General features: G+C 41.9%; 1 protein-coding gene across 1 annotated transcript; it reads right to left on the reverse strand.

The window, feature by feature from the left end:
* Positions 1-11,076: 11,076 nt before the first annotated feature.
* On the reverse strand, positions 11,077-99,202 carry MYL10 (myosin light chain 10). The gene is made up of 7 exons (XM_077480524.1): positions 99,148-99,202; positions 65,692-65,778; positions 60,115-60,190; positions 53,139-53,243; positions 14,413-14,491; positions 12,921-12,969; positions 11,077-11,312 (listed from the first exon to the last, which is right to left on the reverse strand). Exons 1-7 carry the CDS (start codon positions 99,148-99,150, stop codon positions 11,208-11,210), a joined length of 504 nt encoding a protein of 167 aa, XP_077336650.1. The 5' UTR covers positions 99,151-99,202; the 3' UTR covers positions 11,077-11,207.
* Positions 99,203-144,179: the final 44,977 nt, after the last annotated feature.

Here is a 144,179-nt window from a genome sequence, read left to right on the forward strand (position 1 = left end):
AACCTTTGCTGCTCTCTAGCCATGGCAAAAACATATTTTATAACTTCTCTGGTCAATTTCTGCTCAGATATGTTAACTCATATTATCTGAGGTGTGAGTTTGGGTAGGCACTAATGTTTTTTTCTGCCTGTATATCTAAAACCCCTAAATAAAATTACAATTGACTTTATTTTAAAAATAAATTAAATGCTCATTGTTAAACTATTGCACCATCACTATTGCAGAAAATACTGCATTCTTAAAACTACATGCTATAAATATATGTAATGCTAGTGCTAGGTATATCAATCCTCTTTTTATTTCAAGTGCCATATATATGTGGCTATATATATACAGTGGTGTGAAAAAGTGTTTGCCCCCTTCCTCATTTCCTGTTCCTTTGCATGTTTGTCACACTTAAGTGTTTCGGAACATCAAACCAATTTAAACAATAGTCAAGGACAACACAAGTAAACACAAAATGCAATTTGTAAATGAAGGTGTTTATTATTAAAGGTGAAAAAAAATCCAAACCATCATGGCCCTGTGTGAAAAAGTGATTGCCCCCTAAACCTAATAACTGGTTGGGCCACCCTTAGCAGCAACAACTGCAACCAAGCGTTTGCGATAACGTGCAATGAGGCTTTTACAGCGTCCTGGAGGAATTTTGGCCCACTCATCTTTGCAGAATTGTCCTAATTCAGTTACATTAGAGGGTTTTCGAGCATGAACGGCCTTTTTAAGGTCATACCACAACATCTCAATAGGATTCAGGTCAGGACTTTGGCTAGGCCACTCCAAAGTCTTCATTTTGTTTTTCTTCAGCCATTCGGTGGTGGACTTGCTGGTGTGTTTAGGATCATTGTCCTGCTGCAGAACCCAAGTTCGTTTCAGCTTGAGTACACGAACAGATGGTCGGACATTCTCTTTCAGGATCTCTTGGTAGACAGCAGAATTCATAGTTCCTTTTATCACGACAAGTCTTCCAGGTCCTGAAGCAGCAAAACAGCCCCAGACCATCACACTACCGCCACCATATTTTACTGTTGGTATAATGTTCTTTTTATGAAATGCAGTGTTCCTTCTACGCCAGATATACTTGGACACACACCTTCCAAAGAGTTCCACTTTTGTCTCATCGGTCCACAGAATGTTGTCCCAAAAGTCTTGGGGATCATCAAGATGTGTTGTGGAGAAATTGAGATGAGCTTTGATGTTCTTTTTGCTCAGCAGTGGTTTTCTCCTTGGAACTCTGCCATGCAGGCCATTTTTGCCCAGTCTTTTCCTGATGGTGGAGGCATGAACGCTGACCTTAACTGAGGCAAGTGAGGCCTGCAGTTCCTTGGACGTTGTTGTGGGGTCTTTTGTGACCTCTTGGATGAGTCGTCGCTGCGCTCTTGGGGTAATTTTGGGCGGCCGGCCACTCCTGGGAAGGTTCACCACTGTTCCATGTCTTCACCATTTGTGGATAATTGCTCTCACTGTGGTTTGCTGGATTCCCAAAGCTTTGGAAATGGCTTTATAACCCTTTCCAGACTGATAGATCTCAATTACTTTCTTTCTCAATTGTTCCTGAATTTCTTTGGGTCTCGGCATGATGTGTAGCTTTTAAGGATCTTCTGGTGGACCTTACTGTGTCAAGCAGCTCCTATTTAAGTGATGCCTTGATTGTGAACAGGTGTGGCAATAATCAGGCCTGAGTGTGGCTAGAGAAATTGAACTCAGGTGTGGACAACCACAGTTATAGTATGTTTTAACAAGGGGGGCAATCACTTTTTCACACAGGGCCATGATGGTTTGGATTTTTTTTCACCTTTAATAATAAACACCTTCATTTACAAATTGCATTTTGTGTTTACTTGTGTTGTCCTTGACTATTGTTTAAATTGGTTTGATGTTCCGAAACACTTAAGTGTGACAAACATGCAAAGGAACAGGAAATGAGGAAGGGGGCAAACACTTTTTCACACCACTGTGTATATATATATATATATATATATATATATATATATATATATATATATATATATATATATATATATATATATATATATATATATAGATATAGATAGATAGATAGATAGATATAGATATATATTTATATATATTGTATGCTTAGCACAGACATAAGCTTTCATTGCATTTGTTAAGCGCATACAGTTATGAAATTACAATATTTGTCACAATAGCACAAAACATAGTAACACAATCATATTTGACCAATCCAAATGTATCTTCTAATGGTATGACTTTAACAAAGTACATTGTGATTGGTTGCTGTTAATAGGAATAAACACTTTACAATTTGCCCTCTTAATAGATACAGTGATTTGAAAAAGAATTGATACCTCTTGACATTTTCAACATTTTATCATGTTACAACCAAAAACATAAATGTATTTTATTGAGATTTTATGTGATAGACCAACACATAATTGTGAAGTGAAAGGAAAATGATACATGGTTTTCAACATTTATTACAAATAAATATCTGGCGTGCATTTGTTTTCGGCCCCCTTTACTCTGATACCCCTAACTAGAATCTAGTGGAACCAGTTGCCTTCAGAAGTCACCAAATTAGTAAATAGAGTCTACCTGTGTGTAATTTAATCTCAGTATAAATACAGTTGTTCTGTGAAGCCCCCAGATGTTTGTTAGAGAACCTTAGTGAACAAACACTATCATGAAGGCCAAAGAACACACCAGAGAGGTCAGGGATAAAGTTATGGAGAAGTTTAAAGGAGTTTTAAGTTATAAAAAAAATATTATAAGCCTTGAAAATCTCAGGTCGCACTGTCCAATCCATCATCCAAAAATAGTGTATGGCACAATTGCAAACCTACCAAGACATGGCCGTCCACCTAAACTAACAGGCCGGGCAAGGAGAACATTAATCAGAGAAGCAACTAAGAGGCCCATGGTAACTCTGGAGGAGCTGCAGATATCCACAGCTCACATGGGAGAATCTGTCCACAGGACAACTATTAGTTGTGCACTCCCCAAATATGGCCTTTATGGAAAAGTGGAAAGAAGAAACCGTAGTTGAAAGAAAGCCATAAGAAGTCCTGCTTGCAGTTTTCAAGAAGCCATGTGGAGGACACATCAAACAAATCGAAGAAGGTGCTCTGGTCAGATGAGACCAAAATAGCAAAAACACTATGTGTGGCAGAAAACTAACACTGCACATCACCCTAAACACCCCAGGGACAGCGACAGGGATAGGGAAGCTGGTCAGAGTTGATGAGAAGATGGATGGAGCCAAATACAGGGCAATCTTAGAAGAAAACCTGTTGGGGTCTGCAAAAGACTTGAGACAGGGGTGAAAGTTCACTTTCCAGCAGGACTGCGACCCTAAACATACAGCCAGAGCTACAATGGAATGGTTTAAATCAAAGCATATTCATGTGTTAGAATGGCACAGCCAAAGTCCAGACCACAATCCAATTAAGACTTGAAGTCTTGAAGTTCACAGACGCTCTCCATCCAATCTGAAGGACCTTGAGCTCTTTTGCAAAGAAGAATAGGCAAAAATTTCACTCTCTAGATGTGCAAAGCTAGTAGAGACATACTCAAAAAGACTTGAGCTGTGAGTGCAGTGAAAGGTGGTTCTACAACGTATTGACTCAGAGGACTGAATACAAATGCATACCACAGTTTTCACCTATTTATTTGTAAAAAATGAAAACCATTTATCATTTTCCTTTCACTTCACAATTATATGCCACTTTGTGTTGGTCTAAAAAATAAAATCCAAATAAAATATATTTACGTTTTTGGTTGTAACATGACAAAATGTGGAAAATGTCAAGGGGTAGGAATACTTTTTCAGTGCACTGTATATACTATTGATGGCAAGTGATTGGATCTGCAACTACGACAGGACATTGATCTACCATGAGATTTAAAAATGAGCAGTTGTGGAAATAAGGGTTGTACGTATGCACATTGTACCAACATCTCTTGGTTAAGGAGTCAACCCCCCCACTATATTAATGAAATAAAGCGCAGAAGGCAGGAGGATTCGCTGCCTACGTACAGTATTAGTATGTTTTAGCCTGTGGTTCTTTGTCAGTTCATAAATTTACTTTTATTGAATCACATATTTTGTCATATTATTGTAGGCTTTAAATACTCTAGTTAAATATTCAAAATCAGCTTGCGTGACATACATTTTATGTCCAATGTACAGCTTTTATCTTTTCTTACATGAAGCACCCAGGGGTTTAGTCAGGGATGCTCCTCACAAATTTACTTGCCAGGAGTAGTTACTCTGGTCAATTGTTAGAGATCCATTGATTTTTTCCTAAGCTTGGCTTGGTTGTACTTTTCTCTTCTACCACTAGGTGGCCAGGCACTTGGTGGTATTAGATATGAGAAAGACAACTCAAGGTCAGGTTATGGGTATATGGGGTATCTCAGCCACTGGGCAGGAGTTTTCTTGAATTCCTTGGCCTGCTGGGAGAGACAATATATTCGGGTGGAATCAGGTGATCTATGTTCTGCGCCACCTTGACAGCTGTCTGGGTGGACATGTGCCGTGTGCCTCGGGCTGCTAGGCCAGAGATTGGGCCTATCCCAGGGGGCATCTGGCTGCTAGGCTGTGTGAGGGCCAATCCGGAAGTAAGAGAGCAGTGCAGCATTGGGATTGTGGCTTGCAGTCCAACCAGAAGTGCCAGTTCTGCCGGCCGGAGAACCCGTCAGTGGTCGGAGGTAGAAGGGAAGCTGTCGCCACAAAGGGACCAGCCACCTTATTACCAGTGACCACAGTGAGTAACTGAAAAAAATCCCGGAGCAGCATTCACACTGAATGGGCATGATGGAGAATCGGGAAACTTCAGGCGGTGATCAAGTCAGGGACCCAACCAGCGGAGATAACGCTTGCAGAGCAGCCTTGTGAGTCAAGCCAGGGGCCGAGCTGGTCAGCAGTAGTGAAGAGATACCACTGCAAAGGTTGGAGAAGCTCAAGGGATTCAGAGTCAGTGAATCAGAGGGTCTAGTGAGAGACTGGGAGCTCAGTGTTAAAGAACTACAAGAAGCCGTTGTAGTGAAGCTGAAGGAACTGTCATGTTTGAGTTAGGAACTGTTAAAGGCTGTTGTCATAATAGACAGCATTCCTGCATGTGCAGATGTGGCACCTTGCTGCGGCCTTTCCCTGCACGGCTGTCCTCCTATTGAAATCTTGGAGTCTGCTAATTTAATCTACAACTACTTAAAGATATCCTGGCCCTAACTCTCTTTCTCCCAAAAATACAAAAAGGACTGTTAAGAGAAATAAAACCTCTTTTACATCCAAGAAATGTCTGGTGCCCAATAACTTTGTCCACCTTGCACCCACTACGCCTCACAACCCACCACATACAGAAGGATGTCAGCTATCTTTGGCCTGGAAAGTTCTCATTAGACTGGACAAGGCCAGAGACCTTGCTACATTACACATTTTAGTTTCCTGTTGGAATAAACAATTATTCCATGCTAAAGGTGTCTTAACACATCTTAAAGCACACATTATGTCCATTGCAAACCTAATCACAAGTGTTTGCCTGTTCCTGTTCTGTGGACAACAATACATGCATTCTCATGACTTCATGATTCCTGAATAGTGAATGTAATAATCACCTGATCATTCCCAGTGTTGTAATAAGAAAAACAAAAATGCAGTGATAAGTCAGTCTTATGGACAGGATGGACTTCTTGGGAAGTTTTGCACATGTACAATGCACTGAGAATGCATGTACAATACAATGACCAGGTGTCATTGCTACAAACAAGACACATTTTAATTTGCAGTTCGTTTTGGAAAATCATAGTGCCAGCAAACTTAAATGGAAATTTAATTTTTAATAACATTAAATTACAAAATGAGTAAACACTATATGTTGATATAATGATTTCTTTTTTTTAACAAAAGCAGTTTTCCATTTAAAGAGGAATTCTAGGTATGGCACCTTTTACAAAATCACACTAGTCCAGCTTGGGCTAATGTAACTATGCATATACCATACCTGTGGGATCCCTCTAGAAGAGGAATATCACTGTAGCAGACACCACTACTCCAGCGGTTGCCCTGCTGCATTCTGATCATAGGAGGACAGCAAATCAGCAAGGGTGCCATAGGGAGAAAAATTTGCATTTCCTAAATTAATTCCAAGCATTTTCTGCTTGGATAAAGTGGAGAGCATAATGTCATTGCCCCCCCCCCCCCCCAACCTCATCCAATCAGGGAATGCTTTGCATTCATTGAGAAAATGCTAAATATTTTCTGAATGGAACCTGTGGCAAGCGATTGACTGCCTGTGATCAGAATGCAGCAGGACAGCCACTCGACACAGGACCTGGAAGCTAGTGGAGATCGCTATAGTGACAGTGGGGTTGATTTACTAAAACTAGAGAATGCAAATGCTGGTGCAGCTGTGCCAATCAGCTTCTAATTTCTGCTTGTTCAATTGAAGTGGTTGTAAACCCTCCCCCACAACTTTGTCCCATGTAAATCAGCATAAAAAACTCTAATGAACGCTGCTTGTAAATTTCTCCTTACTTGCTTAGTATTGTTGTAATCCTTGTTGTTCTGTAGAATGAAGTCACTGAGCATGCCCAGATCTCCCCTGATTTAAGGCACACTCTCTATGTCTTATCTATCTGTTATCAGGACTTCCTACAGCACACCACTGAACTCTGCTAATCACTCAGAGCTTCCTCCTACACACCATGTGACCATGTTACATCACATAAAGTCTAAACTTGGCCATTACTGCAATCTTATCAGCTGAAGCTGATAAGTCTGACAAAGGGAAACATTAGACATTGGCACAAGTAAATACTATGAAATAAACAAGTAAGCTATGAACAGGGAAGCGGGGTTGCCATAGAAATGTTGAATTAAGAAGGAGGCTTGGTTAACAGTACAGGAAGTGCTCAATGTAAGGGCGGAAATACACTCCACTGTGGACCTGGAAATAATTTTTTTTAGTTTCTTTAAACAGTAAGTAATATGCGATTTAGACTGGATTACAGTGGCTATAGTCTGATAATGACTTATTATAATGGACTAAATGAAAAGAAGCATCAGAGTGGGAGAGTTTACTTCCTCTTTAAGCTTTGACCAAAAAAAAAAAAAAAACAAAGCTGATTGGTTTCTATTCAGAGCTGCACGAAATTTTTCACTATCCAGTTTTAATAAATCAATCCAAGTGTCTACTACAATGATTTTCAGCATCTACAGGGATCTCACAGGTATGGCATATGCATAGTAAAAATTAGTTCAAGATGGACCAATGTAACCATGTAAAAAATGCTGTACTTAGATTTTTTCTTTAACCCCCCTAGCGGTAATCCCGAGTCTGGCTCGGGTTAGGAATTTACTGATAGGAGCGGTAACCCCGAGCCAGACTCGGGATCGCATCGCTGGATGCAGGGGAGGACACAGGGAGAGTTACTTACCTTGTCCCCTGGATCCAGCGATGTCCCCTGCGCTGTGTGATCGAGCTGTCCTCCGCTCGATCCACAGTGCCGAATGCCGCCGAGCTCCGTTCCCTGCGGCGTTACGGCGCACGGGAGCGGAGAATGGCGGCAAATTCAAAAAGTAAAAAGACACAAAACACACACAGCACTGTAATCTTACAGATTACCGTGCTGTATTAAAAATAACACACACCCTTTGTCCCTAGTGGTCTGTGCAGTGACCTGCATGCACTTTTATATTATAAATACTGTTTTTTCTGCCTGGAATTTGGAGATTGCCCATAGCAACCAAAACATGTCCCTTTTTCAGTGTTTTAGGATTTGATTACATTATTGAATAATTTTTATTATTCTTTATTATATTATAAACTTTATCATACCCGGGATGTCCGCTAGACTCTGGTTTGAAGAGATTTAACCACTTAACAACCGCCCATTGCCGATTAACGGCATCAGGGCGGTTGTTTAACTCTAAGAGGCCGTTAATTAACGGCCTCCTAGAATTCTGCTCTACGCGCGCCCCCTGGGGCGCGCACACGAGAGCATCCGTGACCGCTGGGTCCAGTGGACCCGGCGCATCACGAATCACGGTAAACGGCCGCTCATCGCGGCCGTTTACCACGTGATCGCTCCGTCAAATGACGGAGTGATCACTTGTAAACAAGCCGGCGTCAGGTTATGACGCCGGTTCCTCCCTCCCCCTCTCTGTACCGATCGGTACAGCGGAGGGGGAAGAGATCGGTGTCAGCAGCGATGTGGGCTGCATCTGCAGTGCCCACATCGCTGCTCACCGAAAATTAACCCCTCAAATCCCTGCAAATACTCTGCATTACTCTGCAATTCCCTGCAAATACTCTGCATTACTCTGCAATTCCCTGCAAATACTCTGCATTACTCTGCAATTCCCTGCAAATACTCTGCATTACTCTGCAATTCCCTGCAAATACTCTGCATTACTCTGCAATTCCCTGCAAATACTCTGCAATTCCCTGCAAATACTCTGCAATGCCCTGCAAATACTCTGCAATGCCCTGCAAATACTCTGCAATGCCCTGCAACACTCTGCAATGCCCTGCAACACTCTGCAATGCCCTGCAACACTCTGCAATGCCCTGCAACACTCTGCAATGCCCTGCAACACTCTGCAATGCCCTGCAACACTCTGCAATGCCCTGCAACACTCCGCAATGCCCTGCAACACTCCGCAATGCCCTGCAACACTCCGCAACGCTCTGCAATACCCTGCAACACTCTGCAACACCCGCCAATACCCTGCAACACTCTGCAATGCTCTGCAACCCCCGCCGATACCCTGCAACACTCTGCAATGCTCTGCAACCCCCGCCGATACCCTGCAACACTCTGCAATGCTCTGCAACCCCCGCCGATACCCTGCAACACTCTGCAATGCTCTGCAACCCCCGCCGATACCCTGCAACACTCTGCAATGCTCTGCAACCCCCGCCGATACCCTGCAACACTCTGCAATGCTCTGCAACACCCGCCAATACCCTGCAACACTCTGCAATGCTCTGCAACACCCGCCAATACCCTGCAATGCTCTGCAACGCAGTACTCTGCAACACCATGCTCTGAGATACCCAGCCATAGTCGGTGATACCCTGCAATACCCAGCCATAGACATCTCCCGCCGCCCTCCGCCCTCCGGTGCTTCTACCGAATCGCTAATACGATCAAAGCCAGAATCTTTTTTTTTTTCAGGCTTCCCAGCTTAGAGGTGAGATGTGGGTCTTATTGACCCCACATCTCACTGTAAAGAGGACCTGTCATGCCATATTCCTATTACAAGGGATGTTTACATTCCTTGTAATAGGAATAAAAGTGATCAAAAAAATTATTTTTGGGGAAAAAAATGTCAAACTAAAATAAATAAAGTAAAATGAACAATAAAAAAAAAATGTTTTTTTTAAAGCGCCCCTGTCCCCATGTGCTCGCATGCAGAAGCGAACGCATGCGTAAGTCCCGCCCACATATGAAAACGGTGTTCAAACCACACATGTGAGGTATCGCTGCGAACGTTAGAGCGAGAGAAATAATTCTAGCCCTAGACCTCCTCTGTAACTCAAAACATATAACCAGTAAAAAAAATGTAAATCGTCGCCTATGGGGATTTTTAAGTAGCGACGTTTGCCGCCATTCCACGAGCGTGTGCAATTTTGAAGAGTGACATATTAGGTATCTATTTACTCAGCGTAACTTCATCTTTCACATTATGCAAAAATTGGGCTAACTTTACTGTGTTTTTTTTTTTTTTAAGCACAAAACAGTTTTTTTTCCAAAAAAAAGCATTCGAAAAATTACTGCGCAAATACCGTGCGAGATAAAAAGTTGCAAAGACCACCATTGTATTCTCCAGGGTGTTTGCTAAAAAACATATATAATGTTTTGGAGTTCTATGTAATTTTCTAGCAAATAAATGATGATTTTTACATGTAGGAGAGAAATGTCAGAATTGTCCTGGGTGCTCCAGAACGCCTGATGGCGCTCCCTGCATGTTGGGCCTCTGTATGTGGCCACGCTGTGTAAAAGTCTCACACATGTGGTATCACCATACTCGGGAGTAATAGCAGAATGTGTTTTGGGGTGTAATTTGTGGTATGCATATGCTGTGTGTGAGAAATAACCTGATAATATGACAATTTTGTGAAAAAAAAAAAAAAAGTAAAAAGAATCTTGATTTTGCAAAGAATTGTGGGAAAAAATGACAACTTCAAAAAACTCATCATGCCTCTTACTAAATACCTTGGAATGTCTTCTTTCCAAAAAGGGGTCATTTGGGGGGTATTTGTACTTTTCTGGCATGTTAGGGTCTCAAGAATTGAAATAGGCCGTCAGTCCTTCAGGTGTGATCAATTTTCAGATATTGGCACCATAGCTTGTGGACTCTATAACTTTCACAAAGACCAAATAATATCCACCAATTTGTACTTATTTTTACCAAAGATATGTAGTAGTATAAATTTTGGCCAAAATTTATGAAGAAAAAATTTCTAATCTGCTAAATTTTCTAACAGAAACAAAGAAAAATTCGTTTTTTACAGAATTTTCGGTATTTTTTCTTTTATAGCACAAAAAAAAAAAAACCCAGCGGTGATTAAATACCACCAAAAGAAAGCTCTATTTGTGTGAAAAAAAGGACAAAAATTTCATATAGGTCCAGTGTTGCATGACTGAGTAATTGTCATTCAAAATGCGAGAGCACCGAAAGCTGAAAATTGGTCTGGTTATTAAGGGTGTTTAAGTGCCCAGTGGTCAAGTGGTTAAGAGAGTTATTCCTAAGAATTACAGGACTACAAAATAAAACGCCAAATTTCCATGCAAAATAATTGTACCGCTTTCAGCACCTAAAACCGGACTGAATCATACTGCCAGGGAGGTTAATTCCCTTTAATTTGGTATTTGTAACCCCTTAACATTGTAAAGTTATGAGCTGCAGATGACACTGCCCCTAAATCATTTTGTTTGAGTTTTGTCTATTTTATGCTCTAAAGGAGATGCCTCTAAATGTGTAAATTCTATTGGTATGATCAATTGTTGTACCTTAAACATATCAACTGCCGAATACATCAGTTAGAACATGTTAAACTCTGAACACACACGCAATGACAATTCAAACACTGGCAGTGAATACTTGTTTTTATTACGGAGACAGTTAAAAACAACTTAGGCACTTTGATCATCACAGTAAATTAGGCAACATGTTGAAATGTTGTTCCCGTTGTAGAAGCTCTGTCTTTAATTGTGTCATCTTACTCCTGGTCCTTCTCCTCACCATGGGTGATAACATAACATAGATTCTTGTAATCCAAGTTCCCAGCAACATCTGGGGGGAAGGCATGGAACATCTGGCTGATCTGTGACATGAACACAATATAAGGTTACATCAGATCTCAATAAAATCCCAGTAATATCTTTTTTTCATGAGTTCAGCATTTTCTCTTGTGCAACATGTGGCAATATGGTACACACATGTGACGTTGGCAAGAATTGTTTGTGTTGCTTTGTTCAAAGGGATATTTGTCTGGCACCAGCCTTAATAACCAAAAAATCTGATTTGACCATCTTGCTGAGAGAGCAAAAAAAAAGAAAAAATCCTCAGAATTATCATGATCATCAAACACTAGAACATCCAGGGAAATGTGATGCGAAAGCTAGTCTTGTTTTTAAAATTATTCTCTGGGCCTCTAAGGTGTTAAATCTGATATTTTTGGAGCAAATTACAGTCAGTAGACACTATGTAGTTGATTTAGTAAAGGCAAATAGACTGTTCACTTTGCAAGAAAATTTCCCTTAGTTTAGTAAATGTAGTGAAAATTTTGCTTTGTGAATGTGGTGAAAATATAAAAATGTATTTTTGCTTGCACATGTTTAGATGAGTCACAGTCAAGTGCTTTTTTTAAATTAATTAATTCAAATTTTGAAAAAATTTTATTAAATTAATTTGCCGAGTTGTAGCATTGGACTGGATCCACAGATGATGGCAATCACAAAAACTAAAGCTAGCGGTACTGGTGATGTCAATAATGGTGACAGGTGATTGTAATAGAGACACCATGAGCAGCTATTGTTGCAGGCATGGGATACTAGTTTTTGCTGAGAATAGACTCTGACCAGATGGCATTATGGCAATAACATGAGTATATGTGAAACACCTCAGACACTTTTCAAAGGTGCACTGAGACTTCTTTTCAAGAAGCTTTAAAGTTACCACTACCAGAAGAACAATATTTTGCTTCTGTATTTATGCAATGGGGTAGTAGCAAACATGGTTACTTAATTATATCAACATCATTGCTCAAATAATCATCTTTTTGAGGGTTCCTGATGTTCAACATTAGCCTAAGTTAAATAGATGAGTGGGTGGGCTAAAAGGAATATAGTGTGGTGTTGTTTAGATATATCATATATATCATATATAACCAGGCTGACTTTGTATTTTTTGAACTGTTACCTGATACCTGCACCCTAAAGAGCAGTGGACTTGGGGAAGACATTGTATGCGGGATTGATTGAAAAGATTTCCTTAATGTGGGAAAATTTCTTGCAAAAAATGTTCTTTTGTTTATAAGAGAGTACAATTGCAACAAACATGAACAGCAAAGAAAGTATAATTCAGAAGGGATTTTTCTGGTGGCGCCCAGCAGTGGGCAGTTCCTTCAGGGACCTACTCTATTATTTAACTGCATTTAATAGTGCAAAATCTGGCTTTTGGATGGGCAAATAAATAAAATCTATCCAAACTGTTCAAATCAGCTTTGTGTCCAAATACAACATTTTACCCATGACATTTCTCATGGATATTGTGAACAAACCTGGGCAACAGGAGTTCTTATTTGCTAATTAGACCTACCTAGACAAAAAGCAATGCAACTTATTTGTCCTGCACCATAAAATAAATAAGTCTATACTGGTTTAACCATGATTAACTTTTTGCAAATTACAAGATAAATAAGTATTCATACCTCTTCTTGGCTGAATCTGTCCGCTTGAGTTGTTAGCATTTCCCTAATGCTGTTACATAAATGAATCAAAAATTAGATCTGCTGTTATAGTACATATACATCAGATATATCAATCAATAATGCAATACTTATGACCCAAAGTTATAAAGATCACTGACTCATTTTTTTTAAGACTATTATATTTCAGTACTGAAAAGAAAATGTCTTTATTTTTTTTGTAGTTTGCATTCCAGAAAGTAGTTACACAATAATGGAGGTGCAAAGTAAAAAAAAAATAGGAAATAATATAATAATCCACTAACTGCATACATACAATTAAAAATGACAAACGCACCTAGACCTTTACATCATAATGCATACATGTTAACCTGGAGATGTGTTTTTTAGATAGTGAGGATGAAGTGTGACCTACAGTTTTGTATGTGTTAATAGTTTTACCTGGTGGATGGGACACTTGTGAAAGCATCGCACCCATGGAGAGGTTGCTGGCAGTCTTAGGAACCTTGATCCATGCCTTTTTACTGTGACTCACTCAGAGATATACCTGCACATCTAAATGCTCTTTGAAGATCAATCTTAGACTACTTAGATTAAAAAATAATAATTTGTTTCTTTTATCCATGGTATCTCAGCAGCTACTACTTTCTCTCATCCCCTGGCTTTTCCAATAGTAACATCTCACTATCTTTTGAAACCTCCTGTTGCATTCTCCATAATATGAAATGATTGAAACATTCCTCAGGTAGACCGAGAAACCTGCCATAATGGCCATAGAAGGTGTACGAATCCAGGAATCCAAGTGCAAATATCTCATCAATAGAATTCTCAAGAAATATAAGATATTGTTAATGGATCTACCAGAGCCTTAGTATTCAGTTTTGGGTAGCATAAGCCTTTGAAGAGACACTGCCACCTTTGCTAGGATGGGAAAAGTGACCATGTATACTGTGCTGGGTGGCTGCATGTTTATGTTTAAGTGGGTGGTCGGGGGGGGGGGGGGTAACTTGTTTGGAAAAATCATGGTTTGTACCCCACCCCCCATGTGTACAAGGCCTAAAGATATTAGCCTTTTAAAGAGACACTGCCCCTTTGCAAAGTAGAAGGTTAAACTGATTGCTAAATTAGAGTTATATATAGAAGGCTAAATTGGATTTATATTGTGTCGGGAGCTCCCCCACAGATGTGTTCTCTCTTCCCAGGGGAAAGCTAAAAACATCAAATGGGCAAAATTCACAAGGTGGATTGTGTTTTAAAGAGTTTCATGAGGTGGAATGAGTTTCTTCATTATAAATATATTTTTGTAAAAGAACATTCCCTTTTAAAATTTCCTAAATCATGAGATGAATACATAACTATACAACAGGCAATATTGATATGCTACCTTTAACCTAAAACTGTACATAAATGCACATTGAACATAACCCTTAATGCATAAAAATGGATTGGTTACTATTAATTTATTAAAATAATGTTATAAAAATGATATACTTACTAATCTGCTTTTATATGGCCTTTTCCATCAGGATCAAAAATCTTGAAAGCATTTAGAATAGTTTCTTCTGGGTCTGTGCCTAGAACAGACATAATTCATAAAACATCTGTCTTCATTCACATCATTTTTAATGTGAGGCAAGTCAGTTCCATATTTAACTATCTCCCTAGATGTCTTAATAAATGATGAGTTATCTTTAACATTCTACTCATTCCCTGCTATACTGAAGAGTCCACTACCAGAAACTCCTTTAGCACCTTGCAAAGTTTAAATTACTAAGAGAGTGACAGGGCCTGGGGGAGAGCTGTCAAGCTCTGCTGAGTGATAAGAGCCTATTAGACAGTGCCATCATTGATGTCTCACTCAATATTTGCAACAAAGTACATTACTGTTTGTTACCTGGAGGCTAATATCGTTATTACATTTTCTTTGCTGGACACAGATAAATGTACTGGAGGGGTCAAGGAGTCAAATGTTCTACTGAGATTCCTTTTCTTAGAAAACTAATAATGTACAAGAATGGCTATAATTTTTAGCTGGTCTCTGTGATATATCTATTATGTTACAATAGATAATAACAATGGGCAATCTTCCATTAAATTGAGGTTACCAGTTATATACCAATTGTTGTGATCAACAACGGTTAAGGTTTGTTTATTTTTCTTTAATAAAAAAAAAAGTAGTTCATTTAAAAGAGAACGTCAGCTGCAAGCTGATTTTGGAAGGAACTTTGAAAGTGGAACCTGGTGATTTAACTATTGATTGTGGCTTCTGAGCTCTAGTATTCAACACGCATCACAGTTTGGTCATATACCTCAGAGATCGGCAACCTTTTCCAGAAGTGTTAATTTACAAGCATTTGGCAATTGGCATGTCAGTGAAAAATATCATCAGCATCAAATCTTACACCCCCAGACCTCAGATCAGACGCAATACATGCACCCCAGACCGGACCCAATACATGCTCCTCCAGACCTCAGATCAGACGCAATACATGCACCCCAGACCTCAGAGCGGACCCAATACATGCTCCTCCAGACCCCAGATCAGATGCAATACATGCACCCCAGACCTCAGATTAGACCTAATATATGCTCCTCCAGACCTCAGATCAGACCCAATTCCTGCAATTTTAATCCCCCAGATCAGATCCAGTTCATGTACCTTCAGACCTATTATCAGATCCAATTCCTGTAGGTTAAGATTCAGATAATCCCCAATTCCTGTGCCTTCAGACCTCAGATTAAGTCCAATTCCTGCACCTTCTGAGTGTTGTTAACCACTTGGGTACCGCGCTATTGCCGAATGACGGCATTAGCGCGGACCTAGATTTCCAGGACTACGTCTATTGACGTCGTCCTGGTTACGAGCGGCCTGCGCGCCCCCTGAGGGGCGCGCGCGGCGCGCTCTGTGATCGGCGAGTCCGTGAGACTCGCCTGATCACCGATCCGTGTAAGGGGTCGATCCCGACCCCTTATCACGTGATCAGCTGTCAGCCAATGACAGCTGATCATGTGATAGAACGGAGCCGGTAATCGGCTATTATTCCTCCTCGCGCTGACAGCGCGAGGAGAAAAAAAAAAGCCGATCACCGGCGGCCGTGATCGGGACATCAGTCCCGATCACGGCCAGCAATGAAAGGCACCACATGCCACCTGCCAGTGCCCACCTGCCTCCCGCAGTGCCATCCTGAAAAATAACAAAGTAAAAGTAAGTGCCCCCCGTCTGTGCCCATAATGCCCACAGTGCCACCCCACAGTGCCACCCACAGTGCCACCCCACAGTGCCACCCCACAGTGCCACCCACAGTGCCACCCACAGTGCCACCCACAGTGCCACCCAATCTGCCTCAAAGGTGCTGCACCCCAGTGCCGCCCATCAGTGCCCAGCAGTGCCGCCCATCAGTGCCCAGCAGTGCCGCCCATCAGTGCCCAGCAGTGCCACCTATCAGAGCCACCTATCAGTGCCACCTATCAGTGCCCATCAGTCCCATCTATCTGTGGTACCTATCAGTGCCCATCCGTGCCACCCATCCGTGCCACTTATCCGTGCCACCCATCCGTGCCATCTTATCTGTGCCCATCTTTGCCCATCAGTGCCGCCTTATCTGTGCCCATCGGTGCCGCCTTATCTGTGCCTATTAGTGCCGCCTTAACTATGCCTATCAGTGCCCACAAGTGCAGCCTATCAGTGCCCACCAATGCAGCCTATCAGTGCCCACCAATGCAGCCCATCAGTGCCCACCAATGCAGCCTATCAGTGCCGCCTTATCAGCGCACTTCAATGAAGGAGAAAAATGACCCGTTTGCAAAATTTTATAACAAACTATTAAAACATGATTTTTTTTTTTTTTTTTTTGCATCTTTTTTTGTTTGTTTAGCAAAAAATAAAACTCCGAGCTGTAACTAAATACCACCAAAAGAAAGCTCTATTTGTGGGAAAAAAATGATCGAAATTTCATTTGGGTACAGTGTTGTATGCCCGCGCAATTGTCATTCAAAGTGCATCAGCGCTGAAAGCTGAAAATTGGTCTGGGACTGAGGGGGGTTTAAGTGCCCAGTAAGCAAGTGGTTAAAAAAATAATAGCACCTGCCTGCGCATGCATACTTCTAATAACCTGAATTCTTATCTACTAATGCTTCAGGTGTCAGAGCATTATTTAAATCTAACTTTACAATTTTGAAAAAAAATGTTTTTCTTAGTTTCTGTTAAAAAAATTTGATTTTTTTTTCAAAAGGCCTACATTTTTAGCCATGGTTTACTGCTTTACTCTCATTTCGTGAAGCTCTTAAATGCCAGCATATTACAAAAACTCTGGAAAGTAGACAGTCCACAGCATTTAATAAAATGAATTTTGAGTTTTTTTATTTTTTTTTAATTTTTTTGTAAATAGTTTTTATTGAAGAATTTTCACAATATAATCACAATATAATCCAAACATCTCCACATTGATTGTACCATACCGGAGATAAAAAGGAGAGAAAAGAAGAAAAAAAGTAACATGGACAACCTACACATATGGATAGGCTCATACATTGTACATGTCAAGGTCGTACGTTAGGATACACATCAATATGCAAGTAAGATAGCTATCACCATTAACCCCTATTGCCTCCCCCGCTACTCCAGAACCCTACCCAGCCCATCACGTTGAGGAGGATGTCGGCATGAACAGGGAGCAGGAGGCCGAGAGGGCCTCTCCCCTCGCTACTCGAGTACTCAAGGTGGAAGCATCAACGGGACAAGTAGCTGGGGGGAGGAACAAGTAAACATTTGGGAGATGCATAGAATACATAAATGTAGAACATATTCTGAACTAAATCATAACAAGTAACATATAACACTCAAAGACTGGTCTGTCTTGTGTCCAAAAAAAAAGAGATAAAAGAAATGGATATGAGTATGAAAACAAAAAAAAACAAAAAAACAAGAGAAGAATGGTGCGGTGTGATCCTAATGCTGCTTTCACACTGCAGCGGGAGCGGCGTCGGCGGTAAAGTGCCGCTATTTTTTGCGGCGCTTTACCGTCGTTTTAGCGGCGGTGTGCGGGCGCTAGCGGGGTGGTTTTAACCCCCGCTAGCGGCCGAAAAGGGGTTAAACCCGCCCGCAAAGCGCCGCTGCAGCGGCGCTTTGCCGGCGGTATTGCCGCGGTGTCCCATTGATTTCAATGGGTAGGAGCAGTTTAGGAGCGGTGAATACACCGCTCCTTCACCGCAGCAAAGATGCGGCTAGCAGGACTTTTTTCACCGTCCTGCCAGCGCATCGCTCCAGTGTGAAAGCCCTCTGGCTTTCACACTGGAGTTAAAGGGGCCGGTTTTTTTCAGGCGTTACACAGGCGCTATTTTTAGCGCTGTAACGCCTGAATACCGCCCCAGTGTGAAAGCAGCCTTACTCTCTCCACTAGAAGTACATAGGCTCAAAGTCTAGGGTTTACGTGACTAGAGTTCTTTTGTGCCATACTTCCCACACTTGCCAATTGTTATAATTTTTTTAAATTCTTAATTGACACCGGGAAAAAAAAAGGCAGACACCCAGTCTAACAAATCAAAATACAGCACAGCTAGGCAGTACATACAAATACAGTCCCAGCCCATCACGTTGAGGAGGATGTCGGCATGAACAGGGAGCAGGAGGCCGAGAGGGCCTCTCCCCTCGCTACTCGAGTACTCAAGGTGGAAGCATCAACGGGACAAGTAGCTGGGGGGAGGAACAAGTAAACATTTGGGAGATGCATAGAATACATAAATGTAGAACATATTCTGAACTAAATCATAACAAGTAACATATAACACTCAAAGACTGGTCTGTCTTGTGTCCAAAAAAAAAGAGATAAAAGAAATGGATATGAGTATGAAAACAAAAAAAAACAAAAAAACAAGAGAAGAATGGTGCGGTGTGATCCTAATGCTGCTTTCACACTGCAGCGGGAGCGGCGTCGGCGGTAAAGTGCCGCTATTTTTTGCGGCGCTTTACCGTCGTTTTAGCGGCGGTGTGCGGGCGCTAGCGGGGTGGTTTTAACCCCCGCTAGCGGCCGAAAAGGGGTTAAACCCGCCCGCAAAGCGCCGCTGCAGCGGCGCTTTGCCGGCGGTATTGCCGCGGTGTCCCATTGATTTCAATGGGTAGGAGCAGTTTAGGAGCGGTGAATACACCGCTCCTTCACCGCAGCAAAGATGCGGCTAGCAGGACTTTTTTCACCGTCCTGCCAGCGCATCGCTCCAGTGTGAAAGCCCTCTGGCTTTCACACTGGAGTTAAAGGGGCCGGTTTTTTTCAGGCGTTACACAGGCGCTATTTTTAGCGCTGTAACGCCTGAATACCGCCCCAGTGTGAAAGCAGCCTTACTCTCTCCACTAGAAGTACATAGGCTCAAAGTCTAGGGTTTACGTGACTAGAGTTCTTTTGTGCCATACTTCCCACACTTGCCAATTGTTATAATTTTTTTAAATTCTTAATTGACACCGGGAAAAAAAAAAGGCAGACACCCAGTCTAACAAATCAAAATACAGCACAGCTAGGCAGTACATACAAATACAGTCCACGTTTAAAACCGGTTTATAATATTCTTACAAAATTGGTATATTTGCTAAGTAGTGCAAACAGAAAAATAAAAAATAAAAATTGACTGATGTCTCCCTTGACACAGTCTGATTGAGAGCTTTAGAAAGTGAAATATAGGAAAATTTGTATAAAGGGGGTTTGGGGGTATTTATCCCTGCTAAGTTAGAAGGGAAAGATTTTAAATCCTGTGTACTGTATGTACTCCCCCCCCCCCCCGGGGGGGCGTGGTGAGTTGTCTGGAGTTGCCACTTTTTTTTGGGGGGTAAATTACTCCAGGCATACTCCACTTTTAAGTACACAATGCTTTTTATTTACTAAAGCTGGAAAATGCAAAATCAGGCTCACTTCCGCATAGAAACCAATGAGCTTCTAACCCCAGCTTGTTCAATTAAGCTTTGGTAATACAATCTGGAAGCATATTTTTACTAGTAATAGCTGCGATTTGTGATTTTTATCAGGACTGCAACATTATGGCGGACACATCAGACACTATTGACACATTTTTGGGACCATAGGCATTTATACAGCGATCAGTGCTATAAAAATGCACTGATTACTGTAAAAATTTCACTGGCAGGCAAGGAGTTAACACTAGGGGGTGATTAAGGGGTTAACTGGTGTACCCTGTGTGTGTTTCTAACTGTAGAGGGAGGGGACTGACCTAGAGGAAATGACAGATCGTGGTTCCTAGCTATTAGGAACTTATGATCTGTCACTCTTCACAGAACAGGGATGTGTGTGTTTACACACACACATCCCTGTTCTGCCTCTCGTGCCTGCGATCACTCGTGGCCGGCGGTAATCGCAACCTTCAGCCACGAGCACTAGCATCAGCACCCCCGCATGCCTGCTATTCTGCTTAAAAGAGCCGACATATAGCTACGAGGGCTCGTGGCATCATGCCGACCTGCCACCGTAAAATGACGTTTACTGACCAGGAGGTACAATAGGCTGAACAATGAATGAACAAAAGAGTTCTTGTGGTTCCAGGAGTGCAGTTGTTCACAGGGGATGGCTTGAGCTGGGGCTGGTGTCTCGCCGGGGTCAGTTCAGGTGGCAGGCAGAAATGGGGTTAACAAACAGGCAAAGGATCAGTCCAGGCAGTAGGCAGAAACATGGTTAATAAGCAGGCCAGGCTCAGTACAGGTGGCAGGTGGAGGCAACACAGCAATGGTGTGGCAGTGATCAGGAATGCTATTGCTGGCTGCACTGGCTCCCTTGATACTGTACAGATTTGGTGGTGATCAGGGGCACGGTTGATAGCTGCACAAATGTTATTGTCCCTGTATCCCAATCCAAAGGGCACAGCAATCTCTTTAGAGGGCCTACACTAGTGGTGGGAGGGGAAGGAGATTTAAGTTGGAAAGGTTAATCCTGTTGCGTTTTACTGCTTTGTGGGGCTCCATTAGAGAGAATTGCCTCTCACTTCCTGTTCTACCTATAATGGTTTCACCAGACAGAGAGTAAGGATAAATCTTCAACAGCAACACAGACAGAAATAAATAGTAAATTTCAGCTTTTTATTTCTCCTAAAATTCCAAAAGTACAGGCATACCCCACTTTTAAGTACACAATGGGGTTTATTTACTAAAGCTGGAAAGTGCAAAATCAGGCTCACTTCTGCATAGAAACCAATGAGCTTCCAGGTTTTATTACCAAAGCTTAATTCAACACACTGGGGTTAGAAGCTCATTGGTTTCTATGCATAAATTAGCCTGATTTTGAACTTTCCAGCTTTAGTAAATAAACCGCATTGTGTACTTAAAAGTGGGGTATGCCTGTACTTTTGGAATTGTAGGAGAAATAAAAAGCTGAAATTTACTATTTATTTCTGTCTGTGTTGCCGTTGAAGATTTATCCTTACTCTCTGTCTGGTGTATGCCTGTAATTTACCAAAAAGAAAGTGGCAACTCCAGACAACTCACCATGCCTCCCGGGGGGGAGTACATACAGTACACAGGATTTAAAATCGTTCCCTTCTAACTTAGCATGGATAAATACCCCCAAACCCCCTTTATACAAATTTTCCTATATTTCACTTTCTAAAGCTCTCAATCAGACTGTGTCAAGGGAGACATCAGTCAATTTTTACTTTTTTTTTTTTTCTATGCAGAAGTGAGCCTGATTTTGCACTTTCCAGCTTTAGCAAATAAACCCCATTGTGTACTTAAAAGTGGGGTATGCCTGTATGTGCAAGACAAACACCATGTGTACTCCAACCACTCTGAGACTTACCAGAGAAATTGTAACCCTTGCATGAGGAGTCAAAAAGCGCTTGTTGTTTCCCTCAGTTCAGATTATCACAGGACTTGATAGCTCTCAGCAACAACCCTCAACTTAACTGTGATCACCACAGGACTAGACAATTGTCCGAAATTCTTTCTTCCTCATCTTAAGTAAGAGCAGGCCATTGTACATAAAAGAGGCAAAAAAACTAGGGCTGTGAAAAGTAAAGATTAATTCCTCGATTAATCGTTAATTTTTTCGATCGATCATTTTTTGTTTGATCAATCAAAATTCTTTTGACCAGTACTCACTTCTCCGCTGACTTCCCGGGTCTTCAGGAAGTTCCGCCGGAGATCCAGTGACATCACCGGACTCCTCCCCCCATCCCCAAGTGCCTCCGTCTGCTAACGAAGGGAAGGGGGAGGAGTCCAGTGACGTTGAAGTTTCTGATTGAACGTACCGTGTACGGGGGAGGAGCTACGCATGACGCCCCCCGCTGCTGCCCTACGGAAGTAACACGATTGTCGGCTTTACATGCTGTGTTTTTATCATCTTTATGTGAGTAGTTTGTGTTTGAACACAAAAATTAAATCTTATTCTTAAGCGGTGAGCACTTTGATCTTTTCTTTCTACCCACGACCTGAGATTGTGAGAGAAATTTATGGTCCGTGTTAACCCTTTTGATACCCGCATGCATGACCACCTGTTTGCACAGGGGTCCATGCCATAAGGTGAGAGTGATTCGTTAGGCCGGAGGTGGAGGGATTGTCACGCTACTGTAGAAAAAAAAAATTACTTACGTCAGTGCTACAGTTTGAATTTAAAACGTTTGTGTGAACTGTGTAGTTAAGTCATGGATTGTGAAAACTAAGTAGTGTCAGGTGATTATATATAGTGTATACCACATTTACCACTGACATATGCAGAGTTGCAATGCAAGGAGATCAGCTAAAAGTAGTTGGATCTGTATGTGGGTTAAAATTAATCGAAATTAGTCGATTAATCGATGAAACAAAATATCGATTAATCGAACACAACATTTTTGATCAGTAACAGCCCTAAAAAAACACTTCCAAAAGTGTAAATCCGGTATATATTTTACTTAAAATCAGTTAAATGCACTTACATAGATGCAGTACATAAAAAAGCATGTGAAAACTACACATCTCAGAATCCTCTGGGGTACGTGCACATGTGAGGTGACGTCACAGCTTCCGGCTCCTTCCAACATGTTTCATCCTAAATTACTTCATCATGGACAGAGGAGTCGGAAGTCATAACATCACACACATGTGCACGAGTAGTTTTAACATTTTTATTTCTGTCTGTGCACCTGTTGTAGATTTTCCCTTATGTCTTGTCTAATGAAACCACTATCAGTGGAACAAGAAATAAGGGAAAATCTTTAATGGAGTCCTGAAAAGCAGTAAAACCCAACAGAAGTTCTAATCCTTCCCCACACTACAAGCAGTGTATGCACCTGAATTTGACTTGGCATTGCCTTCTTACAGTCTACTGCACAGCAGAACTCAGAGAGGGTGAGGAAGAAGAAGTACAAGGATCCAACGAGGTGTCTTGCAGTGCAAAGAGCATGCTTGTAGAAGGAGTGAATAGAGAGGCAGAGAGGTAAGCTCATCAGTGTGTTGCTTCTCCTTTCACTGTCCAGTCACAGAGTTTGGGCTGGCAAGGAGATGTGTAAGTGTGAAACAGCAGCAGAGAAATATCTGCCCTGCCAAGCAAATCTGTGCTGTATTATAGGGCTGTGTAAAGCTCAGGATTAGATGGAGTGAAATACAAATTATTGGAGCTTGTTAAACAGCTCTTATAAATGTATTTCATCTGTGTACTTAGCTGTTTTGCCTGGAGTACACTTTTAAGGTGAAAGTTGTTTCAAAGCATAAACAATTTTTGCCTAAAGTGGTTGTAAACCCTTACAGACCACTTTCACTTACATGTAAGCCTACATTAAGGCTTACCTGTAGGTGCTTGAAATATCTCCTAAGCCAACACAGTTTTGGGGATATTTACCATGTCCCCGAACAATGCCGTCTTTTGTGCATGCGCCAATGTATTTGGCGCTTGCGCACTCTTGAAAGGGCACGCTGTGCTGTTTGAAGCTGGGGTCATGCCGTGACTGGCGGCTCCTGCGTGCATGCGCGGGGGTGATGTCATGCGACTTCGGCCAGTCACAGAGTTTGCAGCCCCGGAAAGGAAGAGGGGTGAAGAATGGAGGCTTCCTGCCAGTGAGGAAATCAGGGACATTGCAGGTTTCGATTTCAGTTACGTGACACATAATGAGCTACTATGCAATGAATAGTAGCCCATTATGCTTTACCTTTGCAGGGAAACAAAGAGGAAGTTAAACCCATCAGGGTTTGCCATCTCTTTTAGACATTTTATGTAATAAATGCCCTATGTCCTGTCCCCCCCTTCCCATCCATAAACACTTACCTGATTCCTCCACTTGCTCTAGTGCTGTCTCGTTTGCAGCAGCACTGCCCTCTCTTCCTGTTCTCTGCACTTGGGAGCATGCCCATACAGGTGCTCTTTGAGGCTGCACTCATGAGAAGAAGGGGTGGAGTGTGAAGTCGAGAAACTCCGGAAGAGAAGGTTAGGGACCGATCTGTGCAATACTATTGCACAGAGCAGGTAGGTATAACATTTTTCTTTATTCTAAAAAGTGCCTTTAATATCACTTTTAAAAAAGTGTCTATATTATACTATACTATATTAAAATGTACAAGGTTTCACAAAAAGAATGGCCTGGAACTGTAAAGAGTCTATAGATTTAGCTTCACTTTGTAAAGATATCCTCTCATTTTCTGTTGTGTTTTTGGGACAAAAAGTAGGGTGAAATCTTATAAATGGAAGAAGCTAACAATCTACTGTGCCTAGCTTAGTCACCCAAGAAATATACATACAAAATCTAAACGCCAATAAATCTACCCATAAATGTAGGCGGGGCTTAGACCCAAGGCATCCAATCAGTTAGTGACCACACAAAATCCTTTTGTAGTAATTATCTTGTATTTTGTAAATAGTGGTAATGAATCATGAATAATACCAGATCTTGTAGGAATTAAGATAAGACAATATAAAAAATGATATTCGCACAGTATTACCAGGTTTGGGCCTGTATTATGCTGGAGGGGTGGCAGTTTTCAGTGTACCAGGACAACACTGTAATACTGCTGGGAAGAGCCCCACATTACTATTCCAGCAATCTGGATATTTCCTCCAGGCAGGTGTTGTCCTTATTCTGTCCCTACTCACCAAGAACCTCTGCCTGCTGTAAACACTCTCCCTCACCAGTAAGCAACTTCTGCCCCTTCTGCCCACTTTCTCCAGATATTCCCGAATTACATAAGTACATTATTATATGGGGTCCCACACCAAGATGGCCGCCTTCAATCTGAGAGATAACAGCTTCTATTTGGACAAATGGTGTCTCTGAGAGATTGATGGAGTCCATGCGGGGACAATTCGCCTAACAGACTCCACTCCACCTACATGTAAGCAGGTGCTTCCAAGGGGTTACTCTGTGTTGTGTTTTTATTCCAGATGTTGTAATCATTGTAGTTTTGGTTGTTTGTTTACATTTCTATGTGCAACTGAATGTTCTAACGTGAGTATATTTGCAATGCTAAGTTATATTTGTCTGGCTTAGGTTGTACTCCCTGGGAGGTAAGGGTTGTGCTTTTGGGGGAAGTACCACCCTCTACCTGAGCAAACATAAAAAAAATGGAGAGGGAACCACCTCTTGGGGGTGCCATAAATAGTAAGACAGCCGAAGGTTCAGTTCAAGGTCTCCCCAGCCTGGGAGTTTGAGTGAAGCCTCGGAAAAAGAATAAGCACAGATGTAGTACAAGGGTTTAGATTCCTAGTTTTTATGAGAAGCATGAAAACTGGTACAGGCTCAGTTGTACCGGCTCAAAAATGCTGCACAACTAAAGTGAAAGAGGAATTATGAAGTGTATCAAAGAAATATTGTCTGGAGTGCATAGAGTGTAATGATGAGTATGAAAAATGTGTACAGAAGTTGGGCTACGGATTTCAAGGAGTTAATTATGTAAACTTGTGGAGTAGCATTGCTTTTAAGTTGAAATGCTGCCTTAAATACCAGCCTTGTGTTGTTTGGCAGCTTCAGCCTGCCTTTTGGGTGCACTAGCGAGTGCTTACTCTGGGTCTCCACATGGGCTCAGTAGGCGCTGCCTACATATAGGACAGAGGGAAACCTGCATGTGCCTTCATATGTTTTATGATTTTGGAAGAAAATAAAATCAATTATGAGCAAAACATACAAACACAGAAAGAATATTACATGCATTCACATTTAAACTTTTAAACTCAACCCAATACATCAACATTAAAAGGCATCGGTAATAACAAATTAGCCATCATTCTTCTTGTGTCCACTGTTAAACAGCATTAGATTGCTATAACTAGAAGACCTCACACTTCATGCAGGCAACCTGTTAATAGTGAAAGGCCATAATAGTAAATAGGTCGGGTAAGGGTAATAGTAAATAGTGTAAAATACTGTATCCGGTTCCCGACCAGTGCACGGTGATGTACGTCGACAGAATGGCAGGGGCAGGCATATTGGCGTACAGGTACATCCAATCTTCAATGCCGCCCTGCCATCGGGAGCTCCCGCGCTGGTCGGGACCCCCGTGAGTCCGGTCGCGGGACCCGCAGACTCAATCGCCGCGGGCATACCCACGATCGTCTCACGGGATGGCTGAATGGAGGAAATGCCGTGTAAACAGCATTTCTCCATTCTGCCTAGCAACTAGTGACGCTGATCTCTGCTCCATGTGATTGTAGCAGAGATCAGTGTTCACTAAATGAAAGCCCAACCCCCCCACAGTTAGTAACACACCCCTAGGAACACTTAACCCCTACACTGCCACCCACTGGTTAACCCCTTCATTGCCAGTGTCATTTACACAGGAATCACTGCATTTATATAGCAGTGATTACTGTATAAATGACAATAGTCCCAAAAATGTGTCAAAAATGTCCGATGGGTCCCCCACAATGTCGCAGTCACAATAAAAATCGCTGATCGCCGCCATTACTAGTAAAAAAAAAATAATAAAAAATGATTAATAAAAATGCTATAAAACTATCCCTATTTTGTAAATGCTATAACTTTTGCGCAAACCAATCAATAATCGCTTATTGAGATTTTTTTTTACCAAAAATATGTAGAAGAATATATATCGGCCTAAACTGAGGGAAAAAAATTTTTTTTATATATTTTTGGGGGATATTTATTATAACAAAAAGTAAAAAATAATGCGTTTTTTTTCAAAATTGTCGCTCTATTTTTGTTTATAGCGCAAAAAATAAAAACAGCAGGGGTGATCAAATACCACCAAAAGAAAGCTCTATTTGTGGGAAAAAAAGGACGTCAATTTTGTGGGAGCCACGTCGCACGACCGCACAATTGTCAGTTAAAGCGACGCAGTGCCGAATCGCAAAAAGCGGTCTGGTCTTTGACCAGCAAAATGGTCCGGTCTGTAAGTGGGTATGCATTGCCAAATGCTGTGCTATATCTATAATAATTATAATAAGAATAACTAATTTATTAAAACTTACATGATAAAATGGGAATTAGTTGTCTATTTAAGTTTGTCTTATATATGCTTTATTTATTTTTATTTTTTTCATGCCAAGTTGATAAAGCAAATGTTTTTTTCCCTGGGATTTACTTGGTCAGTAGCCAAGTGCCTCACTTAAGTTTCACTTGAGCAGACTGTCGATAAAGGAAATAAAAATCTCCTGAAATATACTTAAGGGCAGAAAGATGCATTATTGTAGTTTGAAGATTGTGTTCTGTGTGCCTTCAAGGGATCACTGAGCGTCTTTCCTTTTCAATCAATATCTCTTTACGCTCAGTTCCCTATTGTCAATCATACTGCCGGTGGCAAACACAAGGCAGTTCACAAAGCTCGGGTTCCCACCATTTCATACAGTGTTCTACATTTGTCTCTCGCTATTTCTCCAGGCTTTGTCTGAAACAATGTCATATATAACTCATCCTTTATTGATTAGCTGGTAAATAAAGTGGTCCTTTTGATGTGTATCAAAGGTATTTTCTCCACAAGCTGCAAATGCATTTTTCTAGCACTCAATAGAAGAACATCATGCGGTTAATATTACATAAATAGAGTTTCTGATATGAGTTTTGGCATAACAAATCCTCTTGCAAGCTTCTACATCTTCGCTACTTTAGTTACTGCTTACAATAAAAATCCAACAGTCTCCATTTTTATAATGTTTGGTTCTATAACAGTTAGTAGATTGGGACAATCGTTACAGTCTATTTAAATACTGGACATTATAGTACTGATGTATGCTCTAGAATTTGTAATGCCACAATCTGCAAAGAAATAAAAAAAATTCAAATTTTATAGTTTCCCAGTATCACAGACATTTAGCTTAACTATAACTATTCTAAAAAAATTATCTCATTTCTAGGAATAGTTATAGTTAAGCTTTTCTTACAGATTAAGTGCTTAAAGCCAAACCTTATTCTTTTGTTTGGATGCAGTGCTTTTATTTTTCAATTTTTACTGCTGTCTGTGTTAATGTTGAGAAGATTTCACCCTTCCCGGTATGAAAACCAGAACAGGAAGTGGAGCGAATGCTCCTCAAGATGAATACAGCAATATTCTCAATGGTCTAAGCCCCTGTACACACAGTTGGACATTCCGACCACAAAATCCGTTGCATCATTTCAGACGGATTTGGTCCGGAAGTGGTGTTGCATCCACACGGTCGGACAAAGTTGTCAGAATTTCTGGTCGACAAGAACGCAGTGACGTTGAAACCGCATACGTTGGGACTAGAAAAGGGAAGTTCAGCACCACATGCGGCACCCTTTGGGCTCCTTCTGCTGATCTCGTGTTTATCGCGTGTTAGTAGAAGTTTGGTTAGAGACGATTCGCGCTTTTCAGATTTGTGCTTCAGATCGTTACTGCTCTTCAGTTTGTGCTTGTGGGTGCGTATCTGCTTATCAGTGCATGTAGTCAGTTCGCATTTGTTGGTCATTGCGTATTATATCTTCGTATAGTACGCTTTTATTTTCAGTGCTTATTGTCCGCTCGTTTCTGAGTTTCAGTTCGTTCTTTCAGGCCTTGCTGTTTATCGGTGCTTTCTGTTAGTCCGTTCTGACCAGCCAACCATTTTGAAGCCATGTTTCATGTACGTATTCGTCGTAGAGTTTGTGCTGTGCAGGGGCTTGGTGTTGGGCTTTTAGCTTTGACACAAGCCCAGTCCATGAACAGGGCGAGGAGGAGTTTGTGGAGCAAGAATTGGTTGCTCCAGCGTGGCCAATTCTCGCACATGCCTTTGCTTCGTGAGCTCCAGGAGAATAATCCTGATGATTTCAGGAATTATCTCTGGATGACGGACCCCGTTTTTCACCGTCTGCTGGCTTTGCTGTCCCCTTATATCAGCAGGCAGGATACCTGCATGTGGCAAGCCATCACTCCGGAGCAGAGGCTCATCGCCACGTTGCGGTACTTGGCGACAGGGAGAAGTCTTCAGGACCTCAAGTTCTTGACAGACATCTCCCAGGCTCTGAGAATCATTATTCCAGAGACCTGTTCTGCCATCATACAGGTCCTGCAGAAGGACTATATTAAGGTAAGTTTTCTCCTTTAACATCACATTCTATGTATTTAATGTTTGCTAATGTATTGTATTTCTTTCCTCATTCCCTAATTACCATGATTGCAATATGCTGTAATTGATATGCTCTGCCCCTTTGTCCTCATGCATGCTGGAAGCTTTTAAAGTTCCTTTTTTGTCCTTCATGCATATTTGCCTTCACTAACTTCCCCGGAATGCTCTTCTGGGCCCATAAACTTATAGACTAGTCACTTAGCAATGCATTTTGTCAGCTCCATAGTATTGCTTTCCCCTAAACACCCCCTAAAATGTGTACAAATGTTATGTGTGTGCTTAAATTCATGCAGAGTGCCAGAGGTTTTTTTTGGTGGGCCAAACTCATTAGAAAACCCCCTCCCCCCAACTGCTAGGTCAGCTGACAGCAATCCTCTATCTGCTGACATTGCCAAACCCAATACACACTATACCTACCTCTTGTGTGGTCAGATTTATGGATGAATTCACCAAAGCATGCAGTGAAAGGGCCTGCCTCAATACTTTTAAATGCTACTGTTTAAAGATTTTTTTCTCCTATTATTATCTTGATAGGTAATAGCAGAATGTCAAAATGTGCTTCCATTTGTTCCTTTTTTTGTATTATGACACTTCTTACCTGTCCGGTGGGCTACCAATAGTGTGAATAAGGAGTATCACACATTGTTTATGCATTCAGCTCTGAAGTAGAGAGGGTTACCTGTCCAAAACATCCCCCCCCCCCTAAGTTTTTGCAATGGGCCATCAGATGCGGGGGTGAGGAATCTGATAAGGGGACCTTACATTTTTGGCTTTAAATACTCATTTCCAAAAATGTTATACTGATCTTGGCCAAAAATGTTTGTTTCTAATCTGCTTGCAATGTTCATGTGCAAAATTACTATTTTTTGTTTTCTTGTTTGACTCCACAGTTTCCTTCAATGCCACAGGAATGGCAGACTGTGGCCTCCCACTTTGCCAGCAGTTGGGACTTTCCCAATTGTGGGGGTGCAATTGATGGGAAACACGTCTGCATCATCCCACCCCCCAACTCAGGGTCCTACTATTATAATTACAAGGGGTATAATAGTATCGTGATGTTGGCGGTGGTGTCAGCGATATTTGACTTCCTGTATGTGGACGTAGGGAAAAATGGCCGGATGTCAGATGGTGGAGTGTTCGCGCGGATGGAGTTCTACTGTCGTCTCCAGAGTGGCAGTCTGTGCTTACCACCTCCAGAGGAGAACGTGGAAGGACTCCCCTTCGTTTTCGTCGTGGATGAGGCATTTGCTCTGGCAAACCATCTGAAAAGTGGATTTGCCTTTAGTAAATAACACCCATTGTCACAGAAAAAAACAACTTTACTACAAATACTGTTTTTGCGCATTGAAAAAGGAAGCCACACATTGTTCATAATTTAACTTTTTACTTTAAAGCACATTCACATGTGCATTTAGAAAAGGGTTTTACAACAAACCAACATATTTGGTGTATATAAAACATTATTTTTGTTAACATTTTTCTAACTTGCCATTTTTGATACGTACCAACAGGCACGTAACAAAGCATAACATACAGAACACAGGAACTTACAAAGTTCAACTTTGAAAAGTGAAGACAATATCAGACATGAGTATGTACAAACTGTGCTGATATTGCCTTCATCAGATGGGGTGTCACCCCTGTAAAATTCAAATTTTGAAGACGCACACAAATTGAGAATCAAAAAGTGGGCAGTTTCCTCCTGATTCCATGCCTAATGTCAACATGTGCTATCCCCATGGGGTATCAATGTACGTGTTTTGTGGGTGTAACCCCTTCATCTCAGCCACTTTAGTAGCAAGGAAGGGGTTCCGCCCACAAAACGCGTACATTGATTCCCCATGATGGGAGATAGCACATATTGACACACTGTGTGCATCTTCCAAATTTGGCTTTTCTAAAAATATAAAAGTGTTATTGAAAAATTTAAATGGATGCAAGCTAGTTTTGGCTGTTTCAGATTCTCCCTAAAACATCAATGATGTTCTTCAATTTTTGCTGAACATCATTGATGTTTTTCTGGATATTCTCTAAATCGCAATTGCACCCCATTATCTCTCCAATGAGGATCTGGGCACTTTCACTGGTAAAATGCGATTCTTATTCCACAACATCCACATCACCTAAAAATAAACCAAAAAAAACACTGTGTATTATAAATATGCAGGCATACATTGATTAGCTTACCAGAAGCTGTGGTCTCAGACACTCACCTGTTGTGGTGCCAATTTCGCCAATTTCTACAATCTCTCTTTCCTCCTCCTCCTCTGCTTCTGGTGTTGGTATTGGCACCTTCTTTGGGAGGTGTGGGGTCCCTGGTGTCCTCAGACATCCCGATTCTCCCCTTTGAGAATGTAAAAAAGGAATACTTAGCACACAGAGATTTGAGGGCAGAAATAGGAATATGAAACATTGCTTGGAAGTGTCGTACAATTGTGTTTTTTGGCAGAGTTCAAAGGTGAAAACATTATTTTTTACACTTTCTAAAGCTGGAATACTTACCTGTTGTGTGAACAAATGTAGTCAAGTGTAACTTGCCAAAACATCGTTTTTGGAGTGGGCTAACAAACTATGTTTATTACGAACGATTGAACCCATGAACATGAAAGTGGCCATTTTAAACTGTACAACATTAAATCAAAGCACATGGAGCAGTATGCAAGGAATAATAATAATAATATGAACACATGACAACTAGTTACTTTTTTGAAAAACTCACTTGATCCTTCTGTACTGATCGTGCTCCCTCAGTTTCAGGTCTGACCAGCGTTTTCTCAGTTGATCCTTGGATCGTCGTACCCCAAAATTCTTCTGAAGACTCTTCACAACTTTAGTCATGATCTTGGTCTTTCTGACATTTGGGTTTGGGTAAGGTCCATACTTCCCATCATAGTCGTTCCTCTTTAATATGTCCACCGTCTCCAACATCCATACATATTTGAGGCCTTAAATCTTCCCCTCCGGGATCGGGATGTTTCTGGCTCCGGGCTTTCCTTGTCCTTCTCCTCATTATTGTAATTCTTATCATGCTCCTGCTGTGTCTCCGCCATGTGCTCTCCCCACTGCGCTGAAATAAAAGGGGTGGGGAATAGACTAGAAAGAATGTCAGGGGCGGGCGGAGTTTCAAGCATGCGCACTGTATTTAAAACGCAACACGCGTGTGTCGTACATACGATCAGAGTGAGGAGCTGACGCGCCAATCGCTCAAACAAAGGTACAATTTTAACTTGGTACATCACTAGCCTATACTGCTTCTAGATTGAGGCTTATATTGGGACAAAATTAGGAGAGTTTAGCCTGACATTATTAGGGTTTGTCTTGTTTTGTGTCTTGCAGAGAAGATGGATCCTTTCAAGGAACCACATTTTCTGGAGCTAATCATTGATATGCTCAGGGAGCTGCCCTGCCTGTGGCAGATGAACAACCCTAGGACCTAATAAGAATCAGAAAGGCAGCGCTGGAGAAACTGCTTGGTTTAGTGAAGATCATGGTCCCTACGGCAGACATGACCTATGTGATGGCCAAAATTGATGCCCTGAGGAGTACATATCTGAGGGAGCGCAAGAAGTTCCAGGATTCCCTGAGATCAGGAGACCCAGATGACATTTATATCCCCAGGATGTTGTACTACGAGAGGCTGGATTTTCTGGCAGACCATATTTATTGTCGTACATTTAATGATGTTAACTAGATGTTATTATTGATCAGTAAGTTGGGATTTACATATCAATAGACAGTAGTGACCAAAAATGATTGGGACAGGAATGAAAAATGCTGGGCTCAGAATGATAGTCTGTTCTATTTGGTAACATTCAATTTGAAACAGTCATGAGCACACAATTGTGTGATTGATGACCAAAAAACTAAAACTATGTCCCATTTTCATACACAGGAAGATCTCAGATGGGAGGAGGCTGTGGCAAGTGGCAGCCGGGAGGAGGCTATGGCAAGTGGCACCTGGGAGGTCGACCATCGCCCTCCTCCTCCTCCTCCACCTCCTGCTACAACTACAAGAGCAGAGCCACAGCCTGGAAGGAAGCCTGGGAGGAAGTGCCTAAGGAAGACCAGAGAGTGATGGCCTGGGTTCAGTTTGGTCTGACAGACAATGCAGGCTCTTGTATGACCACAGCCTGGGGACATAGATGTCATCTGCTCTTCCTGATCTCTTGAACTTCTGGACCAGACTGTTCTCCCTTTAGATATGTACTCCTCAGGCCACCAATTTTGCATTTAAAAAATAATTGATGTCTGCCCTGGGGGTTAAAGGCTTTGCCAAATTGACCAGTTTCTCAGGCATTGCCTTCCTGTTTATTTGTTTATGACACCTAAATAAAGGTTTTTTTTTTGGTTCAAGAAATACTTGCTTATGTGTTTTACTTCAAAAAGGACAGTTTATTTGTGAGTAGGCAGGTACATTTCAAAAATACAAAGTCAAATTAATAACAAGGGGCACCAACACCAAACAACCTCCTAGAGATTAAAAAAGAAAACAATAAAATAAATAGCTAATAATGGTGTTGTGGTAATTTGACACACAAAACACACCAAGAAAATTACGAAGATGAGCAAAATGTCATAAAAGGAGGTCTTGGTGAAAAAACCAACCACAAAATTTACAGAGAAAAAAATGATTGGGGAGATGTGAAGAATTAAAATATTGTATTCATGAAATGAGGAAAAAGAATAAATAAATAAGTTTTGGAGAAGTGTGTGTGAATATGAGCAGCAAAACAACTTCTTTCTTGTAGCATTATGAAGAAAAAGAGAATGCGCTGCATTAAAGAATTTTTAACATTGCAGGGTGACAAATGTGCTATATCGATTACGAACGGTAGTTTTACCTGATTGCGCGCTTCCGTCTCAGAATTTATTCTGAGCATGCGTGGCACTTTGTCCGTCGGACTAGGCTACACATGATCAGAACTGATGCGCATCGGATCATGTTGTCAGAATATTTTATATCCAGCTCTCAAACTTTGTTGGTCGGACATTCCGACCGAAAAAGTCCGATGGAGCCCACACACAGTCGGATTATCCGACAACATGGTCCGATCGGACATTTTCTGTCGGAATTTCCGACCGTGTGTACAAGGGCTAAAGATTAAAATGTTTAGAATCTATTCAATACAAAAAATCTATTCAATACAAAATAGAAATGACTGGCGTCTCACTTTAACCACTTCAGCCCCGGAAGAATTTACCCCCTTCCTGACCAGAGCACTTTTTGTGATACGGCACTGCATCGCTTTAATTGACAATTGTGCGGTCGTGCGATGTTGTACCCAAACAAAATTTACATCCTTTTTTTCTGACAAATAGAGCTTTCTTTTGGTGGTATATGATCACCTCTGTGGTTTTTATTCTTTGCGCTATAAACAAAAAAAAAGCGACAATTTTGAAGAAAAAAAAACGCAATATTTTTTACTTTTTGCTATAATGAATATCCCCAAAAATATATAAAAATAACAAATGTCTTTCTCAGTTTAGGCCGATATGTATTCTTCTACATATTTTTGGTTAAAAAAATTGAAATAAGCGTATGGTGATTGGTTTTCACAAAAGTTATAGTGTCTACAAAATAGGGGATAGATTTATGCCATTTTTATTATAATTTTTTTTATTAGTAATGGCAATCAGTGATTTTTATCATGACTGCGACATAGCGGCGGACACATCAGGCACTTTTGACACTATTTTGGAACTAGTGACATGTATACAGAAATCAGTGCTATAAAAATGCACTGATTACTGCGTAAATTACACTGGCAGGGAAGGGGTTAAACACTAGGGGGCGATCAAGGGATTAAGTGTGTCCTTGGGAGGGATTCTAACTGGGGGGGGGGATAGTGTGATTTATTGTCATCCACATATGGAAGAGAATCTAGAATGTTCATTGCCTTTACTGTCCAATCTGTAACCATTAACATTATTCTTTATGTGTTTATCTAGAGAAGGGAAATGGGAGAGTACAATTCTTGTATGTAAGGAAGTGAAGGTGTTGATTAGGTGCAGCATTGAGCAGCAGCATTAAGGAAACTCACAGTAGGATTTCGGCAGTAAGAGTACATTGTAGAACAGTTCTGAAAAAGAACAGGCCCAGTGGGGAGCACACCCAACCAAAGCCACTTACAACTGAGACAGCGGTGGACCCACAATATTCAGAATGGAAGATGTCTGCCTGAGAGGAATGGAATGCAGCCTGGCTGGTCCACACCAGAACGGGAAGGCTTCCCGGAAGGTAGGGGCAGTCCCTACACTGTCCCTTCTCCTCTGGGACCTGTCCCTATCTCTAGACAGATGGAGTTTCTTTCCCTAAGCTAGGCACTCACATAAAGCGTGCCAACCCTGGGAGCCAGGGCCTTAAATAGACTCTGTCCTACCCAAGATGTTCCTCACAACTTCCTTCCCCATCTGCATTGCTGCTGTGGCCGAGCGACATCAGCAGTGGTGAATATAGACTGCACACCCCTACACGCCTCCCTTCTTTGACAGATCCTGTCCTCGGTATTGTAACACAGTAAAGCATAACATGAAAACTGCATAAAACAGACCATATCGGGCAACGAATCTCACTGTCCTCTGTGGGGTCACCTTTAAAGTAGTCATCTACTGCTTGTAATTCTGGGTGGTTTGAGGTCTACAGGGTCAGTTACACCCCCTTCACCCAAGCTGGAGGGTGAGTCCTCGGAAGAGTCCAGGAAGCCAGCAGGGCTAGCAGTCTTTGGGAGTGGTGCCTCAGGACTGTCTGTAGGTGAGTAATTGCTGCTTTCCTCTTCAGGATGGTCAGAGGTCAAAGGCCCGAGTTCAGTGGGAGGCAGGTTCTATTCAAACTGGCAGAATATCCACAGGGTCAATGTCCTTCTGTCTGCAGTAGGTGTGGCGAAACAATCCCCACTCAGTAGTTCTGACCTATGAAATCCTTAGATCAGAAGGGTAGCAGAGCTGCAACAGACAGCTACACACTGTGCAGTTTGAGGCTGTGTCTGTAAAAGAATCCAACCTCAGCTGTATGCAGTGTGGGGAGGAGCAGCACTGCTGAAAGCCCCGTCAGTAGTGACCCCATCCTCTTCCCAGCTGATCCCATCCTCTGCCCTACTAACCCTTGTCCCATGCCCTGTTACCACATCCTATACCCGGCTGGCCCTGTTCTCTGCCCTACAGACCCCATCCTCTGCCTTGCCGATTTAGTTCTCTGCCCTGCGGACCTTGTCTTAGCCTCACTGACCCATGTCCTCTGCCCTGCTGAGCCCTGTCCTATGTCTTGGTGACTCTTGTCCTATTCCCTGCTGAGTCCTGTCCTATGTCCTGCTAACCCCTGTTCTATGCCCCACTGACCCTGTCCTATGCCATGCTGATGCCATCCTATGCCCCACTCACCCCTGTCCTCTTCCCTGCTGACCCCATCCTATGCCCCGTTGACCCCTGTACTATGCCCTGCTGATCCATGTCCTATGCCCTGCTGACCCCATCAAATGCCCTGCTAACTCTTGTCCTCTGCCCTACTGATGCCATCCTATTCCTCCGATGACCCCTGCCCTCCCCCTGTTGACCCCTTTCTCTGCACGCTGTCACTGTCCTCAGCCCCACTGACTCCTTTCCTATACCCCACTGACCCCTGTCCTATTTCCCAAAGACCATTTTCCCATGCCCTGCTACCCCTTCCTATACCCTGCTGACCTGCATCCTCTGCTCTGCTAACCCCATTCTCTGCCCTGCTGACCATGTTCTCAGCTCCACTGTCCCTGTTCTCAGCCTCACTGACCCTTGTCCTCTGCCCTGCTGACCCCTTTCCTATGTCTTGCTGACCCCTGTCTTATGTTCTGATCATCGCTGTCCTATGTCTTGCTGACCCCTGTCTTATGTTCTGTTCATCCCTGTCCTATGTCCTGCTGACTTCTGTCCTATGCCCCACTTACCCCATCCTATGCCCTTCTGACACCATCCTATGCCCTACTTACCCCTGTCCTCTTCCCTGCTGACCCTATACTGTGCCACACCAACCCCTGTACATTGCCCTGCTGACCCCATCCTATGCCCTGCTGACCCTGTCCTATGCCCCACTGACCGCTTTCCTATGTCCTGCTGACCCCTGTCCTATGCCCTGTTGATGCTATCCTATGCCCCGATAACACCTGTTCTCTTCCCTACTGACCCCTGTCCTATGCCCTGCTGACCCCTGTCCTATGCCCCACTGACCCCTTTCCCATGCCCTTCTACCACATCCTATGCCCTGCTGACCTGCATCCTCTGCCCTGCTGATCCCTGCCCTCTTCCCTGCTGATCCTGTCCTATGCCCCACTGACCCCTATCCTATGCCCTGCTGATGCCATCCTATGTCCTGCTGATCCCTGTCCTATGCCCTGTGGATGCCAGTCTATGCCCTGCCGACCCCTATACTCTGCTGACCCCTGTCCTATGCCCAGCTGACTCTATCCTATGCTCCTCTAACCCCTGTCCTATGCACTGCTGATGCCATCCTATGCCCCGCTAACCCATGCCCTCTTCCCTGCTGACCCCTTTCTGTGCCCCACCTACCCCTGTCATATGTCCTGCTGACCTCTGTCCTATGCCCTGCTGATACCATCCTATGCCCCACTGACCCCTGTCCTCTTCCCTGCTGACCTTGTCATATGCCCTGCTGACCCCTGTCCTATGTCCTGCTGACCTTTTTCTTATGCCCCACTGACCCATTTCCCATGCCCTGCTACCCCATCCTGAACCCTGTTGACTTCATCCTCTGCCCTGATGACCCTGTTCTCTGCTGACCCCATCCTCTGCCCCACTGACCCCATCCTATACCCTGCTGACCTATACCCTGCTGACCCCATTGTCTGCCTCGCTGACCCCTGTCTTCTTCCCTGCTGATCCCTGTCCTATGCCCTGCTGATGCTATCCTATACCCTTTCGACCCCTGTCCTATGCCCTGCTGACCCTTGGAAACTGCCCTACTGACCCTTGTACACTGCCCTGATGACCTCACCCTCTGCCCTGCTGACCCTTGTAAACTGCCCTGTTGACCTCTGCCCTACTGACCCCTATCCTCTGCCCTGCTTGCCCCTGTCTATCACCCTGCTAAACCCTGTTCTACACCCTAATGACTACTGTCCTCTGCTTTGCTGGTCCCTGTATACTCCCATACACTACCCTATAAGCCACTGATCCAATTATTTTCCCTACTAACTACCCATCCCCTGCCCTCCCCCCTAACATTTTTTACTTTGTCCCTACATCAGACAGGCTAGATTTGGTCATAGTGTTGAGTCGGACTCTCCGAGCTGCCTGCTCTCATTTTGGATTGCTAATTAACCAGCTATTGGCAACTACTATGTTACAGGTGCAGGAATTGGGACTGATCTGAGGTATGAAGATGCAGGAATTGGGGGATCTGAGGTGTGAAGATGCAGAATTTGGGATGATGCCTCAAATTCTGTGAAGGTCCAAGAATTGGTCTGATCTGAGGTTTGAAGGTACAGGAATTGGGCTGATCTGAGGTGTGAAGGTGCAGGAATTGAGGCTGATCTGAGATTGTAGTTGTCAGTCCTACTCTGTGTGTGCTCCTGTGGCTGTATTACCCAGTCTACAGGATATAGCATTGTGACTGTGCAGAGCAGGGTAGAAGCAGTGCAAAAGTGATCAGCTTGGATACGTCAGTGACTGAGGGAATATATTCACTTTAGACTATAGAAGTGTTTTAACCTCCCTGGCGGTACGATTATTTCAGATTTTAGGTACTAAAAGCGGTACAATTATTTTGCATGAAAATTTGGCATTTTATATTGTAGTCTAGCAGACATCCCGGGTATGATAAAGTTTGAAAAATTAAATCATAAATTATAATATAATAAATAACTATAAATAATGATACCAAATAATAATATAACAATAATAAAAATTATTAAATAATGTAATCAAATCAAAAACACTGAAATTTGCTCAGTTGCAGAATTGTCACTGTCATTACTTTTCAATATTTGATGACGGATCTCCCCACAAATCGCTATCGCTCAATTCTGATTACAATTTATTATCGCTGTTTTCTAGCTGGTCTAAAATCATTTTTGATGTAAAGTGACAGTTTTGGTTGCTATGGACAATCTCCAGTTTCCAGGCATAAAGAACAGTTTTTATAACATAAAACTGCATGCAGGACATTGGACAGAACACTAGGGACAAAGGGGATGTGAAATTATTACATACAGCAATGTAATCTGTAAGATTACATTATACTGTATGTATACTGTGTGTTTCACTTTTTGAATTTGGCGCCGATCTCCGTCCCCGTGCGTCGCAACGCTCGCAGGGAACGGAGATCGGCTCTGTGATGAATCGAGTGGAGGACGAGCCACTCGTACAGCAGGGGGACATCGCTGGATCCAAGGGAGAAGGTAAGTAAACCTCCTCCTGCATTCAGCGATGCGGTCCCGAGTCTGGCTCGGGGTTACCACTTTTGGTATAAAACTTCCTCCCCGAGCCAGACTCGGAAATACCGCCAGGGGGGTTAAGAAACTTGAAATCTCCCCACCTGTAAAAAGAAAAAAAAAAACACAATCATTGGTGGTGAGTGACACTTTAACACCCCTTCTTCTACTGGTTTCACCTACACAGGGTGACGAGACAAGCCCTTTCCTCCAGCAGTACACTCTCTACTCAGCCCCCTCCCTCCCAGTCAACCTCTGGTAACACTATCACTGCTTGATGTGCCAGCTCCGCGATTAGATGGGCAGGGACCTGACAGAGATGTTTTTCACCCATTAAACTTAGACACCAGGGCCAGGGCTACTTCTAATGACACCATAACGGTCTCCATTTCCATAATTGTTATGAAAAGTTAAGGAACCTAAAAGTTAAAAACCCAGGAAGTCAGCACAGCACAGGGATGGTGGGAGCCCCTCATTATTATAAATTCTTCATAACGAACATTCGTAATTGTTACGAAAAGTTAACGAACCTAACGAAAATTCGTATTTCGTACGAAATTTCGGACATGAATTATGAAATACGAATTAATTGTAATATGAAACGGAACGAAACAAAACAAATTTATTGACAGCGCACTTATATAATATGCACATGCATGTGCAGATTTTTTCAAATACTGTATATGCATGGTATGTATGGATCAACCTTGAAATGAACAGCACAAGTATAGGCTGTAATTGATGGAGTGTCCCTCAGGGATCATGGCACCACTCTTTTATAATGACATAAAGGAATCAATAGAACAGATGTACACCACAAGCAACAGTTATAGGCCGGTAACCTTACCCACTGGCAAAAAAACATATTGTATGAGTTTTTATTTTTAAAGTTCTTCAGCATCATCTAAAATATACCATCATGAGATGGTGTTAACTTTAATTTATTATTCTTTCATGGACTGTTGGTAGGTTTATTTGGTTATTGGATAAGGTGTGCTCCCTGTATTATATTGCTGACACACAGACATGTTTTTTTTTTTTACTAGAGGGCTTGAAGAAGAGCTGGGCTACTAGCCTTAAACTGCCATACATGTTGTATATTCCCTTGTATTGATTCCTATACTACGTTTGAAGCTATTGGAGTGGTGCTATGATACCTGTAGATATATAAATGTATATAAACATATATACAGTATATATACACACACAGAAAATCTCCAAGATGATTGGAACAACCTACCTACTGTGTTCCTTCAAAAATTGTGTGCAAGTGTACCTAGGAGAATTGATGCTGTTTTGTTGAAGGCAAAGAGTGGTCACTCTTTGCCTTAAAAAAAATAATAAAAACAAAAAAAAAAATTAAAAACAACAAAAATAAAAATTGGCAGACTTAATAGACTACTGTGTCTTTTTCTGACATTACTTTTCTATGTTTCTATGTTTCACACTAAAATATTGAATTTATTTGGATTTTGCTTCTGTTCATTTACTTTCCACTTTTCTAATTGATAGAAATAAACAATTAACATGACTATTTCTAAAAGCATTGTTAATGCACAACATTTTTCACACCTGCCTAAGACTTTTGCACAGTACTATATATATATACACACACACACACACACACATCTAGCTATATGAAATTATATAAATAAAAATTATGATCATTTATGCATTATATCATCTTCTCTCTGTTTTAAAAAGATATCTGCCAAATCTGTGGGAAGTTAATGATCTGTGTTAAATCATGTAAGAAGATTACATAACAAGCTTCTTACATTAGATGCAGAAATGACAAAACAAAGCTGGATCAAACCAAAAACACCTGTCTTGGCTTCACTCCCATACTGGTAAATGTAAGTTATTTGTTTAAATAGAAGCAAAGTTCCTTCACAATGCATTTATCCTATGCACATAATAGAGGCATATCATTAAGAAAAAGTGGTCCCAGACATCCAGTACCGGTGTTCTGCCAAAAACTGTCCACCCATTGGATAGTGTCCGCAGGCACAGTGCTTGTGCAGTATGGAGGACAAGGAGACTCCGAAAATTTCCAAAGATGAACGGTGCCTGTGCACTTGCTAGTACCTTCTGCCCTGAGTCCAGGTTCAAGCCCCACCATGCAAGTGGGCATACGGTAGCACTTAGTAACAGGGCCCCTCGCGGGCTCGCTTCGCTCGCCACGCTTCAGACATGGCCTCACTTCGCTCGGCAATTTTTTATTCTAACTCTATGTCCACTTGGATGGTGAGGCTTGAACCTGGACACAGTGCGCAGGCGCCGCTCATCTTCGGAGACCTTTGGCGTCTCCTTGTCCTCTGTACTGTGCAAGCACAGTACAGGGTGGACACTATCCGACGGGGGACAGTATTGAACAGTACACCGTCAATAGGACTTGGCCTTAAGATAGTCAGTCTATGGGACAGTCTAGGCCTCAGTCAGAAACCTCATGTTGTGACAAATGTCTATGATGCAAGGCCAAGACAGGACTGCATAGAAGGACAGGTGATGCCAGACTGAATAATCTGTAGTTTTGTTTTGCCGTGATGCTCCCAGATAGTCCTCATTTCACACCATAGTCAATGAGCAACGCAAAGGTACCCATGGTGGACACTGGTAGGGGTTTTATATAATCATCAGGAGTCAGTCCCTGTATCCTGTTAATTAATAAATGTAAATAAAACATGATTTTACAAGCATCAAGTGTGGATATACAGTATAAATTAAGTAATTCCAGCCATACAGTAGGGTGACCTGACATTCCTGGTTTCTGGGGACTGTCCCTGATTTTAAGGAGGATATTGTGGTTCCACGTGTGTCCCCTGTTGTAGCTTTAGCAAGCAGTCTCTTTAAGGTTTGGGCACCACTCAATCCAGGCATAGTGGCTGTGAATCTGGATCCCACAGTGGCGTTTCTTCCTTCCCCACTGTTATCAGTATTTTGTGAGTGCAAGGACTGCGGCATATGGGTGCAGTGTAGACAACAAACAGGCACAGGTTCTATTTTATCACCCCCCTTTAGGCCACTCCCACCATCAGATACAATCCTGTAATACCCACCATTTATCACAGTGGACTTAGTACGCCACAGAACTAGTTTCTGGAATAAATCCCAGGATGCCCCAGGTGTTTCCTAATCCTAGTGGTTCTAACTTGTTGTCACATTTTTTTCTACTTTATAACTTAAAGCTAGGCAGATTGCCCAGATTACCCTTATGGGCATTGTTAAGGTTTACATATTGTTTATATTGTTTAAATATTGATAAAGGGGAGCTTTATTTTGTGGATGTGTTTAAAACTGGGGGTGGTCAGTAGGGTGTCTCCAGATTTGGTCACCTCCTATGGGGCCAAATAATGGTCCAAACCACTGACCTGCAATCTTGGAATTTATGTTATGTATTACCTTAGGTCCTTAAAGTTTATTGTTGCTTAAATTTGACTATGTACCTTCACTGTCTGTTACTTTTAACAGATATTTTAACCCCTCCATGGGTACGTTTGTTGTATTGCTCTTCTAAAAACCAGTAACAATGATTGTAATGAAAATCTGGTCCCATTACCAGACAAATGTCAATATTTTCAAGCTATATGAACATAGTGATCACTGAAAGCATTGCATGCAGTGATCTGCTGTCATGTTCTTAAGTCACTGCTGTTTCTCTTTAGTCATAGAAAAGGAGTTTCTCCATTTGCAGTGCATGTGTATGGTAGGGATAAATGTAACTATGGGATCTGGAACTACGCAAATAAAAAGGACAGGTCTCTCAGAACCTGACATGCTTAGTGAAAGACATTCCCATGTACTGTATATCACGTGAGTACTGTAGTGCTATAGTTTTCTCAACTCTGATAGCACCCAATTCCATTATTAGCATTAATAGCAAGTGTGACCTACTTCAAATGTAGTCAATAATTTACACAGTGCTTTGCATATAGTACATTTACATACGTTCCTGCCCTGTAAGAGTTTAAAATCTTTTTTAAACTCAAATTTTCATATGCATGCATACATACATGCACCCACCCACATACTGTACAGGAGCTAATTATCCATGTTTTTGGAGTGTGGGAGGAAGTCAGGGTACCCAGAGGAAACCCACACCACCACAGAGAAAACATGAAAATTCCATGCAGATAGTGTCCTGGCCAAATAGCATTTTAACTAAAAATACTTCCAATTTCTCTATCACTTGTCTCTTTTAACCGCTATTAACCAAAACATATATGTGTAGTGTTTCTCCCGTGGGAGCCGCAGGAATACTGTCCAGGTCTTTCCCATAAACTTTGCCCCGCAGACAGGCACACAGGCTTATTCACATGTTTCTTCAAGGAACAGTCTAGGGGTTGTAATGGAAATTTGTAGGTTCTGTATATAATTCTATTCTATTTTATATGTATTGCACAATGCCCACACTGTGCACATGGCACTAATAGAGTTTTCAGTACATGTTTTGCATTCTTTCGAGTTCTGATTAGAATTAGCCTGCCTATGTAACGCCCCTTGTTACCATAAACGTACAATTGTAATATTAATGTGATACCTACGTAATCATGTGTATAGAAACCTTCACATGCGTCATAATAAAGGAGAACGGTTATTTGGAAAGATGCTGAGCGTATCTTTTGTGTCTGTTCCCTACTGCAGTAGTTATTAATTTGGAACCACTAATCAATATGAGGATAGGAGTTGCCTATCATCAAAATATCAATTTCAGGTGGCGAGCTTGGCCAGCAGGGGTTATCAGGTGACCCTGAGTATCCGAAACGAGGAGCTTGAGACGATCCGGGAATTTCTGATAATCAGCCGGCTGAGGAAGCCTTTTGCTTACATTTGAGTTATCAGACTTCCTTGATCGTAAGGCCTTTTCGGGACAAAGGGTACCTATTTTACTAGCCTTAATAGAACTGTATTGATTGGTGGTTATATGTTATGTTGTCACTGTCTACTGTCCATCGGAGTGTTATAGAGAAAGGGAAGAATAGTGCTGTTCACAGGTATATGTAGTACATCTGCTAGATAAAGTAGTTTAGAGGCAAGAGTGTATAGACACTTATGGGCATTAAATTAAGTAAGGGAATGAAGGGTAAGAGACCCTCAAAAATGCCCAGCGCAAGAGGAACGCTATATATGAACCGAAGGTGCGGTTCCGCCTATACTGAGCCCCTAGTTTAATGGTTAAAGTGGACAGGGATCCACAAAGGGTAACTGGGTTACCACCAAAGTCCACCGGGAGAAAGAATCATGCAGAGTATACAGCTAGATTAACAGATATCTATGTGAGAAGGATGGATCAAGAGTGACATTAACATGAGACAGAAAGGGACAATTTGATGTTAAGTTGTGGGATGAATTTGGGGTCAGGCATTACAACTAGTAAAGTCAAGAAACAGTAATGAGAATGAAAACAGAATGCTTTATATGTTGTCAGAGAGGGAAGATGGGATGAGCACTATGGCTGCCCGTCTGATCATAGAAGGTACAGTATGTGAAGTATGGTATTACAATACATTGGATGCAAAGGATATCAGAACAAAATAAAGAAAGCAGAAGTTTAAGCAAGGAAGTATTAAAAAGCGTTAAAATAAAGTGAGAGAATGATATGCATGTGTTGTGTACAAATGGGAATAATGTAAGCAATTTTAGAGATATATTTGTGTATGTTTGTGAATGCTGGAACCTTTAATTCTATCGCTTGTATGTGTCATGTACGCAAATGTGCCCCCTCCTTTGTGCTCTCCTGAAAGAATGTAGCTGGGGTGAGAGGTTGGTGATAAGCTGGAAGGACACCATGCCAATTTCATTTTTTAGACAAAACATTTATAACAAAATGTGCCAGGTTAACGAATCTAATGATAAACAATGTGATCACAATTATTTTTTAATCTGTTTTCCAAACATGGTAAAATGAAGGTTACAAATTAACCGTGTCTTACACAAATTTAATATCCTGTGATAGTAGAAACAGTGCATTAAAAAAAAAAAGAGAGAGAAATTGAGTAAAATTAAGTAATATGTCCCCCTTTAAGGACATTTATCTGTGCATATATATTAGTGTGTGATATTGAAATTATCATATGAGTATTAATTTGTAATATGAGTTTACCAATTTTATTAATAAATATAGATATATTGAAACTGGTTTAGACAACCTTGGTTGGAAATGAAATCCAGGTTAATGGGGGAATTGATAAGAATGGGATTAGTTTAGATTAAGATAACAATTTTGTAATTTTACATTTATTGAGGGGAAAGAAAAAAAGATTAAGATGAGGTTGTTAATTTGAATACAGCTGCCATAATGTTTAACAAAGCCAAGATGGATGGGATACATATCATTCAAGTTTTTCTACAAAAATACAATCTTAAAGTCTGATAATAACTTGATGTGCGGTCCATGATGTGAGAGTAATAATACATAAAATGTAAATAGAACAGACCCATCACATCAAGTCCACACACCCTGTTAGGATAGATGCTGCCTGCAGCCAGTTGTTTTATTGTTTTTGATGGCCGAGTGCTTTCTGGTCCATCATACATATTATTGGTCTTTTTGTTTTTATGTATTTTTATTTTTGAAATTCAAAGCAAAATGTGTGGATTGTGAAATTATGTGCCCCTTTTCCTTGTAAGTGCAGTGGGTATAAGTAGAAGAATATTTTGGATTTATGGACATCTCTACATGACTGCAGGGTATTCTTATCATTTATTATAATATTGCCAGGAAAAAGTTGTCTTTTTGAAACATGAAACTGGAGTTCTTACACAAACAGCATGATAGAAAACAAGCCATTGTTATATTTATGCAAGCTGGACCCAGTAATGAACGATTCACCCCGATATATCAGAACTGTAGCTTGTATGCAAAGGTGCTATTAGACAAAGTTACAGACATTATTTTGGTCAAATATTAAATTTTTAATGGTCCGACATTCTGCACAGCAAATATATACCGTATATACTCGAGTATAGGCCGACCCGAATATAAGCCGAGGCCCCCAATTTACCCCCAAAAAACTGGAAAAAATTATTGACTCGTGTATAAGCCGAGGGTGAGACATGCCTGTCCATCCCTGTGTGTCCGTCCATCCCTGTGGGTCCATCCATCCCTGTGTGTGTGTCCATGCATCCGTGTGTGTGTGTGTGTGTGTGTGTGTGTGTGTGTGTGTCCATGCATCCGTGTGTGTGTGTGTGTGTGTGTGTGTGTGTGTGTGTGTGTGTGTGTGTGTGTGTGTCCGTGCAGCCTACCTGTGTCCAGCCTGCCTGTGTCCGTCCAGCCTGCGTCCCGTCCAGCCTGCGTCCCGTCCAGCCTGCGTCCCGTCCCGGCCCGGCCCGGCCCGTCCCGGCCCGTCCCGTCCCGGCCCGTCCCGGCCCGGCCCGTCCTGTCCCGAGCCGAGCCTCCGTCCTTCAGCTCTTCGTCGGCGGCCATTCTAGGATTCAAAAGCCGCGCCTCCGTCGGTGATAGGCGGAACACTCAATTTCCCACTGACTGCTGTTCCGCCTATCGGATGTCCGTGATAGGCGGAACACTCAATTTCCCAGCAGCCTGTGTTCCGCCTATCACGGGCATCGTCTCATCCTCGTTCGTAGTACGAGGATGAGACGATGCCCGTGATAGGCGGAACACAGGCTGCTGGGAAATTCAGTGTTCCGCCTATCACAGGCGAAGGCGGAGCCGGAGGCGCGGCTTTTGAATTCTAGAATGGCCGCTGTCTGTCTGCTCGACACGCTGATCGAGCGGGCAGACAGCGATGACTCGAGTATAAGCCGAGGGGGGCACTTTCAGCCTCAAAAAAGAGGCTGAAAATCTCGGCTTATACTCGAGTATATACGGTAGCTAACATTTAGTTTGTCTAATGAAAGGTTCAAAATATGAATTTGTTTTGTTTGTTTATATACAAATCTAACAATGAAAAATGTGTACATTTGAATCCAGCCACCTTATTGCCTCTATTGGAGGAAGCTGGAGACAAAAGCCCCATACACACTATCAGATTTTCTGCTGATTTGTTCCTTCAGATTTACCAAAACCATATAATATGAGGTCAAACCTTAGGAGTTTTAATTTGTATGCAATCAGGCAGGTCCTTCCACTACATGGTTTTGGTAAATCTGAAGGAAAAAATCAGCAGAAATTCTGATAGTGTGCATGGGGCTAAAGAAAAACCACATGTGTTAAATTGATGACGTAGAAATCAGCTGCTGTGAGCCCAGTGCAGGATGCTGAGGATGAAGTTTATCATCCAGAATGATTCTCTGTATTCAGAGTCATTGGATCCTTTTTCCCCAGCTCAAGAAGCTCAAGAAGCAGAGCTCCATGTTTTAGAAAAGCCCGTGAGCTATAAAAAGAGTATATATTTATATAGATAGCCGAGATATAGAGAGCTTTTGGTTCCATTTGAAGGGCCAGAAGTTTGTTTTTACTTCAGCAGGTAAACCAATCAAGCACACTAAGTTAATTTGATCGGCTGTTTTCAACTTTCCAGGTTCTTGCTGAGGTAGCCATACTAACAGTAAAACTCACACATGGAAGCAGACCAGGCGACTCTAAGGATGCTGCATTTACAGCCCCGGACACTTTGCTGGGTCTGTGCAACTCACAGATTCCACCCTAGTTCTGGCCCAGTATAGCTGGGATTAATAATTCAACTTTAAGGACCCCAGAACGAGAAGCACAAGTGGTCCACAGAGGGCAACTTCTTATGAAACAAGACTTTGGAAAAGGTGATCATTTAGGTCTGCCAGCGACTCTTTTCCCTTCAGCTTGACACATCAGTCACAAGCTGTTATGGCTGCCTTAGTAAATGAGCATGGGATAGAGCCAGGGTTCTCCACAGTTGTTTTTATAACATACCACTTCTTGTTTTACCTGTTACCGAAGGTGTTACCAAAAGCTAAACGTCCCTTCCAGAGATAACAAAAAGATATATCCAGATGCCCAAGTCAGAATCTTACGAGTATGTATTTTGTTTGTATGGACATGTTTTCTGGATGTCCAGTGGCAAATGCTACTGCAAAGGCCACAGTAAAAAGCGTAAAAAGCGTTGTCAGAAGTAGTTCATAAGTACAGAGTGCAGAATCTACAGAGAGTAACAGAGGAAATCATTTTTATAGGAGAGTCCTTACAAGAAGTTTTGAGGTTTTATTTTTACACCCCCTACTGTCTACAATGTAGCAGACAAAGTAGAGTAAGAAACTAGAAAACTTTTGCCTGAATGTTTTATTATATTTTATCAAGCCCCTAAGTGGATGTTGGACTCTCTCCCTATGGGATTTGGTTTGGGAGTGTGTTACTCACTTGCTTATATTTTGTCTCAGCAGCTGAAGTCCTCCATTCGGATCTCACAAAGAATGTTGCTGATCTTTTGAGGTTTTTGACAAACTCATTTATGTGTTTTCTTCCCAATTCCAGATCCTTAAAGTTTGGAAGGATCTAAAACTAAAGCCAGGTGACTTGTGGATTGTTAAGAGACATTTACAGTATATATAAGGAAATGTTTGGAGACTCAATACAGCATCTATTTCATGTACAGTTTTGCAAAACTTGAAGGAAAAGTCACCTGGATCCACACCAGACACTGCAAAAATGTCTAAATTAAAGAAATCTCTGTGTTTGATTTGTTTCCCTCTTGCGATCACAGTCTAGGGTACTTTTTGATTCAATTACTTTAATTGTAAGGGATATATATATTTGAAAAGTAGTTTAGCCATGTTGAAGTCATATTTGTCTTTTGTACCTCTTCCATTTTATGTAGAATTGTCTGTGTTTACATATGCTGATAAGTCAGCATACCAGCAATTAAGCTAGAAGGCCACTCTGGCCACAGGAGTGTACAGCCAGTACTCTGTAAATATGTCTTTGTTTTTCACAATGAAAAGTCATTTTGTAATGAAAAAAGCGGCTGAGCTATTATTTTCTCCACAATGGCATTTTTGCCTCTTTGGCCAGGACTACCACCACCTAAGCGTGTGGAGGTTCCAGGTTAAAGGTGATAGCAGGTATGGTTAGTGATCAAAATATTGATCAAAAGAGAGGAGACTGTAATGGAAATTTGTAGGTTCTGTATATAATTGTATTCTATTTTATAGGTATTGCACAATGCCCTCACTGTGCACACGGCACTAATAATGTTTTCAGTACATGTTTTGCATTCTTTTGAGTTCTGATTAGAATTAGCCTGCCTATGTAACGCCCCTTGTTACCATAAACGTACAATTGTAATATTAATGTGATACCTACGTAATCATGTGTATAAAAACCTTCACATGCGTCATAATAAAGGAGAACGGTTATTTGTAAAGATGCTGAGCGTATCTTTTGTGTCTGTTCCCTACTGCAGTCGTTATTAATTTGGAACCACTAATCAATATGAGGATAGGAGTTGCCTATCATCAAAATATCCATTTCAGGGTGTTGTTTTTGCTGTTTCTATTTTTGGAGAACCTGTATAGAGTTGAGGGAATTAGGTAGGATACTCCAAAAACAAGTCTCTGCTTGTAGCAAACAGTAAACTTCAGGTTTAAGGTATTAGTAGTAATAGTAGTTAACTGTAACTCCCTTTCTTAGAGCCATAAGAACAGAGTCCCTTTAAGTAGAAGATTAGATGGACAAAGAGCTTCAGCCACCAGCCTATGTCCCCTTTAACTAAACCTACAGCTGACTCCTAGCACCAGAGAGGTAGCACAAAGATCCCCAAGATCTCTAAGAAGAATCTGTACTCACACAAGGCCCAAGGCCGGCTGGTTGCCTCCTTCCAACTTCCAAGCGACACCTTACTCTGGTGATACCACATCAAATATTCAGTGGACAGTCATCCTCAGTCAGCTCTCTTTAGTTCCAGGGTCTCAACATCCAGGCCCTCAGGTCGCCCACCTGAGGCCTTTTGACAACAGACATGGCAGCATTGCCTTGAAGGGCAGCGTGTCCTCTGGGCTGGATTATTTCTCAGGGGTGTCAAACTCAATTTCATTGTGGGCTACATCAGCATTATGCTTTCCCTCAAAGGGCTGGTTGTATCTGTCATGGTGTTCTGTCTGAGCAGTCTCCATTAAAGTTTCTTTTGAATAATACCAGCGGTGTGTGTCCCTCCTTTTCAACTGGCATTGAATATTATTATTTTCATAATTATAAACAAATGTCCAGAACACCTCCACGCCTTACAATAGATGTTAAGAGTCCCCCACCCTCCCTTACATCACATTGCACCCCCTTTACTACATGCTGCTGCTGGGAAGAAGCTGGGGATGGAGCTGGGAAGCAGAAATGCAGGGTCTAGAGGAGGACTAGAGAAGGGCTGGAGTCAGTTACGACACTTTGCTCAGACCAGGGGAGGTGGAGATGAGGGGGTAATGCGGCTGCACAGAGAGTTGCAGTATCTGTAGGAGGAGTTCTGTCCTCCTCTCTGCTCTCTTCTCAGGAGAGGTGCGAGGGCAACTTGTGTTTGACACGTGACTACAGGAAAAGACCCCAAGCTAAGTGTGCTCACAAAATATACTGTATACAGTCTCCCAGCATGCCATCAGAGCTTGCCTTTCTGGGATAGGCCAGGGCTGCATCAATATTCATGCTCCACACCTATCTTCTATAAACTTTCAAGTTCTCTGGATGCAGAGGGAGTTATTAGACTGGCAGCAGCTGAATACACTGAAAGCAAACCTGACTAGCAGAATGCAGCTGCATTAAATAAAGTGAGAAAACAATGCTTTTACCTAACAAACAATCACAACCATACTGGTTACAAGGTGGCAACTAAATTGACCAAAAACACATACTAAATCTAACTAACTAAACCAACCACCTATCTAAAGGCCCGTACACACGATCTGACTTTTTGATAACAAACATGCAAATTAGCTGTTTTGGAGCAAAATCCAACCGTGTGTATGCTCCATTGGACAAACTTTCTGCTTTCATTGGACTTTTGCTGGCTGTTCGAATGGACAAACTTTTTGACAACATAAGTCCAATGGAGCAAAGTCGGATCGTGCGTATACAAAACCATCGGACTTTTGTACAAAGTACAAACACGCATGCTCTGAATCAATGCAAAAGATCAGACAACAATAAACAAAAACAAACAATAACAAAATAACACAATAACAAAAGTGGCGCTGGAGTAATTAAATGTTCTCTTTTGAAGTGTTGTCAGTACGTTGAAACGTCACTACGTTCGCATTTGTTGCCTAAAAAGTCCTGACGTGTGTATGCAATACAAGTTCTCGGCCGACGCCCTTTGTATAAAAATCTACGGGAAAGTTTGTACAAAGTCTGATCGTGTGTATGGGGCTTAAGAGGCTGCTTCATATGTTTTAAAATGGCAACTTGCCTTATGCAGTAGGTAGGAAAAAAATACATCTATCAATATACTGTATACTTTGGTACATCCTTGATTTATGTCATACTTCATTTGTTTCCCTTTGTACTTAAAGTGGTTGTAAACCCTCTCATATACCCAGTGAAATTAACAGCTTCAGATGATAAATGGATATGAAATATCTGTAGTCTTCTACTCTCTACACCCTTTCAAAAGTGAAGATCATGTTGAAAATCGTTTTTCATCTGTCATTAGCACTGCTGGAGAGACTGTGTGAAAGCTGATTGGAGTAAAAACACATACCACCTCCACACAGCAGAAGAACCGTGTTCTAAATAGAAAAGCTCCATTCTAAGCTCTTCCTCCCCCTCCCTGCCGACACATATTTAGCTCATGTGTTGGGAAAACTTCTCAGAAGTGACTCATGCTGTTAATAAGGATGAGCTCCGGTGTGTTCACACAGCCCATGTGCAGAGACCGTCAGGAAGTTGGCACTGCGCTGCGCTAATCACAGGCAAGTGAGACATTGTCCCAATTTGCAGCTGCAGAGATCGGGAAATGTCTCACTGACTGTGATTAGTGCAGCGCCAACTTCCTGGCGGGCTCTACATCTGGGCTGTGCGAACACGCCGGAGCTCATCCTTAGCTGTTAACAGACGAACAAAGCATCAGAGCTAAGAAAACACTAAATATATATGTGCTTAGTTCAAATTCCAAACTCCTTTAAGTGACCAATCTTATCTCACAGTAAATGGCAGATTTCTATTATTTATAACATACAAGGAGGATAACAAAAGAGTGGAAATGAGGGTAGCAGCTACCAAAGTATTGGTTGCTAACACATTTTTAGATCCTTGCAATAAATATATAATAGTCAGTATATCTGTGGAGCAGACAGGTGGATATGGTAAACAGACCCATATCTGTACTACATAAATGTCATCACCGACAGTCTTTCATTTTTAGTATTAACCTTGTCCTTTAGTTAGGTGGACTATAGGAATGTACATCAGTTCATACCTTTCAGTTTTTCTCCAAACATTGTAAGAAAGATAGTGAAGTTGATAGGCCCTGGTGCTTCCTTAACCATGTCATCAAGCTCTTCAGATTTCACATTGATCCTTCCTGTGACAGAAAGACATAGGACATGTATACATTAACCAACCGACTATATGTTATTTATGTGTATGGATGCATTATGTTTCTAAATTCCCTTTTTCCATTTTTGTCATGTTGTAGGAAGCTAACAGCTTTGCTCAGCCTGACTGTATGTGTCTGTTAATGTTCTCTCAGCGTGGAGTATAGTATCACGGTCACTTGCCAGTTGAGCCAGCTTCAGAAAGGAGTGGTAGAATTTACATTCTGTGTTATGGATATTTGATGACCAATCAGAAAGACTTGGGGAGGCCTCATTTGCTGGCTGGGAAGACATTTAATATCTGAGACACTTCTTGGCATGTAGTCTATTTTTCTGGGCTTTAGCCTGGTGAGGTCACTACTGTAACAACTACATTTCTCCCGGGACTTAGGGCCTAGGGATTGGTGTGCTCTAAGAATCTCCCCTCCAAGTAGGAGCCCTTGAAGATGCTGGCTGCCAGGTCTAGAGGTTTTTGGTCTAGTGCAAGTAAACTGATATTAGTGACTGGCTGAGTGGATGGTAAATACAGGAACCTTTCCTGTCCTGCAGTGGAACAGAAAGGTGGAGCTACCTCTTGAATATTGATTGCTACATTCTACATTTAGGGGTCCAGTCAGCATAGCCAGCTAAGAGGGGGACCTAGAAATTTTAGAAAGATGTGCAGAAGGCCGGAGATTTTGTTCCATGTAGAAACCTTCAGGTGTCCTGTGCTCCCTCCACCCTCCTTCCTATCTTCTATATACTAGTGCAATAAACCTGGTCAAGTTAAATTCTGAAGTGAGTGGCATCCATCTTTCTTCCATCCTGCAATGAGAATCATTCCCTGAGACAAACGTGCCTAAGACCTTATTACCAAGTAAACATTTGCAATAAAGCTATTTGTTAACTGAAGATTGATATTTACTGCAGATCATTCCGAACAGTGCTACATATGGCTGGAACATTTATTTTGCCTTAGCTTTGTGCCCAACAGGCCACTAAATTTTCTTTTAGCTCAAAACAGTGCTCACCAATTTAAACCATTTTCTAGGATAAGTAAAATTTTGAACCCCAGGGACAGTGCTCCTAATTTTAGATTTGAGTCCTGAGTACTATTATTGTGCTGCATACCTTGCACTAAAAATACAAGGTCCACTTATATAGTGTCTTTGTTCAATTTGAAACTGTGCTAAAAACAAAAAGGAAAAAAACACTTGTGGGGGACAAAAACAAATTAATAAATGTATTTAATAGCCTGTACACAAAACCGTCCAAAAATACAATACAAATACACCACAACACATGACATCACTTCCATTTTTTTTTTCTGTCCTACGAGAATTTTTTCTTGCCTTTAGTAACCTATTCAATTTCTACTTGCTAATAGTAAGCAAAAAAAAGTCTGCCGATCTGTCGTCTGATTTTCGAATCATGTGTACAGAGCATTAAGGCGATAAGACGATAAGAAAATCGGGTGAACATTTTCGTTCGATTTTCGTATAGCGTGTACACAACTTTCGACAGCCGATTACGACTTTTCATACGAAAATGTCCGAGGGGACAAACTTTTTCTCAAACCGGAAAAGGACAAACAATTTTCGTTTAATGTGTACCGTTTTCATACGATTTTCGTTTTGTTTGGGTACAACGTCCCACAACTGCGCAATTGTCAGTTAAAACGACGCAGTGCCGATCCGCAAAAAGTGCTCTGGCCAGGAAGGGGGCAAATCCTTCTGGAGCTGAAGTGGTTAAGACCTCTGATGTTTGGTTGACATAGATAATTCAATCCCATTAAAGCCTAATCCAGCTGAGGAACCTTTATGTTTTCAATGGTAGTCTGGGTACTACCTGACTGATGAAAATAATGACATGTATTAGATCAGGGCCATAGCTAAAAATGACAGAGTACTGTAGCAAAATCAAGGCCCCTTGGGAGACTTACCTCACCCACAGCTCGAATTTCATCTGGTTCATCTGGAATTGGCCAAAATTCACTTTGTCTATGGCTTACGTGATCAGGTATTTCCTACTGTTGCTGACAATTTTTTAATCACTACCATTAATTTGGATTTAAATTAAATAGTTTATGTGCGTTTTTAGACAGTAATTGCTAGTTTTGTATTATTTTGTTGTTCCAACAATATTTTAGCTAGTTTTATACAATTAGTCTTAGTTGAATCTTTAGGATCCACTTCTCTCCTTTAAGACCCTACATGTGTTGGTTGACATGGGCAATCTCATTAAACCCTAATCCAGCTGAAGAGACCTTATACAGTATTGTCAATGAATACTACTAAAACTGACATGTATTAGAACAGGGGACATACGGTAACTGGAACATGGACATGGTACCATAGCAAAATCAACTAAGAACTCTTGTAAGGCTTACATCAGTCTTTAATGTGTACTGTGTTATCCTTCAACATCTAACACTACAGAGTACTGTTTGCCTTTAAAGCATGATAAATTCCTATTCCGAAACTGGTGCAGACAGGACCCATGTGATCCAGGTGCTGCACTGAAAAGGGCGCCACTATCCCTATGCTCTAGGGGGTCTATGCAGCCCCCCTGTCACACCTGGATAAGGGGGGCAGTGGGGGCAGCATTTACTAGAACTGACTGGCTGTATTTTTCGCCTGCAGCAGGTGAAAGACAGCTTCTCCTCCTCACCCTCCCGTAGGCATTAACTGGCTGCAGGAGGAAAATACAGCCGATCAGTTCTAGTAAATGCTTCCCCTCCTGTCCAGGCTCCACTTCTTTCAGCTGCTTGGGCTGCCCCCTGCAGCGCTCCTGGCTTCCCTCCTTTCCTCTTCCGCTGGCTGCTATGGGGGATCATGGAGAGCGGGTGAAGGGGACAGTAAATATATAATGTGTTCATTCATAACTGAAGCATAGTAAACTGTGTTTACTATGCTTCCGTTTGTGAGTGAACAGGAGGCCATTCAGCACAGAGCACTTCCCATTCATTAACTGTCCAGTGCAGCTGAGGCTGCAGAGAAAGGGACTGGGGAATCTCTGTCCTCGGTTCCTTTCTATGTCACAAAAGTTAGACATCGGGTATCAGTTTAGAACCCTGATAATTCACCAAACCTCCCAATGGGGCTTCTAAAATATATTTTTTAAATAAAAAAAATAAAATAAACATTTTAACAATGAATAAAATATTAAAAATAGAAAACAACTGACTACTGACACTGTCCACTGCCCTACTGACACCAAGCCCTGCCCTGATGACATCAACATCTGCTCTACTGACACCGTCCTCTGTCCTACTGACAAATTCTATTGCCTTACGGACACTGAGCACTGCTCTACTGACTGACACTATCTACTGCCCTACTGGTACCAACCTCTGCCCTACTGACACATCCACTGTTCACTGACACCATTCACTGCCTTACTGACACCATCAACTGCTCTATTGACACCGTTCACCAATCCACTGACACTGTTCACTGCCCTACCGATACCATCCTCTGCCCTACTGACACCATCCTCTGCCCTATTGACACTGTCCACTGCTCTACTGACTGACACTGTCTGCTTTTAACCACTTGCTTACTGGGCACTTAAACCCCCCTCAGTCCCAGACCAATTTTCAGCTTTCAGCGCTGTCGCACTTTGAATGACAATTGCGCGGTCATACAACACTGTACCCAAATGAAATTTTTATCATTTTTTTCCCACAAATAGAGCTTTCTTTTGGTGGTATTTAGTCACAGCTCGGAGTTTTATTTTTTGCTAAACAAACAAAAAAAGATGCAAAAAAAAAAAAAAAAAAAATCATGTTTTAATAGTTTGTTATAAAATTTTGCAAACGGGTCATTTTTCTCCTTCATTGAAGTGCGCTGATTAGGCGGCACTGATAGGCTGCATTGGTGGGCACTGATGGGCTGCATTGGTGGGCACTGATGGGCTGCATTGGTGGGCACTGATAGGCTGCACTGGTGGGCACTGATAGGCATAGTTAAGGCGGCACTAATAGGCACAGATAAGGCGGCACCGATGGGCACAGATAAGGCGGCACTGATGGGCAAAGATGGGCACAGATAAGATGGCACGGATGGGTGGCACGGATAAGTGGCACGGATGGGTGGCACGGATGGGCACTGATAGGTACCACAGATAGATGGGACTGATGGGCACTGATAGGTGGCACTGATAGGTGGCTCTGATAGGTGGCACTGCTGGGCACTGATGGGCGGCACTGCTGGGCACTGATGGGCGGCACTGCTGGGCACTGATGGGCGGCACTGGGGTGCAGCACCTGAGGCAGATTTTGGGTGGCACTGTGGGTGGCACTGTGGGTGGCACTGCTGGGTGGCACTGTGGGTGGCACTGTGGGCACTGCTGGGTGGCACTGTGGGCACTATGGGCACTGCTGGGTGGCACTGACAGGGGGGCACTTACTTTATTCAGGATGGCACTGCGGGTGGCAGGTGGGCACTGGCAGGGGGCAGGTGTCCTTTTATATTGCTGGCCGTGATCGGGACTGATGTCCCGAACACGGCCGCCGGCGATCGGCTTTTTTTTTTTCTCCTCGCGCTGTCAGCGCGAGGAGGAATACTAGCCGATTACCGGCTCCGTTTTATCACATGATCAGCTGTCATTGGCTGACAGCTGATCACGTGATAAGGGGTCGGGATCGACCCCTTACACGGATCGGTGATCAGGCGAGTCTCACGGACTCGCCGATCACAGAGCGCGCCGCGCGCGCCCCTCAGGGGGCGCGCAGGCCGCTCGTAACCGGGACTACGTCAATAGACGTAGTCCCGAAAATGTGGGTCCGCGCTATTGCCGTCATTTTGCAATAGCGCGGATCCCAAGTGGTTAAGGTAGGCTGTCCCAAGTTCATATTTTTACAGTGACATTTGTTTTATTAATCTAAGCATATATTTTGTGTACAAGAATGCCTTTGTTTCATTTAACCATGCACTTGTAAGCCCCTGCAACTGTTAAACCAATATATCCACACCCATTGTTCACTATGGCAAGCTTGCTGCACTGCATTACTACTCCCTTGGGGCACTCAAAGGTGTCCAAGGTATTTTACAGTCCTTTAGTGTATACTACAAAAAAGTAGTTGTATCGTGTAAACTGGTCAGGTTTGGCTTGAAGAAAAGGTGGCAGTCCTAGCTACTGCACCAGAAAAAAGCAGCACTTTATGAGTTGATTTTGATCCAGTTCTGTGGCAGATTAGGAGAGGCATCGCCGCTACAAAAGATGAAAGCCCTGAAGCTGGTCCTTAATAATTCACATCTTTCCCCTCCTAATCCTCAGGTAAGGCTTGAAATATCTTTAATGAATCTTCACCTCTGCAGTAAATTAGAAGGGGTGCTGCTGCAACTAAAAGAAAAAAGACAGCCCAGTGGGGTGGGTCTTTAATAAGCCAGCCATAACTGTAGAACGAGGCAATTTCAAGTGATCTCCATGCTGGATAAGGAGGGACACCACCAGGAAGGAAGAGGAGTGCACAGAAGCAGCCTTATTAAAGCCCTCTTCTTCTCAGTGCCGCCCCTCCTAATCCACTATGGAAGTGAGGGTTAAAATGGCCTCATTCAAACCTCACCTACGCAGTGATTAAGTAGGCCTCCATGCTACATGTGCAGCGAGTCACTATTACTAGAACTTTGAAATAATTAATAATACTTGAACTTTTCTCTCTGGGCAGGGGCTGGGGGTGCATGGATGGAAACTTCTCTCTCAAGTGGGGGTGCCAGTCTTTGCCCCGAGTGAAAGTCTAGCTTCACCACTGGATAAGTACAAAAACGTTATATTTGACTTATTCTGTTGGTGTTATATAAATCCTGTATAATAATAATTCAAAATTAAAGCTGGCCATTAGGGATGAGCTCAGGCGTGTTCGCATGGTCCAGGTGCCGAGCCCGCCAGGAAGTCGGCGCAGTGATGCTCTAATCACAGGCGGTGAGACATTGCCCGATCTCTGCAGCAGCACATCGGGGCAATGTCTCACTGCCTGTGATTAGCGCAGCGCTGCGCCGACTTCCTGGCGGGCTCTGCACGTGGACCAGGCGAACATGCCTGAGCTCATCCCTACTGGCCATCATACATGGCTGAAATTTCAACAGTTTCCTGCTAAATCAGCTGAAGTTCAAGCTGTGGTTGACCCGTTAGCACCACCTGGCTTGAACATTTTTGAATGGAAAATCAAAAAAGCAAATGCGTTCACTGTTCTGACAAACAACTGCAGTTGTCACAACTGTTTGAATTGAATGGCTTGCAGTGGGGATGGATGAATTTACTGGTGAATTGAAAAAGAGAAATCTGTGTGTGTATGGCTAACCTGAGTCACATTGCTATTGCTGTCACTGCAAATTGATAGGCAACCAGACAAAATGCTTTTTCAGCACTTATTTGATATGACACGGATATTGAGAGAATTATGTGGGTTGCAGTTGTTGTCCTTCCGAAAGAACAATGCTAACTGCCTGGCTGTCAAGATGACTTTCACTGAATTTTAAGATCCTGATAAATAAACATAAAGTGAAGTCAGACCTATTGGACTACATACTGTACCTATTCAAGGTCAATGTGCAGCACATACTGTATATATTTAAATACATGATTTATATATATATACACAGTATAGAGAGATAGGTGAGCGTGTGTTTACAAAGGTTACCATTCCTGAATACATGCAATCATATATATTCAAAGCGATTGCTCTTCACTAAATTCCTAATGGTTCCAAACCCATAAACAAGAGGATCACATTAAATCAGTTTGGCAGACTTCCCTTTTGGCTCGCTGCACTTGACATATCTCCTTTGACTCACGCAGCTTCGGTTTAAGTATAATCATTTCCTACATACTTGAGCATGTGAATTTGATTTAGATATCACGTTTCTTTTTCTTTACCCAGAGCAGCGAATGTGTCTCTCAGGTCTCCTTTATCAATGAAGCCATCTCTGTTCTGGTCCATAATGGTGAAGGCCTGGTGACAAGGAAACAGCACAGCATTAGTTAGATCCGCAGGATCTCCCATCCTCTCTGATCTTCGCTTACAGCCTGTGACACATTTCACTTTCAGTTAAAAATAAGCAACAAACAAAGCCTCTGTGAATTACACACGTTTAGTATGCTAATGAATCCTGACAAGGGGTTTAATTAAAATACAATTAACCCACCCCTAGTTCTGTGAACTAAATTAATACTAGGCACAATATGATGCTGGATGGCTTCCAATACATGATTAGATACAGCCAATGTTAACTCTATATGAGAGTTTTTGGGGAAAAAAAAGGACAAAAATACAATACTATAAATATGAGTTTGTAAAACAAAAGATGTCTCGTTTTTCCAGCATTTGAGAAAAGAGGATGTACAAATTTTCTCGGCCCTAAGCAGTATCAGATCAACAATCTTTTTTTTTTTTTTTTTCCAATATTTTTATTCAAATTTTCAACAAAAGAAAATAACAAGTTCAGTATCTGACAATAAAGACACTTTAAAGTACAAGAAAACAATACGAAACAATTCAAGTAGAGAGACGGAAAAGGATAAACTGGCATTACATGTGTAAAGTTGCGAGGGCACTTCAAATAGTTACTGGCCCACCCCCTCCAGGTAATCGCCCTGGATCTTGCTTCATTTAGGGGTCAAGAGGCACACATCTGAGCGCTGATTATCCAACCCTCCCTTTTGACTTCAGTACTAAAATAAATCCTAAATGAATGATAATAAAAAGGTACTGGCGCATTTGTTTTCAGGTGTACTCCAATAAAGAAGGAAAAGAAGAAAAGTAACTCTAGTAAGATGGGATAAAGAAATAGAGGATAAAAAGCAAAGAAAGAGGAAAAGAGGAAGAAGGAGAAGAAGAGGAAGAAAAAGGGGGATGCACTCCAGATCCCGGGGACCACCCCCCAGCCACTCACCAGAAAAACCCTCTTACCCAGTTACGAGATCTTTAATCCAAGGTTCCCACACTCTGTTGAACCAAGCCATTCTATCAGCAAGTATTGCCGATAAACGTTCATTCACCATTATCCAGGACAATTTTGTTTTAAGTAAATAAAACGGGACAATTGGTGATCTCCACGATTTGGCTATGGAAATCCTTGCTGCCACAAAGATAAAAGCTATAAGCTTGCTCATTGGCTTTGAAGCCCCTTCTACGGGGCGACCCAGAAGCGCATGCAGGGGCGATTTGCGGAGGTTCACACGGGTCAAAGAATATATAAAGTTGTACGTACGGATCCAAAACCGTCGCACCTTCGGGCACGACCACCATATATGATACATGGTACCATCCGCATTACAGCCCCTAAAACACCTCGGGGACGCCCCAGGGGCGAAGGTGGCCAATCGAGCTGGAACCATATACCACCTCATCAGTACCTTATAGTTTGCTTCAATCAAGGAAGTGTTAATAAAAGATTTAGAGGCACCTTGTATTATTTTGTTCCACTCTTCCATCTTCAAAGTGGTATGCATATCCCCTTCCCATTTCTCCATATAAGGCAATTTCTGAGAAGGAGGGAATAAAATATTGTATAGCAGAGATATGTGGCCCGTGAGGTTGTCGTGTGTCTTACAAATAGTTTCCATCGGGGTGTATGTAGTGAGTGCAGAAATGCGACTTAATGTCGCCAAAAAGTGCGCTATTTGAGTGTAGCGGTAGAGTTCCGACCTCGGGAGCTGATACCTTTCTTGTAAGGATGTTCGCGACAGAGCCCCCCTATGGTCACATAAGTCTGCTATACGTAGTAAACCTTTGTTGGTCCACCATGAAAAATCTTGGGGGCGGAGACCAGATCAACAATCTTATGTGAGTCTTATGTGAATGTATAACATGAGGCCTGATCTGAAAGGAATGAATGGTTTCTCTCTTTAAAAAATCAATCCAGCATTTACACCAGAGATGGCTGCATTGATTATCATAGTATGTGACTTTGTATATGAGTTGTAAATACAGAACTGGTAACCTAATGTGGTTATATAAAGCTTTTAGCAGATCCCACACCTTGATATTGAGGAAAAGCCACACTCTGCTCTGCCTAGGAGGGAGAAATTTGGGGGGCTGAAAGATTTTTTACGGTATGTATAAAAAGCATGTTGACATGATCATAGGTGATGGTTGCAGCAAAAGATAACTAAAGCCCCGTACACACGATCGGAAATCCCGCCAGCAAAAGTCCGATGAGAGTTTTTGGTTGGAAATTCCGACCATGTGTCTGCTCCATTGGACTTTTGCTGGTGGAATTTCTGCCAGCAAAAGATTGAGAGCAGGATCTCTATTTTTCCAGACGAAAAAAGTTACGATCGGAAATTCAGATCGTTTGTAGCAATTCCGTCACACAAAATTCCTACGCATGCTCGGAAACAATTTGACGCATGCTCGGAAGCATTGAACTTCACTTTCTCGGCTCGTCGTAGTGTTTTACGTCACTGCGTTCTTGATGGTTGAAAGTTCAGTGTGACCATGTGTATGCAAGCCAAGCTTGAGCGGAATTCCGTTGAAAAAACCATCCAAGATTTTTCAGACAAAAATTCTGATCGAGTGTACGTGGCATAAGGCTGGCTATAGATGATAAGATTTTCTTCTCTTCCACCACGGGTGGTAGGAAAGAAAATCACTTGATTCCCCCATTAACCTCCCTGGCGGTATGATTATTTCAGATTTTGGCGTTTTATATTGTAGACCTGTAATTTTTAGGAATAACTCACTTAAATCTGTCCAAACCAGAGTCTAGGTATAGGTATGATAAAGTTTGAAAAATTAAATCATAAATTATAATATAATAAATAACTATAAATAATTATACCAAATAATAATATAACAATAATAAAAAATATTCAATAATGCAATGAAATCAAAAACACTGAAATTTGCTAATTTGCAGAATTGTCACTGTCATTACTTTTCAGTATTTGATGACGGATCTCCCCACAAATCGCTATTGCTCAATTTATTATCGCTGTTTTCTAGCTGGTCTAAATTTTTGATGCAAAGGGACAGTTTTGGTTGCTATGGACAATCTCCAGTTTCCAGGCATAAAGAACAGGTTTTATATTATAAAACTGCATGCAGGACACTGGGCAGACCCCTAGGGACAAAGGGGATGTGAAATAATTACATAATCTGAAAGATTACATTATACTGTATGTAATGTGTGTGTTTTACTTTTTGAATTTGGCGCCGTTCTCTATCCCCGTGCGTCGCAACGCTCGCAGGGAACAGAGCCCAGTGATGTGATAGATCAAGCGGATGACGGCTCGCTCGTACAGCAGGGGGACATTGCTGGATCCAGGGGACAAGGTAAGTAACCTCTTCCTGGATTCAGCGATGCGGTCCCGAGTCTGGCTCGGGGTTACCGCTAATGGTACTAAATTTTAAACCCTGAGCCAGACTCGGGAATACCGCCAGGGGTTTTAACACAGTCAGTGTTGGTGGGGGAATTCCTCCCACTGCACCATTGTATTCTGCCAGCAGGGGGTGCAGGGAGCATAGTGGGCCGACAGAATATAATGGCTACTGCTAAAGGCTATAGCCACTGGCAGTAGCCATATGTGAAAAATCCAACATGCTGGTTAAACCCAAGTTGATCAATCCATACATGGTTAGAATCTTGGCTGGTCCCTTCTGAGCCAACTGAAATTTGAACTGTCTAACTTGTCTCTGCCAACTCATCCCATTGATTACTAATGTAAAAGAATGAAGCAGTTTATAAAGATGTACCGAGCAGACAATCTGGACCCAATCTAATGGGAGAAATCAGTAGGGAAATCTATTCTCCTAGCCCACATCCCTCAACCCCTGTGATTGGATGGTGTGGGCTCACTAAAACCCCCCTGAGTGTTCATAAAAAACTGCTGGAATTGGCAGCTCAGGCTCTCAACTTTGCATAAATGCTAAGATTACTCTCTAAAGGACAGTAAATCAGATGCATCCGATTAGATGTACGTTGCACTGAATTGGAATCTGCCTGAACCAAAGACCAGGCAAACCTTGTGAAGTACTTTAACTTTATTACATTTATTTTGCTGTTGCTATTGTCTGCTTTTGTAATATCTTTTTTGTACATTTGTTTCTTGTGTGGCTTTCCTTGTCTTTTCATTTCATAATAGCTAAAAATCATTAAGTTTCAACTCTAAATGCTCTAAACCAGATCGTTTGCCTCTTGAAGAAGCTACTGTACACTGAACTGAACTCTACTTCATCCATGGCTGGAGTGTCAGTGGGTGTCAAAGACATTTTTCACAGTAACGATCCTTCTCAGTCTACTCGCAGTTAAATTGTTGTCCTATGAGCTGGAAAATCTCTGTGCAGGGCTGAAAGTGGCGTCATCGCATATTGGTGGATAAAGCAGGATAATGAGGCTGCTATCATAACATATTGACGGCAATGGTGGGATTGGAGATTGTCATTGTCACACACACACAAGCTGTGTATGCTTTGTGAATGTGAACAGATAACAAACATATAGTAAGAGTTTCTCAAAAAAGTAGAAATACATTTTAAACCATCCTATTTCTAATACTATTCCCCATGTATTAAATTGTATACTAGCTCTATTGTCTCCCTGTACATTATAAAGTACTGTGAAAATCTAGGAATCTAAATCCTGTTATTTAATGTTAACAATAATATTAATAAGCTATATATATTATATAACGCAATGAACAGTCGTTTTACCAATATTGCTATTTTGTGATTTAAATTTTATTTTTTATTTTTTAACAATTTGTTAATCACAACAAGCGTAACAGTGTGCTTTTTACTCTAGTAGTTTTGCTATTGGGAGTAAAATCAGATTGTAGATTCAGTTCAGCAAACAAATGTGAAATTAAAGTGCAATTCTAGGAAACAACCAATCATGGAGCAGCAAATGATATTCAGCAAATGCTTCAGTTGTCCAAAAAACTGAAAATAATTACTTAAAATACATTAGTACATATTGCTCTAAAAAGGGTCAGGAGGAGGATGTTCAGACCGTGCCTTCTGGGGTCTGTTGTGTGTAACCAACTGAATCTCTGCCTCCTGCATACCCAATCACTGCTAGACTGCTAGAGGCAGCACGTAATCTGCAGTGTATGTTCACCCAAGTAGATGTTTTTTCAGGATAGAAAAAGTAGAGTAAACTCATGCATTTCAAAGTTTACAATTTAGGTTTATCTGGAATGCACCTTTTTAAGGGCTCTACTCTGCAATTCCTATGTTCAGTATGCAATTTGCCTCCACATTTACTTGTATGCAGTGCATTCATTTTTTTTACTTTTTTTAGTATGTGGTGAGTTGCATTTACATGCAACATGCGCTACGTTTTTTAAACATATGTGTACACTGGCCTCATTGAAATACATTCATTTTTCTTGCATATACGTTTGTACTGCATTTAAAAATGCATATACTGCATATGGTGTAAATGAACCATAAAGGTTTTATATACTGTAGAAAGCAGACCACATGTTATGCTAAATGAGCAAATACTCTACCTCCTTAAATTCCTGTATTTGGCTTTGATCGAACATGGAGAAAACATTTGAACCTCCATCTGCCTTCTTTTTTGCTTTCTTGGGAGACTAGGAAAGATAAAAAAATAAGTGTAGAATTAATATCTGTACTTCAGTAGTGTGCAATGATTCAGAACAAGAAGGAACCTATAAAAGACAAACTTAAAAAAAAAGTTTACGTACAGTGTTTTTCTTTCCTTAAATACTTTGTATTCATATCCAGTATAAGCCTGCTAGAAAATTCAACTTGTCTCCTTGCACATCATAGCCCTCTCCTCTTCTGGAAGTGTCTACTGTCTGTGCTGACCCAGCATCTCCAGACTTCCCCTCACCTCCCTGAAATTTTTTTTTATGTAGTTGCTGGAGGAGTAGCAAAGAGGAATACTACAGTGTCACTTGAGTCACAACTCTGATTCTGCTGGGGCTGCTGACATCACAGTGGCCATTTCAGGACATTTGGATGTTTACATGTAGCACCCTCTAGTGTGTTAGAATATTTTTTTCAGTAGTGTAGGAAAATTGTTAGGCCTGGCTGGGAGCCAAGCCTGTATTTTTAATCTGCGTCAAGTGAGTGAGTCAGGGAGGGTTGGATGACTTACAGGCAGCATCTCTAAGATCTCCTTTTCCTTATGGGACTTGCTGGAAAATTCCAGAAGAATGGGCATGGAGGTGAGGAGGAGCTGTCTGGAGTATTCTGAGGGCCCTGACCAATCCCCAACATATGGGTTGGCAGGGGGCTCGCCCCTTAAAATACTCTGGGTCAGCCCAGCTGGGGCAGTGGAGTTCAGGTGGAAGATGGATTGCTAGGCTGTCGTTGCCCTTGAGGGTAGTCCCCTAGTCTTGGGGGGGTGGCCTCAGGCCTGGACTTGGGTATGGAAGGGACCATCTTCCCGACACATGGGGGTGTCCTGACCGGGAGCAGGAGAAGGAGAAGGACTGCAGGAGAACACTACTGGGCAAATCTCCACGGAGGAAGACAGCCAGGTGGGCTGGTGAGTGTTACAGATGGGAGAGCACTGACAGGCATGCTTGAGAGGACTGGGAGAGAGTAGTCTGAGATGGATGCAGAGTCAGTCTGGGAGAACTGTGGACTTTTAGACAAGATGGCTGGACAAAGGGGTAGCTGCAGCCAGGTGGGCTGGCAGTGCCTGATGAGGTGCTGCTGGGATCAGTAGCCACAGAAAGACAGCTATTCACTAGGACTTTGCTACACAAACAAGGGGCCATTGGTCCCTGCCTGTAAAGGGCTTTTGCTACCAATCTGACTAAGCCTTTTTGTCAGATCATCCAACAGTGCCAGCTGGTCCTGGGAGTTGTAGTTCTGCAATCAGGATTTCTGCAGGAGGCAGAGGAGAAGTGTATATATGGACTGTAAATAGTTGTGTCGCTGAAGAGTTCTTTGCTGAAAGTCAAGTGGTCAATCTATAATACCCTAATCCCTATCTAAGTTGATTCCCCTCAATAAAACATAAAACAAAAGCGACTGTTCCTTGACTCAAGTGTGCTCTGAAGATGCGGTGTGCCTGGCTGGGTGGGGGATCCTTTCTACTTGTGGCTCCTTAGGGGGTGCTCTACATACACAAGGGAGGCTTTTACAGATAACAACATACCTAAGACGCAATCAATGCACATACTGTATAATCTAATGGGAGACATATGCCTATTGAATATCGCAGCCAGTAAAAGCAAGCAGAATAATGCTGCTTATTCTACACTGGATCTGGTAAATCATAATGGGTATTTTTCTATCAAGCTGAACTGCAAGCAGATATAAATGGCACAAATAAATGCAGCTTTGGATTTATACATCAATTGATTATTGTTTAATGTAACTAATAGCTTAATAATTGCATTCTCGCTTTAAAAATAAAGCTAGTTAAATTACCTATCTACTTACGGATCAGCTACATTACTTTCAGGTCGGGTGCTGGCAACCTATAGGCTCCCTTACTAACAAGTTGTACGCTAAATACAAAAATATGAAACCGCTCACTGCTAATCCTACAGAGCAGTGATGGCAAACCTTGGCACCCCAGATGTTTTTGAACTACATTTCCCATGATGCTCATGTACTCTGCAGTGTAGTTGAGCATCATTGGAAATGTAGTTCCAAAACATCGGGGGTGCCATCACTGCTACAGAGCTTGAACGACTTTATTGGTCATTTTTGACAGATACATTCGACCCGTAACCTCCCTCTGATGCACTTGGCTGCTTACTGAGGCTTAAACACAAAACCCCAATAGGGCACAAAACATGTCAAAGGAGTTCATGGGTGGAGTTCTGTGCTGCTGCTGGATCAATTAAGAGAGTAATGCTCTGTGGAATTAGCAATGTGCAGCTTTACATTTTTGTACGTAGTGTAAGTACCTGACTTGGTATCAGCCGTTTGCGGTTGCCTGTAGAACAACACACAGACTGGGAAAGGGAGAATCAGGATTGTGAGCCAATCAGGTGTGTTGTATGCAGATGTGTTGACATACTGATAGATGAAGAGAGCGGAATGATGATTTCATCAGTCTGCTGCTGTTCCTTCACTGTCTAATCTGAAGACTGGCTGGAAAAATGGCACCATTGTATTCGTTAGCTATAAATAGTATAATCCACCTGGCTATTTTGCATGAGGGGGCTATGTAAATCTCAGGGAGGAAAGGACAGAAATTGAAATGCTTTGGAAAGTTAAACATCTGTGTTTTAGCTGCTTGCCTTTAAAAAAAAACAAACAGATTAGGTATACCATATGTACAGGACGCCAAGGTTGGGTCCTGGACGGGTGCTATGTAGCACCAGTATTTGGATTGTGGTCCCTTTAAGGGAGTCACGGTAGACTTCAGGGGGTCACCCAGAATGGGTGAGGAATTCCGGGTGTAGTCATCAGGAGAGGACTGACTTGCGATCCTCTCTATATTATGAGAGAGTTAGTTGGGACCCGGAATTTGGGGGGCTCTGAAGTGATATTCGGGTGGGAAAGAGCCTCCCTCTCTGACCACAGGGATTCAGCACACAGGGGGTTAAAGGCCTCCAGCAAAACGGCTCATAAAAGACAGGAAGTAGTGAAGAGGTGGGGGTGAGGATGTGTAGGTGATTTACACCTGTCTGATGAGCTGTGTTGCTGTTTTGGAGGCTGCAAAAGATTCGATAAGGACTCTCAAAACTTTGGGGCGAAGACCCGGCTACAGAACTGTATGTGTTTTCTTAAATTTTTGCTTTTGTGCTGAATATAAGCGGACTTTGGTTTATATTTTGATCTGTGTGCTGAAGAAAGCCTTATTTTTGATTTACAGTATGTGACAGGGATATTGTGTCAATCTTGCCGCTTTTATCCGCGAGATTGGCCGAGCTGGCTCGCATCGGGAAAGGAAAAATGTTTCTTTTCCTTTCCCGATAAGCGACAAGCATCGCTGGCCGGGTTCACACTGGTGCGGGGATCCGAATTGGATTCCCGCAAATACCAGGCACTGTATTTGGTATGAATCCTAAGGGAGAACTCCAAGCCAAATGTAAAAAAAAAAAACTGGCATGGGTTCCCCCTCTGGAGGCATACCAGGCACTTATGTCCGGTAGGGATTTTAAGGGGAATCCCCTACGCCGAAAAAAACGGCGTGGGGTCCCCCCAAAATCCATATCAGACCCCTATCCGAGCACACAGCCCGGCCGGTCAGGACAGGGGGTGGGGACGAGCGAGCGCCCCCCCTCCTGAGCCGTACCAGGCCGCGTACCCTCAACATGGGGGGTGGGTGCTTTGGGGGAAGGGGGTGCCCTGTGGCCCCCCACCCCAAGGCACCTTGTCCCCATGTTGATGAGGACAAGGGTCTCTTCCCGACAACCCTGGCTGTTGGTTGTCGGGGTCTGCGGGCGGGGGGCTTATCGGAATCCGGGAGCCCCCTTTAATAAGGGGGCCCCCGGATCCTGGCCCCCCACCCTATGTGAATGAGTATTGGGGTACCATGTACCATGCTCGCTCGTCCCCACCCCTTTTCCTGACTGGCCGGGCTGCGTGCTAGGATAGGGGTCTGGTATGGATTTTCGGGGGACCCCACGCCGTTTTTTTCAGCGTAGGGGATTCCTCTTAAAATCCCTACCAGACCTAAGAGCCTAGTATGCCCCCGAAGGCATGCAGGCTTCATTAGTGAGGCGACATTATCGCCGCTCTCTCGCTCGCTCGCTACTATAGGAAAATTACATTTTCCTATTGCAGCCAGCGCGAGAACCAGCGCGACGGGATCGCGCTGGTTAGAGAAGCCTGTCGCCGGGAAACACAATATCGGCGGCACCTACTGTACTTATAAATAAAAGTCTTTTGGTTTCAACTTTGAGCGGTTTATGCACTTAGTCCCATGGAGCTATTATCCCCAAAGTTTACAACTTTTGTCTTGGATGCTTGGACCCTGCAACCGCTGACCAGCTGGTTGAGTTGGTTGAAAGGTACACTGTGGTGGAGGACCTGCTTGGGCCTGGCAAGCGTCGGGAACCTACACCAAGGGCAACCAGACCAGCCACAGCACCCAGGAAAGAAGCCCTGCCAGATGTTGGAACCCGCAAACCTGCATCGTCTGCTGCAGAACCTCGAAGGGTGGTTCCTGTCCCAAGAATGGGAGACCTACAGTGTTGGTACTCAGGCGCAAGGCTCACTTCAGGAGGAGGCTATGGATTGCAGGAGTGGTCAGAGAAGCTCCTTTTATGTGCAAAGTGTGTGTGTCACTCATCTGGATCTGATCGCCGGACGGTTCGAGTGTGAAGTGTGGCTGAACCACCTTCCTGCCAGGGCGCTACTGGACTCCGGTAGCATGGTAACACTTGTACATGCCAGGGTGATTGGGAGACTTGGCCCTGTAAGAAAAACCCTACGTGTAGTGTGCATCCATGGGGACACCAAGGAGTACCCCTTGGTTTCGGTGACTGTGTCCTATGGCCATACCTCTGTGACACAAGAGGTTGGGGTAGTTAGAAGCTTAATACATGATATTATAGTGGGGCGGGACTGTCCATTATTTCTCAAACTGTGGAACCAGGTACAGATGGGGCTGCCAGGACTGGGCCTAGAAGAGACAGAGTCTGAGGGACCTGGGCCTGAAACCCCCACAACACACCCCTCTGATACGGGGACACCGGTCACTGATAATGATATTGCAGATAATTTTAAGTTGAAGGATGATGTTTCCATTTCAGGTTTCAAAACTGAGTTGATCTCTGAGGGGGGGGGGGGTCTTCCTGTTACAGGTTATGCTGGGGGAGGATGATGAGGAGCTCTCCCGTTGCAGTTTCCGGTTGAGGAGGGTGAAGGAGAACATCCTCAAGGCCAGTGCACCCAGACCTGGATGTACCCAGGGGTGCGTTCGGCACTGTCCAGTTGCAGGATCCTACCTTGGTCAATGCTCGAGAGCAGGTTTCTGTTGTTGATGGGGTCTCACAAATGCCATGGGCAGATCAGAGGTTTCCTCATTTTGAGTTGAAGGGGGACTTGGTTTATCGTGTGACTGAAAGCCAAGGGGAAACTGTAGAGCAGTTCCTTTTTCCCCAACCGTATAGGCGGATGCTACTTCATCTAGCCCTAACGACACACTGGGAGGACACTTGGGGGCAGAGAAAACAGAGGCCAGGATAACCGACCGGTTTTACTGGCCAGTGGTGAAGGCCAAAGTTAAAAGATATTGTACATCTTGTCCCATTTGCCAGTTAACTGCCCCAGTGCCCCACAATAGAAGCCCTCTGGTACCCTTGCCAATTATTGAGGTTCCTTTCAAGTGGATCGCTATGGATCTCGTGGGACCCCTGGTAAAGGCGGCAAGGGGGCACCAATATATATTATGCCGCGTACACACGGTCGAACTGTTTGACGTACTTAGTCCGTCATACAATCCGACGGACAATCCGGCATACTTTCCACTGAACGGACTTGACCACACACGGATACACAAACAGTCCGACGAAAGCTTGCGCGATGACGTACAGCACGTACGACGGGACTAAAAATAGGAAGTCCAAGACACAGCAAAGCCCTGTAAATTCTTTCTGGGCATGCGCCATTCTTAGTCCGTCGGACTAGCATACTGACGACCGTATTGTCCTCTGAAACCAAAGTACGACGGACAGATTTTTGGAAAAACCGAAATTCTTAGTACTCCGGACTGCACGCTGAAAAAGTCCGCTGAAGCCCACACACGAGCGGATTTTCCGCTGAAATGTGTTTCAACGGACTAAGTACGTCAAACAGTTCGACCGTGTGTACGCAGCATTAGTCATCCTAGACTACGCAACCAGATATCCAGAAGCAGTTCCTTTGAGGAAAACTTCCTCTAAGGCCATTGCCCGGGAATTATTTCAAATGTTTTCACAAACTGGATTTCCCAAAGAGATACTAATGGACCAGGGCACCCCTTTTATGTTAAAGGAGATGGCGGACTTGTGCAAACTATTTTACATTAAACAGTTGCGGACGTCCATCTATCACCCACAGACCGATGGCCTAGTTGAGAGGTTTAATAAAACTCTAAAGTCCATGTTAAAAAGAGTGGTCCATAAAGAAGGAAGGATTGGGATATGTTACTCCCTGCGTATATTTTGATCTGTGTGCTGAAGAAAGCCTTATTTTTGATTTACTTATAAATAAAAGTCTTTTGGTTTCACCTTTGAACGGTTTATGCACTTAGTCCCGCCGAGCTATTATCCCCAAAGATTACACATACTACTGATATTTACAATGCCAATTGTCTTGTAACCAGCGTTCAGTCGTGGTTGATCATATCCTTGCCATAAATTAGAATAATAACACCTTGCAGGTGCAGCAGAACAGGGACATTCGGCCTGTATGTACTGGAGTCGGTCTGACAGAAGCCGGCCTTCTGTGGAAGGAGCATGCCCAAAAAAGGTCTGCCAATTGGCTCCCGGTCAGCGCACTCAGCCAATGGTGGAGTGTTCTGATGGGGGGGGGGGAATTTCTTGTCAGAACCCAATAGAACAGCAAGGGAGATTGCTGTACTAAAGTCAAATAGTTAGTATAGCGGCTCCTCCTGAGCTGTCAGGTTTTTTTTTTTTTTCATTCAGCCCTGGTCTGTTGAACGAAAAAAAAAAAAAACAATAGGCTTTTACACCATGGGTGCTCAACCTGTGGCCTTCCAGCTGTTGCGAAGCTACAAGTCCCATGAGGCATTGCAAGTTACAAACATGACTCCCAAAGGCAGAGGAATGATGGGACTTGTAGTTCCGTAACAGCTGGAGGGCCATAGGTTGAGCACCCATGCTTTAGACCATCTATCTGTCTGATATAAAAAGTCATCAGGAAGGCTGTGGCTCATAGCAGTAATTGGTGATTAGTATGGGGATAGGCAGATCTCATCGTTACCAAGACCTGCCGATGTTCCATGTTTATATTCTGACTACTTATCAATATGTAAGACTTTATCTAGATAGGAAAATATGATTGTCAATATTAAATTCTTGGGAAGAGCGATTGTATATTTTTTAAGATCACAGCGGTACTATTAAAATTCCTAAAGCAACCTTTTTCACACCCCTGTACTTTATCCGCTATATATGCTCAGATAATGACACCAGCCCATATCCCATTATGGGTAGAACACACACGCTCTGTGATTTCAGCTGTCTCTGTGAAGGCTTTGTATCAACAACTTTTCTTTTAATAATGAACCACTTACACAGCAGTGCGAAGTTCAACTACTACTAACTCTGGATGCACTCCTTTATTTTAAAGAATTCTAAATGAAATATATTTATAATATATATTTAAATATTGATATCTTTCATCACTAATGCAGGGCAGGCACCGTGTGTAATTGAATTCACAGGATACATCTGATAAATGATACGTGCTTATTAAACAACATGAATTAAGATAACACATAAAAAGAGCAATGGATCAGGGTGTGTCTTTACATTCTCATGAATCCAGGAGCCTCAAAGTCTCCCAATGATACTCCTAATCTCTAAACGAGGAGAATCATTGAGGGTGGTTTCAGTTTATTGGATATTGTTCTTCCAAAGTCTACTGTCTTATAATTTCTCAACATCTGCAGGAGGAGTTTTGGCCTGAAATCTGTTTATGAGTAAAATCATTCTAAAAGCTTCAGTATGAGGGAGGTCTGTTATCGTTTCCACTCCTCATACTAGAAATAAATGCTCACTGAAAAAATATACCTTATAATTTTAATGGGGCATACTCTGGTATTAATGGTTCAAAAACCTTTTCTTGTCTTTTTTTTGGAGCCCAAACCAATGCTGGGCTCCAGTGTTAGTGCACCATTGTTCTAGATGCCATATGGCAGTGTCATTGTCCAGGGGAAAAAAATAATACTGTCCCTTTTTGTTCTGGAAGCCCAAATGTCAGTATTTTAATTGTTGTTAGACACTGTATAATAGTGTCCATTTTTCTGGTACCCTGAGCATCACAATGGCACGGCACATTTTTCAGTATGGCGATCAAATCTGAATATATCATGTGCTTATAGCCCAGGTACCACCTCATCATTGTCCAAGAAACTTAGTAAATGCCACAGCTTTGAGAACACATATCTCAGCACATAGGTGTGCGCAGCCTATTTTCATTAAAGTGTGCACCCCAAAACTCAAACACACATGGAAGTGCAGAGTTCAGGTGTCCACTGCATATAGAGTACACAGTTCAGGTGTGGACTGCATATAGAGTACATAGTCCAGGTGTGCACTACATATAGAGGGCAGAGTTGAGGTGTGCACTGTGTATAGAGTGCAGAGTTGAGGTGTGCACTGTGTATAGAGTGCAGAGTTGAGGTGTGCACTGTGTATAGAGTGCAGAGTTGAGGTGTGCACTGTGTATAGAGTGCAGAGTTCAGGTGTGAGCTTGCACGCAGAGTGCAGAGTTCAAGACTGCATGGGACTGGTCCACTTTAAACCAAAGTGACATTGCTTTTCCCCCTAAATCACCCCCCCCCCCCAGTACCGAGTTCTCCTCCCATCCCAAATCCCCCTCCTTGGCTGTACCTGATAGAAGAGCAGCTACAGCTTGCCTCCATTGGAGTGTGGAGAGTGCAGACTGCAGGGAGAGCACAGGCCTCAGGAGGTGCTGCTGCTGGACCAGCATAGCTGTGCACATCCCCTGCACTCTCCTCTGCTCTCACTGGCATGCACCAGGGCAGGGAGAGTTCAGTGCAGAAAGTTGGGAGAGGAGAGCTGTCACCTGTTGACACAAAATTCCTTGCTTCTGTGCCTTCAGTTGCTTTGGTGCCTTTACTGTAGTGTACCAATTACTGGCAAGCCAAGAGGAGTTGTTTTAAACTTCTTCATCATTTCCAGAGTGATCTGGTAATAGAAAGATCTGCCCATGCTGCTTAGAGTCTTCATAGTCATGAGGACAAGATGATGCAGACTCCATAAGCTGGTGAATTTTTGGGGTATGTTAAACCCAGAAATGTTAAATAATCGCAGAGTTTAAAAAATACTTTTAGAATTTTTAAATCACGCCCTTTTTGAAAGTTGGTAACTCTCCCGATATGTTGCTTTTCTCTCCCAGGAACACATGAGTGAAAAGGGACAGAGAAGCTGTTGTATGTAATGTTTCTGCGAACATGGCAGATATTCCTTCAGGATGACATGGAAGAGACAGAAAATAATCTACCGGTACTCTGGGAACTTACACTGCACATTCATTGCAATACCACTTGTCTTGTTTCCTACCATCATTGTTGTAGTGTTTTTTCTTATTTTTTACTTGCTAAACTGATCTAGTTAAATAAAAAATTAAAAAAACAAGCACTGCTCCTGGCCATAGCTGTTGCTTCATGTGTAGTAGCATCTACTTTGACATGCCACATACAACACAAGACATCGTGCAATGGATAACTAGCAATGCTTGGTAAGCGTCAGCCTGACCATACATAGCAAATGAACTGATGTATACCAAGTTTCTTTTAAACATTTAAACTTCTTTTAAGTGGTCGTCCATTGTCATCACTGAATCAGATGACAGGGGACTCTTGTTTCAAAAAGGTCTGATACTGCAGTAGAAGCAGAAATTAGAGTGTACATCTCGATTTTCAGGTTCCACTATTGTATTCAGCAGTACTCAGGAGATGCCCTGTTTATATTGTCATGTGATACTAGAAAGAGTAACATTAGGAGCAGGGTTGAGCCCACATCCAAATTTTTCTTGGGGTTTGTAAAATATTGTATTCAGCAGACGTAGTATCCATGAGTTTCCTGAATACAGGACGCAGTCATTGTTCGGCTGATCATTTTCCGCCAGTCAATTTTTAATTTAAACTTTGGTGGTCCACAGTCTGAGACTAAAATTTAAGGAGCCATAGGTGGCCCTGCAAGAACCATCTAGTTTGACAAAGGTGGAAGGAGGGGAAGGACGAGGAGGAAGGTTTTAGAATCAACTCTTACATCTGCATATATGTGATGTTGTGTTTCATATGCTATATGAGAACTGAAATTCCCAAATATGATTCTACAGGACCACAACATAGCCCTTCTCTGCATGTGACTGTAGATATACCATCCAGTGATGTGGAAAAAAAAATCTACAAAGGAAATCTCTGTGAAATATGACCACTGCTCCCCAACTTCTCTAGATGTATCTTGTTATAGATATGGCACTCTAAAAGCCAAGGCTAGAGCAGCATGAATAGCTACTTAGATCTGGAATACAGCCTCCTGCAACCAACGCCAGGGCTGCCTTTCCTTACAACCGAAGCAGCATGAATCCGAGTAATCCTCAAGGCTGAGGGCAGGATAAACTTCAAGAAAGAATGTTTGAAAGGAATAAGAAGAATTGAGTACTAACCTGACAGAAAATCACATTTTAGAATCACCATCCTACTGTGACTGCAAAGACAAATAAATCATCCAGTTGATGTCAGCTGCTTAGCTGGCATGAATCAGCTTGCCAAAACTTTGTTGTGTCAAGTCTAGGAATTGTGGTATCTTCTCGCTGTCTATATGTTTGCTGCTACAGGAGATACATTTGTTTTTCATGTGTATGTTACGATGAGGTTGCACTGGATCTTTTTCTTCCCAAAAGTCACAAATTGCAATACATTTTAATTTGCATATTTAATTAAGACACTCCATTAAATATGCAGTGGAATAGATCATTTTGTGTATCAAATGTATGTGAAAAATGTTAGTGTGGAGCACCATGTGTTGGAATAAGAGTCTTTAATTAGTTAGCAAACACTGTTATACTGCATATTAAACAAAAATCTGCGAGGTGGATGGATAAATCAATTCACCCGTAGAAAAAACAGCGCATAATATTCAAATAAAAGAAAAGAAATAATATACAAATTGCGCTAGTGCAACCTATTGTTCTATGGAAAGAATATTTCTATCTTCCCAAATGTAACCATACAATCACAATATTGTCCGTGAACACTGTCCATATATCTAAATTGTACTGAGTACTTAGGATAGTTTCAGGAAACGAATTGAAACAGTATGTCTATTTCAGTCCATCCACAGACAATAAAATTAATAGCCAAAACAAAAATAGAATGTCCTGGTATAAATCAAGAGGAGTGTACGATGCAATCCTCCCTTAATATGAAAAAACAGTGGTCACGAATTTGCTGGGGTACAATCTCAAGACTGGGGTGACCCCCCCTTAGTAATGCTCTTACCAGATATGCCTGGTTACATAGGCTCTTCGAAAATGCTCCTCATCCGCTCGATTTCATCCGGTTCGTCTGCACTAGGTAATACACGGTCGGATGTGCTTAGATACGCGGGCTCTCAGATGTTCCTCATCGGCTGGATCCCATCCACTGCATACACGATCGGATGTGCTTGGTTACACGGGATCTCAGATGTTACTCATCGGCTGGATCCCATCCACTGCATAAGTGCCGGGTGATTCAAGATCTCCGAAAGAAGCAATTACGGGAAACAAACATAGCGTAATACTGTCTTATGAAAACACAATTTATTTAAATAAAAATGTTGCACTCACACAAAGTTAATTCTTTAAAGCATTGGTTCACTCAGCGTGCATAGTTCTTAATCACAGTCTCAGGGGAAATAATAGCATCAGCCGCTAATGGCCGTCACCACTTAGTAGTTCACGGTTAAAGCTGTGCGACTCTTCCTCCCTCCTGTCAGTTCCTCTATGCTGCGAACGTGTGCTACCACCCTGACGCGTTTCGTCGTATTGACATCATCTGACCCTCAGATGATGTCAATACGACGAAACGCGTCAGGGTGGTAGCACACGTTCGCAGCATAGAGGAACTGACAGGAGGGAGGAAGAGTCGCACAGCTTTAACCGTGAACTACTAAGTGGTGACGGCCATTAGCGGCTGATGCTATTATTTCCCCTGAGACTGTGATTAAGAACTATGCACGCTGAGTGAACCAATGCTTTAAAGAATTAACTTTGTGTGAGTGCAACATTTTTATTTAAATAAATTGTGTTTTCATAAGACAGTATTACGCTATGTTTGTTTCCCGTAATTGCTTCTTTCGGAGATCTTGAATCACCCGGCACTTATGCAGTGGATGGGATCCAGCCGATGAGTAACATCTGAGATCCCGTGTAACCAAGCACATCCGATCGTGTATGCAGTGGATGGGATCCAGCCGATGAGGAACATCTGAGAGCCCGCGTATCTAAGCACATCCGACCGTGTATTACCTAGTGCAGACGAACCGGATGAAATCGAGCGGATGAGGAGCATTTTCGAAGAGCCTATGTAACCAGGCATATCTGGTAAGAGCATTACTAAGGGGGGGTCACCCCAGTCTTGAGATTGTACCCCAGCAAATTCGTGACCACTGTTTTTTCATATTAAGGGAGGATTGCATCGTACACTCCTCTTGATTTATACCAGGACATTCTATTTTTGTTTTGGCTATTAATTTTATTGTCTGTGGATGGACTGAAATAGACATACTGTTTCAATTCGTTTCCTGAAACTATCCTAAGTACTCAGTACAATTTAGATATATGGACAGTGTTCATGGACAATATTGTGATTGTATGGTTACATTTGGGAAGATAGAAATATTCTTTCCATAGAACAATAGGTTGCACTAGCGCAATTTGTATATTATTTCTTTTCTTTTATTTGAATATTATGCGCTGTTTTTTCTACGGGTGAATTGATTTATCCATCCACCTCGCAGATTTTTGTTTAATGTTTTTTAGTGGTTTTATTGATTTAATACCTTTTAGCGGTTTTATTGATTTAATACCTTTTAGAACAGCTGCTTAAATTCCACAACTCCCAGGTAGAAAGCATATTTTTTAATGCTAAGCGCCTTTTATTTGCGTGGTTAACGGGCGGAGGTTATCCCAAGCAAAGGCACATATTTGTTATACTGCATACACTATACGAAAAATCAGGCAAAATTCGGTAATTTAGACAGTTCGCCTCAGATCCCCTCATTCTGTTCCTGGCACTGCTCTATGTAGTATCTGGTGGGTATTTGAGTGGGAGAAGTGGGGGAGATTTTTTACTAGGAAGAGGGCTTAGTAGGAGAGAGGGATGTCTGCTGGTTGGGAGGTTTGCTACAAAAAGGGGAATTCATCAAAAACTGGATTGCTCATTTTTTGTCTGCATATTTATTGTCCACATATTGCCACGATTGCCTGTTTGTTGTCTGCATATTGCCACAATTGCATTTGTAGCTCATGCCTTGTCAGGATGGCTTTATTTTGGGGGAGAGGGGGATTTTTGTTTTGAAGACCCATTAAATGTCATGATTAGTTTGCCCATACCTACAAATCATGGTGTCATGGTTGCCCTTTGCGTGTATTGTGCATGACTTCCTACCTGCAGCCCATGTATTAATAAGTAACCGCTATTTAGAGGACGAATATAATCTCTACATAACCGCTATTATCCCAATGCCATATCGCACTGATTTACTAAAACTGGAGAGTGCACAATATGGTTCAGCTGTGCATGGTAACCAATCAGCTTCTAATTTCAGGTTATTCAATTAAACGTTGACAAAAAAAACAACCTGGAAGCTGATTGGTTTCTATGCAGAGCTGCACCAGATTTTGCACTCTCCGGTTTTAGTAAATCAACCTCTATCTGCACCAATAATAAAAGTCAGAATTTTATTTTATTACCAATATGATTACTGTATATACAAAATTTACATAAAGAATACCTTCACTGCATCTAACTGTGTATAACAATTATTAATATTAATTTTGTTACTATAAATCATTTTTACACAAAGATGAGCAGTGGGGGTGTGAAAAATAATCCACTCTGAGTGTCAAATGTGCTATGTGCTATGTACACCACTGCTCAAAACACCATGAGCATTGCCAATAACAACACTTCAGTAAATGTTTTTGCTTTATTCTTTTGCTTTCTTTTACTGACAGTTCAGAAGTGTGAACTGTGTTTGAATTTATGTGAATGTGTTTGAAATACTGTTGCCAGACACAGTATTGAACAAAAATTAGGCTGTTATTTCTGTCTCAGAAACAGTAGGATAGTAGGGTTGTTATTTCTTTTATATTATTTCCGAACCTAGTAGCAGAGAAGTTTGCTATGAATTTGAATTTAAGAACCTACAGGAAAATGATTTTGTTCTGTGCTGCCTAAATATTGGTTATAATATACTATATAACAGCCCTCAACATTTCCGCTCATTTGCTCACATAAGGCGAGTGGAAATAAGCCAAGGGCGAGTGTGGGAACCCTCCAAGGTGTAGCATCTCACTACTACAAAAAACACTATTGATACTTATCGAAATCACCCAAGTGAAAAAAGAAAAAAGGAAAAAACAACTGAATCCAAAAAAAGAGGCCATATATAAATAAATGTGCTGTAATACATAGATAGAGTCCTTCATAGAAGTACAGATCTTAACACCACACCGTTAGTGCTCCATATACCTGTCCCCATAAGAATTAAACTCACCAAAGCTAAATGCCTCACACTCTCATCTTTGGCAGACAAGCAGTATTGCTCAACAGGGTGGTGAAATCCAACAAAGCAGTGGCACATTAATGAACTCATATATGGGGAGAAAAAAGGAAAACTCCACTAGTGAAGCATGTCTCAATAAATCATGCAAAATGTATTAAAACCTCAATCATTGCGCTTACATCATATAATTAATAAAAAGCCATAGGATATGGCTGTACGGCAACTGGAAGTGGCGTGTTTGGAATACCGGAAGTGACGTTCCGGAGAGGTCTACAGTATGGTGAGACGTGACCTACTGATGCTTGACCCATCGCTGGTCGTTCGTTGGAAATTTTATCACATGTTGGTTTTTAAGTATCTCATGTAAGCGCAATGATTGAGGTTTTAAGACATTGTGCATGATTTTTCGAGACATACGAGTTCATTAATTCATTAATTCGCCACTGCAGAGGCTAGGATAGCATTGTTCGATTTCACCATCCTGTTGCCTGTTGGGCCATACTGCTTGTCTGCCAAACACAAGCGTGTGAGGACTCCGGTGAGTTTAATTCTTATGGGGAGAGGTATATGGAGCACTAACAGTGCGGTGTGAAGATCTCTACTTCTATATTACAGCACATTCATTTATATATGGACTCTTTTTTTTAAAATCATTTGTTTCTTCCTTTTTTCTTTTTTAACTTGGGTAATTTCAGTGAGTATCACTAGTGTTTTTGGTTATCACTGTGTATTTACTTATATTCTACATTACAGTTAACACTGTTAATTATTTATTTAAAATATGCTTATTAAATGTTCATAGAGCGCCGCTGTTCACCAATATTTGAATTATATTTTTTGGTTAGGTGATTTGTATATATATGTTTGTAATTTGAAAGTATCAGCTATTAGGGTTCAAACCCCCAGTTACTAATCACTGTTTAATTTTGCACATACTTCTCACCTGATTTATATTTCTGTGGCGCAGAGGTGGATGAGGGTGGTGAACACATTTTTTCTTATGACTCATTCATAGTTTGGATATTCACAGTGGAGAGCAGGATACTGAAAATTGAACTGCCGTTCCAAGTCAGACTAGGGAATTTCATAGGTCAGAACTGTAACACAGTAGCCAGCTATACACGCTCCAGTGTGTGCTGTGTGGGGAGATGGAGATCTTAGTGCCTGTTTTCAGGGCAGGGCTCTTCCTAATGCACTGTGAGCAGTGACCCCTGTACTGGGCCCTCCTTCCCACCCTGTACTGCACCCTCCTTCTCGTCCTGTTCTTTGTCCTTTACCCCTCTGTACTGTGCCCTCCTTCTACTTTGTCCTGTAACCCCTCTGTACTGTGCCCTCCTGACCCCCCCCCCCCTATACTGTGCCCTCCTTCTCACCCTGTACTGTGCCCTCTTTTTCATCCTGTTCTTTGTTCCTTTACCTCTCTGTACTGTGCTCTCCTTCCCCCCCTGTACTGTGTGTTCCTGCCCCCTGTACTGTACTATCCTGCTTGCCCTGTGCTTTGCCCTCCTGCCCACTCTGTACTTTTTCCATTAACTCCTCTGTACTGTGCCCTCCTGATCCCCCTATACTGTGCCCTCCTGCCCACCCTATACTGTTCCCCCCTGCCACCCTGTACTGTGCTGTCCTGTCCACCCCGTGCTGCACCCTCCTGCCCGCCCTGTACTTTGTCCTTTAACTTCTCTGTACTATGCTCTCCTTCCCAGCCTGTACTGTGTCCTTCTGACCCACTATATACTGTGCCCTCCTTTCCATCCTGTACTGTGCCCTCCTGCCCACCTTGTACTGTGCCCTCTTTTCCACCCTGTACTGTGCCCTTCTGCCCACCCTGTACTGTGCCCTCTTTTCCATCCTGTACTGTGCTCTTTTGCACACACTGTACTGTGCCCTTCTGCCCGGCCTGTACTGTGCCCTTTTGCCCACCCTGTACTGTGCCCTTTTGCCCACCCTGTATTGTGCCTTCCTGCCCCCTATAATGTGCCCTCCTTCCCACCCTGTACTGTGCCCTTCTGCCTACCTTGGACTGGGCTTTCCTGCCGCCTACACTGCGCCCTCCTGTCCACCCTGTACTGTGCCCTCCTGCCCCCCTGTAATGTGCCGTTCTGCCCCTATACTGTTCTCTCCTGCCCACCCTTTAACTGTGTTCTCCTGCCTGCCCTGTGCTGTGCCCTCCTGCCTGCCCTGTATTTTGTCTTTTAACCTCTCTGAGATAATTTATGAGGGCGTGTTTAGAGGTGAAATTAGGGGTGGGGCTGGAAGAGTAGGGGTTGGGGGGCAGCTGGTGGCAAGTAACGCTTAAGGCATGGCTAGTAGCTCAGGACTTGAAATTTTGAGCCCTGCATTAAGATTAGAATAGTTGCGCCTTTTGCTGAAAATAGTAATGTGCTACCACAGTCCAGCCTAAAAGCAACCACATTAAAACATAATTGTTTTTTCTTTTTTTACATTATGCTTTTCTAAATTATCAATTAATGATGCACAAGTTACACCGTGATGGGCATTTGTCAGTGACTGGAAGCAAATAAGATAAAATGATGAAGCTAATAAGAAAAAGAAAAATCTGCATTCTGCAAGAAGACATTGGTTACTTTACAAAAAAGAGAATTTTTTCGGGCTTCCAGATCTCAGGTTCTTTGAAGTATATAGAGGCCAAGAAGGTAACTTAAATAAATTAAAGATTAGTGTGACATTGTTCTGTGATTCAGTGTGACATTGTTCTGTGATTCCAATGTCAGTGCGACATTGGTGTGTGTGTAATTGCAAGATCATTGTGACATTGATGTGTGATTCCAAGGTCAGTGTGGCATTGTTCTGTGATTCCAAAGTCATTGTGACATTGTTCTGTGAGTCCAACATTAGTGTGGCATTGTTCTGTGAGTCCAACATTAGCGTGGCATTTTTCTGCGAGTTCAAGGTTAGTGACATTGGTGTGTGATTCCAAGGTGAGTGTGACATCAGGTGAGTGATTCCAAGTTCATTGTGACATTGTTCTGTGATTCCAAGATTAGTGTGACATTGGTGTATCATTCCAAGGTCATTGTGACATGTTTCTGTGATTCCAAGATCAGTGTGACATTGGTGTATCATTCCAAGGCCATTGTGACATGTTTCTGTGATTCCAAGATTAGCGTGGCATTGTTCTGTGATTCCAAGCTCAGTGTGACATTGGTGTATAATTCCAAGGTCAGTGTAAAGATGCTTTGTGATTTGAAGGTCAATGTGATATTGTTCTGCAGTTCCAGGTCAACACACTATTGTCCCATTATCACAAGGTTAGTGTGCCATTTTGGTGTGATTTCTAGCTCAGTGTGACATTTTTTTGTGATTTTGAAGTAAGTGTGATATCATTCTGAGTTTACAATGCCAACATCTGATTGTTCTATGATTCTTAGTTCAGTTTGCCATAGTTCTGCGTTCAGGTGGATCATCCCCTTGATGATGTCATCTGTGAGCTGGGCCTGCAAGAGTGACAAGTAAGTGGATGAACAGAACGGACCTAGGGCAGCCCATAGGAACACTATATGTTTGTCATTTATGCGTTCTTCTATACGGTTTTACACTATGGGGTGGTTTCTTGCCTTTTATCTCTGAGACACATCATGGCTGTTGTATCCAGAGCTCAGAAGATCTATTGGCTTGGGGTTGACCGGATGAACCCTAAAACCACTGTTTGAACCCTCGCTGTGACAGTGATGGTCAAAGCCTTCTGGTAAGCTGCTGATTTGTCCTCAACTTTTTCACTGGTGGATTGAAATCAGTTTTACACATTGGGTGACTGCCAGAAGATTTGTAGTGTACTGCAAGATTTCTAGAATATTTGTTTTTTTCTGGACTCGCACTAGCACTTTGAATACTTTTATCTTGGTTCTTTATGGGACTGTTTTTTAACTTTTAGAACACTGTTAACCATTTTGCATGTTATACTTTTTTGCCATTTTGATATGTTATTATTAACACTTTTTGTGGTTGGATAATATAGGGAGTAATGCTGCACTGTTTTATGTAACGATTGTTCTTTGTTTGCTAGGGTAAAGTAACTTTCCATAGCCAGTATATTATGGTTCTGTGATCACAAATATTAGTGGCATTTGTTCTGGAAGTTCAAAAATAATTTTGCATTTGTTCTGGGATCTGTTATGTTAACATGGCATCGTTGTGATGGAGCAAGGGTCAGTGGGATACTGTAGATATCCACATTTTGTTAAACCAAGAGCTCCTTGCCCTCCTGACAACCTGTCTGCAAATTTTCTAAAACCAAAAGATGTTGCTGACTGCCTGTAACCCAGATGAAACAATCAAGCAGTTCTTCAAAAATTTCTACTAAGTCTTATGAAGTATTTTTACAGGGACATGTTGATTTCTCGGTTCAGGTGGTACATTCCAGACAGTTTATCAGAAGCTCATCTATTTTCAGACACATGAATCACTGCCCCCAAAATTCTCCTGCATACAAAGCTCACTACAGAGTGTCGCCAAGCCCAATAAACCCTCCCGGACTCACTGGAATATAAAAATAGAGGAATACTTTTATGTCACCCTCAGTTACATTCCAGTGTTCTAGTTAAAATAACACAGCCTCTGCTCAGTAAATTTGTGTGGTCTATCATTGCACACGTCATTACTGTTTGTCAGTATCCAACAGCTCAAGCTAAACGTGTAATTATTTTCACTCTGCTGCCTTTGTGTGGACTAATCCTTTGAAAGTAGATTTACCAAGCATTTGAAATATTATGATGCCTTCAACATTTCAGTAATATTGAAGAATGCCTTCAGACATCAGAAAGAACAAATTCCCAGCAGAGATCATTTGACATAATTACTACTTGAACATTTCTAGAGGATTAAAAAACAATTATCAGCTTTTTTTCCACATCCTTCTAATGCTAATACAAATACACTTATTTCATACTTCAGGTTTTAGCCATTTCCATCCATCTGGGCTAAAAGACTGGAAATATAAAAAAAGAAGTAACAAAAATCACTTTATTAATTTTGACCTAAGAAAGAAAATATAGCTAGCATTTGCAGCAATAAAAGAAGCCAGTCCAGGTCAAGGCTAAGTTTTCTTTACATACTTAACTTGACACTGTTGCAGGGGAGGTACAGAGGCTGCCATTGCTGGCCTTCTGAAGAAAATGCTAATTGTTTTGCTATATTTGACAAGCTTTTTTTTAAGTCACAGATCCAGAACAAGTATGATGTTAAAAATTGTCAGAAAAGCGTCTGAATTCATTTTTTCTATACCTTTTCTGGGACTGCGAATTAGAAAGCATTGAAGCCAAAGCATCAGCATAACACACAGGGAACTTGTATTCTCATAGGGTGAGTTTAATAATGGCAACCTCCATTATTCTTACATGACAAATTCTCTTTAAATATGAACTCTATAAAGATTTTAAAAAACACAAATTGATACTGTTTTTCTTTGTTAAATCAGTAACACATCATGTGATTTTTTTTTTTTTAAATACAAAAAATGTAAGTACCTGTCACTGACTTGGTATCTGTCTCTTGCAGTTCCTGTACAGCAGAGTACAGATTATGAAATTCAGAAGCAGCACAAGGAGTAAGTCAGTAGTGCTTCATTGCTTATGTGCTAACTAGGATACTGACAGGAAATGTGAACAGAGTTACAGAGAAATTAACTCATCAGTCTGCTGCTTCTCCTTTTACCGTCCAGTCAAAGTCTGGGGAAGGGACAACACTTGTAAGTGTTACTTAATTGCAGCAGAGAAAAATAAGGTCTCGATAGAAACTTTACAAGGATGGAGAGCTATAGTCAAAACCGCACTCCACCAATTCTACACAGTGAACAGGTTCTAGAAGTTCCTTGGTGAGAAGGCCTAATTGGGAGAAACACTTCTACACTATATATTTTCAAGGTCTTGATTTCTCCAGTAGTTCCAGATCCAGTTCTTCAGCAGGTTCCATCCTCACAAAGTGAAAGCCCAGGTATGTTGAGAGTGTGTGTGGGGAATGTACCCAGACACTGCACAGATGAGCCCTACCACTGACTGACTACCACTCATTCCCAACAAGTGACATTTCATTAAGTTCTATTAAGTTCTATTTGCATAGCGGTGTTGGGATGGTTTCCGCTGCAGTCAAAGTATTGCATGCAGTAAAGTTCAGTGCACAACAACACAACCCAGTGGTGTGAACTGACTTCATGACACAAGGCAATTTGCACTGCAGCCTCCTGGCACCTATGACATGTCCCATGAGGTTGTGGGCAGGAAAGAGGGTCGATCATCTAGGTGACCTGAGCAGCTGTGGGAGCAAATACCTGTCAAAACTAGATACCCCCTTCCTGAAATAAAAAAATGTTTGCAAATGGTGGTAGAGGGGGTTGAGAAGCAGGAGGAGGAGGAAAAGTGAAACTTCCCTTTTTAGGTGATTTTAGGTAATATTAAAAGTGATTAAGACTTCCTCATTTAAATAATCCATAGCAACTAATCATAATGTATTTTACATTGGTTTGACTTCAGCAGGGTGAATTCTGATTGAAATTAGTACAAGTATTACTATTTTACCACCTAAAGTATATTGAAATCCAGTCATTTTTAGGTTGAGTAGGCAAGGTTTAGAGGCCTTGTCAGTTTTTACTCAGTGTCTTTGTTTCTTTTGGGGAGGTTAACTCTCTTAGTTTGTCTAGGGGAAGGAACATCTTTCAATGAGCACGCTTTTTCTGGTAATGCCTGCCTAAAATTTTCCTCACTTTGGAGAAATTACATTAACTTCCTGCTATGTCTACAGATCAGTAAATTAAGGAAAATGTTCCAAATGGCAAAAAATACTAACTGGGGTTTTATCCATTCGCTTCTCTATCCAAAAATGTGAAAAAAGTTTAGGTTTTAGATATAATTTAAGAATTACAATTATTTATTGATTAAAGCCATTAATTCTAAGTAACTCCAAGAATAATAGCAAGCCAGTTTGAAAGACTTGTAACAATGGTTGATAGCAGAACATAATTTTTCAGCTATACACCAAGCACAGAGGCAACCAATAATAGTATTTTCAAGGGCAATTTCAACAAAATGTACATAAAGTCATATGTTGTATGACATCTCATCTGTGATCTTCTGCTGCGACCAGAGAGCTGCCCCTTCTCATGGGGTTCTGATTTCTGTGTTCAAAGACAGGTGCAGAAAGCCCAAAGCAGGTGCGGAAATCTGTCCCAACGGGATATGCAGTACATAATTGGCAAGTGTATTAACCTGCATTCCTGTTGAGAGAAAATTGAATAGCAATTCCTGTTTGAGTGACACCGAACCATGGGTACTTCTAAGTGTGTGTTCATGCACATTATAATACAGCTGTTCTGATCCAGTCTGGAAGTGTATTCTACATCCAACACAATGTGAATAAATCCAGTAAAAAGCAGGGGTCTATGTGATGTGGTAGATGAAATCAGCAAATCGTATTATTAGGTATCTAATTGCTAGTTGCTGATGATCAAAATATGAGATCAGTTCGTTCTAAGCAATAAGGAGTTTTTATTGAAAAAAAGCATATCACTGATTGTGTTTTGGGGCAGTATAAAAGCATATGCTAAGCATGTCAAGGTTACCGGTATTTCCTTTAGGGCTCAATAAAACCTGTTGACACAGAACTGTACCAAGCACAATGTATGTAATTTTTTATATTTGTGATCCATAATAAATCCCACTAACCACCAGACACCATCTCAGCAAAAGATAGCTTGATTAAGTGATTACTCATACATTTAGGAAACAGTTTTAGGGCAGTGAAATCAAACTAAAACGTGCATATTTCATCAGTAAAAAAATATTTAATTATACACATTGACGTAGTTTATAACTTTCCTTATTAAACATTAAAACAAACTAAGTAATAATAAACCAAACTGAGCCAAAATATCAATGTTTCCAATGCCAGCCCAAAAATTCTAATAAGAACACAACAAAATTTAAATTTGTTTCTCACAAAATCATAAAAAAAACCTTGTTAACCCCCTAGCAGGTGTTAAATGAGGATGAGGTTTGGGTATGCAGTTACCATGGGTTGGATATGCAGCCTTCATGTTTGTGGTTCATTGACCCAGCAAAACAAGGACATTTTCCATAGTAACTATCCTACACTGCCTCGTCTTTGAACTTAAGTCAGCTAGATTAGGACCAATAATGGGGTTTTGGATAAGTCAGCCTCCTCACTACACAAGGGAGAGTTCCCAGAAGCCATATTGAGAATTTGCTTTAACAGGAAAATCTTGGGGAATGTTGCAAATGCAGTCCAGAGGGAGAGATAGGGGTAGGGCTCGTAGGCGCTGGCAAGTCTTTTAAAGTGAATGTAAATCCTTACTTAATGTCATGTATGTAGGGTAATTCTTGGAGAATTTGTGGGAGGGGAGGGGAGGCTTTTTACCTTGTTTCATCCTTTGTTCCATTTTAAAGTAACGTTAACATAATTATTTATTTTCTAATTAAAAAAGAGGTTTATCCTGCTCTGTCCAATGATATTGTACAGAAATGTCAATTATGTCCCAGCTGTCCTTGCTGGTGCTTTCGGGTCCTCCCCACCTTTGGGTGCCCCCTGTAGCAAGTCAGGTGCTAAGGGTACACTTGTTCATGCGCACTACTGTTGGGTCCCGTGTTGAGCTGTGTATTCATAGACACACACAGCACCAGAAAGACACGTCCTCACTGGCTCACAGGAGTTTGACTGACAGTAGCAGGAGCCTAGGCTTCACTGCTCTCAGTTTCCCCTGTAAAAGCTGTAGATTAGGGGGGTCATTCTGGAGACAGCAGTGGTGACATGGAGACAGGCAAGTGTTTAGAGACAGGGTGGATGGGTAAGACAGGTAGTGAGACTTTTATTCCTTAATGCAGAGAATGCATTGACTTAAAAATATGTTTAGAATATAGTATTACGTTAATGCTGCTAATGTCCTGCAGCCTCTTTACAGCCTATCACTGAGCACATGAACTATAGTAATAACAAGCTTCATGTGTTTATTCACAGGGCATGTTTCCGAATCATTGTTGGCTGCAATTTTTTTCTCTTTTTTTTTGGACCATCTAATGAAAATGGAAGGTCCTCTTTATTGAAAGCCACCCCTTAAAGTCAAATATTTAAAAGTAAAGCTTTTGCTAAATAAAGAAAAACATACTTCTCTGGCTTCTAATACTTCAGGGAGGCATGGAAGACATCACCATGCCTCATGTGCCACATACACTACAGAAACAACAAGCTGCATGTGACTTTTTCACAGGGCATATTTCCTAATCATTGATGGCTGCAAGAGTTTTTGTTCAGGTTTTCTTTTTTTTTTATTGGACTGTCTAATGAAAATGGAAGGTCCTCTCTATTGAAAGCCCCCATCCCTTAAAGTCAAATCAACTGCAAAAGTGATTTAAAAATAAAGTTTTTGTTAAATAAAAGGAAAAAATATTTCCCTGCCTTCAAATACTTCAGAGAGGCAAGGAAGACATCACCGTGCCTCACTGCTGCCTCCTAACATAGTTGAGTGCACAAAAACCTGCAAGACAATGCCCTGCAAAAGACTGGAATGCTTTTTGCGGGATTTAAAACACCCAACTATCCCAGGAGGCAGTGGTGAGGCACAGTGACTCAGTGATGTCACTTGTGTAAAAGGGTGATTCCATAAGCTCTAAATGGAACCTGCTGCAAACCCAGCAATTTGCCTAAACTTGCATTAAGATGGGCATGGGGATCATTTCGGGACATTTATTGATTTTGCTCCAGCAGGCCAAAAAGGCCCACATGGCAGAGCTCTGTAGACTAGCCGCGGGAATAGCAGTCACCTGTCGCCAGCACTTAAAGTGGTCGTAAAGGCTTAGGGTTTTTACCTTAATGCATTCTATGCATTTAGATAAAAAAACCTTCTTTGTGGCATGTGTTTGCCTAGGCTCCCCCCCCCATGCTAACCTGAGCCTGATCCAGAAATGTGCACAAGAGCCATGGCTCTCCCAGCTCTGTCGCGCCTCACTGCACAGATTGATAGCAGCGGGCGCCATTGGCACCCGCTTACGTCAATCAAATTCTGTGATGAGTGAGTGGGGGCAGGGTCGAGCCACCATACACTTTGCCTGTATCAATGAACGCAGATAAGACAGCACAAAAGTAAGCCTGCACGAGTGTGCCCATGGGAAGTGGCTTTCCATAGGGGTACTGGCCAAAGAGGAGGAGCCAGGAGTGCAGCCAGAGGATCCCAGAAGAGGAGGATCAGGGCTGCTACGGGCAATACCATTACACAGATTAGGCAATTATAATATGTTTGTTATTTTAAAGAGAAAAAAAACTGAAGGTTTAATGCCAATTTAATAGCTAGTTTTTGGCTATGATTGGATTAGTGAAGGAGGAGAAAATAGCACATTGGTAATGTTTGCAGAGAATCGGCTTTTGTGTGCCTATGAGCAGTAGGAAGGGAAAAGCTTTGTGAGTCACATTACTACCTCCTGCATGATGAGCCGCTTGTGGGATGGGAAAAATAACAGCTTATCTGAGCCTCTGCTCTTACCATAATCACATTGAAGGAGTAGAAGGAGGAAGAGAGAGAGAAGGAGGAAGATGTCAAGGAGGAAGGGAAGGCGGTAGTAAATGAGTGGGAGGAGGAGAAAGAGGTCACATTACAAAGGCTCGCCTCTTTACAAGCAAATATGGCTGGTTGCTGAGATCCTGGGAGAAAGGAGACTATGCTGGCAAAGTAGAATTGCAGATGTGCCTGGCCACTACTGTGTGCAGCACAACTACCAAATTATACAGACAAAAATTTAATGAAAAAAATGTGAACACTGATTAAATTAAAAATAACATAGGTAAAAAAAGAAATTACATCTGAGAATCTTCTATACTGGGGTACTTGGTTGACTTAGTCAGAGTGAATACACAAAATCAGTAACCGCCCCATAGTGTATTCAGTCTGTGGAAGGGAATCTGTGGTCACCAGTGACCCCCCCCCCCACATCAGACATCCCACTGCATGTTCCCCCCGAAATAAGTATCCTCAGCATTCCCCTGTACATAGGAGTCTGAAGGATTCCCCCTTTCAGCGCAAGGGAAAGGGGGAACTCTGTGGACCCTGATGTGAGTGAGAACTCTGATATAAAGGGGAACACTATGGACTCTGATGTTCGGGGGAGGTTCTGGTGACCAGAGACCACCTTACATCAGAGTTTCCATAAACACCAGAGTTTAAAGCATTCCTCCTTACATCATGGATATTTCCCCTTTACATCAGGGTCCATAGAGTTCCCCCTTGTGCTGTAAGGAGGAATCCTGCAGATTCTGATGTAAAGGGGAACACTGTGGACTCTGATGTAAGAGGGGGCTCTGGTGACTAGAGACCACCTTACATCAGAGTTCCCCTTTACACCAGAGTCCACAGCATTCCTCCTTTTAGACCATGGTATGTAGCATTGCCCTTTACATCAGAGTTTACCTTTACACCAGAGTTTGCAGCATTCCCCTTACATCATTCCCCCTACATCATTCCCCCTTTCCTCAGTGTCCTCAAATTCCTCAGAATATAACTCACCACAGTGTTCCCTTTAACATAAGGGTCAGTAGAGTTCCCCCTTACACTGTAAATGGGAACCCTGTAGACTCTGATCTAAGGGGGAACTCTGTGCTGAGTTATATTAACCTGACCTTTGTATAAATATTAAAATATTAAATATTGATATTTGCACTGAAAACTATCATTTTGGCTTTCTGTCAGTAAAAAAATTGGTTGTGTCAGTTAATTTTTTGTGTCCTGACAGTAAAAAAATTGCCTCTGTCAATTTTTTTTTTTTGTGCTGTGTCAGTAAATTTTACTTTGGGGAGTTGGCAACCCTGCTCTCTAGGCTGTTGTATCAGAAATACGTTTTACAAGTGACTCGTCCAGCTAGCAGAGAGAGGAGAGATCAGAAAGGAGCCACACAAGGTGCTTTGGATTCAGGCTAGTACAAACTACAGTGGTTCATTTTTCATGTCTGAGGTTTGCAACCAATTTAGAGGCAGCTTTTCAAGCATATCATTTAAGAACATTTTTTTCTATGTTGGCCTTAAGAATGCATTAAAAAAGTTCCCTCTCCCTGCTGTACAATATTTAAAAAAACATTTTATTTTATTTTTTGGTAAATGTCCCCAGTATCAGTGCTCAACTTCCAGTTCCTTTTTACAATAGTGTGCCCATTAACTTTGAAAATTAAGATTTGCCCCCTATAGGCTCCAATGCAATTTGCTGCTATATTCGAATTTTGCAGATTAAGGCAGGATTCCACAAAATCCCCTGTGAATCAAACCCAGGCAGATTCGCTCATCCCCAGTGTTGAACTTTCAATCACCGCTATAGGAAATGGGGTTTATTTTTATATACTGTATACAGTGTAAGTCTGTGTTATAATCAGTGTATACAAACTACAGGCATGTCCATTCTTTTGCCCACTGATTATGATAGAGTTTAACAGAAGAAATATAAAACTCACTAATGTCTGGTATATCAGACAGACCTGGACATGAGTCAGGCTCGGTGAGCTTGAAGCACCTTGGCATGAAACCTAAATGCTATTGTTTAATACAGTTGTTTTCCTGTCTAGAGGCATGCAGCCATGCAAAAACATAATAGAGTAAATTTATCAGACAATTCTAATTGATTACTAGCATACTTCACATTTATATGCCTCGATAAACCTCTCTGTGCTAGTTGCCTTAATTAATTTATTCATGCAGGGGTTTGTGGGATTTGTTACATGTGGGATATTTTAATCAATCAATCAATAGCATTAAATTAAAGGTCACCCTAGATATGAGATGAGGGTCACCTGACCCAAATGATTTCAGGCAGATCAGGTAACCATTATTGTGTCTTTCATGAGCAGCAGACTACTGAAAATGCTGAAAACATCCAAGATCAATCATTCTTTGGGAAATGACAGGTACACTAGTGATTGCTATCAGAGTGCCCTTATGCCATCACTCTTCGCTGGCCAAGCCAGTGAAGTTTTGTTGTTGCTCCCTACTAACAAGCTAAATTTTGCAGCAAGTTGACCAACTAGGGAGCAATGCTATTGAAGCAGGTAAGGGTGCCCTATTAAGTGATTAAGTTGGCACTGTGGGTGTCTGACTGCTTCATCTCTACCCCCCACTGACACTTAGCATATACTGTATGTTTAAGTGAGAATCTTTTTTAAAAATGTATTTTGGGGGTATGGTTACAGTAGGCAGTAAACAAGTATGAATGTACCTTCTGAGATCTCCTGCTACCCTGTTTAATTGTTCATTGATCTATTATCTTTTCTCAATAGTTCGCCTGCATAACATCTGTCATCTTCGGGGAGGAAAGTCTGCAGAGAAAATTCAAAAACCTCAGTGGCCTCTAAAAGAATGGGTCCTGAGCTCTATTTCCACCATCTTGCCTACACCTAATCAAGTTACCGGTGGGCACACCACCACAATGTCAAATGCCATGATGCAGACAGGTCTAGGCAATTCCTTATTTCTCGAACTAGCAAATATACAGAGCCATGCAGCTGCCCTGGGTCCTGCAACTTACTCTAAGCCCATACTAGAGGCTATTGAGGCCTGAAACGCTACACTGTTGGTAAAGATAGACCACCTGGCCACTGAATGTACCTGGAAAGATTTGGATAGAATCAAGGCCAAAATTCTCAATGTGGAATACCCTGGTTCAGAACTGTAGATTACCTCTGCCCCATACTCAGATCTGCTCACAGTAAAGCTGCTTGCCACTAAGTCAGGCAATGCAGAAAACTGGTAACCCTGCAGTTTTTGTGTCATTGGTCTGCCGGAGGGTGCCAAGAAATCCCACCTAGTCTTTGTGGGAGGTGGGCTGGCTTAACCCAGTTGGCCAAGCAATGGCCAGTCCCTCTGGCCCAGCTTGCCAATCCAGTTTCGTCCCTGCCCTGCTGCTAGGAGTAGGCATTTCTGTTTGGCTGCAATGGCAGCCAATCATGATTTTTAGTCCAGTCTACCTCAATTTACCTTATCAATATCATACAGAAAGTGAGGAATGTTCTGTACAGCCTTAGAGTAAGATTCTGTTTAGCAGCTCAAAGGGACCACTGGTAGCCTGCACCTTATGAGAATAGGAAGCTCTTAGCTTTGTTAGTCGCGGACCAAAGAGTTCAACCCAATATCAGGACTTGGGATGAATATACAAACCCAGATGTAATATTGAGTACCTTCTGTAATTTATATGCCCCAATCCCCCCACATGATGAGGTTACATTGGAGGCCCATTTCTGATCCTTTCTATACCCAGCTTGTGTGCAGCAGAACAGGCCTCTATGGAGGGGAACCTCAAAATCCAGGAAATTGAACATGCCATTCACTCTTTCCCAAATAAAAATGTATTTTGCCAGATGCGTAACAGCACAATAGTACAAATTATATTCTGATCTGCTGCACTCAAAATTGCAGTGCCTTTATAGGCATTGCCTGGTATCTTACAGTTTACCGGACTTTATGTTTGAGACACAAGTTGTGTTACTTCCCAAAACTGGCAAAAACCTTCAGCATTATTCCTTATATAGCCCCATATCCCTCCTAAATATATAGACTTGAATATCCAGATTAACGTCTTAGCTATGAGGATGTCTATCCTTGTGGTTGTTTAAACCACAGGAATCTGCTGATACCAATCTATAGAGACTTTTCTCTCACCTCCAGAGTGCCCATCTCAAGCTGAAAAATTGTATAACTGTATATAGAAAAAGCTTCTGACTCGGTTGACTGAAGTTATATGGGGAGAGTCCTTGCCCAGTTGGGGTCTGAGCCTAAAGTTTGAATTGCCACACTTAGGGCTGCCCTTACAATTACAAATCCCTAGCGCTCTTCTTTGATATCCATGTTCCTCTCAGCAAGCAGTCATTTGGATAATAAATGAGTATACAACCTACTTGAGCTTGAAAGTAAAGTTGGCCAAATTACATAATCTTTCTTTAGATCCAGGGATAACATAATGTACCCTGATCTCTCTCCAGAGCCGGTCACATAGGTCCAGTATCACAATTTCAGGTAATATTTCTGAGAAAATCTCCCCAAGTCCTGCCAGGGTTCCTCTACTTTCCTAGGAATGCCCCTAGAAGAATACTGAAGCAATCCCGAAAAAAATAACATGTTGCTTAGCTCTTTTCTCCTTCCACCCATGAATACATTTGTGCAACCTACTGGTTGCGGGGGGGGGGGGGGGGGCGTTGTTTGGTCCAGACCTTCATAAATATTATTTAGCAGGCTGCATGTTTGATTTTGCTTTAGGAGGATGGTTATGCTGCTATGGTACTGGAGCGAGCACATCTGGGGTTGTATGGGGCCCTACATTTCGTACTCTATAGGGGAGACTCCATGAGGGGCGTATTTCATGCATGTCTATCGTAGGCTACACATTCCCCTTAAACTTTACACTTATCCATGGCTTAAACCCCATTCAGCATACTTCAACATCTCATATGTCTGTGAGATACTGTCAGGGAAGTAGGCGCAACCTCACGAGGTACGTTCGTGTTAACGCGCGTCAGCGCTCACGGAAACGTAAGGTGGTTCCAAGACGAACGCCCGACGCTACGTCTGATCAGGCGGGCGTATGCGGTAATGATACGAACGCACAACGTACTCGACGTAGCCGTACGAACGCCTCGACGCGCTCACGACGTGACCTGGGCGCCTTGCCTATTTAAACGTTCGCCTGACAGTGCTGCATCGCTGGATTATCGTCAGCTCTCCTGTGTACCTGTGCCTGTGATTCTTGCTATTTGACCTCCTGTGTACCGACCCGGCTTGCTCGACCTGCTCCTGTTGTTCTCCTGGCTCCTACCCTTGGCTTGTACCCGACGTTCCTTGTCTGCTCCCTGCACCTGATCCTGGCTTGGCTTAGACTCCTGCTCTCCGGTCTTCAGCTCAGTACCCGTTACTCTGATCCTAGGACTGATCTCCTGTGCTTGAACCTCGGCTCGGCCTTGACCCTTCTACTGGACTTCCTAGCACGGTTGCCCCCGGAGACTTGTTCACTCGGCTCTTGTCTTCTGCTGCTGCTACCTGGCAACCTGTGCTACTGTGGGCATCGCATCCCTGTGTCATCTTCAGGGTTGTGCTGCACTCGGCCGCAAGGGGAGCCCTCTCAGCATCTCGGCCTCATTCCTGAACGTGACAGATACATTCATATGATACTGTACCTGGCTATGTAAGTACTAATTGGAGTCTAGTTGATCTTCTTTGTTCCACCATTTGCCTGTTTTAATATCCTGTTATTTGCCCTCCACTAGAACTATATATTCTATGCTGTATCTATACCCCTGAAGAAGGAGACTATTTCAGCACCGAAACGCGTAGGATGATCGATTTTATAGTCGATTTTGTATAAGTAATATGTCCCTGTTACTGTATAAATGTATATGATATGTATAAACTCTATGTTTTATATGATTTTATACCAATTGAATATAGAAAGTTAATTGTTCTTATTTGTAATTCTTGGTTGTACGTGCTGTTGAAGTCCACCACTAGGGGTCTATTATCGATGTAGCAACATCACATATAGGACAATTTGGGCTACTAAAAGAATAAAAACTCTGGGGGGCATAATGCAGACTAACAATTTATTGACCTTTGATAAATTAAGGGGGGCTTAAACTTTCCAAAATTCGTACTTATTTAAATATTAGCAGCTCATTCGTGCCTTTGTAGCTCATTTTGGTCTGCTTAGTCTGGAGTCCTCTCAACTTGAATTGCTGCTTGGAGGTGTCTTCCTGGAGAAACCCTGTCCAGAATCTGCAAAAAAAGTTATCCTGCTCCTACAATTGTGAAGTGTAGAGAGAAGTGGCGTAGGGATGTCCCAGACTTGCAGTGAGGCTATCCTTTTAGTCTCATTCATAACAAACGTTTATATAGATTGTACTATACCTTGGCCAAAATGTTTGGATATCTATCAGTTTCATGTGAATGTTGGCATTGCTCCCAATCCCCTGCAAATTCCATCCATATTTTGTGAAATTGTTAAATGATAGAGAATTTCAGGACAATAGTCACCCAGTTTATGAATGAGATTACCATATTAAACATTATTATGTCAATCTCTGCCTGCTAGGATTGATGGAGGAAATTACATTACCCCTACAAGGGTTTTTAATCTGAACTGGAAAGAACTGGATGCTCCTAATGTTGCATTCTGGAAAGAACTTACAATTCTTCTCTGCAATTTTATAACTCTACCTATGAAGATTGGACCTGACCAACAAAGTGTAATAAGGCTTGGAATTGCTAGTTGTTCACAGTTCAGATGAACTCGGTTTCCTCATGTGACAAGTATTTTCTATCTTTGTCTGCGGAGGATAGGGGGCTAGGGCTGGCAGCCTTATGGGTGGGACTCCTCATGGTTTGGAGTTTTAGGACCTGTCTCTGAATTTGTGTGCATGGACTACTTTGTACATGAATGCTTACACATTTTGTGTAATGATTACTGGAGCTTGTGTGCGCTTAAAAATGAAAGAAAGAAAATGTGTAGTTGAACAATATCCCTGCATATGACCATCCTCTAATAGCTATGACCTCTCACTTTTGATTTTCCCAGTGGGAGATTGAGAAGGCCTCTTTCACTTATAGTCTATCAAACACAAAAACATAAATACCATAGTAATTTACTTGATGCTGCTGGCACATAAATTATTTAAATTATTTTGCTAGAGTGTTACATGAGAGAAAAAAATGTTTCCAAAAATATCTATGCTGACATTTATATAATTGCTGCCAACTGATAGGGTATCATTGGCAGCACAACCTTGATTGTCCACTGAACCCCTTACTGACAATTGCCCTGTTCTAATAGAAATATAACAAATGATTATAAACTTACAATTTGCCCATTAAACAATCAGCTCCTAGCTTTTATTTTCAAACCGGCACTGAAACAAATACCAGCTGGAATTACATTAGCTGCTATGGGCAATGGTTCCACTTTCCATTTCTGTAGTTTTGTATAATACCCTATTATACTTTATGCTCTTCAATCTCTAATTTCCTATTCTAAATCACTTGAAAAAAAAAAGACTTTTTATAAAAAGCAGAACAAAAAAAATAAATTTTTGTGATCAGTGTTTTATATCTAGTTCATTAAATTTGTTGTGTCCAGCTGGGAATAGGTACATTCTGCCATAGTTAGACGTCGTTCTACAGTTTCCTATATTTCTAAATAATTGTCTCTATTGCAGTCATAGAGTGTACACTTCCCCTACAAACTGACACTTTAAGGCCCCGTACAAGCATATTAGAACAAACAGAGAAGATTCTTTTTTCTGTAAATCCAGCATCCTCCATAACAAATTTACCAAAAGTAAAATAATTCTATAGAAGATATGTGCTAGCTGTCACTCATACAACCCAATGTGTTTCAAATTTACCCTTCTTCCATAAAGATCTGCAGTGATAGTATTCACTTGTTACTATTAAAATTGAAAAATATATAAAATGTACAAAATGTAAATATGTGATATGTTAAACATTATTTAAAAATATTCTAGTTAAAATGCAGTTGTAAACTACCCAATATCATGATAAAGATAGGAATCACATTACCATATTCTTGCTGCTCACTCGTGCCCAGAGTGCCAACTATCAGACCAGCTGAAGCCATAGTAATCATCTTTTTATAGTGTCACTCTGGATTAACTCTGTTTGTTCCAAGTTTAGACAATAGATGTAAGGTTGGAAATGTCCTGTAATCGGATCTCAGAATTATCTCAGGCATCTGTCCCTCAAAGCCATTGTGTTTTTGTATAGGAATATTAGTTGGTTGCAAAAAGCCCTTTGAAAATGTACTGGATATGTTCATGGATCTTCAAACATGTTCACAAAATGCAGTCTGGGAGTCAAAATTTCTATGGATTTCATAGCCAAAAAGCTCTTGAAGAAAATATATAAAAGAGGAAAGTGATTCTATCACTGACCTATCCAGGGCCATATTAAAGCATGTAAAACTACTGTGTATGGAGGAGCACCCTTTAGATTGGAGGAAATATAGAATAGAATAATAGGTAACGAAGAATGAGAAGGTAACCCATGTTTACTGGCAGATGATTCTTTTTCTATCCCACTGTCATGGCTGGTCCGTGGTAATACAAATTTACATAAATAGGACATTTAAAACTTAGGAACCTGAGCAATGGCCAGGGGGTGACAAAGCACTGTGGTGCATGCTTAAAAGAATTAGAGGGTGAATATGTTTTTTATATGTAGGGAATATTTACCACCAATTTGTTAATTCTCACATTCACTGCTTTAAAAATATGCTAGGTGTTTTTAGGGGTATGGTCTTATAGTGACAAGTCTTTTGGTGCCTGGAAAGGTGGTAATATAGTTTCCACTACAAACCATGTTAACTTGGTCAACTACGCACATGGCGGCACCAAAGAAATAAACCATGGTAATAAATAAACATATGCCGAAATACACAGGCAACACACTGGCAATTGTGAGAATATATGTACAACAAAAGTGGGCAACATGCTGTTAACCATGGCAAGACTTGTTAACACTGGCAGTCATGGCAGGGCAACAAATGGTGATAGTGGAAAATCGGATGAGGAGAGTATATTTATGCAAAGTGTGTTCCATAAAGAAAGATGTCCTATGCCGTGTACACACGATCAAACAATCCGGTGGAAAAGTCCACTGGACTCGAGTCATCTCCGGTGGACCTTTTTTACTCAAAAGTCCGGCGGACTAAGAAAGTAGTTTTGCACCAAAACTGCGAGTCAGGCGGACAATACGGCCGTGTGTGTGCTAGTCCGTTGTACTTTTGAAGTGAACGGACTTTTCCCACATGGAGAAAAGTCCGTTCATTTTGAACGTGGCTCCAGGTAGCCGGGACCAGTAAAGGAAGCGTCGCTGGCCCCGTCACCTGGTATGGACTTAAAGGGGAAGCCCTACGCCAAAAAAACGGTGTGGGGGTTCCCCCTAGGTCCATATCAGACCCCTATCCGAGCACGCAACCTGGCTGGTCAGGAAAGGGGGTGGGGACAAGCGAGCGCCCCCCCTCCTGAGCCGTACCAGGCCGTGTGCCCTCAACATGGGAGGTGCTTTGGGGAAGGGGGGGCTGCGTGGCCCCCCCACCCCAAAGCACCTTGTCCTCATGTTGATGTGGACAAGGGCCTCTTCCCAACAATCCTGGCCATTGGTTGTCAGGGTCTGCGGGAGGGGGGCTTATCGGAATCCGTGAGCCCCCTTTAATAAGGGGGCCCCCGGATCCTGGCCCCCCACCCTATGTGAATGAGTATGGGGTACAATGTACCCCTACCCATTCACCTGTGAAAAAATGTAAAAAAAACACAACACACAAGGGTTGAAAATAGTTTATTGCACAGTTCTGGGGGTCTTCTTCCGTCTTTGGGGGTCTTCTCGTCGAACTCCTCCGCTATCTTCTGCTAGCTCTTTGAAATTTTACATAAAGACACCCTTCAAGCTGTTCTCTGCAATGTAAAGACATGCCAGTGCCACCTATGGAAAAAAAGTGTTTGTAGTGCCACGTACACACGATCAGACTATCCGGCGGACTTAGTCTGGCGGACAAACCACTGTAAAGTCTGCTGGATTGTCCGAACGAGCGGACCTGCCCACACACAGGACTTTTCCGGCGGACTAGGCCCCCGGATCCTGGCCCCCCACCCTATGTGAATGAGTATGGGGTACAATGTACCCCTACTCATTCACCTGTGAAAAAAATGTATGAATGAGCTTTACCGCTTAAACCACAATATATTTAGTATATCATATATATAATACACCACCTAAATGAGAACAAAACTTTATACTGTGAGAGCATGCCAAAAATGTATGTTATATTCATAACCATCATACGAGCTCTATAGCTTAAGCTTTCCTTTAGTAACAGGTTTGTCCCCCTAATAAAACACAAAAAAGCAATAATTTGCAACATTGCTAATGCAGCATAATTCACTGCGATACTAACAAAACATAACAATACTGCAAACAATGCTACTAACAAAATAATTCATTTTATATATATATATATATATATATATATATATATATATATATATATATATATATGAATTGTTTTGTTAGTAGCATTGTTTGCAGTATTGTTATGTTTTCTTAGTATCGCAGTTAATTATGCTGCGTTAGCAATGTTGCAAATTATTGCTTTTTTGTGTTTTATTAGGGGGACAAACCTGTTACTAAAGGAAAGCTTAAGATATATATATATATATATATATATATATATATATATATATATATTCAGCAAGATCACTTGGCTTTTTCTGACAAGATGCCCTTATTTACCTCCAGGTCTTATATACTGTATGTAGCTCGTGACAGCATTTTATTTATCCTGGAGGTTCTGACATTGATGGGCAATTTAGATGTTTTCCATAATACTTCCACTGGCTGCCAACAAATATTCCTGCTTCACTGGATTGTAGTTGGCATGTGGTCCTGGCTGGCAAGACACTGGAGGGGAAAAAGAATTACAGGTACGAGGTAGGGGTGCTGGAAAGGAACGTGATTGATTTTTATATCTACTGGTTAATTTGGCTAGAGTCAAAACCAGGGTTCATGGGCAGGACAGAAACATACATATTTGGACAGTGAAATCATACATGTATATGCCACAAATGTTCCACAGAACAGTTATGCTTAGCACTTTCTTATATCTGCAAGTACTTTAAAGTGGTATTAAACCCAAATCCAAAAATATATTATATTGCAGCTTACCAATCATTAGATTTGTTTTCTTTGGCTTTTTTTGCCTCTGTTTTCACCTAGCAATCTGGCCAGTAACACACCTCCTGTATTGGTGAAACACAGCTCTGGAGGAATGAAAGTAGGAGGCACAGCAGACAGCATAATTGTCAGTTTAGGGGGAGGAGAGTGGTAACTGTGGCAGATTTAGATACAATAACAAATTGAAGCCTAACTCCAGCTCACATTTTATAATCAGTTGCTGAAAACAGTTTTTTTCCTTTTGGAAAATGGGTTTTGCATAAATACAAGCTGATCATTTTAATCACCCATGCCAGTATAATTGTAAACCTCGTAAAACAACTCAGTTTAAAATAGTAATGAAAGGCAAAACACTTGTTTATAAACATAAAACAACATTATTATAAATGCATTTTTCCCCCTTTTTTTTTTAAGTGATCACATATCCTCTGTTCTCAGCTGCATAAGAGCTGGGGGAGGAGAAACAGCAGCACACTAAGCTTCCCAGTGAAAGGCTGTGCAGAGGGGGCATGTCAGGACAATTCTGATCAATGAAAAAGAGCAGACTGAGTTCCCAGCACAGCTAGAGAACCGAAGCCTAGTGTGGTCAGTGTTTAATATGTAAGCAGAGGGACTGGCAGGCACACCAGGAATTTCACACAATGGAAGCAATACAACGATAACAGAATAGATTTTTATACAACTACATGGTGCAGCAGGCACATATCAGGAAAATGAAATGCTGGATTTACATATTCTTTAAGTGCTTTGTCTCATCAATGTAAACTGATACATTCTGCTGGAGAGTTTGTGCTGTGAAAAACAACAAACTTGCTGGCTGGAATACAAGATGAAAATAGAAGAAAAAAGCCTAAAAGGGGAAACCAATACAGCCATCACATCTAAAAATTGGTAAGCTGCAATATAATAAATGTTTACTGTTGGGTTTAATACTGCTTTAACTACTTCGCACCCAGCCACTGCACATAAACGACTCAGAACGAGTGCTCGCAGCGTGGCCACGAGGCGTGCTGCAACTCAATCCTGTGATAAATCTGATCACAGGATCCAGCTGAGCAGAGATCAGGATATGGGTGCTATGATTGGCCCTCCTGATCACCTGACGGCTGTGTCCAATCACAGCCGTCACAATGTAAACAGAGACGTGTGTCTCTGTGACAGGTCTCCCCGCTGAGCTCAGTGAGAGCTCAGTGCGGGGGGAAAGACGGAATCTGCACATCTGTGGCAGCTCTCTGCGTGAGGATGATTTTACATGGAGAGCTGTTACAGATCACCCCACAAAGTACACCAAGTACCACTGATACCCCTGTCCCTATACATTTTTCAGTGTCCCAATAAAAAATCTGGCTGTCCCCCATCACTGCCAACACCAAATAAACACTGATTTGGGTTATTTTTACCAAAGAAATGTAGCAGCATCATTTTGGTCAAAATTTATAAAGAGAAATTACTTATTTGCAAAATTAAAAAATAAAAACCCCAGCAGTGATTAAATACCACCAAAAAAAGCTCTTTTTATGTGAAAAAAAAGAATTAAAATTTCATTTGGGTACAGTGTTACATGACCGCGCAATTGTCATTCAAAGAGTGACAGCGCTGAAGGCTGAAAATTGGTCTGGCAAGGAAGGGGATGAAAGTGCCCAGTATTGAAGTGGTTAAGCACTTGTGCAAGTATGTAACACCTCCTTCCTGGAGACTATGTTTTTATGTCAAGCCTAGAGATTGACGCACCTGGAAGTGTCAGTTTCAAAAGACACATCAGTGGAGGATTTTTTTTTTTTTTAATGGAGTATTTTATTTATTCTTTTACAGGGAAAAGCTTATTTCAGCAAATTTAGTAAAGTGACAGGGTCACTTCAAGTTTAGTAATCTTAAATTGAGTGGATAGATAATTGTTACAATGTTAGATACTTAAACCAGAGTACCTATTTATAGCATAAACATGGGCTCTATTTTTCCCCTACTGTCCCATTACCCTGTTTATAATTTTCTATAATTGAATTTTTTATATCTTTGATTCAGCAAAGATATCTTTTATTTACACCTTTAATTTGTGTAAATGCTTATTGTCCTTGGAGACCAATGTAGAACTCGAGATAACAATTTCCTTAACATTTCAGTCTTTAATTGACCTTGAAAGCAAGCTACTTTAGCCCATCAACAAACACAAAGTCAATGGCTCTCTTCCATATTTCCCATTATGATAGACCCTGATAAGACAGCACCAACAATGAATCACAGTCAAAGACAAATGTAGGTGCACTCCAGAGAAAAGCCATAATCTATGTTTATTGGCTAATCCAGTATACAGTAGATCACCTGAGATTGTCCTTCTGATGTGTTTCTCTCCTAATAAGTTTATTTGCAAAGTGGGAGCTATCAGGTGAGCGGATCTCTTAGTACTAACATCAATCAAAATGAAAAGAAATTAACAACATTAAAGAAAACACCCCATTTAGACAAAACTTTAATAAGCATAACGTGTACTAAAATATATTCAATTGATCATCCAAATGCTGTAAATTAAGAATGCTTTCAGAAATAAAAACATTAGATTCTTTTTATCAATTATAAAAATGGAAAGTAAAAGGAACAGAAGAGCAATCCAAGTCAAATTAATATTTGGTGAAACCACCCTTTGCCTTCAAAACTGCATCAATTCTTCTAGGTACATTTGCACACAGTATTTGAGGGAACTCTGTAGGTAGGTTGTTCTAAACATCTTGGAGAACTAACCATAGATGTTCTGTGGATGTAGGCTGCCTCAAATTATATTGTCTCTTCATGTAATCCCAGACAGAGAGCCCTGGTGGAATCAGGGCTCCGTGGGAAGGCATGTGATTGGCCCCAAATTTATTCTGCAGCAGAACAATGATCCCAAACACACAGCCAATGTCATTAAGAACTATCTTCAGTGTAAAGAAGTCTTGGAAGTGATGGTTCACTTCCAGGACTTCTTTACGCTGAAGATAGTTCTTAATGACATTGCTGTATGTTTGAGATTGTTGTCCTGCTACAGAATATATTTGGGGCCAATCACACGCATCCCTGATCATATGGCATTATGGCTAATTATCTGCCTCTATTTCCTAAGCATTGAGGACACCATTGGTCCTGACTAGAGATGTAAGATTTCCAGAAGTTTTTTTGTTTTTTTGGGGGGAAAAAATACTACATTAGCACTTTTTTGTCTTTTTAAGATTGAAAGTCATTCTGTTACGAGAACATTGAGAAAAACTATGTGCATTGTCATCATTGTTGTCCTTTTCACTTCGATCCATGAAGGATTTTTTTTATATCTACAGGACACTTGTTAATACAATAATGTGTTTTGTCATTCTGCAAGCATTTGGAAATGCATATGTCATCTAACAATATTTGCAAATCACATTTTTCTTTTCAGAAGAACTTGTAATGTGAAAATGCCTCCATATGCTAGATGTTGGTCTCACCATTTTTCTGAGGGAAGTAGGAAATAAAAAACTGAAAAAATTACTACTTTGCAAGAAGACATTAATCTATGGTTGTGTGTGGGGGGGGGGGGGGGGGGGTGGAGGAAGAACCAGATTACTGGTAATTAAATTATTATTTACACAAAAGTTTATAAAGATAAAATAATGTAGCTAAATGATTCAGTTTTCTGGATTCAGAATCAGATAAATGTCTCTTACCTTATACTTTTTTAATTAAGTATATACTTTCAGGTCCTTTTTGTTGCTCTGTATTTTCTTCCAATGCTTTTGAGGCCTAGTGAAGAGGACAGAACAAACTAAACACACCCACTAAAATGCTATAGCAAAACTGAAACCTTTTTCTTGTTACAATAGCACAGCACCTCCTAAAGGAAGAAATGCCTACTGTTCTTGCATTGGAGGGTTCAGTTTGTTACCTTGGACATGCTTGTCCTCACTCAGTGCACAGAAATTAGAATAATCTGATATCATACATTTTTTTTTTAGAAATGATTTGGAAAATATTTGAACACCCTGTCTTAAAATATGCTATTCATCATGTTAAAATAAAATATCCCACACTTTTTTTTCTTTGTTCATTGTTTCAAATTTTTGGGAAAAAAACAAAAAAGCCTTCAGGAAAAAAACGGAAAAAAATGTTTGTTTTTCAGAATTTTTCCATTTTTTTCCAGGCCTTCACATCTCTAGTCCTGACTAAATCTTAAACTCCAATTGCAGAAATTCAGCCCAAATTTGCAAGGATTCTCCACCATGCTTTACTGTTGTCTGCAGACATTCATCATTGGACTGCTCTCCAGCCCTTATCAAACAAACTGCCTTTTGCTACAGCCAAATATTAAAAATTTTGACTCATCAGTCCTGCTGCCATTTTTCGGCACCACAGTTCTTATGTTTTTTTGTGCATAGTTGAGTCTCTTGGCCTTTTCTCCTATGCACAAAAACATAGGGAGGTAAAAATGAAACCATCAGGGAGTTGTGTGATTGGTCCCAAATTTATTCTGCAGCAGGACAATGGCTCCAAACATACAGCCAATGTCATTAAGAATTATCTTCGGTGTAAAAAATAAGGGCTTCTGGAAGTGATGGTTTTGCTCCCACAAAGCCCTGATCTCAATATCATAGAGTCCGTCTGGGATTACATGAAGAGACAGAAGGATTTGAGGCAGCCTACATCTACAGAAGATATGTGGTTAGTTCTCCAAGATGTTTAGAATAACCTACCTGTCAAGTTCCCGCAAAAAGCTGCGTGCAAGTGTACCTAGAAGAACTGATGCTGTTTTGAAGGCAAAGGGTGGTCACAAAAAATATTAATTTGATTTAGATTAAACTTCTGTTCATATACTTTCCATTTTGTTAATTGATAAAAATAAACTATTAACACTTCTATTTCTGAAAGCATTCCTAATTTGCAGCATTTTTTCACATCTGCCTGAGACTTTTTCACAGTACTGTATGTTAACTGTTTTACATACCAAAGGATTTTCTTGGGCCAGGACACATCCTAACCTGCTAATTTAATGGACTAGGTCTCAGTCTGAGTTCTGCTATGTAAGGGATCACAGGAAGCTAATATCAGGATAGATTCAAGTACATATATTTTTTGCATATAAAATATGTTTCAAGTATTATAAATACATGACATCTCTGTTATACAGGGACTGCAAGAGGCTGATACTAAGTCAAATTCAGGCACCAAATCTTTGACTAGTTTAATTATTCAGGCAGGGATGATGCCATCCCGTGCATGCATGGGAGTTTATTCATCCTCTTTTATTCCTCAGCTATGAGTAAGCACTTTCCGTAGTGTGAAACGCGTCAGTTCCTGTTTGTAGCGCCTTATTGTGGCTTGTACAGTGTGATCCCACTTTTCAATAAAAGGCAAAATAATTTTTCTTTGGAGTGCGGCTGTCCAGGAATTTTCCGTTTATCCTCATTTGAGTTTATTCATCTTGGCAGATGCTGACGTTGTACACTGAGCTGCGCATGCACAGCTCACTGTACATTGCAGATAACAACCCTTTCAAATGGAAGAGAAATAGAATGTCTCTTCTGCTTTAAAAATCTTGCCTGTATGCACGTTTTAATTTTTTCAGCAATGATACACTTTAAAGCAACTTTGTCATTTGAGAATAATGGAAGTTGATATTACTGAACCCTGCTTTTGAGAAGGCAAGTTCCCTGGGTGTATACAAATTTACAGAGCTGCAATAATTTGTCTCTTTTTAATTTTCTCCATAATGTTCAGCTTTAACATAACAGGTTTACGTGAATATAAAATACTAAAAATGAAATAAAATGCTTTCATGAAATGAAAGTCCAGGGCTATGCTTTAAAATTGGAAACATTTTTTTATGATGTTTGCATATTACCTGCATGTATTTATTTTTCTGTTTAAATAAGTTTGCCAACAGGTATTCAAGAGGTTTGGAATAGTTTCAGAAACACTCTTGTATCCTTGGTTAAGTTCTGTGAGAAAGAATAAACCAAATAATTAAAAAGTGGAATGCAAAGATCTGACATCTTCAACTTTATTTTCTTTCATATATCAATTACCAGACTGAAATACTCACAACAGCCATCTGTGTGGTCGTCTTTTGTCAATAAGATAAGATACTGTACAGTACAATGTTGCAAAGCCTGCCAACTTCATGAATAATCCCTACTTAATCCTTGAATGTTCCTGTATGTTTGCTTTTAATTTTTAATGCTCCAAGAAGTATTACTGTATCCTGCTCTCTAATTTCCTTTTGTTAAGGCATGACTTAATGTACACACCATAAACTGTACTCTGGATTTGCAGTAAAAGAAGTTGTTGATGTCTGTTAAATTGTGCGTGTTTATGATGAGATGATTGGAAGGGTTTTTTAGAAACGTTCAATTATTTGTACTACGTATGTTTCGTGCCTGAATATTTTTACTTGCACACAATGTGATCCATGCCAAAAAAACAAAGTGTGTTGCTTCTGTGGAATCTGCTTATAGCCACCCGTTGCATATTAATTGTTGCTATGAAGTTTAAAAGTACACCAATCTGAAATTCAACTTGATGGTCTAGATCTGTGGTTATCTAGTTATGATGTGTAGGGGAATCAGCTACGGCTTCTGATCACCAAGGGTCTGCATATAGTGTTCAGTATATGCAATGCTAGCCGCTTCAGCCCCGGAAGATTTTACCCCCTTCCTGACCGGAGCACTTTTTGGCACTGCTTTGGCTTAACTGACAATTGCAAGGTAGTGCGATGTTGTACACAAACAAAATGTATGTCACTTTTTTTCCCCACAAATAGAGCTTTCTTATGGTGGTATTTGATCACTTCTGCAGTTTTTATTTTTTGCTCTATAAACAAAATAAGAGCAACAATTTTGAAAAAAATAGAATATTTTTTACTTTTTTTGCTATAATAAATATCCCCCAAAAATATATAAAAAAAACGTTTTTCCTCAGTTTAGGCCGATATGTATTCTTCTACATAGTTTGGTAAAAAAAAATCACAATTAGCGTATGTTGATTTGTTTTTATTATACTTTTTTTTATTATTAATAATGGTAGCGATGTGCAATTTTTATTGGAACTGTGACATTATGGCAGACACATCGGACACTTTCGACACTATTTTGGGACCATTGTCATTTATACAGCGATCAGTGCTATAAAAATTCACTGATTACTGTGTAAATGACACTGGCAGGGAAGGGGTTAACCACTAGGGGGCGATGGAGGGGTTAAGTGTGTCCTAGGGAGTGATTCTAACTGTGGGGGATGGGCTACCACTGACATAACAGCGATCACTGCTCCCGATGACAGAGAGCAGTGGTTTCTGTTATGAAACAAGACAGAACGGGGGGAAATGCCTTGTTTACATAGGTACTTCCCCATTCTGTGGCTCTGTGACACAATCGCCTACTATCCCTGTCTCTTAAAGGGGACATACAGGTACGTCCATTTGCCCACCGATGCCATTGTGCCAATGTATTATGGCGTGCAGCGGTCGGCAAGTGGCTAGAGACGACTGTCAGACTTCAGACATACTAGAGAAAATGAAAGTAAGCGTGTGTTCACACCTGAAATGCACCATGGCTGCACTTAAATGTAAGAAACTCTGTGCGATTTCCATGATAAGCTGCAAGCGGCAGCCCCATTGAAAGTAATGCGATGCTACTGACTCTTGCAGCTACTCATGTCCACTTGCATGTAATTGCTCGTGCTGCAATGGAGGCAGGCAGTCTGCATCCAGGGCCAATCACTAACGTGATCGCAGCATGAACAATTTTATGCGACTGTGCATGATTAGCTGGAAGAGACAGTAGCCTCCCACTGATTTCAATGGCGCTGCTGCTTCCAGCTTATCACGGTAAGCCCCTCTGGGGTTTTCCCATATAATTGCAGTCAGGGTGCACTTATAAGGGTGAATGCACTCTAAAAGACTGTGGGCATGCTACAAGTTTTGTTAGAGACTGGAGACGTGCTCTGAAAGACAGTGACTGGGAAGAGATCACTGCTATTTTCCCTGTACAAATCAGTGCTCCTAATCCCACTACTCCTGCCCAACAGTGGCAGAACACCAGAGCCCAGTCACATGTGTGATCTTTATGACCTTGGTAGTTCTTGACATTGGTGTCAGTAGTTTATTATTTATTTATTTTTTACATTATTTTTTTACCATTTAATTTAATTTTTTTATTTTAACACTTTTTTATTTATTTTTAAAATATTTTTTAGGACCCCCGTTGGGGTCTTTGGTGAACTATCAAGGGTCTAAACAGACCTCTTATGTTTCACCTTTGATTACAGAGAAAAAAGATTAAGGACACAGCCCTCAATCTCCATCTCTGCAGCCTCAGCAGCACAGAATGAATGAACAGGAATAGCTCTGGACAGAGCTTCTGGACAGAGCTTCTCATTCATTCATAAACTGAAGCACAGTTTACTATGCCTCAGCTATGAATAATAAAAAAAAAGAGTCTGTGATCCTTACCGTTATTCATTAATTAAAAGTGATCATAGATCATAAGCCTAAACAAATAGCAGCAACAAAACCATGAGATATCATCAAAGTAAGCAAAAATATAAATACAAAAAGCCACGCTTATTCAAATGAACCCAAAAACATGTCTGAATAGGGATCCAGTGATTAGAACAATACAAGTGAGTATTGAAACAGTGACAGTGATTATTGAAACAGCGTGGGGCGCTGACGTCATCACACCCCACGTGACCCCGGAAGTGCGGGTGATATTGTATTCTGTTTTGCCGGCAAACGTTCTTTTATGCATATGAATTTGTACTGTGTGAGTACTGATGTAGCGGCCATAACCCTTGGCAGTGCCGCCTTAACTTTTGGGCTTCCCGGTTACCTCCGCTTGGCTAGTTCTTTCACGTCTAGGGGTTCCCAGAGTTATTACCCACCAACTTTGGACGCTGACACCATAAAAGTCCTTTAGAAAAGGTTTTTATTTGCAGGGGTAACATCCAACAAACACAGTCTCGTATGGGAACAGAGGGCAAGGGTGAAGAAACTCAGGCACCTTGAACTGCTAATATCAGAAAGTCTCTAATATCACCCAGAGAGTAGCCACTCGCAGCTGGGTGCTTCAAAGCTGAACAAATCCCTAGCCAGAGATTATGGCAGTCAGCACTTTGATTCAGAACTTGTAAAATCTTTGACCTTGAGTAACTTGTAACAGAAGTGAACAGGAACCTTTTTCCTCAGTACCTGGAACGTTCTCTGTCTCCTTGGCAGTACTGGAAAAAGCGTGGATTTGTCAGTGTCCTTCACAACCCAGCAACCAGGATGCCAGCTTGTTGGCCCTCCTCCGAAGAGTCCTCCTCCGGTCACCCACACGAGCTGCAGTGCCCCTCCAAGCCGAGAGCACACCAGACGCCTTGAATCCTTTCTCAGTTACTGCGCCTCGGACCAGCCGGTTCCGAGACTCGGGAACAAACGGATCCCCACATCAGACCAGGCGGGTCTATTGTGGTTAGCCAACCGAAGCATGTTGCGGAGCGACGAATGCTTCAGTTACCCAGGGCCCACAATCAAGAACAGACAGCGAAGGCCTCACGAATGAACCCAGAACATGTGACTTCGACATCTTAAGTACCCTTTCCCAGACTCCTCAGCGAGGCCCGGCACACCCACTGATTGGCTCCGGGAAAAATGATACCTAAAACGTCCAACCAGGCCTGATTCTAAGCCTGTCATGTGCACCTAACTGTACACATGACCAGGCAGAACTCTAACACAGCCCATCTAAACTGATGTCAAAGTTAAACCTACATAATTAACCCTCAGAACCCCTTTACTGTTCTGAGGGAAAAACTAAATTTGTACATGACAGAAACTTTGTCCAAAGTGTCGTCGCTACACTGATTTTTGAGGTTTTACAATAAATATACCTTTTAAATGATAATACACTATTGGAGCCTCCTATTTTCCCCACAATCTGATCTGATCGAGATTTTCGGATGAAACTTGGACACTACCTGGGATATCGTAGATGCCGGTCCATAATTGCCAGTGTCTTCAAAGACAAGGCCTAACTTTTGACCCCACAGAGGATTATATCTGCAAGCCCCTATGATTTCCTTATTATAGGAGGTCTACATCTTCTGGTAAGAGTTCTTACTCACAGAGTGACCATTATACGGATAACTCCTTTCTCTTGGTGTTGGCTGAATAGCTTTGAATCATTCCATTCTGCTGGAACTTTTTTTCCCATTTTAGAATCTTGTGTATTCAAAACTGCATTTTATTCTATTAGAGACATTAGAAATATTAATCACTTATCAATTCATAATTTCTTGTTTTTTTATTATTTATGTCACTGTATTAGTACTCACTTGTATTGTTCAAATCACTGGATCACTATTTAGACACGTTTTTGGTTTCATTTGAATAACCTAAGCTTTTTGTATTTATATCTGTTCATTGAGACAAGGAAGAGGCTGCTTAATGACACATTTAGCGACTCCTTCGCTGCTCGCTATCCTAACAGTATCCCTGCGGCAGCTGGCAGAATGGGGAAATCCAGCAGCTTTGATTTGGGGAGGTGGAGCACACAGGGGCCCAGAGCTGCAGGACAGGGATAGAAAGGCATAAGGGGCTGCATGTTGAGTAACCAATGTCTCCATTTTATCCCTGCAGCAGCTGAATGGAGGAATCTGTTAATTGTTTTCATTTACCTCTCTAGCTGAAATAAAAAAGACTAATCTCATATAGCTAGCTTTAGAAGTGATCAAAGTCAGTAACATAATTTGAAAAGATTTGAAAGACTGTCTTACCTCTAATGGCAGCCCATGTTATTATTAATGAGGATTATATGGTAATATTTTCAAAGGCAAGAGAAAGTACATTTGATCATGTATGTTCCATCAGCTGAATAAAGAGATAGTGATTAGAACTCTCTTTCACATCAAGTTCATGTGGAGGGGTACATATGTGGCACCAGGACAGTGTGAAGTGTTCTTAGATAAGTTGACTGTGGATGGCAGTCAGCTTGTAACAGGCTAGAAGTAACTGATCGTGTGTATGAGGCTTTAAGCACAGCAGGACTTTTTCAGCCAACTTTCCCCAAATCACGTGTTTTTTCTGCTCTTTACCTCTACCTTTGGTCAACTTCTGTATTGTTGTCTGATCTTTTGCATTGGTTCTGAGCATGCGTGTTTGTACTTTGTACAAAAGTCCTAAGGTTTTCTGTACACACGATCAGACTTTGCTCCATCAGACTTTTGTTGCCAGAAAGTTTGTCTGTTTGCACAGCCAACAAAAGTCAGATTAAAACCGAAAAAGTTTGTCCGATGGAGATTTGTCTGATCGTGTGTATGGACCTTTACACTCATCTTAAGGCCCGTACACATGATCAGACTTTTTGACAACAAACATGCAAATTAGCTGTTTTGGAGCAACATCCGACCGTGTGTATGCTCCATCGGACAAACTTTTTCGGTTTTCATCTGACTTTTGTTGGCTGTGCGAACGGACAAACTTTCTGGCAACAAAAGTCTGATGGAGCAAAGTCTGATTGTGTGTACAGAAAACCATAGGACTTTTGTACAAAGTACAAACACACATGCTCAGAACCAATGTAATAGATCAGACAACAATACAGAAGTTGACCAAAGGTGGCGGTAAAGAGCAGAAAAAAACACATGATTTGGTGAAAGTTGGCTGAAAAAGTCCTGCCGTGTGTATGCAATACAACTTCTCGGCCGACGCCCTTTGTACAAAAATCCACGGGAAAGTTTGTACAAAGTCTGATCATGTGTATGAGGCTTTAGTGCAATTTCCCTGTCCATGGTATGCTCTTCCAGACCCATTAGGCTGTAGTATCTTTTTTAATCATAACATGATCAGCCAACAAATATTCATATTACAACACTGTTACTGAATAAAAAAATGTTTTCTTTGTGGGGAACTAAAGCAGCCATGTGGTAACAGTATTGGCTGCTACCGGCACATGCTTCTTCTTTTATGCTGGTGGAGCTGTTGCTTTTGGATTATGTTTAAAGGAGTCCAGTTGCATGAAATCTATCTTAGTATCCAATCTAATTCGATAGCTCAATATGATCGTTCTTACTGCTAGGCACAGTATTCAATTACATTGCCAAGCCAGTGCACAAATGTCTCTCACAAATCAGAGCCAACAATAGTCATTTGTGCTGTACTTGCTGTCTTAGTATAATATATGTTCTGAAGGGTCTACCAAAGATTTTTTATAGCATTAAACTCATTTATGAGATATGGAACAGACATTGACAAAGCTGTAGCCTAAGCTACATTAATGTTAGCCTAGTTTTATAATGAAGGATATGTTAAAGTTCAGTAACAGGCTACAAGGGTGATCTGTAGCTTGTGTGGAAAAACCTTATATCCTCCAAACCCCCTGTAGCTACATTTTTCCTGCTGCCCCCTGAGCCATGATCAGTCAGCCCGCTAATACATTGCTGAAAGGAATAACTGCAGTATCTTCCAAAGGGTTGCAAAAGCAAAGCAAGGACACACACGTGGGCAGGAAGCAAGATTGCAGTCTAATTAATGGCAGTCCTAAGGTGCCATGTGAAATCAGATCCTTGTCAAGCTTTGTGGTAGACATGGTCGTGACAGGCAATTATATATATTGTTCTCTATAGTTTCAGCACTAAAACCAGTAAGTGGGTAGAAGTACTGGGAAGATGTCTTTTACTGACTTACACATCACATCTTTATTTTGACAGGAAGTGGGAGAATTTTTTTCTTAATTTAATAGACATTATTTAATAGAATTGAGCATGTACTTTATGAGGGGAGACTGGGCGCAGATCTCAGAAAGAAGGTTTTGCACCAGGAAATCTCACGTCAACAAGTTTCTTATTCTAAAAACAAATAAAAATGGTAATATATTTTAAGGGTTCTTACTGTTTTGTCTTAGGTTTACTGCTAGTTAAAAACGCATTGTTTTTCTATTTAACTAAAACTTGTTCTGGGATAGTTTCTCCCTTTATCTCTGTCACGGACCATTTATTGTTTCATACACAGCTCAAAATTTGGAGGCACTTTTTCACAATCCTACTATTGTAGTTCACTAATAGGAATGGATATATCTAACTCAGAACCTCAATATTTCTTCACAGAGATCTTAGAGCCAATCGCATTCTTGCTATCCACTCCGATGGGCTTAAAATGTTTGTAAAAGTAGTGTTTAAGCCTAATCCAAGTCTTATTTCTTAATTCTTAATTTCTTTATAGTCTTGTACCCCTGCATGTAATAGTTTGTGATAGGTTTTTGTCTGGGAATATCCTCCCGCAGACTTGAAATAAAAGGAAAGAAGGTGGGCATGTTAGACCACTTCTGTTAATGAGTACTTATTACTGAGAGCAGGAGAGAGAAGGAAAGGAGTTCCCAACGGCGCACATCCACGCAAGTTTTTGGCGGTAAGAATGACAACCTCAGCCTTGGCTCCCACCAGACCAAGATCTGAACGCGTTTCACTCCACCCCTTGGAGCTTAATCATAGTTCCCCATTATTAAGCTCCATGGGGCAGAGTGAAATGCATTGGGGACATGGCCTGGTGGGATGCCAAGCTGAGGTTCTCATTCTCACCATCATATACTCGTGTGGATGTGCGGCATCTGAGACTCCTTTCCTCTCCAACTACCATAGGAGCTAGGATGAGTTCCACTCCCCTGCCAGAACTCCCGCAGCAGCGGATGTACCTACTACCGACATTACTCCCCGAATCATCTGAGCCTGAGCGGCACACTACATTGTCTAAGTATTACTGAGAGCACTAGGCCAAACCCTTCTATCTTTTGGACTGTAGAGTCTTACTTGAAAACCCGGCACAATTGCTGGCACAACCTATCTGTTCAGATACTGTTTACCTGTACTTCTATTACATAGATTAAGGCCCATTAACAATGAGGGCAAAAGGGGCAGAATCCCCCTACTGACAAGCAGATGTAATGCTCATCACCAGGAAATATTTTTATTTTTTTCCTAGGTCATCCAATGCACGTTGAAAGCTATGTTCTTTTTGACTGAAAAGATAACAAACAACTAGTTGCCAAGAGATTTTCAAACATGTTGTAATTTTTTGCCTGTGAAAAATATAATTTCTAACAACTGAGTTATAATTTCCTAAAAAAAAAAAAAATCCATCTTAAAGTTTAAATAAAATAAAATATATAAAAGGCACAAATCAATAAAGGAGATGTATGGGGTTTATAAAAAAATTAAAATCTATATTCATCCCTATGCTGCAATATCAGTCTGATGCTGCAGCTGTCTCATATTGGCTGTAAGCCAGAGAACTGAGCTATCAAATGACCGCTGCCTGCTCGTCCCCACCCCCTTTCCTGGCCGGCTGGGTAGCGTGCTCGGATAAGGGTCTGATATGGACCTAGGGGGGACCCCCACGCCGATTTTTTGGCATAGGGGTTCCCCTTTAAGTCCATACCAGGTGACGGGGCCAGCGACGCCTCCTTCGCTGGCCTCGGCTACCTGGAGACGTGCTCAAAATGAGCGGACTTTTCTCCATGTGTGTGGGCGAGTCCGTTCATTTCAAAAGTACGGCGGATAGTCCGGCGGACTTAGTATGCCGTATTATTCCGCTGAAAAAGTGCCTTGTGTGGGCAAGTAGCTCGTTTGGAAAGTCCGGCGGACAGTACGGCGGGAAGTCCGCCAGACTAAGTCCGCCGGATAGTCGGCTACGTGTGTACGCGGCATTACTTTTCCTCACTCTCAAAAGGTACATAAAGGGGTTTTTCTTAGAGATACCCCCTTTTTTTTTTTTTTTTTTAGCTCAAGCAGTGTAAGTATCTGTATTTGACACTGAGAAAAAAGCAGCACAAGGAGCATCCTGATAGGAGAAGAGAATAGAGTGAGAGAGATGAGCTCAGCAGTGTGCTACTTCTCCTTTCACTGTCCAGTCACAGCATGGAGAGTAGCCCTGTAAGTGAAAGGGCAACTGCAGCAGGGAATGTTTAGGTCTGTCCCTTACTGGCCTGGGTTGTGAGGTGGGGCAGTGGGTTGTAGATCTCAGACCTGGATGGTTATAAATACACATTCTTTGGCAGGTACAACAGTTCCCATATACCGTTTGTATTTCATCTATGTACAGTATATAACTGTTTACCTAAAATTCTGCTTTAAGGGAAGAGGTTTGTTTTTTGAGACATCTTCCTGTAAAATGAAAGAAAAGGTGTGTACCAATTATACCCCAGTATATACAGTACTTTTATAAATGGATTGAATTTCTAAGACTGTTTTAATCTTCACTTTAAGTGACATGACCTCCTGACATGCTACATTTGCATGTGCGGTGCATGCCCGGCTGTGAAGCCACAGCCCGGCGCCCACAATAGAGATGTTGGCGCCGCAGAGAGGAGCGGGGGTTCGCTGGACCGTTGGACAGGTGAGTGTCCGATGCAGCTGCACTTTTTGTAGCTGCTGATTTTTAAATGGGTGGAACTCTGCTTTAAATAAAGTCTTTTGAAAATGCAATGCTAGTCAGTACAATGCATGATAATAGTGGGAAGAACACCTAGATTAAACACAATACAAAGGATGAAGGGCTCTGTGAAGTCGTATGTCCAGGGTGATAGTTACACAAAGGTGCCTTTGACTAGCAAAGCAGGGTAAGATAAATGTACTATATACAATTTGTCAATGATTTTGGTTATTTTCATCTTGTATAGTCCTCGCTGGACATTGTTGGGTAAACGTGATCTACACAGGGGAGCCACAGGACTCTCTGCAGATCAATTAAATTTCAGCTATCTTTCTGTGCATTTTGCCAAATAAAACGTGGAGCCTCAGCAAATAAAGCAAATCTTCTGGTTTTAATTTTTATTACAGTGGGGATCGAAAGTTTGGGCACCCCAGGTAAAAATGTGTATTAATGTGCATATCAAAGCCAAGGAAAGATGGAAAAATCTCCAAATGGCATCAAATTACAGATTAGACATTCTTATAATATGTCAAAAAAAGTTAGATTTTATTTCCATCATTTACACTTTCAAAATTACAGAAAACAAAAAAATGGCATCTGCAAAAGTTTGGGCACCCTGCAGAGTTAATATCTTGTACTGCCCCCTTTGGCAAGTATCACAGCTTGTAAACGCTTTTTGTAGCCAGCCAAGAGTCTTTCAATTCTTGTTTGAGGTAGCTTTGCCCATTCTTCCTTACAAAAGTGTTCCAGTTCTTTGAGATTTCTGGGCTGTCTGTCACACACTGCTCTTTTAAGGTCTATCCATAGATTTTCAATAATGTTGAGGTCAGGAGATTGTGAAGGCCATGGCAAAACCTTCAGTTTATGCCTCTTGATGTAATCCCCCATGGATTTTGAGGTGTGTTTAGGATCATTATCCATTTGTAGAAGCCATCCTCTCTTTAACTTCAGCTTTTTCACAGATGGCATCAAGTTACCATTCAAAATTTGCTGAAATTTTATTGAATCCATTTTCCTTCCACTCGTGAAATGTCCCCTGTGCCACTGGCTGCAATACAACCCCAAAGCATGATTGATCCACCCCCATGCTTAACAGTTGGACAGAGATTCTTTTCATGAAATTCTGTGCCCTTTTTTTCTCCAAACTTACCTTTGCTCATTTCAGCCAAAAAGTTCTATTTTAACCTCATCGGTCCACAGAACTTGTTTCCAAAATGCCTCAGGCTTGTCTATATGTTTATTTGCAAAGTTCAAACGCTGATTTTTGTGGTGAGGACGTAGAAGAGGTTTTCTTCTGATGACTCTTCCATGAAGACCATATTTGTACAAGTATCTCTTTATAGTGGAATACCACAACTCCAGTGTCTGCCAGATCTTTCTGGAGGGATTGTGCAGTCAAACGTGGGTTTTGAATTGCTTTTCTCACAATCCTGTGAGCTGTTCCATCTGATATTTTTCTTGGTCTTCCAGATCTTACTTTAACTTCCACTGTTCCTGATGACTGCCATTTCTTAATTACATTCCGAACAGAGGATATTGACATCTGAAAACGCATTGCTATCTTCTTATAGCCTTCTCCAGCTTTATGAGCGTCAACTATTTTCAGTTTCAGTTTTCTAGACAACTGCTTAGAAGAACCCATGGTGCTGATTGTTGGGGCAAGGTCAGATGAGTCTGGCCATTTAAAACCTTTGAGATTGACATCACCTGGTCTTCCCAGACGATGATTGAGAACAATCAATGACACTGGCAGGTCTCAGCTTTGCAAAGGGGGCAGTGCATGCTATAAATTCTGCAGGGTGCCCAAACTTTTGCAGATGCCTTTTTTTGTTTTCTGTAATTTTGAAAGTGTAAATGATGGAAATAAAATCTAACTTTTTTTGACATATTATAAGAATGTCTAATCTGTAATTTGATGCCATTTTGAGATTTTTACATCTTTCCTTGGCTTTGTTATGCACATTAATACACATTTTTACCTGGGGTGCCCAAACTTTCGATTCCCACTGTATATTAATTATATAACATGATTGGCAACAGATGAATGGAGGCTATGTAAAATGGCAGCATGAATGTTAGATTTAACTTTCTTTGTGTATATTTTAATTCCACAAACCCATCCTTTCACACAAAGCTATAACAGTCCTTGATCTAACTTACATTAGAACATTTTTATGGGATGTGCAGCGTACAGTTTTTGATTTGCTCAATATATAGATTATCCAAACAGCACTCAGTGTCAAACACACAATCTTTATTTATAGTATCTGCTTTTGTTCTCTATTTCTAAGACATGTCTTAGCCACACTGTATAAAAACAAGTTTTTTTTCTGCATAGCCCTGGGTCCTCACGAGGCACAAAGATTCAGAAAATAGAGTAATTTTCATTTTCTGCTGCTTTCCCACTTGTCCCATTATATATATATTAGATGTAACTGCATCAAATCGGCAGTATTATTAAGAGTGCCTCCTTACTTCAATTTCCTCGCATTAAATCTTCACTTAGGGCACTTCCACTGTGATTTTACTTAACTTATATTTGCTATTCACATGTATTTGACCTACTACATAAAAAATAACATACAATTCTGTGTAATTCACTGTGGTTAGATTACCTTGAAAATAGAGAAAATGTTCCAGAAAATGAATATAAATCATGCTGTAAAATATGTTATAGATACAGAATTTGAATAGAATTTTTTTTAACAGATAAGCAATTATGGTTGTGTTCCTTCCAAAGCTGGTAAATTACAGGGTTTCAAGTACCTTAAAAAGCAAGCAACAGAATGGCAAGTGCCATGTTTTTTTTTTTCTTTCAACCAAATTCAATATACAGGAGGCTACCATATATTCTGTTCAGGTACAAATTAACTTCTGCTCTAAAATGAAAAATATTCTACAGTGCACACAAATAAGGTAGGTGTACTAGTGTGAGAGTATTTAGCGGTCATGTTACCTTAAAGCATGAGTGCTCAACCTATGGCCCTCCAGTTGTTGCAGAACTACAAGTCCCATCATTCCTCTGCTTGTAAATGTCAGCCTTGCAATGCCTCATTGGACTTGCAGCTCCACAACAGCAGGAGGGCCGCAGGTTAAGCACCCATGCCTTAAAGTGACTGTAACATGTCATACTTGTAGGTTAACACACAAGGAGGGGAGGAGAGATGAAAACAGAAGGCTTTTTACCTTAATGTAGAGAATAAATTAAGGTATAAAAAAAATGCTTCTGCCTTTGCAACCACTTTAAAGTGATAGTAAAGTATTTTTTTTTATCTTTTACCTACAGGTAAGCCTATAATAAGGCTTACCTGTAGGTAAAAAGAATATCTCCTAAACCTGTACAGTTTAGGAGATATTCCCCTTGCAATGAGCCACTGACTTCAGCTGCGCATGCGCTCTGGGGATTCTCGTCTGAAAGTCCGGCAGATGCAGGACCTTGCCGGAAAGAAGTGCATGTGTGGGAGTGACGTCATTGCGGCTCCGGCCACTCGCAGCGCCGGAGCCGCAATACCCGGAAGACACGCCGAGGAAAAATGTCAGCTCCCTGGGCGTGGAACGGGTGAGATACCTACGTCTAGTTCTAAGGTAAGTATTTCATAATGAGTTAGTATGCAGTGCATACTAGCTCATTATGCCTTTTCCCTTACAGGTATAGGAAGAAAAAAAGTCAGCGTGTTTCCTATCGCTTTAAGCTAAACACGTTGCAGTTCGCACTTTGTCCCCAACTTTGTCACATGACAGTTTAGGTGAAAAGTAAAATCAATATAAAATATATGGTATTCAAATACAAAACTAGCAATTGTAGGAGGTGGCTACCTCTTATTTATTGAAGAACTCAGACTCTGACAGATTTTCAGCAAATTGAGACCAGCAATGTTAAGCAGTTCTAATTGATGTCACAAATGATTGGCATTATCTGAAATGGTAAAGGGGCACTTTGGATCCCATGCCAGACCACTTATATAAACCATGTTTCAATTAGGAGTGCAGATCTCTTTTCCACTAACAGTGTGGAAAAGTTCCAGTCCCGTGTTCATCCTTGGTGATTTCAGATCAATGAGTGAATGGGTGAGTAAGCAAACATGCCTTATACTCACGAAATAGCACGTAGCTGTATGAATTATCATGATACAGGTACTTTTCCAATCCATAGCTTGGACTTATAAATGAATATGTCTTATTCAAATAACAAACCCATAAGGCCATGTGACAAATATAAATTAAGCTTACCTACAGTCACCGTGGGCAAGTATGGGACACACTATGGAAGGGACCATTCTGAATATGGAAGTAAAGTGGCATCTAGTTCATGAACAAATCAGTTCACCTAGTGGAGCAAAATGGTGATCCAACCCAACTGCTGTCAATATTGGTTAAATACATTTTTGCCATTACTTGTGAACCCCCTCCACAGCTCTCGCAGCCATTAGCCTTCTGTTATGCTGCTGGATTTACTCAGTTCTGTCCAGAGATGTCCAAACAAAGGTAAACACAAACTGTATTTTACTTTGGGGCTGGCCCCTCTTACTACAGAGACCAATGGCCCACAAGCACCAAATTGTAATTTAACTCCTGCATAATTCTTTCAGGTTAATAAGGTAGTAATATTATGTAAAAATTAATGTAATCTTACATATGACATTATATAAAAAGGTGATACACAGAAAACCTCCACCAACCTAGAATATTCAGTTGTTTGCTTATATGGATTGTGATATAGGTTGAGGTGTTACATAACACTAAAATAGAAGGGACAAATGCATGCTGGAAAAGTCTTAGCAGTCTGTTAAGGTCCTATTAATACTTTAAAATATTTTATTAGAAATATCTACATAAAAAAACACCAACCATAGAAGTACAATGAGCTGGCATCGACACTCACAAAATGTTCATATTCTGGTGAGGCAATATTAACATTTTAGAATATTTTATTGTATATGGTCACATAACAAAGCCCACTAACAAAAAAGAGAAATATTCATATGCTGGTATTGAGATCCAGTGTGTTAAAGCCACATTAACACTTTTAGATATTTTATAAGAAATAGTTACTAGTTTCAAATATTGACTTGATAGAAAGAGTGCTCAAGGCAATGTTGCTACCAATTCCTTTTATTACTATACCACCCCTATGGCTACCAGTGCTTGTAGCCAAAAAGTTCCATATATCTCCTGTAATCCACCATATCCCTTCTCCTAAACCAACACAAATCTGGTTGACAAAAATCAACTAACATTGTAAGCAATAACAACAGATGAGACATATTCTGGCCTAAAGTTACCCAAGCATTATTTTCAAATTTTACAGGTCATTGATGACATTAGTATAGCAGTAAAACATTCACATTTAGCGGTGTAAAGATGACTAAAAAAAAAAAAAATGACTGAAAACACATAACCTTGGGACTGGAAAAGTCAATCAGATAGGTTGGAAATGTGTTCCCAATTCCGTTCGCTTTGTTTTCTCCTAATAATGTAAGGCAACAGCTTATCCGAAAGGCTGTCTGAAGAAACTTTTGTAGGAAAATAACGTAGTAAGGTAATGGTTTGGTAATAAAGGGAGCTATGGGGATTAAGGGAAGTCCAGTTAACAGACGTGCATTGGCGCGGCCACACCAGTGTGTGCACAAAGAATAACATGTATTGGCACACACGTGCATCTACTGGCGCCAGACAGCCTATTTAAACTGAGCAAAGACACATACACATTACTGAGTGGTCTTTCAGCCTGTTCCTGTTAACCTGTGCCTTGATCTGTTTGTTACCTGTGTTTGACCCGGCTTCACCTATACCTTCCTTTGGACTTCCGCCTACCTACCTGTGACCTTGGCTTGTGTTTGACTCTGTTCCTGTCTCATTTTCCTGTACCTCTCTGCCCGACTGTGTACTGAACCCAGCCTGTAGCCTGTCTTAGTTCTGCCTCACGTTCCTGTACCTGCTCTGCCCGGCTGTTGATGACCCCCTGGCTTATGATCCAGCAACACGGAGTTCCAGTTCTCAGTAGACATGTGCATTTGTTTTCGTTCAAATGTATTTTTGTCCGAATTTTAGGTATTTTCGTTATCGTTTTGACAAACGATAACGAAAGCATAGAATCCGAAAAACGAAAGATCCAACATGAATAAATGCTTTATTTTAGTTTTCGTTTTGACACAGTACGATACAGATAGGAAATTCGACGTGATTCTAAGCCCTTGTACACACGGTCGGAGATTCCGACAACCAAATCCGTTGGATTTTGTCCGACGGATTTTGTCCAAAACTGTTGCATACACACGGTCGGACAAAGTTGTCGGAAAATCCAACGTGATTACGTTATTTCGTTACAACGGGACTACGTTCACACTAGTAGCCAATAGCTTTGGTGTAGGAATTTGATCTGAGCATGCGTGGCACTTTGTCCGATCGGAATTCTCTACACATGATCGGAGTATGTCCGATCGGAGCATTTTGTCGGAAAATGTTACCAACAAGTTGGAAAACTTGGTCCGTCAGATACTCCGACGGAAACAGTCCGATGTAGACCACACACAGTCGGAATATCCGACAAAACGGTCCGATCAGACACATTCCGTTGGACTCTCCGACCGTGTGTACAAGGGCTAACAATAACAATCTGTGTCTATTAAACTTGTATCATAACAGTCCATTCATTCACATAGGGGCAACACAACTTCCAGCACGACTTTGGGAGGCAACTTGGACACGACTTGAGTGTGAATCACAGCGTGACTTACACCACGACTTTAATGTAAAAAAAAAACGGCATGGGTTCTCCTTCAAAATCCATACCAGACCCTTATCCGAGCACGCAACCTGGCAGGCTGCAGGAAAAGAGGGGGGACGAGAGAGCGCACCCCCTCCTGAACTGTACCAGGCCACATGCCCTCAACATTGGGAGGGTGCTTTGAGGGTCTTCTTCCTCCAATCTGCTTCTTCTTGCTTCGGTGTTCTCGTCCGGCATCTTCCTCCACGGTGTCTCTTCTTGGTTCTCGGGCCGTTACGCGCAATGGGAGGCTCCTGCTGTGTGATGCTTTTCTTCTTCTGACAGTTCTTTTATAGCGGAAGGGCGGGACCACCTGGTGACTCCGCCCCCACTGACGCACTCCATGCGTCAGAGGGGCTGGAGTCACCGGGTGGCCACACCCTCCATTATAAAAGAACTGTCAGAAGAAGAGAAGTGTCACACAGCGGGAGCCTCCCATTGCGCGGTGCGGCCCGAGAACCAAGAAGGGACGCCGTGGAGGAAAATGCCGGATGAGAACACCGGAGCAAGAAGAAGAGGATCAGATGAAGAAGAAGATGGAGGAAGAAACCGGAGGATGAAGAAAGGAAGAAGGAAGAACACCAGAAGAAAGAAGATGAAAGAAGACTTTAATAAAGGAATTGTCAAAGACCGAGTCCTGTCATTTTTAACACTTTTTTGGTGAAATGGTAGGGGTACTTTTGTACCCCCTTACCATTTCACACAGGGGGGAGGCCGGGATCTGGGGGTCCCCTTGTTAAAGGGGGCTTCCAGAATCCGATAAGCCCCCCGCCCGCAGACCCCCACAACCATCGGCCAAGGTTGTGGGGATGAGGCCCTTGTCCTCAGCAACATGGGGACAAGGTGCTTTGAGGGGCTACCTCAAAGCACCCTCCCAATGTTGAGGGCATGTGGCCTGGTACGGTTCAGGAGGGGGGGCACTCTCTCGTCCCCCCCCCCTCTTTTCCTGCAGCCTGCCAGTTTGCGTGCTCAGATAAGGGTCTGGTATGGATTTTGAGGGGGACCCCCACACCATTTTTTTTGGCACGGGGTTTCCCTTAATACCCATACCAGACCAGAAGGGCCTGGTATGGAATTTCAGGGGACCCCCACGCATTTTTTTTTCTTAATTATTTTTTCTTAATGCTAATGCTAATGACCTGTGTGCAATGCAAATAGCCTTAAAAAAACCCATAGAAGACGTACAACATTAGAATCATACTATAGCTTGTAGTCGAGATATTCGTCGGAATGTATGATTGCAGCATCATAAGTGAGTTTCGCTGCTCCATCGAATCTTCTTTAAACATTCCGACAGACACCATAAGCCTTCAATGACAGATTCGACCGTTATTCATTTGGATTTTCGGACGAATGCAATTTTTTAACGAAAAAGGAAATAAATTAAAAGAATTTCGTGAGTACCGTATATACTCGAGTATAGGCCGACCCGAATATAAGCCGAGGTCCCCAATTTACCCCCAAAAAACTGGAAAAAATTATTGACTCGTGTATAAGCCGAGGGTGAGACATGCCTGTCCATCCCTGTGTGTCCGTCCATCCCTGTGGGTCCATCCATCCCTGTGTGTGTCCATGCATCCGTGTGTGTGTGTGTGTGTCCATGCATCCGTGTGTGTGTGTGTGTGTCCATGCATCCGTGTGTGTGTGTGTCCATGCATCCGTGTGTGTGTGTGTGTGTGTGTGTGTCCATGCATCCGTGTGTGTGTGTGTGTGTGTCCATGCATCCGTGTGTGTGTGTGTGTGTGTGTGTGTGTCCATGCATCCGTGTGTGTGTGTGTGTCCATCCATCCCTGTGTGTGTGTGTGTGTGTGTGTGTGTGTGCATGCATCCGTGTGTGTGTGTGTGCTTTTTCCCACCTTAGTTTGATTGGTTCATTAATATATCAAAATTGCCCTAAGGAATTAGAAACAACTGTCAAATAGGCTACTAAGGAATAAACCAGTAACACCAGTAATAGAAAGGTTTTACATTGCTGTTGTTACAAAAGCACTATAATAAGCATATGTGTATGTATATTATTTGCTAAACATTGTTTGATCATCATAAACACCAGTCAGAGGAAGTAGCCATTGAAGTAATGGGTTCCATATGGTACAAACTGAAAGAAAAATGGAATAGGGCACATGCATTGATTTCTTCATTTCCAGGAGAGGCACAGTAAAGACACAGTAGAGCCTACCTGTGTCCGTCCAGCCTGTGTCCGTCCCGGCCTGCGTCCCGTCCCGGCCTGCGTCCCGTCCCGGCCTGCGTCCCGTCCCGGCCTGCGTCCCGGCCCGGCCTGCGTCCCGGCCCGTCCCGGCCCGTCCCGAGCCGAGCCTCCGTCCTTCAGCTCTTCGTCGGTGGCCATTCTAGGATTCAAAAGCCGCGCCTCCGTCGGTGATAGGCGGAACACTCAATTTCCCACTGACTGCTGGGAAATTGAGTGTTCCGCCTATCGGATGTCCGTGATAGGCGGAACACTCAATTTCCCAGCAGTCAGTGGTCCGCCTATCATGGACGTCCGCTCATCTTCATACTACGGACGAGGATGAGAGGATGTCCGTGATAGGCGGAACACAGACTGCTGGGAAATTCAGTGTTCCGCCTATCACAGGCGAAGGCGGAGAGGGAGGCGCGGCCTTTGAATCCTAGAATGGCCGCTGTCTGTCTGCTCGACACGCTGATCGGGCAGACAGACAGCGATGACTCGAGTATAAGCCGAGGGGGGCACTTTCAGCCTCAAAAAAGAGGCTGAAAATCTCGGCTTATACTCGAGTATATACGGTAACTAAATTAATAAATTTTTCGGACAAAAACTAAATTTCAAAATGAAATATTTCAGTCTGCACATGTCTAGTTCTCAGTGCCTGTCCGGTGATCTACAGCCATCGGGTTCCTATCAAGGCCCAGCTAGTGCCACCCGCTACATCGGCCCTTGTGCCACTCTGTGTCCTTCACTCCCTGTCATCTCTACCAAGGGCGTTGGACAGGAAGTGCAAGAGAAGCCCTCTCTACAGCTCGATCTCCACCAGGTACGTGACATGGGGGTTGGTTAGCTCAGTGGTAGATGCGTTTTTTAGTGAAGTCCATGCCAGTATGAACCATGTTTTAAGGGCCACTTTTATTAAAACAGATTAAAGTCCTCAAAATTGCCCACACAGATTTTCAGTTGCACACAGCATAAACAGGTAACAAAATACTAAGCCACCTGGCCCTCTCTTCAGTAGTACTTCTGCTCTTAGTAATGGGTCCCTCAGACCATCAGCTCTTCACTGAACATAGCTTAAGGCTCTTCAGCGCACACAGCTCCTTGTTAATGCACACAGCGATACTGGCCCTCACCTGCCTCCTACAGTGACGCCCTCTTGTCAGCACACAGTGATACTGCCCACACTTGCCTTCTGGCTGGAGCCCTGACCCATCCTCAGCCCTTCATTATAAGGTTCGGTTCACACTGAGGCAGCACAACTTACAGCGCGACTGCCTCAGGCAACCTGGACGCGACCACTGTGGCGACTTGCAAAACGACTTCTGTATAGAAGTCAATGCAAGTCGCCTCAAGTCACCCCAAAAGTCGTACAGGAACCCTTTTCTAAGACGGAGCGACTTGAGTCGCTCGGATTAGAATGGTTCCATTGCACAGAGCGGGACGCAACTTGTCAGGCGGCTAAGTCGTCTGACGAGCCGCCCCTGTGTGAACCGGCTCTAAAGGTTAAGTGCACCTGCACACACACCCTGCTGGTCTTCAACAAAACCTGGACACTGGGTTGGAGATTTCTTCTCTCCCTAGAACTTTGAAATCTCCAAAACTACGGAGCCCAATCTGGGAATACCAAAATTCAGAGAAAGCTGTAAAAAACGGGTTTCTCCACTCAAAAGCAATACTCCCTCACTCTGCACACATGTAAACCCTGTGCCCTTTTTCCAACCATTTTCCTGGTGGCAGGGTATTGTACTGTCACAGCAGGTACTTATTTTCAAAACCTGCCATAAACAGAAACAGAAAAACATAGTATGCAGGCAGCAGGATGTTATTTTCTTGTGTATAGTAGGTTGTCTCCGTGCGGTTAATATGGGACAGCATAGAGAATAGCTTGCTGTGTTGCTCTAATCTGCCCTCCATCTCCTTCACTTGTCATGTCTGTTTTATTATGAATGCATTACAAGGAAGAGAAAGTCCTTCAGATGACCATGTGAACCTCATCTAAGCTGACACTGCTGTTTACAGCCTGTAGGGTGCTCACTCAACGTTTACTACCTGATGCATATTCATGCAAGAACCATCAATGGTATATGGTTAGCTTTTTTGTAGGGAAACACTTAAAGAGGGATTCCACCTAAAAAAAAAATATTAAAAGTCAGCAGCTATAAATACTACAGCTGCTGACTTTTAAAAAATAGACGCTCACCTGTCCCAGGGTACAGCGATGTCGGCAGCCGAGACCGATCGATCGCTCGTGTCTCAGCTGCTGCCGCCGCCATTCTAGGTGGGGAAATCAGGAAGTGAAGCGTTGCAGCTTCCCTTCCCGGTTCCCTACTGTGCATGTGCGAGTCACGCATTGCACTAGGAATGGTCTGCGCTGTCTCTGGGACCCGTGTGTGTCCCAGAAGACAGCGTGGTGGGACAGGAAATGGCATAGACTCTCGTGGGAGTCTATGAACGGAAGTGGGTGCAAATACCTGTCTTAGGCAGGTATCTGCACCCCCCCCCCCCCGAAAGGTGCCAAATGTGTCACCGGAGGGGGGGCGGGTTCCGATGAGCGGAAGTTCCACTTTAGGGTGGAACCCCACTTTAAGTTGATACTTTTGTTTAAAGTAAATGAGGAAAGAATGAGGGAAGAGTGGAAAGAATGATATTTAATTCTGGATATGTTTAAAACAGTTTACTTTTTAACATATTGTATGGACCTGTTTTCAGTTATGATTGTGATATTAGTTCACAATTACTATTCAGTAGTGATGGAGGAATGGAGGAATGTTGGGTAGTTTGTGTTATGAGCTCCTCTCAGTTATATCATAGTTTTAACAGTTCTAATCCGGAGTAGAGTTTATTAAACGTCATACATACAGTAGCTACATATATAAATCCTTAATAATGCTGCATACTGAATCCAGAGTGTTCTGACCCCCGACAGTGTGATACTGTTTAAAACATTAATTTGTCTTTATCTGGGTCTCTTCGTGGTCCTGTACTCTGTTGGCGGCTCTTGGTTGTATGGACGAACTCTGGCAATTGCGAAATGTCAGGTAACATGCACACCTACTCACTTACAGCTCTTGAATTGGACCCCTGTCATTTTTATACAGTACAGGACCAGTGAGTTGGACCCAAGAAAGACCCGGGAAAACATATTACCACGGACCCTCCTGACTGAGGCAGCAAAAAAACTCCTGGACATACAGGAGCCCTTTGGTTAAGACAATGCTTCTTGCTAAATTCCTACTAAGGCCTACAATAGTGAAGCACTTTACTCCACAGTTTAGGTCAACATGACTCTCCAGTTGTCGATAACTGTTAATAGAACTGAGATATTCTCACATAGAGGTAATTTTAAGAGGAACTATATTTTTTGCTATTTTTCTGATATGCTCAGTAAATTTTAATTATTTAAAAATGCTATATCTAGGTATAATTTGTAATTATATATGTACATAGATGCAGCTTTATTTGCTGATAATATTTATAGGCTCTGTGTCCTAGCTGTACTTTGATGATTATATTACCTTCAGTCCACAAGACAAGTATGTCTGATTAAAACCAAGATATTCTGCAGTCTTTAAATACATAAAATGCTCACAGTGCTAATTGGTAGTCACTGATCATGTGGTCTAGGCAGACTATTTTGTGGGTCACACTGCTTTTCTTTATGGCGTGAAAGAAATGTTTTCTTATTCAGAATAATAATGTGATTTGGTGATGCCAAGCTTTTTTGATTTATGTAAAGTGTAAATTTTAATGACATGTATATTTAACTTTGCAGCATAGCTTAAATGGCCTGGCTTCCTGTCTGACAGTTAAGTCATAGAGCAGAAGTTTCCTTTCCTAGGGACTCTAATGCTCTGCCTTGTTAGACACAGAGTTATGTATTTACCATCCAGAGTAGGGGGTCTCCAAACATTATAAATTGAAGGGGCATTTTACTGTCCTTTACACTTTAGGGGGGCAAGACTGTGGCCATCAGGAGTACAAATGTCCTAGCAGGACCGCCATCAGGGGGGTACAGGTAGTACTCAAGTAAGGGGCCCGAGTGTCCCAAGGGGCCCGCTCCACCTACAGCAGCACATTAAATTAATCTATCACCTGTGCCCTGCTAGCCTGCGTGGTGCCCAGCCGCTATAGAGTCTCCTCTCACTTTCACCAGCAGTCCCCCTCCTTGCTGTAGAGAAGTGGAGAGAAGCATTACACCAAGCCTGAGCCTCCGCTGGCCGCCACCTTCCTGAATAGTAACTCCCCCCCCCCAGCAGGTGATCACGGCGAGCACTCGCTCCTCTTCCTTCCCTGCTGAGGTGGAGCCTGCTGGTTGCTGCTAGGTTGGTTTACAATGTGATTGGCCGAGGCACAGGCAGGGGGTGTGGTCAGCAGTGTTGGTCATCTTACTTTAAAAAAGTAATTAGTTAACCACTACAATACAAGGCACTTTCGCCCCCTTCCTTCCCAGCCCAATTTTCAGCTTTCATCGCTCTCACACTTTCAATGACAATTGCGCAGTCATGCTACACTGTACCCAAATGAAATTTTTATCATTTTGTTCGCACAAATAGAGCTTTATTTTGGTGGTATTTATTCACGACTCCGTTTTTTATTTTTTGCGATATAAGCGCAAAAAAAGCGGAAATTTGAAAAAAAACAATATTTTCTTTTTTCTATTTTAAAAGAAATCCAATAAAATCTAATTTTGTCATAATTTGTCATGATTTTAGTGGGACATATGTGGGGGACATGTGTTTTTTTATTTGGGGACATGTCTTTTTATTATTTGGGGACATGTGTGTTTTTGGGACATGTGTGGTGACATGTGTATTGTGGTGACATGTGTGTTTACACTGTGTGGGGACATTGTGTTTACAATAGACTGGTGATTAGTTAGTAAAAAGCTGTAAAAACAGCTCATACTCACTGATCACCAGCCGGCTGCAGCGATCTGCTCTCCTCTCCTCAGCGATGACTTCTATGTGAGGAGAGGAGGAGCCGATTGCCTAGCAACCGGCTGTTTGTTTACATCACATGACGGCCGTGATTGGACATGGTCATCATGTGACCAGGAGGGCCAATGCACAGAGCCCTCCTGCTGATTCGAGATGCGCCGTGTCTGGGTGACACAAGCACATCGGGATCGCACCGCTGTCCGGGCACGCGCGCACGCGATCCCCCTCCTTCTGAAGGACGTTCCTGAACGTCCTATCAGAAGTAGAGAGCTCCCACCCGGCCAATGTACATATAGGAGGGCGCGTGGTTAAGTTACAAATTACTTCTCCCCAAAAGTAATTGCGTTAGTAACTCGGTTACTACATTGGAAAAGTAATTAGTTACTCAGTAACTGTGGCTTTTTTTTTAATATTCTATAGATGGGACTAGCGAAGGAAGTGAATGTTGCCGCCTCCATTGGCAAGATTGACACCTCATGAGCCCCATCACCTGGTATGGATTTAAAGGGGAACCCCTACGCGTAAAAATGGCGTGGGGTCCCCCAAAGTCCATATCAGACCCTTATCCGAGCACGCAGCCTGGCCAGTCAAGAAAGGGGATGGGGACGAGCGAGCGCCCCCCCCCCCTCCTGAACCGTACCAGGCCGCGTGCCCTCAACATGGGGGGTGCTTTGGTGAAGGGGCGGGATGGGGTGTTCCAGACAGGATGTAATTGCGGTAACACCGCCCAAGTAACGCCACCCATGAGGGGAAGAGTAATCAGTTAGATTACTCGTTACCCTCTAAAGTAACTGCGTTAAGTAATTCAGTTTATTTTAACTAAGTTACTTACATCACTGGTGGTCAGCTTGTCAGCGTCTATCTGCATGCACTCAGCCCTATCGGGTTGCAGATAGATACCAGAGAGCAGCCTGGAGGGTAAGTCACAAAATCATCCATCCCTCTCCACAATCCATCCCCATCCACGCTGAGCACCATCCATCCCTCTCTACGATGCATCCCCATCCACGTCCAGCACCATCCATCCCTTTCCACAATGCATCCCCATCCATGCTCAGCACTATCCATCCCTCCAGTCTCTACAACGCATCCCCATCCATGCCCAGAATCATCCATCCCTCTCCAGGATTCTGGGCGTGGATGGGGATACATTGTGGAGAGGGATGGGTGGTGCTGGGCATGGATGGGAATACATTGTGGAGAGCATCTTCACTATGTAACTCATTCCCACCCAGAGTCATCCTCATCCATTTTCCACAATGCACGTCCATCATCCTCATCCCCACCCAGCACCATTCATCCCTCCAGTCTCCACAATGCAACCCCATCCACGCCCAGCACCATCCATCCCTCCAGTCTGCCCTGTGTCCTAGGATTAGTGGGAGTAAAAAATCCCTCATCATTGGTGTCAGTAGTAGGAATTGTGCCCCATCATTGGTGTCACTAGAACACTTTGTTGGTGTCATTGGGAGGAATTGTGCCCCATCATTGGGAGGAATTGTGCCCTTCATTGGTGTCAGTGTATAAAATGGTGCCCCGAGGGCCAGATAAAAGCAAGCAAAATGTCACATCTGACCCCCAGGCCACAGTGTGGAGACCACTGATCTAGAGCCAGGATGTACCATTAGTGGTACCCAAAGATATTTCATGTTTTGTGCGGCTGCTGCAAGATGAATCCAATACTGGCTTCTATTATCACTCAGGGACTCTACCAAAATTCCCAATTGTTCTGACCAAAAGTAGTTGTTATAAAGCAAATGACAGTTGTGACCGCTGGAACAAATACTCCATAATGTAAAATAAACAAGTAATTGAGGATTTTAGCTGCATGGGAGAGACATCTTTGTTATGGCTTTATGAGAGATGTTGAAAATATCAGCTGTTGAGGTTGGAGGGGCTTATTTTGGGAGTCTCTAGACCTTATAAAAGCCTAGTGAGTGATTCAGCTTAACAGTACACTCCCAAAACCAAAATAACTTTGTAGGGGTGGAGTTGGTCTTTAATACAGTACATGTTTTATAACATTATGTGATGAGAATATTCTGGCATCATTTAAAGTTTTGAGGCAACACATATTTTGATTCACTTGCAACTAATTTTAAAATGTCACTGACCTTTGATTCGCTTGTCAAATTGGAATCAATACAAATAAGATTTCTTTGCATTTTGTTTGGGTGTTAAGACTGATGAGTGGCTTTTATCTTACAATGTACAGCTTTCAATGGGTGTTTGACACATGCCTGGACTAAGCAATAATAACGCTTGTTCCAGTTAAACGATTGTTGTTGATGGCTAACTAAAAATAGGTTCAGTTATCAGCTGGTGGAACTTGTTATTGCTTTGTACTGACAGATGTTAAGAGAGACGTCTATAGATTTATAGAACCTTCACTAAGAAAACAGTCTGGGTTCTATTGAAAATAAATACCTGATAAAGCCTGAAAATTCCTAGGATGGTGCAGGGGTGAAATCTTGTTGGCTATTTAGAAGACGATTATCTCCAGCAGTTTGGAATTCCCCTTAATGCAAATGTGTTAAATAAACTCTAGTGATATCAGACGTTAGAGATTTTGCCAGCAGCCTGTGATCATGCATGATGTGACCATGTTAGGAGCTGGATTAAGGAATGATCAACTGGTGGCCTAACAGCTAAGGTCAAGGACTAAAGAGCAAAGACTCGCTCATTCTTCCGATAACAATGCAGACTGAGAGCTGGCCAAATACCACATCATTATTTGATTCTCACATTAGAGGTCTGTCCAGGCTGTGAGCTCTCATTTCACTGCTTTCCTTTAATACACCATATTCCCTAAGGAGACTACCAGATGCTATTAGTCAATTTAAAGTTCCCTTTTAGACACTAAGTACAATATTTACACTTGAAAAACATCAATTTGAAGAGATTACAGAGAGATTTGCTTGGAAATCATCCACTGTGGAGTGTAGTACATTATTCAGACATACGGGAAAAAAGATGGTGGTATAATTACATTCAACGTGTCATTAGCCTATAGCACCTACAATACCACAGATGATGGAAATAACCTCTAAATATGTACACAATTATACACATAGTACAAAATACTGACACTTTTTATGGGTTACCTGAACATGGTGCCACACCCCACCCTTTTATTGCTAGGAACAACATAATAAATTTAAAGGCATAGATTCCCTTTACCAAAAAACAGCCTATGAAGGTAAGGACCATCTGTAGATAAAATCAAATTGTGCAGCTTTGATCAAAGTTGAATAATTGGATTTTTCCTACATACTTACCTATAAAATGTATTTCTTGGAGTAGATCACAGGACAGTTATAATAACTGTTTGGGTTGTGTACCACCTATAGGTGAATGGACACTGATAGATCAATTAGATAAATCAAACATTATGTCCTCCTCTATATAATCCCTCCTACACAGGAAGTACCTCAGTTTTGTAGCAAGCAATACATTCCCAAAAGAGGGGGGGGACCTCTGTGTCCTGTAATGTACTCCAATAAATAGATTTTACAGGTATGTAGGAAAAATCCAATTTTCTTTATCATACATCACAAGACACAATATATGCCGGTTGCCATTCCTGGGCTCTTTTGGCAGCACAACCAGGATTCCTGACCTGCGCCAACAACGCAAGTAAATCATGAGCACCTGAACTACCTCTAGAGTATGTAGCGATCTTCTCCTGCCGACTGTGGATTAGGAAAAAAAGAAAGGCAAGACACTGTCCTGATTTAAGTGAAAACTAGAAACCACGATAGGCTATTATTATTATTATTCAGGATTTATATAGCGCCAGCAATTTACGCAGTGCTTTACAATATAAAAAGGAGACAATACAGTTACAATACAATAAAATACAAGAGGATTAAGAGGGCCCTGCTCAGAAGAGCTTACAATCTAATAGGGTGGGCAGGTGGTACAAAAGGTTATAACTGTCGGGAATGAGCTGATGGAAGTGGTAGGAGATTCGTTTGAGATGTGATAGGCTTCCCTGAATAGATGAGTTTTCAGGGATCACCTGAAGGTAGCAAGAGTAGGGGATAGCCGGACCAGTGGAGGTAGCGAGTTCCAGAGGATTGGAGAGGCTCTGGAGAAATCCTGGAGACGAGTATGGGAGGAGGAGACGAGAGAGCGTGAGAGTAGGAGGTCTTGAGAAGAACGGAGGGCATGATTTGGGTGATATTTGGAGACAAGATTGGTGATGTAGCTCGGGGCAGAGTTGTGAATGGCTTTGTATGTTGTGGTTAGTATTTTGAATTTAATTCGCTGGGTGATTGGGAGCCAGTGTAGGGATTGGAGGAGAGGGTTGGCAGACACTGAGCAGTTGGTAAGGTGGATAAGTCTGGCAGTAGCATTTATGATAGACTGAAGAGGAGATAGCCTATGGAGAGGCAGGCCAATGAGAAGGGAGTTGTAATAGTCAAGGCGAGATATAACAAGGGAGTGAATGAGGAGCTTGGTAGTTTCATTTGTTAAAAAGGGGCGAATTTTAGAGATGTTACGGAGGTGAAATCTACAATAAAGATGGATGAGGACGCAACATCATCTTTTCATGATGCAAGACCCAGAACGGCTTCTTAAATGAAAAAGCTGCCAGCTCTGACACGCCACTTGCTGAAGTGATAGCAACCAATGAAGCCACCTTCTGAGTCAAAGGACTAACAGAGTTTCTCAAAATGGTTCAAAAGGTGGCCTCTGCAAGGACAGTCAAGAGCAAATTCAAGTCCCAATGACACAAGGGTGGCCTGACAGGCAGGACTGTATGTTACCCCCTGTATGAAGTATTATTCAAAGTGTGAGACACAATGGCCTCTGGAAGTTTGCTTACCACCCATTTCCCCTGGAACAGTCTTACCGGTTGCCTGGGGAGACCATGGCTTTGGGTGGAAAGTCCACACAGCTGTCTGGGTGGACCAGACTCTCTGCAGCAAAGTATCTCTCGATGAGCTCCACCAGGTTGTCTGCCAACTTGGGGTCTCCTTGACTCACCCATTTCTGCAGGGGAATTGGCAGTGACCTCAGGAATGACTACACTCCCCACTATTTGTGGTCGCAGACAGGGACTCTGGCTGTAGCCATTTCCGCACCAGGTGGATTAGATCAAACATCTGCGATCTTGGGGGCCTCTCATCTTGGAAGAACCAGCTGTGGACCTGCTGTACTCGAACGGCCAAGGTGACACTGAGTCGTGCCAGCATTTCCTACCTGACCTTTTCATAGTCTCTCGCTTCTGCTGACTCCAGATCATAGTATGCCTTCTGCAGAAAGTAAGGGGATGACCAGTCCTTCCCACTGGGTTTCAGGTCAACCTTCCCTCTCAGCGGTCCATTCAAATGTTAGCAGAAAGGCTATCATCTGCAGTCATCTTAGAAAGAAATTGCCGCACATGGATGGCTGAGGACTTGTCCCCAACATCATAAATTTTAGCAGGTGACCACTGTGCTAGCCTCTCCACAACCTCAGTCAGGGTTTTCCTATCCAATTTTGCAGTTTGCAACAACCTCTGTGATTGCTCCTGTACAGCACCAATCTGTTGGCACAGTGCCTTGGTTTGCACCTGTGTGATAGCATTGGCTTGCTGCTGTGCAGCGTTGGATAACACCAATTCTTCTACACAGTCACAGTATAACACCAACTCTTCTACACAGTCAGTGTATAGTATAGTGTGTCCTACAGTCACTCTGCCCCCTCCTGTACATTCTCCCCCCTCCTTTCACACTCTGCCCCCTCCTGTCACATTATTACCCCTCCTGCCACACTCTGCCGCCTCCTGACACACTCTTCCCCCTCCTGTCACACTGCTCCCCCTCCTGTCACACTCTGTCCCCTCTTGTCACACTGCTCCCCCTCCTGTCACATCCTGCCATCTCCTGTCACACTCTGCCCCCTCCTGTGACACTGAGACCCCTTCTGTCACACTCTGCCGCTCCTGTCAATCTGCATCCCCTCCTGTCACACTCTTCCCCTCCCTGTCACACTCTGCCCCCTCCTGTCACATTCTTCAAATTACTTAGTTACAAAATTTACTCACAGAAAGTAAGAAAAACTATTGTTTATTCAAAACGTTCGGTCTTTTTTTTTTTTGTAAAAAAAAAAAAAAACAGCAGTAATTAACCACTTCAGCCCCAGAAGATTTCCCCTCTTAATGACCGGGCCATTTTTTGCGATACGGCACTCTGTCACTTTAACTGACAATTGCGTGTGACGCTGTACCCAAATAAAATTGATGTCCTTTTTTTCCTACAAACAGAGCTTTCTTTTAGTGGTATTTGATCACCTCTGCAAGTTTTATTTTTTGCGCTATAAACAAATTTGACAATTTAAAAAAAAAAAAAACATTTCTTCATCAGTTTAGGCCAATATGTATTCTTCTACATATTTTTGGTAAAATAAAATCACAATAAGTGTATATTGACTGGCGCAAAAGTTATAGCGTCTACAATAATGTGTATATATTTATGGCATTTTTATTATTCATTTATTTTTTATAGTAATTGCGGTGATCAGTGATTTTTAGCCGGACTACAACATTGCGGCGGACAGATCGGACACTTTTGACACTTTTTTGGGACCATTGACATTTATACAGCAATCAAAGCTAAAAATAACCACTGATTATTGTATAAGTGTCACTGGCAGAGAAGGGGTTAACACTAGAGTGCGATTAAGGGGTTAAATGTGTTCCCTCATGAATGTTTCTAACTGTGGGGGGATGGGAGTGACTGGAGGAGTAGACATATCGCTGTTCCTAATGTCTAGTTCCTAAGGAACTAGACATGTGTATTAGTTTTCGTCCAAATGCATTTTCGTCCGAAGTTCGAGTATTTTCGTTATCGCTTTAACAAACGATAACGAACATGCAGAATCCAAAAACCAAAAAAGATCCAACTTAAACAAATGCTTTATTTTCATTTTCGTTGTGACAACAGTTCGATATAGATTGGAGATGTGACATGACGCTGACAATAGCACTCCATGTCCATCGAACCTGTGGTCGAGTGTGCCTAACCTTAGCTCTATTAGTTCAAGATTATTCTACATAGAGAGAAAAGATTTGACATAGAGAGACAATATTCAACATTATAGAGACAATAGCAAAAAAGGTTGAATGTGCCTAACCGAACTCTATTAGTCCAAGATTATTCGACATAGAGAGAAAAGATTCGACATGAAGATTCGAAGAAGCAGTCGCAGAGAGTGGACTTTTATGGTCAAATGCTCCGCCCATGGGTTATAGAAGAATTCTAATGTTGGTTGACTAGTAATAATAATTAATAAATATAATTATTACTAGTGTTATACAACATTAGAATTCTACTATAGCTTGTAGGCGGAACATTCAACCGGAAATATAGGATTGCAGTGTTGTACAGTTTAGCTGCTCCATCGAATCTTCTTATAACATTTGACAGACACCATAAGCCTTCAATGACAGATTCGACCTTAATTATTTTGGATTTTTGCACAAATGCATTTAATGAAACAAAATAAATAAAAACTAACTTCGGGAGTAACTAAATAAATGTATTTTTTGGACAAAAATGTAATTCCGAAACAAAATATTTCAGTGTGCACATGTCTACTAGGAACAGCAGATCTGTCTCTCCTCCCCTGTCAGAACGGGGATTTTTGTGTTTACATACACACATCCCCATTTTAGTTCTTGTGCCCACGATCGCGAGTGGCCAGTGGGCATCGCAGCTGCTGGCCACGCACATTGGGTCCCCCGCTGGGCAGCGAGCTCGCGCCTGCTATGGCTCTTAAAGGAGCCGACATACAGGTATGCCGATTCGCAGGAACGAGCCAACCGGCAAGTGGTTAAATACCAACAAAATTAAGCTCTATTTGTGTGAAGAAAATTATAAAAAATTTCACATGAGTACGGTGTAGCATGACCACGCAATTGTCAAGTGTGACAGAGCTCAAAAGTGATATGGTCCAGAAATATTTAGACAGAATAAAGGTGGATAAAGCACCTGGCCCTGATGGCATCCACCCACGGATCCTAAAAGAATTGAGCTCTGTAATTTCAGAGCCATTGTATCAAATTTTTAGGGACTCATTAATGACGGGAATAGTCCCACTGGATTGGCGCAGGGCGAACATGGTGCCTATATTTAAAAAGGGATCAAAGTCTTTACCAAGTCCTGTTAGCTTAACTTCTATAGCTGGGAAGATACTGGAGCGTTTAATAAAAGACCACATCGACGAGTTCTTGCTGAACAAAAACACTTTAAGCAACAGACAACATGGATTCATGAAAGACAGAAGTTATCAGACAAATCTGATTTCTTTTTATGAGGAGGTTAGTAAAACCTTGGACAGAGGGGTGGCGGTGGACGTGGTATACTTGGATTTTGCAAAAGCGTTCGATACAGTTCCCCACACACAGCTCATGTGTAAGGTAAAGTCTACAGGTTTGGAAATATCAGTTTGTAAATGGATAGAAAATTGGCTAAAAGACAGAATTCAGAGAGTAGTGCTTAATGATTCTTACTCTGAATGGTCTAAGGTTATCAGTGGTGTACCCCAAGGTTCAGTGCTGGGACCCTTACTTTTTAACATCTTTATAAATGATATTGGGTCTGGGATCAAAAGTAACATTTCTGTCTTTGCCGATGACACCAAGATATGCAGTGGAATAACGTCCTTACAGGATGTCTCCAATTTACAAGCCGACCTCAATACACTGTCTAATTCGGCGACTATGTGGCAGATGAGGTTTAATGTTGAGAAATGTAAAGTTATGCACTTGGGGGCTAAGAATATGCATGCATCATACATGCTAGGGGGAGTACAACTGGGGGGATCCATAGTGGAGAAGGATCTGGGGGTTTTGGTAGATCATAAGCTCAATAATAGCATGCAATGCCAAGCTGCTGTTTCCAAAGCGAGCAAAGTCCTTTCTTGTATTAAGAGAGGTATGGACTCCAGAGAGAGAGATATCATTTTGCCCCTGTTCAAATCACTAGTAAGACCTCACCTGAAATATGCAGTTCAGTTTTGGGCACCAGTTCTCAAAAAGGATATCGGGGAACTGGAGAAAGTGCAGAGAAGGGCAACCAAACTGATAAGAGGCATGAAGGAACTCAGCTATGAGGAAAGATTAGAGGAACTGAATTTATTCACTCTTGAGAAGAGGAGAATAAGGGGGGATATGATCAACATGTTCAAATATATTAGGGGTCCATATAGTGAACTTGGTGTTGAGTTGTTCTCTGTACGGTCAACCCAGAGGACAAGGGGGCACTCTTTACGTCTAGAGGAAAAGAGATTTCATCTTCAAGTACGGAAAGGTTTCTTCACAGTTAGAGCTGTGAAAATGTGGAATAGACACCCGCCAGAGGTGGTTCTGGCCAGCTCAGTAGATTGCTTTAAGAAAGGCCTGGATACTTTCCTGAATGTACATAATATAACTGGGTACTAACAGAGGTAAAGTTGATCCAGGGAAAATCTGATTGCCTCTTGGGGTATCAGGAAGGAATTTTTTCCCCCTGCTGTAGCAAATTGGAGCATCCTCTGCTGGGTTTTTTTTTTGCCTTCCTCTGGATCAATTGTGGGCATAAAATTGGGTATTTGGATTGTACGATTATTTTTTTATTTTATTTATTTGTTTTTAAGGTTGAACTGGATGGACTTGTGTCTTTTTTCAACCTGACTAACTATGTAACTATGTAACTATGTAGCTGAAAGCTGAAAATGTGCATGTAGGCAAGTGGTTAAGAAGCCTTGCTACTCCTTCAGCCCACATGGTATCTTCTATATCCTGCCTAAACTTGACAAGAGTAGGCCTTACTGAGCGACCCCATGCCCTCTAGTGGCTGGTGGATTTCCCACAGCCCAATACTCCTGAGAAGAGCATGACCTGGCCCAAACAGCACACTGTCCCCAGTGGCCACTGGGAGAAGACCAAACAGTCAGAGGTCTTCACCCACCTTGGCAGGCTCTGTCATAAAGACCTTCCGGGACAGGGTCCCCCTTAATCTCCTATCCAATGAGGCCCAGCTACCATCCATTTTGGCTGACAGGTTTTTTGAATGGATCTGATTGAAGTCCCTGATTCTCAGTAGAACCGTTCCAAACCTCCAAGTATGCTCCGAGAGCACATGTAGCAACATCAGTGACCACCGCCTTGCAGACACTGGCTAAAAACTGAAGGTACTTCCTGTGTAGGAGGGATTATATAGGGGAGGACTTCCTGTTTGATTTATCTAATTGATCTACCAGTGTCCATTCACCTAAAGGTGGTGCATAACCCAAATAGTGATTATTATAACTTCCTGCCCTGCCTTGTTGCTAGGCAGTTGCTAAGACATGCACAACTGTTACTGTTCACCTTTGCCATCAAAGGCAAGAGCTCTAATAGGTTGACCTCTGAGCTACTGCATCAGGGAAGCAATAGCACCTGTGTGGGGGTTTGAATCAGAGAAAGAGCTCACCCCATGCCAAAAACTACCAGGCACTGGGTTTGATGATGACTAACAATGTACTGGTAAACCATAACAAGCAGTGATGATACAGAAATGTCTTCGGACACCTCTGAAAGTTTCTGGTGGTACTTTTGAATTAAATTCAGGGTAGCATTTCTTAAAAAAAAAAAATGTATATCTGTATGAATTAAATATATAAGGGACCTCTTATAAATCTGAAATGGATATACACTCACTGGCCACTTTATTAGGTACACTTTTCTAGTAGCGGGATGGACCCCCTTTTGCCTTGAGAACTGCCTTAATTCTTTGTGGCATAGATTCAACAAGGTGTTCAAAACATTCCACAGAGATTTTGATCCATATTGACATGATAGCATCACACAGTTGCTGCACATTTGTTGGCTGCGCATCCATGATAAGAATCTCCTGTTCCACTACATCTCAAAGGTGCTCTATTGGAATGAGATCTGGGGACTGTTGAGGACATTGGAGTACAGTGACCTCATTGTCATGTTCAAGAAACCAGTTTGAGATGAGTTGAGCTTTGTGACATGATGCATTAGCCTGCTGGAAGTGGCCATCAGAAGATGGGTATCCTGTAGTCATAAAGGGATGCTCAATTGGTACTAAGGGGCCCAAAGTGTGCCAAGCAAATATCCCCCACACCATTATACCACCAGCCTGAACTGTTGATACAAGGCAGGATGGATCCATGCTTTCATGTTGTTTATGCCAAAATCTGATCCTACCTTCTGAATGTCGCAATCAAGACTCATCAGACCAGGCAACATTTTTCCAATCTTCTATTGTCCAACTTTGGTGAGCCTGTGCAAACTGTAGCCTCAGTTTCCTGTTTTTAGTTGGCAGGATTGTCACCCCGTGTGATCTTCTGTTGCTGTAGTCCATCTGCCTTAAGGTTCAATGTGTTGTGCGAGCAGAGATGGTATTCTGCATACCTTGGTTGTACCAAGTAGTTATTTGAGTTACTGTTGCCTTTCTATCATCTCGGACCAGTCTGCCCATTCTCCTCTGAGCTCTTACATCAACAGGACATTTTTGTTCCCACAACTGCCGCTCACTGGATATTTTCTCTTTTTTGGACCATTCTCTGTAAACACTAGAGATGGCTGTGTGCATGAAAATCCCTGTAGATTAGCAGTTTTTGAAATACTCAGACCAGCCCGTCTGGCACCAACAACCATGCCATGTTTAAAGTCACTTAAAACCCCTTTCCTCCCCATTTTGATGCTCAGTTTGAACTTCAACAAGCCGTCTTCACCACGTCTAGATGGCTAAATGCATTGAGTTGCTGCCATGTGATTGGCTGGTTAGCAATTTGTGTTATCAAGCAATTGAACAGGTATACCTAATAAATTGGCCGGTGAGTATATGTGTCTTTTGCAAAGCTTTCAAAAAAGAATACTAAGTAGTGTTAGATTTTCAAATTACGATTTTTTATTTATTTTTTCCACAATTGTTTTTTATCAAAATAGCAAATTGTAACATATATAGAAAATACTGTAAAGATTTTTTTAATTACTGTTAATATTTTTAAATGCCAAAAGACTGAAGCATAATTGTTAACAGTAATAGCTGTACTTGAAGGGCACAATGTTTCAATCTAGTAGGTTAGTGAATAATCAACCAAAAGAAATATAGGTATGCGTTTTTTTATTGTGCAGATTTACCTTACCTGACCCTATCTGTAGAGAGCAACAGTGAAAAACAGCAGGGAACTTGTGATGCTGATTTTAGATTTTTTTTTGTGCCTACAGCACATTTACACTTTAAAGGATCAGAAGCATTTAAGGTTTGCTTTCTTAATACATGTATTTTTCCCTCTATAGCCTAACTGGTACAGTTTCCAAAATATTCATGAAAAACAACTAGACAGATATTTTTTATAAAAGCCAGAAAATGAGGAGATCAAGAAAACATAAAGATTTCATCTAGACAAGAATTACTAACTCCTTTCAGGCAGTCAGAAATTAGTTTGTCTAAGTCGGGCTACTCAATGATATATAAGGATGAATACTGATTGGTTTCCACCAACATTACAATTGGAACAAAATACAAAATGAAAGTCAGTTAGCAATCATATACAGCGGGTTCGGCAACCCGTCAATCGTGGGCT

Source organism: Lithobates pipiens, unplaced genomic scaffold (assembly GCF_037356315.1).
Source record: "Lithobates pipiens isolate NorthernLeopardFrog02 unplaced genomic scaffold, aLitPip1_a1.2 Scaffold_16, whole genome shotgun sequence".
NCBI lineage: Eukaryota > Metazoa > Chordata > Amphibia > Anura > Ranidae > Lithobates > Lithobates pipiens.

Bases quoted from the DNA above. Each gene is read 5' to 3' on its own strand.
- MYL10 (XM_077480524.1), bottom strand. The intron at 53,244-60,114 runs GTAAAGAAAAAG...TTTCTGTCACAG, and splicing joins AGACACATTCGCTGCTCTGG to GAAGGATCAATGTGAAATCT. The intron at 14,492-53,138 runs GTATGAACTGAT...TGTCTGTTCTAG, and splicing joins GTTTGGAGAAAAACTGAAAG to GCACAGACCCAGAAGAAACT.